Source organism: Myotis myotis, unplaced genomic scaffold (assembly GCF_014108235.1).
Source record: "Myotis myotis isolate mMyoMyo1 unplaced genomic scaffold, mMyoMyo1.p scaffold_m19_p_16, whole genome shotgun sequence".
NCBI classification, from domain to species: domain Eukaryota; kingdom Metazoa; phylum Chordata; class Mammalia; order Chiroptera; family Vespertilionidae; genus Myotis; species Myotis myotis.
Window position 1 is genome coordinate 2,676,354 of NW_023416320.1, and position 140,490 is coordinate 2,816,843.

Sequence of the window (140,490 nt, forward strand, 5' to 3'; positions counted from 1 at the left end):
AGAGGGTGACCCGACATCGAGCCCTTCACTTCTCCCGGAGCCTCTTTTTCATGCCTGAGCCCCTCAGAAGCATCTTGTCAACCGAAGCACTCGCCCCCACTTGCACTCCTCTGGTGACGGGGCGCTCACTCCCTGCTGAGGCAGCCTGCCCAACCTGGACAGCTCTAATGGGCGGTGAAAGTCCTGCCTCCTGCAGGCAAATGGGTTGATCTCAAATTCAAATGCGGTCCCAAGTAGACTCGTCCTTGATTGTCACTTCCAGGGGAGGAATCTTTGACAAGTTCCCGTTGCTCTGAGAGGTAAAATAGTCATAACTTCTCCTCCTTCGAAACTGCCAACAGCGCCAAGAGAATCAAGACTGAAGACTGAAATTGCTTTTCTCTCTCCTCCCCGACGCAGTCAGCGGGGAGCAGCGGTTCTGCGGGCTCTTCAGTCGGGGCTAAATTTATATTCACTCAGGTGTCGCCGGCCTGTGCTTTCTCGCGCTTCTCTCTGATCAATGCGCTCATTAGAGCGCCCAGGCTCGGCGATAGATTCACCTCAACGCGTGTCCCCTCAGGCTTCAATAGCAGGGCTCCGAGACGCTAACGAGCTGCAGAGAAATGAAAAGCAGAGACGCTCCCTCTTTCCTTCCAGGGTCCTGCACGCGTTCTCCCCGCCCTTTAGAAATGGCTGGCTGGGCTGTACTCGCTTTATTTAGGAGCGTTGAGGGGCACATCAAGGAAGGAGGAGGTTGGGACAATATTTGCAGGTGGCAGACGTGTGCATGGGGCCCTTGTTCATTTGTTCCAAAACACGGGAGACTCGAGCGACACTTAGGTCTGTTTTCGCAGCTTGAAGATTTGTTTGGACACTTGCAACCAGAGCGTGCCTGTGTGACTTTTACCCAATGAGTTTCTTTTTGCAGTCCCTTCCTAGCGTCTGCACACAGTTCCAGTTGGAACCGGACAATCAATGGAATATGCAACCGAACAATCAGTGGGTCCGGCTGCCTGTCACTACTTGAGCCAACAAAGCAGAGACAGGGTTGAATCATACATGAGGTTTATCCCAGTCCTGCCGGCAGCGTGGGAACAGCAGGCCATCCACAGAAATCTGCTCTGCGCCCCCATAAGCCAGCTGCTTATGTTGCGTAGAAGGATGAAGATTACCTGGGAAGTAGGCAAAAGGCGTGCCAAATGGGCAGTTAACAGGTCTGCAGATTTGCAAAGGCCTGCGGGTGTGCAAAGGCTGGGGGTCTTCAAAGGGCTGGCGGCCCTGGTTTCTGCAACAAGGTTGTTCATCTGTCCGTGATCACAGGCAGCTCCCGATGGGGAGGGGGGACCTCGCTTCCAGGTGAGCTCCCAGGTCCCGCGTGCAGCTCCCAGCTAGGTTAGGGTGCGCCTTCTTTACTCAGAACAAAACAGTCACAGTTAGCAGAGCATGATTCATATTTCTCACAATTCTAGCTGGCTCCCACCATTCTACTCCTGCCCCTGTCACAACCACAATATGTGTGTCAGGTTCCAACTGTTGTCTGCACTGAACAATCTATCATGTATCTGTATATGTTGTTCTACTTCTGTACTCACATCTTGTTACGAAATACTCTATGACCTAGAGGTTCTTAACCACACCCATTAGATTATTTTTTCTTCACTCCCCGCCACCCCCATAACTATATTTAAGGTGTCAAGAACCGACTCCATGCATTTTGCTATTTTCTGTCGTGAAGCTAGTTCTTCAGCTTTGAGCCCCATGGGTCTGTTCCCTGGTTCAAAGTTCATGAACAGCCTGATGAGTTGCTGTCTACACTGTGTGTGCAAGTCTTAAAAAGCAGAGTTTAGCCATTTACCATACACCGGCGCGAAATATGCACCAATTTCACTGCCATCGTACTAACACCAAACGCGTAATATTCCATACCTCATGAGCTCTACCCGGTGGCCTTTACGTGTGTACATTTATTTAAGTTTTTACAGGCAAATGCTAACACCCTTCTGAGCCTTCAGCACCTACTGCTAGTGTGGGTGCCAGCTGTATTATTTGAAATCAAGCCGCTGCCATGATCTGCGCTGCGGGCTGTGGATGCCGCGCTGCGTATACGAGGTCGTGGCTGTGCGCTCATCTCTGCTTTTGCCATAAGCAGTCCAGGATGGGGAACGGCTCTTTCACTCAGAAATTGCACGTTTGCCCTGGGGTGGCCGCCGTGTTAGCAGCTGCAGCGGTCATGCTTGTTGGAGGTGAGGAAACGGAGGCACCAGCTGGCGGGCTGTCTTTTACTTCGTGGGGAGCTGGTCCAGAGCTGCTTGCCCCCGACGTGCAGGGCCTGCTCTGTTTTCTTCACCGAAAGTGTAATTGTCCGCAACTCAATGGCCAGGCTGGGCGTGGGCCGTGTTCTCCTGTGACTGCTGCAGGCATCGTGTTTCAGCAAAGGAGGGAGCGGGGCTGAAACAGCTTCTCAGGCACACAGGCGGGAAGTCGTCTGTGAACTCTTTGCATGCCATGAACAGTGCCTCTGACTGGCCTCCCCCCGCGCCTACGTGTGGTCAGAATAATAGCCGGATGCACCTTGTGTCCCGGCTCAGCTCCGTGCCGCGGCCTCACAGGTCCTTTCTCGGGGCCCTGCTGCCCCACTCCCTCCCGAGGCAGCTGAAGGCCACGGAGTGTCAGGAGCTCATCGAAGGCCACGCTCGAAGCACGTGGTGGAGCGGAAGCCCAGTCCCCGTCTCTCTAATTGCCCAGCAGGTCCCCTACCTGCAGCCCCGCACCTGCCCTTGGAGCCGAGCCGAGCAGGGGCGCCTCGTGCAGGCTGTCTCTGTCCAGCAGGAGAAGCCGGGCTGAGAGAGTTCCTGGCCCCGTCCCAGGGTGACAGGCTCCCCACACCTTCCCTCCACAGGCCAAATGTTATCACACGCCCCACACGCCCCCACCAGGGGCTCAGCTTAATCCCCCCCCCGCCCCCTTTGATTGTGGGCTAGACTTTGGCACTTGTTTCCCAAGAATATGGTATAGAAAATACTGGAAACACCTGGCCACGCCACCTCCACCGTGTGATCAATGTCCCTTCCCCGGGTGACAGCTTAGGTCAGCGATTCCCTTTTCCATCTCCTGGCCACATGATTACTGAGATTCTGTGGCACATCAAAAACTGTGTTTTTGCTGATCTGACTAAAAAAATGGGTATAATTTTGATTCATTCACACGAGATGGCTACTGTGTTGGCTGTTGTCATTTTTTTTTGACAGCCTAAGGGAAGAGGTCAGAGCCCTCGACTAAGCAGTCAGGCCCTGCATGTTCTAACGATTCTTGAGGCACACCCATTGAACATCGCTGGACTAAGATGATATGAAAATACACTTCCTAATATCACGCAGCCAGAAGCACACTTCACCTCCCTGATGCCGTCTCAAAAATCTATAACTCCAACCGAATCAGACAGATCTACACGGAGAGACAGCCCAGCCGGCGTGGCTCAATGATTGAGCATCAACCTAGGAACCAGGAGGTCAGGGCACAGGCCCAGTTTGCGGGTTTGACCCAGTAGGGGGCGTGCACGAGGCAGCCGATCCATGATTCTCTCTCATCATTGATGTTTCTATCCCTCTCGCTCGCTCTCTCTGAAATCCATAAAAAATTTTTAAAAAATAAGTAAATAAATGGAGAAGCCGCCTGCAGAATGCAAGCCCAGCCTTCTTCAAGGCCGCCCTGAGCATGAAAGAAGCGGCTTAGGAAACGGTCACAGGTCGAAAGAGACCAGAGACATGACAGCTGACGGCTGATTTCCACGTGGAAGCCAGCGCCAGGCAGATCTGCCCCTCCCCCGTCTCACCCACAGGCACCCAGCTCAGCCAGGGCTGCCAATCAGCCAGCCTTTCCAGGGAGACAGAGCTGTATAAAAATCCTGGCACATATATTTTTATTGCAATTTGGGTGCATAAAACGAGTCTCGCGGCAGCGCCTCGCAGCAGCCAGCACTGCCAGCCGCTCCGACTCATTCTCAGCCTCACTGTAGGTTCCAGCTGCAGCAGGTGCGGACGTTTTGGAGGCTGTGGCTCACCTGCGCCAGCAGAACCTGGCCTTGACCGTGCACAGTGCCCACACCCAGCAGGTGCCCTGTCCCGCAGCGACACCCTCTCGGCCTGTGCACAAGCATAGCTCAGACTTGGAGCTGTGTCAGTCAGAATAGACTAGTCCTGCCCTGGCCGGTTTGGCTCAGTGAATAGAGTGTCGGCCTGGGGACTGAAGGGTCCTGGGTTCGATTCCAGTCAAGGGTATATACCTAGGTTGGGTGTGTCGAAGGCAACCAATCAACGTGTCTCTCTCTCACATCAATGTTTCTCTCTCTCTCTCTCTCTCTCTCTCTCTCTCTCTCTCTCTCTCTCTCTCTCCTCCCCCCCCACCACCACTCTCTCTAAAAACCAACGGAAAAATATCTTCAGGTGAGATTAAAAAAAAAGACTAGTCCTATTGGACTAACAACGCAAACTCTTAGGGGCTTCACAATGCGGGGCTTACTCCTCTCATGCACCAGGTACATGGTGTGTGTGTGGGGGGGTGGGGGGGCGGAGGGCGGGGGGCTCGGCCAGGAGCTGTGTTTCACACTGTCTTCCCCTCAGGGAGGCAGAGGGGACGGCCACCCTGATTCATGACCAGTGATTGGCAGGAGGAAGGGAGCAGGAGGGGCTGCTCGCTGGCGCTGGCTGGCGTGTGAGGCTCCCACCCAGATGTAACATTGTCACTTTCGCTCCGTTATTGGCCAAAGCCAGTCACATGGACACACCTAGGGAAGTCAGCCCTGCAATCTTGCCGGAGGGCAGGGAGCTGAAAATAATTTGTGAAGAGTGCTAATTACTACAAAACACATTTACTAACCTCCCTTCCAGGCCTGGGAATAGCAGCTCTGGAACTGTTCCCAGAGCACAGCAAACGCAGAACAGACCCAGAGGCTTGGCTGGAAATAAGCGAAGGAGATTTATTCAAGGGTCTTTCACTCTGAAGAAGAAGAAGTGAAGTGTTCTTGTAGTAGAAGGTACATCCTGGAGAACCGTCAGCCCGGTGTTGCTAGCCCTGCGATTGGTTCAGGAGGGCTGTCAGTCAGAGGCCAGGGGGTCTGGATAAGGGATGTCAGGGGTCTCCATCATGAGACCTTTAGGGGGTAAGCAGAGGCTGATCGGAGGCCTCATGCATATCCAGGCATGGATGCAGGACTGGAAAGCTCGGAAGGTTTAACTTCCCAGGCTGGTTAGAATGAGAAAAGGGTCTTTCCTCATGCCTCAGCCTTCATCATGTTAATCATTTTAGCAGCTTGGTTTACATGACTCCATTTTATAGATTCCCTGCCTTTCCTACTCTTCCCTCAGGGTGCTAAATGAACATGAATGGCATGAGTGATTTTTTGCTATTTTCAGGTGTAATAAATATTATGAACATTTTGGTATCTTGCGGTCTGGTCTTTATTACCTTGTTAGTATTTTATTAATATAGGTATATGCATTTTAAATACTTAGTTTTTTAGTTATAGATATATATGTGTGTGTGTGTGTGTGTGTATAAAAATTATTTTATTTGATTATTTTAATTGATATATTGAGGGAAAACAAATTTTGCCACACCAAAATATGCCTTTTGGGGATATTGATTATATTAAGCTGTTTATTTTTAAAAAACAAAAGACTAAGCGAGAATCTTTGGCCCTCCCCTTCCCTGCCTAATGGAATTTAGATGGAGAAACCTGCTTCGAGGAGCTGTCCTCTTAGCATAATATGAGCCCAGCGAGGCAGGCAGGGAGGAGCCACGCACAGTCTGCCTGCCGGACGCCCCTCTGCATCCATCGTTTCTGGGTGGCCAGCAGGAATGCGTGTACCCCGTGTCTGCTCTTTCTTACCCCCCTGGAGTTGCCTACTCTCACTCTGAAGTGCCCCACCCTCGCCACCTTCTTACGCCAGAACACACTTAAGCCTCAACTGCTCAGTGTGTCTTGGGTCCCACATGCTTATGGACACCCCGTATGTACAGACGTAATAAAAGTGGTCATTTTCTCCAGTTAATCTGTCTCCCATCGATTTGATTAAATTAGATTGAATTCCCCAGCCTCCCAGGACTATGAGTCTCTTCGGCCCAATTAATCCCCCAGGTGGTCACTGGGGCATAATTCTCACCCCTCAGGAACGGGGGCCCACTCACCTGTGATCGGGTACAGGCAGTCGAAGGCTTGCCCCCTCCCTGTACCCCATGGCAACGGTGGGCCCTTGTAGGCCGACCCAGGGGCTGCAGGTTGTGCATAACAGGAGGTTGACCTGGAGCCCCTAGTATGGGAAAGGGAACAACAGCTGGCGTTTGAAAAACTGAAACTAGAACTCACCCAGGCCCCCGCCCTTGGCCCACCCTGAATGGACAAGCCCTTCCTCCTACGTGTTCCAGAAAGATAAGGTGGCACTGGGAGTCTTCACGCAATCCCTAGGGTCAACACAGCGCCCTTTGGCTGTTGTTCCAAAGACTACACCTGGCACCCTCATGGGCCACTCCCATTATTCTTGTTGTTCTAGCTTTTGCCCCAGTAACATGAAGATTTATAACACAATTTGTCTCCAACAGGTTACAAGCCCTATTTCTAGTCCGAGCATATGCACTACCCCTGCTGACTTAGGCCCCATCTCAGACTCCTCGCCTGAGCGTTATCTCCCCTCTGACAGAGCAAGCTCTCTGGGCCCTGACAGGGAACGTTGCCCCCTTTCAGCGGGAGACGGCTACAGAAGGGACCCTGCCCCCTCTTCCATTAAAGAATTGGGGGGGGGGGTAGGCAGGTAAACAGGCATGCGCAGAGCAGGAGCAATGGGCCAGGTGCAGGGGATCACCAGGTGGAGAGCCCTGGGTGCCTAGCAACGGGCAAAACTCTGGGCCCGTGTCGGACACTCCTCAGACTTTCAACCCTGGAGACCGCGTAGGCCTCAGCTGTGTTTCGGCTCCAGCCCAGAGAAGCAGCACAATCAGGTGTAGAGACCCATGGCTGCTCAGGGCCAGCTGCATTGACTCGTGACCCCTGGCGCCGACCAATCAGTGGAGAGCACGAGGGGGCACACCTGGAAGGCGGATGAACGTCCCACTGGGATCGCCCCTGAGGCCTCCAGATAACAGCCCTCGGATGGAGGGCTCCCCTCGGCTCTGTCCATGGAGCAGGCCCGTGCCTTTCCCACGGCCACTTTCTCCAGGGCGTCCTCTCTCTCTCCATCTTTGGTCCCTCAAGGTGTGTCTTCTCTCTCCTTCCCTCCCCTGAGCTCCAAGGCCCTTCTTTAGCTATAAGTTGTTTCCTGAACCCGTTTCTTCCAGGGCTCAGGTCTACCTGTGACTTTCTAAGTAAACTTTCCTTCCTGATTCGAAAAAAAAAAAAATTCAGCCAGAAAATTAGAAGAATGAGGGTAGAAGGAGAGTTAGTTTTCCTTCCCAACTGGGAAGGTCTCATCTTTTAACGGAAAGACCTCGGTCGCTGGGCTTGGGGTTTCTCCCCGTAAACCCCCGAGCTCTATAATCACACGTCTGCATCTTGCGAGTAAGCGTGTGACCCATTCTTTGGTGTTTGGAAAAGACCACGGTGTTTTCCGTCACAGAAACTCCCGGGGAAGTGTCTGCGGTGGATGCAGGAAGGGGTCATGGGGCTGAGTCCTGCTCCCCGCACCAGGCAGGCCTGTGGCATTGGCTCTCACAGAAAAGAGGAAAAAATCATCCCTGCAGTGAATATCCGCTTAGCGCCATTGTGGCCTGCAGGCTGGAGGGGGGTCTGACTGTGGGCATCACTTCTAAAGGGCAAAGCGAAGACAGAGAGGGAAACGCAAACTGGAAGTAGCGGAGAAGGTCCGCATCCGCCGGGGGTGGGGAAGGGATCGGTGAGGCTCCTCGCCGTTCCTCCTGCTTCCTGGGCGCAGACCTGAAAAGCCAGGCCTCCCGGGCCGCGGGCTCCGCAGTCACGGAGACCAGAGCTGTTCTGGGACACACCTGGCCCTTCGCGCTCTTAACCAGGAACGTGGCTCAGGCCAGGTGGGCGGCCTGCACCACGGAGGCCGGGGCCACAGGGGCCGTGGCGCTGGTGGTGGGGCGGGGGGACTCGGCCCAGGTGGCCTCCTGGGAAGCCCGCCCAGACATCGCCCCGCACCGCCCACTCGAATCACCTTCCCACCCTGCTCCTCCTCTCTCCACCCTGACCCTGACATGCCCCCTACACCCCCCCTCTCAGGGTCGGCTCCTTCTCTCTCCACCCTGACCCTGACCCTGACATGCCCCCTACATGCCCCTCTCAGGATGGGCCGCTGGTGACACGGGCCCAGACAGGCTTAGAGCAGGAAGGACCTTCGGGGAAGGAGAGAAGGCCTCCGCATGTCTTCCTCCTGCTCAGCACCCGCGTGCACCTGTAGCTACCCCAGCAGGAGTCACCTGGAGCACAGGCTCATTTACTCACGGCTTCCAGCTGGTGCTGCCCCATTTCCCCCATATTCCTAATTAGGGGAGGTCACCCTCCTCCGAATGCTGTGCTCCGGAGGGAAGATGCCAAGTGCCCGGCCGCCCTGGCTTTGTGGGCACCGTCCCTGCGTCTCCGAGGCTGTGACCTGGGAGACGGGGAGGGCGGATTAAAGGCTGGCCACGGGCTGCCTGGCTCTATTTAAATGACACCCTTTTGCTAAATGCATTTTATGTCAGTTTGGGGCACGTTATAAAAATCTAACACTATCTTCCTAGGCCAGGGATGGCAAACCTTTTGAACTCGGCGTGTCAGCATTTTGAAAAACCCTAACTTAACTCTGGTGCCGTGTCACATAGAGAAATTTTTTGATCTTTGCAACCATAGTAAAACAAAGACATATTTTTGATATTTATTTTATATATTTAAATGCCATTTAACACAGAAAAATCAACCAAAACAATGAGTTCACGTGTCACCTCTGACGCGCGTGTCATAGGTTCGCCATCACTGTCCTAGGCCATGGTGTGACCTCCCAGGACGTAAGATGCGTAGTCGATATTCTTAATAGTCAAACTGTCACAGGGTGCAAATGGCAAGCATCCGGGCTGACTCTGTTGACCGCCCTTCCCTGTTGGCTTTCACTCACACTGACAGTTAACAGGTTTTTTTAACACTTGCTCAGCGCCAGGCATTGTTCTAACAGGTGACACTTTCCAAACACCCTCATCATAACCTGGCGACTCGGTGCTGTTACCAGTGTCCCATTTCACAGATGAGTCCACTGAGGCACAGCAGAGCAAGCACCACCCTCTGTCCCGAAGCTTCGTGCCTCCTCCTTTCTCCTAAAGGCCAGCCCTGTCTCTCCTCTCAGCATTGCCCAGCGCCTCTATTTCGAGGCAGCTGCTATCTCTGTACAACTAGAGTCTTGCCTTTTCCCCCAAAACAAAAGCCTGAGGTTGGGGGGTAGGAAGATATGTACCCTTCTCCGTATGCATGTAGAGTGGGGGCGGGGGCGGGCCCAGAGGGGACCAGCGGCCCTGCCAGTAAGAGGGGTGACTGGAAGTGGGGTGTGCACTGTGTCCCCTTTCTCATCGTCACCCACAAACACCCCTGCGTCCCCCGCGCAGCAGCCTGCGCCACGGCGAGAGCTCCCTTCTCCCCCTGCAGACCTTTTCCAATTTCACGTTCGTGAAGCTTTCATTTCAGCAATAAGTCTCCCCAGTGGCTGATGCCCCAGGAGCGTTTTCAAAGAAATGAAATCCGTGCTCACCAGGCTGAGAGACAGAGACGTCCTTTAGATTACAGACAAGAGGAGGCCCCAGTCACCCCCCCCTCCGAGTACATGCCCGCTGGCTCCTGTGCCAGCCTCCCGGGCGGGGGTCTGCGGGGTAGGTGGAGGGCCGGAGAAGGGCTGATCCCTGGCTCCTGGCTGGCCTCCCCCCACGTCTTGTGGGTGTCCACCCTGCCCTCCATAGAGCATGTCTGGTGGGAGGAGCTTCTCCCCTGAGCCCCATCTCCTTGCCCTGCAGCGGTGCCAATCACACCTGGCCTGCGGGTGCTCGCCACACAGAGCTGGGAGCCCAGGGGGTTCTGGGAATGACCCCTGGATGCAGTGGAAACGAAACTTGAGAATCAACGTGTTCACTCAGTGAGCACGGATGGGGCAGGCCCTGGGCCCAGTGGGGTGGTTTAGCTGCAGCCACGAAAACTCCATCTCTCCACTCAGAGTTTGCAGAATATACACAAACAGGCCTGTAGCTAGTCCCAGCTCAGACCCGGGCAGACTGGTCTTGTTGCTGCAGACACAGCCCCCCTACTCTGGTTGCGGTGGCTGCAGGGCACCTTGGGAGACCCCACAGATGTGGTGAGGACTGTCGTAAAGGGTCCTGCTGACGGGAGACGCTTGGACAGATGGCAGAAGGCACACCATCGTGCAATAGTAATAATCCCTATTTACAGAGCCCCTGCCGTGTGCCGCCGCCCACCTGCCTGTGAGCTCTATTCACCCCAACGGCCCTCTGGTGCTTCCGTTGCAGGGATGGAGAAACTGAGCCCTTTTGCCCAGCAACTGCAAAGGTGGCTGGACCCAGTGCCCCTGAAGTTCATGTTGGCCCCTTTCCCCAGCGAAGAAGTTGAAGTGGCCTGTTTATAGCCACACCAGAGCTAGTCAGCAATGGTACCTGTCTACGTATTAGGTCCTGCTGCCTCCAGACCTCCCTGGCCACTTCCCATCAGCACACCCAAGCCCAGGATGTAGTACCAGGACCCCAATGCTTGGGGCAGCCACACCTCCCCCAGCCTGGCGCTCAGAATAGAGATTTACCCCCAGAAGCTGGCAAAGATGTGGGGGGTCCTCTGTAGATGCCAGTGAGTCCTGGTCTTGCTGCAGGAAGAGGGATCCGGGAGCAGAGACACTGGGGTGCATGGGAATGCAGAGGAAGCTGCCAGGACTGAGGAGACTCCCCAGAGGCAGGCAGGGATCAAATTGTGTTTGACCTTGAAGGCAGGCCCAGGAATGCAGGCTCTCTATCCTCCTCCATGTGCGGGCATGTGGACCCTGTGGAGTGAGGCCTGGCAGGGCTGGGTTTGTGGGCTAGAAGGATCTCTGTGCTGGATCTCTGGAGGACAGACAGACAGACGGGCTGGATTTACACAGGGAAAGATCAGTGGCCCCATTGGAAGGGATGGGGAGCCATGAAGAGTGTTTAAGTGTGGCCTGCTGCCATATGTGCACTCACTGCACACTTATCATTCACCTATTTTGTTCACGGATGTATCCCCAGACCCTGAAATGATGCCTGGGACTGGTACCCCTAATCAATAATCATTGAAAAGACATGTGGATACACGAACACGTGGGGGATGAGTGGGGGGCGGGTCGAGAATGAGAGCAGCCAGTCTCAAGGTTCCAAATGAGAGTTCTCAGAGGGCTCATCCCCCAGCATGGGCATGACCTGGGCATGACCCCCACCCAGGTGGGTGGCATCAGGGAAGCCTGGTTCCTGAGACCCAGCCCCAGAGACAAGAGGCCCAGATGGCGAGCAGAGGTCGGGAAGCAGTGCAGATCGGCCTGGGACCTCAGAGTTTTCCATGGGGGACAAGAGCCCAGCGATGTGGCTCAGTGGTTGAGGTCGACCTAAGAACCAGGAGGTCACAGTTTTGATTCTGGGTCAGGGCACATGCCCGGGTTGCAGGTCCATCCTCAGTGGGGGGGTGGGGGGGTGGTGGTGCAGGAGGCAGCGGATCAGTGATTCTCATCATTGATGTTTCTATCTTGGTCTTCTTCTCCCTTCCTCTCTGAAGTCAATATATACATTGATTTATATATAAATAAAACAAGGTGGGACAAGGTCCTCCAGGCCAGGCTACTTGGTCCCACCTCTGCCCTGGGCTCTGGAAATGACCCCTCACCCCCCGTAGGCTGAGCCAGGCTCCCCAAACACGGTTCATTCTTACCGTCAGAACCTGTGACTCTGTGACTTAGATGATAAGAGGGACGTGCATGTGTCACTGAGGATCTTATCTGGGGGACCGTTGCGATTATCACTGGAGCAGGAGTTTCTACTCCCATCTCGAGGGGAGAGGCCAGGCTGCTGCTAAATGTCTGGCTGTGTCCCAGACGCCCTGCCCCCAGCAGAGAACTCGCTGGCCCCAGATGTCAATCATGTGAGGCTTGAGCAACCCTGCTCCTGGGTGTAGGTGCCGTTTGAGGGTGGAAATCTCAGCTCGTTCATGTTCAAATGCCCAGCGCCAGCTCAGAACCGGGCACAGGGTCAGAGTCCAGTGTCCCTTGCTATGGGTCAGCACCGTGTACGGGAGTGAATTCTTGCCTTCCCAAAGCCTGGGGCACGCAAGGTCACCTTCATGCTGCAAACACGGCCCCAGGCCCACGGGTGTCTGTAAACATACCTGTACACACAGGCATGGACACACAGAAGAGCTCACACATGCCCATGTGCCGCCAGAATCGGGGGACCTGCCTGCCCCCCAGCTGCTCACCCAGCCCCTGGCGCCTCTTCTCTCTCTGCAGCCAGAACGCCCTGGGTGCAGAGCCCCGCAGAGGCCTGCTGTCTCCGTAATTAATTTCACAGACTGAGCGCTCTTTCCTAGCGTGGCCTCGTTACCAGGTAAGCAGTGCACCCCAAAGAAAAGAGATCCTCCGGGCAATTGCACATGAGGCGAGAACAGAAGGCGAGTCAACAGCTGGGAAGTGAAATGTCAATTTTGACAACGGCACAAAGGCCCAGACGCGTGGCAGGCAGGCCTGCCTGGTGAAAGCAGCGCTGTTGGTGGCCATGGAAACGGAGTGGGTGGGCTGGGGGACAGCAGAGGGGGCGCGCCAGCCATCCCCACAGGCAGCACCAGCCGCACAGGAGGGCAGGGGCTGGGACGGCCTGAGGCAAAGGCACACGCTCCTGTCTCAATGGTACCTCCTCTCCCGGGAACCGGGGGAAGCTAAAGAAGGAGTCAGCCAAGACAGTCGCCTGGAGGTGGTACGGAGTTTTAGGGGGCGAGTTCTGGGAGAAGCTGGAACAGACATCGCCTAGGATTCACTGGCCCTGGGCTCTGGGAGCCAAACCGAGTTACCACGCGCCCTGCCCACTCCTGCCCTGTGCAGACTGTCGTTACGATTCTGCATGCTGGCAGGCTTCCCTTTAATGTGGCATTTATCACCCCGGAGACGGTCCCTGGTTACTCATTCCCCTCCTCGCAGGCTGCGAGGTCCCCCGAGCAGCAAGAAGGTCTTACTCACGCGTCTCTCTCCAGTGCCAGGCTGAGTGAATGTGTAACGACGGAGTCAGTAAATCAATGAGCCGATGGACACGCTGGAATCAGGTGACTCTGGGGAGCGCTTCGGAGGGAAGCAGGACAGAAGGTCAAGGGCCTGGCGACAGAAGGCCACGTGCACGGAGTCCGGGAGTTTGGGTTTTATTCGAGAGGCAGCACAGGTGCAAGTAGGGGGTGTCACGTGTTGAGTGGAGTGTGTTGGAGACACCCCTCCCTCTCAGTGTGCGCACTGCAAACTCTCAAATTCCTAACCAACGCCCGGAATTGTGGGTATTGTTTGGGCTTGGGAAAAGGGCTGACCGTGGTGTGATGGTGAACCCCTCCTCCTGCCATCTCTCACCTCAGGCCTGGAGTCGGTCTCTGCTGACGGTGCTTGAACTTGGCCGATGGGATATGGCGAAGTATGGTACCTATCTGCTTTGTTTAACAATGGACAGGTTATTCTGATTTTCTAAATTGTATAAATCATCCCATTCGATTGAATGACTATCCCATTGATTGTTATCTTACTGGTCTTAGAAAGCACATTTTTCCTTCACCTGGGAAGGACAGCACCGTTATCCCAAGGTCAGAGGGCTCTAGACCCAAAACTGTAATTTGGATAACATGCCTAAGTTTAACCCAGGTTACCCAAGGGCTCTAGATAATGTGTTTATAACATACCGTTTAAACTGCTTTTTGCAAACTAGGTTCCTCATTCCAGACCCGAGGGCTCTAGATAATGTATTTCTGTCAATTCAGTGACCCCGAGACCCCAAACTATAATTAACATGCTTAATTCTGCTTCTGTAAACTGCTTTTTGCGAGCTAGGTTCCTCATTCCAAACCCTGGGATGTAATCAATACCTTTGTGATTTGTTGCCTATATAACCTTGGAGCTGCGATCATCTTACTCGCTATGAGATTTGGGAATGGCCCCTCATAGTCCGGAACTGCAATAAATGTGACTCTTTAATTCGACTTCTTGAGGCGTCCTTCTGTGATTCGTGAGGTACATTACAACAATGGTTTCGACCTTGTAGCAGAACACGCATGCGGAAAAGATGGTAAGGGGTTTGCTTGGCTATTCCAGTCGGTTGCCGCTGAGAGGCAGGGTCCCTTATGTTCACTCTTGTTATGGCTTTTGGTTTTGTCCATCTTCTGGGGTGCCCACGTGCTTATGGGATGGTTGCCCTGCCCCCAGCTCTTCTTGCAGAACCTCCCGCCTCCTCCCCCCAGCAACACGAGAGGGGCTGCCGCGTGTGCGCACGTGACCACACCCCCCGGGCTCTGGTAGATGGCTTGCACGTGGACATTTGAATGAAGCACCCCAATCAAAGCCTTTCCCCGGATTTTTGGAAAGGAAACAGCCGTCTCCCTCCAGGTGGCTGGGACAGACGGTGTGGGAGCTTGAGGGTTGACGGCAGCTGGATGAGGAGCTGTTTTCTAAAGAGAAGCAGAGCCAGGAGCAGGCGCGAGAGCCCTGCTGGGTTTCGGGCTCCCGCTTCCAACATTCTTGAGGCCCCAGCGTCTTCCCGTCTCCTGGTTCTGGGAACGACCCCCGCCTCTTCCCAGAAATTCCCCTTCTGGCATCCACTAGTTCCCGTGGATTCCTTCCCCTGCGCCCCAACTTATTATAACTGATAGGATCAGCTTTACTGTTCCTTTGGGAGAAAACCTTGCATGTGCGTGTTCGTAGCTGACATTTCTGCACGCTCTGACTTCCCTCTAATTTTAGATCTCGACTTTGCAACCGTGACAAACCCACCGCAGCTTTCTTTGAGGGGTTTCCCTCAGAATGCAAGGAAGACCGGTGCTTTCTGGGGCTGCAAGATTGAGTCACTCTGGTGGATCTAGCCACCATCCCCTGCCTCCCCGCGCGGCCAGGAGCTCCCTTTCGCTGGCCAGCCCTGCAGGCACCTGGCCAGGAGTCACCCTTGGGAGACCGAGTGGGTGGGTGCTGGAGTGAGAGAGACCCGTGTCTGAAATGCAGCTCTGTGTGGAGGGGCTGTGTGAGCGTGCACGTTACTACCTCTCCCGCCCTCAGTGTCCTGATCTACAGAATGCGGCTGACAGTGGGCATCTGCCTTCTAGAACTCGGGGGCGACCCAAGGACATGAGCCGTCATCTCGAAGGAAGCACTAGATAGACAGCGGCTCGCATGGTCAAGAGTGTGTCTCGTCTCCTTGGTTTCTCCCTTGGAGTAACGTCCACTTACACAAGAGCATGCTCTCTCCCAGCACATTCTGTTCTTATATCCCCTCCACACATGTCCTTGAACTCAACGTTTTAGTAGGATTTTCCTGACCCTCAGCTTTTAGATCTGCCCGGGGTCTATGTGTCCATCTTGCGTGACTTAACAGAAGTGTACCAGTCACCTCAGGCTTGTGCTACAGGAACGAATGACACCCTCCCCCCTAAGGAAAACCTTGGCAGATCACAGCAGAGGTTTAACTCTTGCTCACAGTCACGTCCATCTCAAGCTGCAAGTGGGGGTCATGTCTGCCCCACACCCTGCATTCCAGCCCTGGGGAGCAGCCCTGTCCAGGACACACAGGCACATGCAGAGGGGCAGGAGAGCTCGGGAAACATGGAAACGTGCATAGAGCTGGTGCACACCACTTCTCCTGGCATTTCACTGGCCGGCCACTCCCACGTCCGTTCCATTGGCCAGAACAAACTGCACAGCCAAACCTTCTGTCAATGGAACGTGTAATGTCCTTGCAGAGGTGAATTCTAGAAAATATGGAGAACGAATAATAGTCTTTCACTGCAGGTTCTCCAGATGGTCTCGGGGCCTCTCTGGCCGGACAGGAGGAACATACTGAACTTTCACACATGGGCTCTGGTTCCCTCTGGGAGGGGGAGGGGAGAGGACGACCTGGTCTTTCCTCTGATGTGCTGTGTCTTAGGCCCCAGGGCCCTCTCACCGTAGTGACAGCCACCAGAGTCATTTATTTCCGGCTGTCACTGCGATGTTCACATCGGAACAATTGGGAGAAAATAATCAGCATCTGAGGTTGGTTTTCTCTGTGATGATTTTTTTCCCCATCTTTCAGCTTTTTGAGAATGAATGTGTATTTATTGAATAAGAAACTAAAAAAAAAAGTTTTTTTTAATTAAAAAAAAATGAGATTAGTCTGGCGGCAAAGTGGAAGACTTGATTCCAGGGGAGAGATTTGGAGCAGAGGCTCAGGGAGGACGCGGGTGAGGCTAAATCAGGGCAGTGGCCATGGGGGCTGAGAAGAGGCGGCATATGAACCTGGACTTGGCAGGACTGGTGACCCCAAGCGGTTGAGAGGGAGGCATCTGTGGGCCGCCTGCCTTGGGCGGGCACCGAGGGACATGGGGCCCTGTCTGGCCCCTGCGGAGGCTGCCGGTGTCACCTGGATGCAGGAAGGTCAGGCACAATGGCCTCCTGGAACCCTCCCTGCCAACACCACCAGCACCAGCTCCTCACCAGCCTCTGCCCTGGTAAGTGGGCCAACATCTAATCCCCAGACATCCTTTCGCTATTTGGAAACTGTCCTTGAACTGCCGCCATCTTGCTTTTAGAAAACAAAGCCTTGATGGACACTTGAGGAGTCATCCCCCCATCCCCTCTGCCCCCCCAATCACCCCTCCTACCCCCCCACCCCCCCACCCCGTCATCGTGGAAGAAAGTGCACGTGCAGACCTGCCTGACTTTGCGGAGGATGTGTTCTCAGGCCTACGGGGTTGACTTCCAAGGGCGTGACCTTCAGCATGCCCGGTAGGTCCCAGAGATTTAGGGTCCTTATTATGTAAACAGAAACTGTAACACCCACTTCACAGGGTTTAGAAGTTCAGAAGGCAATTGTTTTTGAAAATACTATGACAATGACTAGCACGTAATTAGTAATTAGTATAATGACAGAGCTTTCCTGGCCAAGCCCTACAATCACCATCAAAACAATAAGTAAAAGCCATCTGTCCTTTGTCCGTCCGTCCCACCACTTCACGATCAGGAAGGCCCTTCTCGTGTCCAACCAGAATTTCCGCTGCAGCTAAGCCCACACACTGGCCCCCTGCCATGTGACAATGCCCTCGTCTGGAGTCAGTCCCGTGTCATGGGAAGAGCGTGTGCTATGGAGTCAGACGGGTCTGCTTTACAGCCGCATGACCCTGGGCACTGGCTGAACGTCTGGAGCTTCAACGTCCCCTAGGAAACATGGGAGCAATCTTACCCACCTCGGGACCCTGTTTTGAAAACGATTTTGAGAGTGATATAGGCAACGCGTCTGGCCCGTAAAAGGTGTGCGTTCCATGTGAGCTCTTCCCCATTTATTTCTAATAGATTTTACCATTTAAGGAACATCATATTTTTTTTAAACGCCAGGCTTTCTTTCAGCTCATTATTTTTATCCAGGATCATTACAGCTACTAAGTGTTTGGGGCTTCTCTCTCCCCGGAGACATTTTATAACGCCAATTAGACGCCCGGGCGCCGGGATTACCAGTAATGAGTAGCACAGTGGACAGTGACTTGACATCCTGCCTGCTGCTCCTACAGCTTATTTCCAAAGCTCTAACTCTCTGTGGGAGAAAAAAAAAAACCACGACCCAAACCCCCCGCATTTCTGGGGTCGGGGGACTAGCATTCAGATTTTACAGTTCAGGGTCACCTGAAGGTCATCAGGGGAGGATGACCTGGGTGAACAGCACATGAACATGGAGGCGGCACAGACCACGCTGGGATTCTATTGGGGTAGGAAGCTGATGACAGGAAACCAGTGGTCGCACCTCAGGGAACCGGGGAAGTTGAGGCACCGGTTGGAATAACCAGAGACGGGGCCCCGGTGTCTGTGCCGGGGCCACCCCCCTTTTATTAGCACACGGAGGGGTCACTCAGAATCCATGCCCCGGGCGTTACATTCACTCCCCCCACCTTCTGTTCTTTTCTGCCTCTTTGCTCCCCTTTCTCCACCTCCTCCTTTCCCGAAACCAGAGGAGTAAGAATAAAATGACCCGATTTAATTTGGGGACCACAGATGTGTTTCCCGTTCCCTCTGAAACCACTTTTCTCCTCTACAAATAGAACGAGAGGTGCCTGGCCCTGGCCAGTGGATAGAGCGTCAGCCTGTGGACTGAAGGGTCCCGGGTTCGATTCCGGTCAAGGGCACGTACCTTGGTTGCAGGCTTGCTCCCCGGCCCTGGTGGGGGCACATGAAAGAGGCAACCCATCGATGTGTGTCTCTCACATTGATGTTTCTCTCTGTCTTTCCCTCTCTCTTCCACTCTCTCTAAAAACCAATGGGAAAATATCCTCGAGTGAGGATTAACAAAACAAAAAAAAAGAATTATCGATGTCTGCTTCTGAGCCTTAGTTCCCTGCCCATCACCACCTCCTTAGCTGGGCCCATGCTCCCTCCTGGATGAACGCGGCTGCGGCGCATCCTGCCCCCCAACACCAAGAGTTAGCAGCACTGCGCCCCCCCCCCCCCCCCAGCCTGCAGCATCCATGCTCCAAGCTCTTGCCACGCTGGCCATGGCAGCACCTCCCATTGCTGCCTGTATCAGAAGGGACTAACCTGCCTCCACGAGAAAGGAACCCGAAGCCAGACCCACCGGAAGACGTGGAGCCCACCCCCAGCCCGTCCTTCCTGCGCCCTCTTATCTCTCCCCTTTCACTTCCCAGGTGGTCAGATGGCACGGTTGTCCCAAACCTCTGCGGCTCACACGTCGGGCCTGTGCGTGTGCTCTGCCTGTAGAGGAAGGATCAGCTTAGAGTCTACTCTCCCAAGATGCCTCCCTGCCACCCTCCCTGTCACAGGTCCTGTCCCCTGTGTCTCCAAGCACTCTGCCCTCCAGGGTCCCGGTCTCCCGCCTGTCGGATGGTCCCCACGCGGAGCTCATGGGGCTGGGACAGACGTGTCCCTTTCTTCCCCGCGTGCCCCGTGCCTGACGCAGCTCATGGCAACAGCCGTGGGCCAGCAGGGAGGGAAATGTATCTACGGAGCAAACCGAAGCCCGGGGACCAGACGCACACCGGGAGGTCGAACAGCCCCGACGCTAAAACTGGAAGCGACAAACCGTAGGATCACTCCAGGTGGATGCCTTACGATCATCATTTAATTTTCTGGTAATTCTTTATTGAAGAGTTAAATCTGGCAGGGCGTAATTACCCAATGGCCTCACCCAGACCGGCCTGTCCTCTCTCCCTTCCCGAACCCAGAGTGACAGCTCAGGTGAGCCGGGACCCTGAGGTCACCTTCAGAAGTAACTGCAGTCCCTGAGTAATACGGGAGCGGAGCGTCCATCCCACACACTGGGTCAGACTTGGGACCAGGCAGTGAGAAAGCGAGCGCTTACCCGCTCAGGCCAGGCGCCCTCTCTGTCTGCGGTGCCTGGGCCCTCAGGCTCAGCAGCCACAGGAGGGAAGGTGGTGGGCAGAGAGGCCCAGGCTCCACCCTCTGCTGGGGCTGCCCGGGGCCCTCTGCTCCCCAGGCATCCGAATGCGACTGGTCCTCAGAGACCCTGGTAAGCGCACCCACCCATGTCCCGCACAGTCCCCTGCAGCCTCTGTCTCTGGCTCCCACACCCTCCGGGGGAGAGGCTGGGACTGCCTTCGTCCCCAACACCCTAGGATGCTGGGATCTAGGCTGCACTCCAGGTGCTCCTGGTCGCCAAGAGTCATCAGATGATTCGATCCCCAGGAAACCCCACAACTTTACAGAATCCTCTGGGTGGTCCCAAATGTTCGACCCCATCGAGTCACAGCCCCTCAGCCCTGACAGTGACCTGAGTGGGGACTTTCTCTCGGGAAAAAGCCCCACTGATTCCTGCAGGAGCCCGCCTGCCCTTCCAGCAAGGTCAAAGTCAAGGGGAGAGTAGTGCCAGCAGGAAGAGCCGGCGCCAGGCCCTGAGCCCGTCAGCCCAGGCAGGGGCGCATCTGCCAGCTCTCGCCTGGGCAGGAAGGACGCAGGGGGACCAGGGTCCAGCCTGCCCTCAGGGGGCCTGGCTGGGGGAGAGATTGGAGCAGTAGGTAGACGGCTCACTTCTCCAGGGAGTCTAAGCTGTGCGTGGAAAACAAGCCAGCAAGGACACGCCTCTCTTCTCCCTCCTCCCGGAGGACGTACCCCCCCCGGGGGGAACCCATCCAAGGGCTCCAGCAACTTTGGCTTCTCTGGCCTCAGAGAAGCAGGAAACGATGCCCCCACCTACTGTGGGGACGCTTTATGGTGCTCTGGGCCAAAGGTCTCGGTAATTGCAAGCTGTCCCGCAGACGGGCTGGCTCCGCCACCGCCCTCAGCCAGGAGCCCACACAGACCACTGGGTGCAGAACCCGGAACCCCCGGGAGGCCCACCCATGTCCTGCGGGGGCAGCAGGCCCTCCAGCTGCAGAGGGCGAGGGCTCCTCTCTAGGATGCTGGGCGCTGCCCTCAGGGTCCTGCTCTCCAGACAACACCCCCCCCCACACACACCCCACCGCCAACACACAGGGCCCATTGGGCGGGAAGGCCCCGGACCAGCTCTGGGCCAGTCAGAACCACCCCACCCTGCAGAGTGAGCCCTCCCCAGGAGTCCCTTGCACGCACCTGCCAATGTCAGGCGTGTCCCCCACCAGGAGCAAGGCCCACTGTTTGTTCTTTTGAAATGGAATGAAGGCCCTAAGCAGTATGACTCAGTGGATAGAGTGTCAGCCCAAGGACTGAAGGGTCCCAGGTTCAATTCCAGTCAAGGGCAGGTACCTCGGTGTGCACGAAGCAACCAATTGATGTGTCTCTCTCACATCGATGTTTCTCTCTCTGTGTCTCTCCCCCTCCTTTCCACTCTCTCTGAGAGTCAGTGGAAAATATCCTTGGGTGAGGATTAACAGCAACAAAATAATAATAAAAGAGTGAGGACACCATGTTCTCAGCGTTATTCACAGCAGCCAGTGGGCAGAAGCAAGTGACGAAGGGTAAACAGCGTGGGATCCATGCACAATGGGGTATAGTTTTGTATTAAAGGGAAAGATTCTGACACACATTGCAACACAGATGAACCTTGAGGGCATTGTGCTCAGTGAAATAAGCCAAACACAAAGGGACAAACGCTGTGCAGTTCCTCTTATGGGAGGAACCTAACGTCGTCACAGTCATAGAGACGGAAAGTGGCACTGTCGGCCGTTGCCAGGGGCTGGGGGAGGGGGCAGGGCAGTTGTCATGCAGTTGGGGTAGTGTGACAGTTTGGGAAGAAAGTTCTGGAGACGTTGGTGGTGCATGTGCTTAATGCCTCTAGCTGCACACTTAAAGATGGTTAAAACAGCCCGGCCGGCGTGGCTCAGTGGCTGAGCGTCGACCTAGGAACCAAGAGGTCACAGTTCAATTCCAGGTCAGGGCACATGCCCGGGTTGTGAGCTCCATTCCCAATGTGGGGCGTGTAGGAAGCAGCTGATCCATGATTTTCTCTCATCACTGATGTTTCTCTCCCTCTCCCTCTCCTTTCTCTCTGAAATCAATAAAAAAATATATTTTTTAAAATGGTTAAAACGATGGAGAGCCATGGACAGACAGTCCTGCAGTCCCCTCTGGCCTCAGAAAAGCAGAAAACGGTATCCCCACCAACCCTTTATGGAGAGGGCGGTCCGGGCCAAAGGTCGCAGTAATTGCGTTACACGTGTCATCCCATATCATCCTAAAGCCACGCTGAGCTGGCACCCGGGAGCGGGATCCCTGTTTGTCAGATGATAAAGCCAACGGTCGGACAAAGAGCGATACTAATAAGGGAGATAACAGGATGGGTGGCCTTGATCTCCGGGGCCAGGGAGAGCCAGAGCCTATCCCAGGGTCTAACTTGGCGGACTAGCCCCTTGGAGAACCTGGGGGGCTGATTAGTGTCTGGGATGGGTTTGGAGGACAAGTTTATATGCCCATGTTCTCGGAACATTCCCATCGGACACGTCCTTGCTTATGATGTTAATTAGGGCGTCTAGGCCACAGCTTGGAATTGGATGGGAAATGAGTCGACACAGGTTAATTCAGCGGACAAAAGAGACTGGCCCTCCTTCAAGTCTCATTTGCTTCCAGGTTTGGGCAGCTGGACAAGGTCCAGGGCAGCACCTGGAGAGGTCGGGAACCATCCTGCCACCTCTTTCCAATTAGCCAGGCGGGAGTTCTCCTCCCCGCTCTCGGTCTCCCGGGTTAATTGAAGGGCAGGGTGGTGAGTGAACCTGAAAATTCAGCCCTGGCTGTCTGTTCTGGCCTTGACCTGCTCTGGGGCCCAGGGGAGTCATCCAACCTGTCTGGGCGTCAGGGCTGCCATGTGGAAATGGGGCTGAGGAGTCCAAGGTGCCCACAGAGCTGGTGTGAGCATCGGCAGGCCGGGCGCTAGCCGAGGATCCAGCCCTGCGTGGCCCGGACCAGCTTGTCTCCACGTGCGCCGCTCTCCAGCGTGGCTCCCACTGTCCTCTGTGGCTCCCACTATCCTCCGGGCACATCTGGTTCCATCCACGGCAGGAGGCACAGGTGTGTGTGTTTCCAATGCCCTGGGGCTGGGGCTCTGGGCTTTGGGAAAACTAGGTCTTCCATTTGGCTGCCAGGCGAGCCCCCAGGAACAAAATGCCCTACGCAAGGCCGCAGGGGCTGGTGGTGCCTCATCTTTTGATTTAATCCCGTGGAGGCACGGCTGGGGCATGAAGCCCACTTCTCAGCGGCCACTGTTAGGGCCCCACCCCTGCCCCCAGGGAAACTGTCTCACTTCAAGGCACCTGGCTCCTCGCTGGCTCTCACTCCCACTTGCTCCACCAGCTCCCACCAGCACCGGCAGGGCCCCCTCACCCCGCGGGGACTGCCCAGAGGCGGCGGGAGGCCACGTGGCTGTTCCGCGCAGACAGCCGAGTGCCTCAAAACAGCCTGGAGCTGAGGGGCGCCGGCGGATCGGTACCCCAGCTCCAGTGCCCCGGGCAGGACAGCTGGAGTATGACTCGCACATTCCCCCGCAGTGCCCGGCGGGGTTGAGCCACAGGCCTCCTCCGTGGGACTGCACTCACACCACGGCCTGGTGTGGCCTCCTCCTGTCCCACGACCGCACCGAGGACCGGATGCAATGGCTCCCACGGGAACCACGCCAGCGACGCCTCTGGCGAACCCCACCGCAGGCAGATCCCGTTCAGATCATGGTTAGCACCCACTTCCAGGCATGGGGGAGGTTTTCCTGCTTTTGTTTTTGTAAGCACATTATCTCATTGAATTCTCACAATTAACTCTGGGGGCGGCATCAGAGGTAGGGAGCTAGGGTCAAGAGATTTAAGCCGCTCACCCCAACGCACACAGCTGGCGAGTGTCCAGGGCCCCGTGCCTGCCTGTCACATGGTGGGGGTGCGGGTGGGGGTGGGGAGTGGGCGTGTCTGAGGAGGTTGCCAGTCTGCTGCGACCTCATAGGCAAATGTCATCTGTTCCATACATTGGAGTTTCCATGGAACGTTTGTGTGTTTTTTTTATAACTGGTTCTGATCTTAAGAGAGCATGTTGAAAACCACTGCACACCCCGCTCTGTGGGCAGCTGTGAACATGCAGGGGATAATGAGCGTGAGGCACAGCACAGAGCGTGGCACACGCGTGCAGCCGAGAGGTGCTAGCAGGCAGGATTACACTTTTCTAACACACACGCGCCATTCTCATGGGCTTGTTACAATACGCCATCTATAATTTAAGGGAACAAATAATTTATACATTTTCAGTAGATGAAAATGCTCTCGCTGTCTAGTGGTTGGAGAGAAATGGTAGACGCATGCATACGAGCGTGACTTCTAGGTGTATGTGTAGAGCGTGTGGATACAAATGATTTGACTCCAGAGGCCTGTGTGGTTCCCGGATGCGTCTCCTTGAGAAAGGAGCAGATTAGCAGATACCCCACCTCACTCCCCTTCACCCTCCCCTCACCCTCATTGTCTGCTAAACATTTGTCAGGAATCCATAGAATTTGGCCCACCATCACCAGCTCATTCCAGCTTTCAGCCAGAGGTTTTTATTTTATTTTATTTTATTTTATTTTATTTTATTTCATTTTAATCAAAAGGAATTTCTAATTCACTGCAGGGTTTAGTTTGCTGAACTTGATCTGTTTGAAATGCCACTTGCCTGACTGACATGGGCTGGTGTCTGGCAGAGGATAAAGCAACCGTCTCGGCCTGTCCTGTGTCTGTGCTTCAAGAAGGTCCGCACCTGGGAAGGGCAGCAGGTGGTCATCCTCCTGGGAACGGCAGCAGGTGATCAGGCACCTGGGAAGGGCAGCAGGTGGTCAGGCACCTGGGAAGGGCAGCAGGTGGTCAGGCACCTGGGAAGGGCAGCAGGTGGTCAGGCACCTGGGAAGAGCAGCAGGTGGCCACCCACCTGGGAAGGGCAGCAGATGGTCAGGCACCTGGGAAGAGCAGCAGGTGGTCAGGCACCTGGGAAGGGCAGCAGGTGGCCACGCACCTGGGAAGGGCAGCAGGTGGTCAGGCACCTGGGAAGGGCAGCAGGCAGCAGCACTGGAGACGTGTGCTGAGGCCCAGGGCAGGTCTGCCAGAGAGGTGCTTGGGTCAGATGTGTTTGAAAGTGGATGAACCGCTTCCCGAAACGTACCCAGGGGAATGGAGTGAGCTGCTTTCACTCACTCGGCTGTTTCTTCAGCAAATATTCATGTAGGTACCTGACTTTATTTTAGGATGGAATGTCTAACAACGACTCAGGTGTGATCCTGTCTCCAGTGTAGATGAAAAAGGGCCACCTGCTAACCTGACAGCTCAGGGGAGGCCTGCATGGCGGTCTTGCAAACTCAGAGACCTAAAGTAACCACAAAGGATGGTCCCAAAGTAAAACTTTAACTAAAAGCAGTTACGGTGGGTAGTCACGTCCTAGGCCAGTATCTTCCCTGACAAGGTCAATCTTTACCTTAAAGAGCCTATTGTCTTTTTGCACCTACGATAACGTATCTTGGGAATGTCAGGGTAATTTTCCTTTTTCCAGGCCCCTCAAAGCACAGGCACCCCTCTGCAGAGACCACAAATCCCCTCATTGTCACTGAGTTAATTGTTGACTGTGAACTTCCTGCACCCCCCTGAGTAAAAGAAGCGTGTGTCTATCATTTTACGTTTTATCCAATCCCAGAGGTTTCCCCACTTGCCTTCTCCCGCCTCCATAATCTATCACCAATGTAGTTCCTGTGACCCACTTATATCTCCCTCTTTGATTGTAATGGATGAAACAAGGTAAAAAAAAAACACAACACACACAAAAAAACACGCCATTCTCCAGAGCATTATCTCAATACGCTGAGATTCTGCTTCCTGACAATTGTCAACAGTTTGGCTCAAATCAATTCTTTACAGGTTTGATGTGTTTTTTTACGTTAACACCGGGAATGGCTAGATGGGAGAGGGACTCACTAGGCCACCCACCCACAGCGGCCACCAGGGAGAGACACGCCATGTCAGGGCCTTTCCCAGGCCCCCTGCTGCGCAGCCCCTCCAGCACCTGTTCCGCTCACCGTTTCGTAGGTGGTCATTAGCCACACTGGCCCTGACCTGGGTCCTGCAGGTACCCACCCGGCTCTACATCTTAGCTCTATCCTAAACCTCAGGAAGGCAGAGGGCACCTCCATCTTCACTCCGAGCTTCTCGGGGTGACGGAGGCCCCGCACCCCTCACTGAGGATGGCAGCCCTGCTTCTGACCCCCATCCCAGCTCAGATACGACCGGTGGGAAGCGTCCGGCGCGCTGAGCTGGGTCACGAGCCCCAACCTGCTCCTGTTACGTAATAGCCGTGTCATCTTGGGGCAGCACAGTTGCCTCTTGCAGGCTCGGTTTCCTCATCTGTGAAATGGGACCTGTCGAGAGGACTCGATGGAGCAGCGTGTCAAGCTCAGACCCCACGGCCACGGCCGGCGCAGAGGGGTCTTTGGTGAAATGGCTCATAGGCAGATGCTTGCCCCTTTCCCCCTCACTGGCCACCGAGGAGCATCTGCTTTCTTGAACCATCAACTCTTTAGAAAGAGTCACCCTTTTAAATAGACCAAAACGGCTCCCGGCTGCCGCCTGTCCAGGTGGCCTCTGGGTTTGATGAGGGGAGTGTCAGGGGCTCTTGGGACAACCGGAAGCTGGGCAGGACCAGGGACGAACAACAGGGAGTCCCACACAACCCCTCTTCCCTGTAGCCGGGCCTGTGTCCTGGAGAACGAAACACAGCTCTTTTGGGCAGCAAAGAACTCGATGCAGCAAGAGTGGGGAGGGTTAGGGACTCGGACAGTGTCGTCTCGCTGTAGTCACGCCCCAGACCTGAGAACCTTGGGGAGTCATCCCTAGATTCGAACAAGGCTTTCCAAAGGAAAGGGGGCTCCCCTGCTGGAAACGCAGATCCGGGGCCCCCTTCTAGAAGCCTTCGGGGCCAGGCCTGAGGCCGCTCAGAAAGCCCCGCAGAGGAAGGGGTGCGGCAGCTGATGGAAAGGAAACTGCTTTTCTTGGGGACCTGAGTGAGGACTTGCCTTTGAGAGTAATCGGACTCAGATCCACGTAGACACGTCATCTCGTCGGCCACTCCCTGGAGCTCTGTGGCCCTGGACGGGGGACGAGGCTGAGACGCTGGGAGCCAAAATAATGTGCCGCAGGCCCCGCGGCAAACACGGGCAGATGGCAAGCTGGGCTCCGGGCCCTAGGCCTGACCCGGGGCTCCTCGTGCTCTAGCTCACCTGCAGGCCACCCGGTGAGGGTGGGCGGCCCCGGAGGCAGGGCCACAGGTGTGCGCAGAGGGCCCGCTCCGCTGTGCGGTCGGTGGGCAGGAGCCTCCACATCCCCTGCGAGCTGGTTCCAGTGCAGAGTCACAGGCCTCGGTCTGGACCTACCGAGTCGCCCGTGTGTCTACGAGACCCCCGGGGGCCTGAACACCAGAACAGCGTGGGGGGCATTTGTCTACGGGGTAGCCTTTCAGACTTCCCGGGAGAATTGTCACCCCTGGAAACACAGGTTAGAACAGCAACGATCATCGTTATGAAGCGTGGCATCAACGCAGAGCCTTGCAAGCTTTTCAGAACATCACCTGGCCTCTGAAGCTTAGAAACGGCTCTGCCTACCAGCCAACAGGCCGCCTGGAAACCAGGACAAAATACTTTGCTTCCCCAATGAGATCAATATTCTCTCTGGCGGTGGATTCGCCCGCTCATCACGTGAGCCATAGGTCACACCGCAACTTGTCTCTGTCGTCACTTGTTTACCTGAACTTCTGACTGGTCCGGACCCTTGAGCACATCGACGCTTATGCAACCACCCAAACGCGATGCCTCCAAATCGCCGCCGTCCCCACGGTGGCCTTGGCTCCCGCAGGAGGGCATTTGGGCTGGGCGTTTAGAGGGCGTCCAGGTAAGTTACCAATTAATCTTACTTGGAGTTCAGAGGATGAGGCGGAAAGTGGGCATGTTCCTGATACTGATGTACAGGGAGCGCCAGAGTCGCTCTATAGCTCTGAGTCCGCAAAACACAGCGTTTATTCTGCATTGTTACTCATTGCGATTGCATGGTCCTCCACGGGGGCAGCTGGAAGCCGGGTTCTCTACGCATTTTACCTGCGGGGTTTGCCTGCTCTTCCCCAGCCCGTGGTAAAGGCAGGGTTTCCCTCACCTTGCTGATCGGTACACAGAGGCTCAGAGAGATGGCGATGTCAGGGCCATGGGACTAGAAGGTGGCAGGTGAGGGTTTAAAGGGTGATATTCCTGGCACCAGCAAGGGGCATAGGGTGGGAAGGGGTGGGTGGGGATGGGGGTGGGGGTAGGAGGCAGCACTGGTGGGGGTAGGAGGCAGCACTGGTACTGAAGAGGAGCTTCGTAAGTGGTCATCTTCTTACCTTGTGTTTTATCAAAATTATCAAAGACCGTCCATGCTTACCAGGCCTGAGCCACAGCAAGGCCCAGAAGAGAGTGTTTGTCAGCTGCTGCTGCCGTCTTCAGTTAGTGGCATCGTTTGTAAATTGCAAATACACCCTTTTTTGTCAAAAAAGATGTTAGGGAACAAGGAGAGCTCACTTTCTGGATCCACCGTGAGCATACGTTTCCACCTGCGTGGCCTCCGTGGGAGGCAGCCCCCCATTGCCCAGGTGATGTCTGTGCTGGGGTTCCTGCCCACGGCTGGGCTGGCGTGGGGACGTCCTCCCTGGGGGCGCTGCTTGGAAAGCATCCCACCGACCCACAGAGTCAGCCTGGAAGCGCCCCTTTCCTGATTCTTGGCTTATCTGATCTCGTAATATCCCTTTAATAAATGGAAAAGTGCTGGAAATGAGGAGACCTGCCTCAAATCACAGAGACCCGCAGCCAAGGACAAGCTGGGACTGAGGAAAATACAGTCGCGGGAACTGCAGCAAGATGTGCAGGTCAAGACCCCGGGCAGGTGAGGCAGGCACCTGGGCCCCGGCCTTGCCCAGCTCCTCACAGCCTCCCTCTCTGCCCCCAGAGCCACGTTTCCAACCCAACTCTGCAGGCTCCAGCCCCTCCCACCAGGACAACCCTCTCCAGGCTCTCTCTGTGTGGTCAGCCCAGAACCTGCAGGACAGAGGGTGCCCCAGGGACCGAACCTTTGACTGACAGCATGGGAGCCACTGAACACGCTCTTCTCCCTCCCGCCTTCCCCAATAGCCCATCCCTGGTGCAGTGGATCCTGTGACAGTCCCTGAGATAACAGTACCAGAGGGGACCGGCTCAGCAGCCCGCCCTCCACATGCCCCCTCCGCCCCGCCTGCCTCTCCTCTTCCCTCTCCCCAGCTTCTTTGGAATTCTTCTCTCTGCTCAAGTAGTAACACAAGCTTCCCCTCAGCCTTTGCTCAGTGGGATTCTAAGAGAAAGTAATTTCACCCTCATTATTATTAATTAGGATGGCTAGCAGGCAGGAGGGCGAGATGAAGGGGGAGAGTGCGTGTGCACTGGCTACATAGATAGATGTGAAAGCAGAATGATGAGTGTTCTTAAAATATGTTTTTATTGATTCCAGAGAGGAAGGGAGTGGGAGAGGGAGAGATAGAAACATCAATGATGAAAGAGAATCATTGACCGGCTGCCTCCTGCATGCCCCACACTGGGGATTGAGCCCACAATCTGGGCAGGTGCCCTCACGAGGAATCGAACCCTGACCTCCTGGTTCATAGGTTGATGCTCAACCACTGAGCCACACCGGCCGGGCAATTTTTTTTGCAAGCTGTTGTCTGTGTGTTGCCATAAAACACGTCATATTTTATTAAAGAAACTGTGACATAAAATAAACAAGATATGGTTTCTTTTCTCACTTTCATAGGAGGATGGCAAGGGGGCGGGGGGTCGTAGGGGTTGAGCCTTTGACTTCCTCGGCAGGTTTAAAGGGGACAAGGCTGAGAGGTCCCTGGCGGCACCGAGTCAGGAGGAAGGAGCCATCCACTGATGACGTCATCCTGTCATCTCCTGGCCTTGGGTCTCCTGTCTGCCTGCAGGGGCCCAGGCCTCTCCCCGAGTCCCCGCGGCCGACAGCATCTGCTGCGAGTTCGCTTTGATATTGTCACGCTGTCCCAGAGAGCGGCACTGACATGCTTTCTTTTTGCTCTGGTGTCACAGGGCCGGATCATTGCTCACGGGGGTCACAGTCATTTCTTCCTGACGCCAAACCCCGAAGTCTACAGATTCTAGGTAACCTGCTTCTGCTTCCCCGGAAACGTGGGCAGCCCTGGCACTGGGGCCAGCGGCTCGTGACAGCTGCCTGCTCCGCGGGACCACTTTACTTAAGGCCTGGTAGGCTGGGCTCCGAGAGACGCAGAGAGATACGTGATGGATCCACTATTCTCTTTTTAAAATTGCTTTTTAAGAGAGAAAAACATTACTGTGAGAGCAAAACATTGAACAGCCGCCTCCCACATGTCCCCCACCAAGAACTCAGCCTGGAACCGGGCATGTGCCCTGACGGGAAAGAAACCCAACCGGCGATCTTTCAGTGCACGGGCAATGTCCCACCAACTGAGCCACACCATCCAGGGCTATTATTCTATTTTAAAAAAATATGTTCGTATTGATTTCAGAGAGGAAGGGAGAGGGAGAGATAGAAACATCAATGATGAGAGAGAATCATTGATCGACTGCTTCCTGCATACCACACCCTGGGGTTCGAGCCTGCAACCTGGGCATGTACCCTGACTGGGAATCGAACCATGACCTCCTGGTTTATAGGTTGACGCTCAACCACTGAGCCATGCCAGCTGGGCAGGAATTTATATATATATATATATATATATATATATATATATATATATACACACACACACACACACACACACACACACACACACACACACACCAGGGTTGTTTCAGCCAGAAAATGGTGCTTGCAAGGAACAGAAATAGTCCGTAGTTAAAAACCAAAGACATGAAAGGAATCGAATGGGAAAGTTTGGGTTCATTCACATAATTGAAAGGAAAACTCATCAACTAGGCACTAATGGTAATACCATGCACTGAGTGCCTACTATATGTCAGTCTTTAAGAGCTTTATCGGTGCTTGCTTAATGGTTACAGCACTAAAGGGGATGCTATCACGGTGCTGATTTGATGGATTCGGAAACTGAGCCTCAGAGAGGTTAAGGAATGGGCCCAGGGTCACACGAAATCTGGTTTCCGAACCTGCCCTGTTTGCTACTATGCTGAACAGGAAGCCGGCGGGGAAGGCTGGTGCTCCGGGGGAAGGAGATGAAGCTCCTCCTTGCAGGGAGGTGGTATGTGTGACCGACCGGTCTAGCTTGTGACGCCTGCCACCTCGGAACCAAGGAAGAGGCGGGTCCCTTGACCGGTGGGCTCCCCAAACTACGTGGAAGGAGGGAGACTCATTTCTCAAAACAGGGGCCAAGTTGGGCTCCCCATAAGATGTAACTTGGAGCAACAAAAGAAGACAGAAAAAGAGTTTCACTACTAAAGGGAAAAAGGAATTCTCCTTTTATTCACATAAAAGGGGGGATAATTAATAATGAGAGGGGAAAGTTGTAGCTGTCAGTTTGCGTTATTATTATTATCAGGCAGCTTTTACACATAGAAAACTATTCAAGGCTGATTTTTTAAAATGTATTGCTATAAAATCATTTAAAAATCCATTTTTTTTCTTTAGGTCTCTCAATTCAACTTGCCAATCTCTTTAAACATAGACTATATTTTAACCATGACAATCAAGAAGTCCCTTTTCCAATATTTAACAAAACCTAAATCGCTTACAATAATGGGCCCAGATAACAATTCATTAGACCCCTAACATTGAAACTGATGTGACAGGCAGATGCCTTCCTCAGATTTCAAAACATGTTGTGAGGCAATAATTAAACTCGCAACCAGGTTTAAAGACTCTCAATTCCCCTAAACAATTAAATGCGGTAAGCTTTCTAATATTTTGTTTAAATTTTCCAGTGACAGTTTACGTGTCTAAAGGCAACTACTGCTTAGTGACATTTTAAGTTGACATTCTCAAGCTAATGTCTGTAACATGTCAACAACGAAAACTTGTTTTCATTGTTGTGCCACATACTTCAGATACCAGACTCGTGCGGACTTCCCCACCACCGTTACTCACTGCCCATCGCGCTGTGTGTCTACACCAGTGGTTCTCAGCCTTGGCTGCACATTGGAATCACCTGGGAATCTTTTTAAAGTCCTGATTTCTGGGCCTCATCCTCCGGAAATTCTGTTTCTTTGTTACTAATGTTGTGGCCCCACCCCATAGCAAAGACAAGGAATTTCCGGAGGATGAGGCCCAGAAATCAGGATTTTAAAAAGATTCCCAGGTGATTCTAATGTGCAGCCAAGGTTGAGAACCACTGGTCTAAACTTTCCCCGGTGGAAAAGCATTTAGCACTAGGAGAATAAGCAAGTGTGTGTGTGTGTGTGTGTGTGTGTGTGTGTGTGTGAGTGTGTGTTCACATCACAAGAAAGTACCATCCTAAGCACCTGAACTTATCAATCAGAGATTTCTGGCCAGAACACAGGGTCTGAGGTACAAGGACAATTGTTTTCCTTCCTGACAGTTGGCAGACTCCATCTTTTTTCTAGTTACTATGGCAACAAGCATCTCCAAGTCCACACTTCTGCACGTGGGATTAGTTTCTGCCCTCCTGCCCTGATCTAAGCGGAGTGACCTAACCCCTTAACCCCTGTAGCACAGGCTGCTAATTGTCCCATCTCCCTCAGCACGCGTTCCCGGGTTAAAGACTATATTTACCAGCGTCCCTTACAGCGAGGTGGCTGGGCGTGGCCTGGGGATGCCAGGGAGGCAGAAGTGGTGTGGGCCATCTGCAGGAGATGTCCTTAAAGGCCACGGGCATGCTCGACCTCCTGAATGCCTGGAATAAAGATGCGATGGCTGGAGCTGGAGCAGTCAGCTTGGACTAGGAGTAAATTAGGGGTGGGTGGTGTGCACTGTGGTGGAACAGCCTGGGTCCCTGACTGTCGAATGCCACAGCAGCCTGCGAATTGTCACAGGCAGAACTTAAATCCTACATGGTTCCTGTTATTTGGGGTTTCCCCTAATCCTAACTGGGACAGATACTGTCACCTGATTTCATGGATGAAGTTCTGAATCCTTCCTCGTCAATTATCTTACTGCCTGATGGGATCCTGCCTCCTTCCAGGTCTGGCTATAGGCCTCGGGCCTAAGGCACCCTGATGACGTCAATGATTTTACCAAATCAACTCCCCAAATTAGTAGCAGATGTCACATCTCTTAAAACTGAGGCCATTGCTTTCAACACGACCTCGAGGTAGATTCAGCTGCCTCCAGAATCGTTAAACACAGGTCATTAAATCCGAGAAGCAAACATTAATTTCTCTTTTATGAGTTTGCAGTTCAAAATGTATGTCAACACGAAAATATTTAATCAATCAATACACATACCAAAAATAGCCCTAGCCAAGTTCCTGTGCACTTTCCCTGTGCATGGCCCGTGCGATGACCATTTAGCCCTCCCAGTGATCCGAGAGGCTCGATACTATCATTGCCCTCATTTTAGACATCAATAAGCTGAAGCTGAACGTTTTGCCCACGTTCATACTACAGCTGCACAAACCACTGAGTGACAGAGGCCCTCCAGCAAGCATGCATTCTTGTGTTGTTTTCACTATCAAAAGAGGGGACCCCTGGCCAGTGTGGCTCAGTTTGTTGAGCGTCTCCCGTGCACCAAGAGGTGGAGAGGTTGCTGGTTGGATTCCCAGTCAGGGCACATGCTGGGCTGTAGGCTTGATCCCATTAGGGGGCGTGCAGGAGGAAGCTGATGGATGTTTCTCTCCCTCTCCCTTCCTCTTTCTCTCAAATCAATAAAAACAAACAAACAAGAAAACCCCACAATTAAAATAAAAGATGGGGGGAAAAGATGTTTGCAGGTTTAGTCTCAAGGAAAGGTAATCTATTAAACTACAAAAACACAGAGAAACTAAACAACAACAACAACAAAAAACACAGGGCCTCTTTTCTGATTCTCAACAACATAGATGGGTGTCATCTTTATTCTCTTAAAACATGGGACACACATCCCAAATGTAGATATTGAAGCTTGGTTTCAACTGGTATAAAAATAACCTGCTCTCCTGGGGGTGGGGGTGGGTAGGCAAATTCAAAATGTGGAGGCCGCAGCCATTGGGCACGTAGTTTAGAGAAGAGGGAATCACAGGCTTCCTTCCCCGAAGATGCTGCTGGCTTCACGGAGCCCTGACATTTGGCAACTCCCAAAGCGTGTAATTTTCCATTCTCATTTATAAAACATTTTCAGGAATGTTGACGAGTATAATGCGCATAAGAAAGACGCTTAAATTAATAATGGCCATCATTTATTTAATGCTTACTAAGTATCTGGCACCGAGTGAGTAATTTTTTACATATAGTCTTTCTCCTTCAAGTGAGTCTGAGAGGCAGGTACCATGTGCCCATTCTGCAGATGAAAAGTGGAAGACTCAGAGGGTGTCAATCATCGGGTCTGACAGCTGTGCCAGCACCCACCCACGTGGGAGAGTCCAGAGCCCCGCCCTCCGCCTCTGTGCAGGCTGCCTCCTCCTCACACAGGGCTGTGGCTCCGCCCTCTCTGTTCCTTCGCTCCATTTCCCAGGCTAAGAGGCTGGTTTTTAAATGCCATACAACCATGAGACGGAACAGTTTTGATCCCTAAAGCTTTAGCCCCACAGTTGCCTTTTAACAATGAATCTCTGAGCCTTGGCGTCTCGGACAGATTTCAAAGGCGGTAATTGCGTCCTGCCCATTTTGACCGACTCCGAAGTAAAATCTTTGGAAAGGAAAATCACGGAACGAAAGGTTTCCAGCTGCAAGGACCCTTAGAGGCCAGCCAGGTCAGTGGTTTCAATGCCCGGAACAGTTGACCCCCCTGGCAGACCCACACAGCCACCAGCGCCACCTTCGTGGGCTCCCTCTCTTGTCCCTTCTTGTGTTTCTCTCTCGAAGTAGCTTTCATAATGATAATTGATCATTGATTTTGTAACATCTCCTGTATCCGGCCCAGGGCCCAGCGGAGAGCCAGCACTCGATGGCTGCTGGCTAAGTGGACGAACGCAGACAGGCGCTCCTGTGAACCCCGGGTCCCATCACGCCCAGTTTGAAAACACGGCTCCACTTCAGCCTCCTGATTGTACAGACGAGAACATTGGTGTCAAAAGGAGAAAACTGTCAGGTGGCAGGTGGGGCAAAGCCGCAGAGCCAGGACGGGGAGCCAGGGCCTCTGATGAGAAAGCCCATCCACGGGGCCTCGTGGCCGCGGGCTGAGTGCCGGGCTGCCCACCAGCGCCTGGAGCTAGTCACAGCAGGCAGCTGTGCTGCAGGTGGACGCCTGGACCCCCGCAGGCCGACCGACCGACCTCCTGGGAGTGGCTCTGGGAGCCGGCGCATAGAACAGGCCTCCTGCAGGCATCCTTGTGGCGCTGAAGCTCGAGCAGCCGGCGCTGAGGGTTCCCTGTGTGGCTCCAGGAGAAACCTGAGGCTCAGCCGCCTTGATCTTCCTCCGATTTGGGGCCAGACTCCAAAACCGCTGACCCGAGAGCTTATCTGTAGAGAGTCATGTTCCGGAATGAATTATTCATCCCAGAAGCATTTACTGGCAGTCGCCATGTCCTCGGGGCTCCGTCCTGGTCCCTCTTTTGTTTCCACAGCATCCCCAGGTGGGCGTCAGGTGGTCTCCAGCACCCGTCACCGGCTCTCCTGCGTCTCCCAGTCCTGAGAAACGCGACTGCCCGTGGCGGCGTAACGTCTGAGACAGGATGTTCGGCGGCCACGGTGCTTTATGGGCCCAGCAGCCGAGGCCCGCGGAAGGCTCTGCTGTTGTCGACGTGAAGGACATAGGAACGTGTGATTTAACCAGCGCTTCTGGGCTGAGCCAATTCCACTCCCGGGTATTCGTCGGAAGAAAACAAAAGCACTAATTTGAAAAGACAGCCCCCCCCCCCCCCCCCCCCGCAGCATTATTTGCAGTCGCCAGGATCTGGACGCAGCCTCGGTGCCCATCAGCAGGTGAGTGGGGGGAGATGTGGTGCACGTACACAGTGGCATTCTACCTGGCCACGAAAAGCATAAAACCCTGCCATTTGCGACAGCGTGAAGGCGCCGGGAGGGTATTATGCCAAGTGAGGCAGGTCAGACAGAGCAAGACAAATACCATGTGCAATCTAAAAAAACCACACCCACAAACGGATAAACAAAACCAAACCAAGCCAGACCTTTCGCTAGAGAGGACAACTGATGGCTGCCACGGGGAGAAGGGGTGCGGGGTGGGGTTATGACAACCCTCTCTGGCTCAGGTGCAGTTGGGAGTAAAGAGGAGTGCCCCAGGGCTCACGCTTAAGAAAACCCCATATGCTTCTCGCTATATCATTGGTCCCGATGGAGGCCAAGTCTACTCCTTCCTGAGCCACATTCCGGCCAAGACATCCGGGAGGTCAAGACCCACCCCGACGACCCGCTGGCGCACAGGCTGTTGGCGCTGATGTGTGAGTCGTGTAGCGTGTCTGGTTCTGCTGACTCAAATGCCCCCAAGATTCTCAGGGTTGGAAGGGGACGCAGGGGCTACGTCCTACATTCTCTGTGATGAGAAATCTCCCGTGTGGCTCTCTTTACTCTCAAGGTGGCACATGCCGCCTGGGCTGCCCATCACTGTTGGGTTGTTGGTCCAGGACCTGGGAGGCCTGCCAATCAGATTCCTCATCTAGAAAAACTAAAACCCACAGGGGATGAGCAGGGGGGCGGGGTGTGAAGCTGAGGAATTGCCAAGGTGTGGAGGGAGTGGGGCCATAGACACCCCGCCCCCTCCCCCCGCCCTAGGACTTAACAGAGAAAACCTATGGGCAGGGAGAGAGCTGAGCTGGGGCGGGGGGGGGGGGGGGGGGGGGGGGGCGGCTCCAGAGGGCCAAGCCAGACCGGCTGTCCTCCCTACTTCCAGCTCAGTCTGCACAGTCCCGTGTTCCCTCTTTTTATTTAAGGAAAGCTGGGCCCGTTCCTCACGGCCCCAAGGGCCCTGAGTAAAACACTGTCCAAAACACCAGCGCCACGTGCCAGCCGCTCTGAGCTCACCTCTGACAAGCCAGGCGGCCTTGGCTTTTCCGCGCCATCACCCAGATGGCACCAGACCCATCAGGGTCTTTCCACTCCCAGGTGCCAAGGAGGGGTGGGGGCTGGGACCCATTTCCTTAAGCAGCCTCACCCGGAGCCTCGCTGTTGCTCTGACAACATGGGGAGGGGAAGGGGGGACGCTGAGTCAATGTTGGGGCTCCCCCAGGGGACTCTGTGTGCAGACACCCCGAGTGGTGACTAATACCAGTTGTCCTCTGACAGTGCCTGTGGGGAGGCAGGCAGGGGGTGAGGGGAGGAGTGTGCACCCACACATCCCTGAGGCACACCCCAGACCTGGGCTCCTGTGCGCTGTGCAGGCCGCCAGATGTGCCTGCTCCAGGAGAAGCGGGGCAGGGAGAGGCGCGCTCCCCTGAGACACACACAGTACCAGCAGGGAGATGGAGAGAGAGCCGCCCCCCCCCAACAAACACTGCGCCTGAGGGCAAGCGCTTTACATGGAGACGGCGATGACGTATGCGTGTTTCACCGCAGTCACTCAGGACGCTTTCCATCTCACCGTGGAGCCATCCAGGGGAGCCGGCGGGGGCCCCGGGCTGAAGTGGGAGCTACCAGGTCCTTGGCTTCAACGCGGAGCAGCTGGCTGATCCGGGGCCACTGACCGGCCCTGGGTGACCCTCCCCAGGCGCCCCCAGGAGAGTCTTCTGTTACTACATCATTTCCTAGTTTCCAAACTGCCCAGTCGCCTTCCTGTGGGTGATATTATCTGACCTCGCAATCAAGGGCACCCCTTTGTGAATTCATCCAGGAACGCTTTATTGAGCACCCACCATGGGACAGGTGTGCGATGGATGCAAAACTTGACCCATCCCCTGTCCACAGAAGGCAGAGCCACCAGGTATATAACCACGGAACTCCACCAACAGGGCGCAGCAGGCAGCGGTGCCCGAGGGGGGTAGGAGGAGGCGCTTGTGTTCCCAGGATGACTCCGAGCTGAGGATGCCACTGGAGCTGACAGTGACCCAGGAGCCTGGGGTCCACATGCTGATCTGAGAGGCCCCAGCTCCCAGAGGCGGGGAGATGCTGCCTTGGCCAGAGCAGCAGCGGATGCTCCTGATAAAGGCCCCTGCTCCTCCCTCACATGCCAGCATTCCTGGGATGCCAGCTGCGGTGGGCGAACACCCTGCCTCACATCTCAGAAAGGGCAAAGCCGGAGAAATGCTTCTAGGGAGGTCAAAGGCCCACCCCGCCCTCAAGAATCAAAATAGAAACCATAAGGGTCATTAAACACCCCACGCTGTTCTCTCAAACTCGCAGAGGGCAGCAGACTTGGCCAGGCCCCAAGCCCCCAAGGAACTTGGCAGGACTCCTTGCATAATTCTTAGACTCACATGCTTTTTGTCTTATTGTTTTGTTCTGTCTCCCTCGCCCCCCGAGTCTTGTTCTCCCCGCCCCCTTCAAAATCCATCCTCCTCCACCTCTCTCTCCTCTGAGCATCTCTCCTTTTCTCCCCCAAGGCCCAGAAGCGTTCCCCAGCACCCCATCTCCTGGACTGGGTGTCTCTGGGCCTGGAGAAGTCCATCGTGGACACAGGCCACTTTAACTGCGCACTTACTATACGCTAGGTCGTGTTAAGGGTCTGACGTGTATGAATTCACTTAATCATCACAACCACTTTCCGTGATGGGCAGTTGGTAGGCCAATGTCGCAGATGACGAAACTCCAGCACAGAGGTGAGGAAGCTTAGGGATTCTGCACCCAGTCTTTGTGAGGGACAGCGCAGTATTTGAACGAAGAAGTCTGTATACTAGTAGCCAGAGGGGAAGGGGGTTGGGGGGTTATGTGAAAAAGGTGGGGGGTTTAAGAAGTAAAAATTGGTAGCTACAAAACAGTCATGGGGATGTAAAGTACAGCCTAGGGAATCTCATCAATAATATTGGAATTATGGTGTCGGGGTTATTAGGCTTATCAGGGGGGTCACTTTATAACTTAGATAAATGTCTAGCTACTATGCTGTACACCTGAAAGTAATATACTACTGAATGCCAACTGTAACTGAAAAAAATATAAAAATAAAACATTTTCAATTTTAAGAAAAACAGAAAGAAAAAGCTCCCTGCTTTTCACCATTCAGTACGATGTTAGCTGTGAGTTTTGTGTGCGGCCTTTATTATTAGTTAGGCATGCTGCCTCCTACCCTACTCTTCGGAAAGTTGTTATCGTAACTGGATATTGGACTCTTCATCTAGTGACATGTTCATATGATTCTGATGCTTCATTTTGTTGATGTGGAGTAGAACATTAGTTCATTTGTGAATGGTGAACCAACTCTGCATCATGGAAATAAACTCCACCTGATCATGGAAAAAGAAAAACACGAAGTCTGACCCAGCGCCTGGCCTGGAGGCCTCCACCAGCATCTCCGGGGAATGATGGTCTCTGCCCTCGGCTGCAGAAGCCTGTCTTCTCCGCCTGACCTCTCCGCTGGAAGCCGGAAGAATTCACCGACCCTGAGGCCAAGTTGCACCTCTGTCCTCTAGCTTTTCTCAGAAAAGTTTCGAAAGTGGTGGAGTCCGGTCAGGGGACAGGACCTGCTCTACCAGAATGCTTTTAATGCCTCTTAAATCCGTGTCCAGCGCTTCGCCTCTCACACTGGCATCTGGCCACTGAGCCAGCCTTCCCGGCTCCCCCACCTCCCGAGACAGGAGGGAGGGCGCACAATCCTCACATCTGCCCCCGAGGGTCTGGCCCTGGAAGGCCCATGGGCACCGTGGGGCCAGCCACTGCGTGAGATCTCCCTGCTCTGGACCTCGCTGAAGGGGAATCTGGGAGGAAGTGAGAGGGCAGGCCGGGAGTCGGGGCGGGGACCAGCTGGGATGGCCTTGAACTGGGCCCAGCTGGGCCTCACCAGCGCCCCGGCCCCGCCCCTCCCCTTCCCCTCTTTCAGTCCCACCTCGGTCCCCCACTTCCTAGAGCAAGTGGGCGACTCTGCACAGTCGCCAGCAGGGGGACCGGCCCCTTGTAGCTACCGTGCACCCCACGGGGGCTCCTCAGGGCACCGCACGTGCTCGCGGTGGGCGCCCGCAGCCTCCTCCCCGGGGGGCGGGATGGGGGCTGACCCCGCGAGGCCCCGGGCCACCTGGACGCCCTGCCCTCGCCTGCCATCTATGGCGGCGGCCGAAGCGCGCGGTGGCGCGGAGCTGTACCCTCTCGGAGCGGCGCCTGGGTCCCCGCGCCGCCTCCAGCGCCTCCCGGGCCCGGCCTCGGCCGCGCCGGCTGCGGTCCACGTGGCTGCGGAGCCCTACATTCGCTGCAGGGAGCCCCGAGAGCGGGGAAAGCCGAGCCGAGCGCGGGGAGGGGCCGCGGGGGCCGGGGGCGGGCGCTGGGCGGAGGAAGGGGAGGGCCCCGCAGCCCCGGCGCCCGCCCCGCGCTGCCGCCCGGGCTCCGGATCGCGGCCGCCGGGCCTGCCCCTCCCGTTACACCCGGGGGAAGGTGTTCCCGAGACCGCTCCCAGCCTCTCCCCGCCTCCAGGCTCCAGCCTCCGCCGGCGGGGCTCCACTATGCCAGACAGTTTCGACACTTTGCAAAGACAAAGACCGGAGGGAGGAGGAAGAGGAGGAAGAGGAGGAAGAGGAGGAGGGAGCGAAGGAAGGGGCGATGTGAGCTGGGAACGGGGCGCGCGTTCGGGACACTCTCCGAAGCCCCTGCGCCCGAAGCCGCGGGAATTCCTGCGCGTCCCCCGCGGTGAGTGCGCGCGCCGGGCCGGCCGCCGCCGGGGCGCGGGGCTGCGGCCGCGGAGTTGGGGCTCGGGCGGTCCTGCGTGTGTTCTCCGGGGTGGTCGCCCGGACCCGGGACCGAAGTGTGGGGAGGGGCCTAGGAGGGTGTGACCTGGGAGTGGGATCCGAGACGCCAGGCGCCGGGAAGGAGACACGCGTAGGGCGACCCTGCCCTCGCCCCGGCGCCGCCGGGATCCTGGGGGTCGGGTTGGGGGGTCGGGGAGGCGGCCGGGGCGCGGGGTCTCCGGCTTTTCCCGGGAGAGCTGCCGGAAGCACACGGGGAGCTTATGCCCGGTCCCGGGCAGCGGTCCCTGGGGTGGCCCCCGTCACCCTGCACGGGGAGCCGGGCCGGAATCTCCCCTTGGCGGCTGCGGGAGGAGCGAGCGGCCAGCGGGGCGCGGGTGGGAGGACTCGGGGCCCCGGCGCTTTCCAGTGGAGCCGGGGTCGCGGGGGCCAGCGGTCGCGGGACGGTCTCCGGATGCCGCCTCCCGCCCCGCGGCGAGCAGGCGCAGACCCGGGAGGCGGCCCTCGCCCGCGTGGAGGGGGCCGCCGGCGGCCCGCGTTTCTGGGGATGCGGCGGCGAAGTTGGCGCCGGGGACCGGGCTGCTGGACGTGGCGTGGGGGGCCGCGAGGGACTGGGGTGGGCGAAGCCGAGCTTGGCAGGGGTGGCGCTGGTGCCACTCGAAACTCGGAGTCCGCCCTCACCCCGTTAGGCGCCGCAGCGGCCGCGAAATAGCCGGACAAAAGTTAACAACTTGTTGGAGTCGCTTGGGTGACCCGCGCGGGGCCGGGGCAGCTCCTTGGCAGAGCCCCAGGGGGCGGGGAGCCCTGACACGGGGGCAGATCGCCTGGATGGGGTTTCAGTTAGACTCCGAACTGGGACGGCCGCTCCACTTTCGGCTCCTTTTACTCAGCGGGAGTGCATTTGAGCTTGACCTTGAGAGAGGAACCGCCGCTGAACTTGAGGTGGGGGTTGAGACTGCGCCAGGCTGGGCACAGATCTGTCTCCCCCAGCCAGCGCGCCGGAGTCTGACACCCGGGCCTGGGCTCTGGGAAGGGTGTATGGGTCGCCTCGGTTCTGTTTCTTGTCTGGAGCCCTTGGGTCTCTCTTCCCTCCTGCCAGAGAGTCCCTGCCAGCACCCACCACTCGGCCGGCCTGGTGGGGGCGCTCCGCCCGGGACATGTGCGCCCAGAAGTGCTAGAGTGGCTGGCTGGGGGCTGGTGAGTCACTGCGTCTGTCTCCCTGGCTCCTCTGTCCAGCAGAGGGAGACAGCGTTGACCCTGAGGTCCCTGACCTCTTCCCTAGGTCTCCTTCTGGCTTTCACCTCCCGGGACCCCTTGCCCCTCCTGTCTCATCCTCCTTGTGTTGTAGGCGCTGAAGGGCACCAGGTGTCTGACCAGACGGACCTGGGTTCAGCAACCTTGGTGCTGGAGTTCTGGCTAGGAAGGAATTCAGAGCCAAGACGCAAACTAGAAGGAGAGCATTCATTTAGGAAATCACAGAGGTGGAAGTAATTTGTGCAAGAAATGGGCTGAGGATACAAGCTACAGAGGCAGAGGAAGGGCCCTAGGAGTTTGGGAGTGAGGAACAGGATGGTAATGTGCCTGGGGTGGTGGCGGGGAGGAGGGAAAGGGGCCCAGAGGAGGGGAGTCCTCTGTCCTCAGGGCTGTAAGGATGGAGGTTTGGGGAGCGGTCCCCGGGGGGGATTTCGATAAGACGATCCAGCAGTCTTCCAGGTGTGTCCTCTCAGGGTCCCGGGCCCCACTGACGGCTCCGCGGGCTCCAGGGCAGCCTCATTATCCCGTGCAGCTGGTCCCCGACGTCAGCCCTGGGGTCACTGGTCTGGCTTGGCTGCTTGTCTGGGCCTGGAGCTGAAATACTACTGAGGCCTCGATGTTATCTCTAGGCCAGTGATGGCGAACCTTCTGAGCTCGGCGTGTCAGCATTTTGAAAAACTCTAACTTAACTCTGCTGCCGTGTCACATATTGAAATTTTTTGATATTTGCAACCATAGTAAAACAAAGACTTGTATTTTTGATATTTATTTAAATGCCATTTAACAAAGAAAAATCAACCAAAAAAATGAGTTCGTGTGTCACCTCTGACACGCGTGTCATAGGTTCGCCATCCCTGGTCTAGGGCATGACCAGCAATATGCTAGGGGGGTAAGGTCACCCTACGATAGTCCTTTGCTCGGCACCTGGGGGGGGGGGGCGGTGCTTTCTGCCCTGGTGGCCTGCTGGTACCTGGCCCATCGGCCCTGCTCTGCTCCTGGGTCTAGCTGCCTACCGCGCTCTCGGGCCGCCATGCCCAGCGCACTTGTACCAGGAGGGTTCCCCCAGGGACACAGCGAGTGCCCGCCCTCGCTCTGCTGCTGTGTGAGGTGCTGAGGGCTGGTTCTCTCCCTCGGGGGAGATGAGATAACCCAGGGTCATCACCAACCCGCCTGGCACGTAGTAGGCACAAATGCTGTTCCAGAGGCCTCTAAGTTGGGAGGCGCTGGCACGGGCCTGGGCACCCCTTTCTCGGCCCTATTTGAACTGCTGGGTACACATGACTCTACCTGGGCAAGCCCTTTCGGCGTCTGACGCGCCTTGAGCACCCACTCCATGTTGGGCTCTCAGCTGGGCCATTCCTAGAAGCTGCTGGCAGAACCTCCCATGTTCTTTCCCCAGAGCTGCTGGAGAGAGCCCAGAGGTTCCCAAAGACAAGGTGCACTGCCCCCTGCTGGCTGCGGTGGGAACTGGCGCTTGGCTCTGTGGTGGAGAAGGGGTGCCAGCCAGCAGGGCGCCTGGGGTCATTCAGGTGCCTCCCTTCACCTTCTCTTCCTGCCCCAAACACCATGCGTGGCCCCGCTATTTTCTGAAACCCGCGGTTGGCTAAAAAAACGGACCCTAGTTCACCATTCCATGCCCGCTGCCTCTGCCCAGATCTGGGTGTAAAGTTCGAGGCTTACCTAGTCTCCCATTCTCTCTCTCTCTCTCTCTCTCTCTCTCTCTCTCTCTCTCTCTCTCTCTCTCTCTCCTCCTCCTCCTCCTCCTCCTCCTCCTCCTCCTCCTCCTCCTCCTCCTCCTCCTCCTCCCTCTCCCCCCCTCTCTCTCTTCTCCTCCCTCTCCCCCCCCCCTGACTTGGGGCATGAGACTTGGTATCTCAGAGTCTGTTTCCATATCTGTAAAATGGGACCCTTACTGCTTCCTCACAGATGCGTGTCCTATGTAACTGTGAGTGTGTGTGCATATACATGCATATGGAGGAGAGGAATGCCACCATACAGTTTTCGGTTGAATAAATAAATGACAGGATGAGTAGGGGTCTTCTCCCCCGGCCTTTGAACAACCTCACAAGCCTGGAAACAGCTGTGCTCTCCTCTTGTCCAGGCTTTACCACTGGAGGGGGGGGGGAGGCCAGGGCCTGGGCAAGCAGCATCTGCCCCCCTCGCTGCTGGCAGCCTCAGCACCCCCGGAGCACTGGCTGAGAGAACAGGGAGGCGCCAGCGATGGCTGTGGGTTCCTAGGGGCCGTGGGTTCCACTCTGAGCAGCTCTGCTAACTTCACAGCAGCCTCCTTGCTGACTGACCTCAGGGCTGTGTCCTCCCTTCGAGGCACAGGGTGGGGACTCTCCTGGCTAGACTTCTCAGCACCCCTCCTGAAATTAGGGATCTCCATAGAGTTGGCTGGGGAGAACCTTTGGTCCCCTAGGGAGGGTGGGGTGGCAGTGAGGGTCCTGGAGCCTAGGGGTGTGTGGGGGGCTTTGTGCCAGGTAGGCCTCTGCTCTCCACCAAGCAGCCCCCCACCCCCACCCCCAAAGGGGCCTCTCTGAGTCGCCTGGTCAGTAAACCTCTATTGAGCCTTTGCTGGTGACAGCTGCTGACTCAAAGGAGTTCTATTTGGACCAGCTTTTGCCTTGTGAGATCTACCCTTGACCCTCTTCCCAGGCCCCTCCCACGCTGTAAAGGCGCCCAAGAAACTGGGAAATGAAATCCACGGGTCATCTTGAGCTTACGCTGCTTCCCGGAGAGTCCTGCTGCATGTATGTACACGCATGGGACAAGCCAGCGGAAGAGCGGGCCTGGGCACTGGGTGCACGGAATCCGAGGGTCCGAGTGCACTCTCCTGCTCTGATCTGAGCACAGGCCCCAGCCATGGGCCCCAGTGAGCGCCGAGGTTGGGGGGGGGCCCCCAACTGCTCCAGGCTCTGGGTCTCAGGTTCACTCTGCAGTGAGAGGCTTGGCTTTGTGCTGAAGTCGCCCCGGGGCAGTAAAGCCTTCCTTTGCGGAAGACAGCCTCGAAGACAGCCTCCGCCTCATTTGCTTTTGCCTCCAGCTCCATCCTCAGGACCCTCTGGGATCACGCCCTCCCCACTCCCCGAGCACCCAGCTAAGTCATCCTCCCGCAGTCCTCAGCAGGGATATTGAGAGATAGCCCAGAAGTTTGGGACGCTGGGGCCCAAAACCTGCCGGCGGAGGGGACGTTTGTAGGGACTCCCAAAGGGTGCCGAAGGCCAGAGGAACCTGGGCCTCATCACAGAGGAGGCTGAGGGAGGGATGGGTGAGGGGAGTCAGGAGAGCTAGCCAGTGGGCACCGGTAGAAGCCCCTGGAAGAGATACACAGCACCCTCCTCAACCCGGCAGGGAGGAGCTAGAAGGATAAACTGCCACCTTGCTCTGTCCTGCCTGCCCCCAGGATCCCTGTGCCACCAAGAGCTGAGCCCACCCTGGGGGGGGGGGAGAGTGGCCCCAGAGGCGGGAGAACTGCTCCCTGCCCAGGGCCACGTGGCTGGAGACTCCGCTCAACCCTGTGTGCTCGGTCGCCCCTCGTAAGGGTAAGATGTTAGTAAGATCCTACGTGTTCTTCATGAAACGCAGAACAGCCTGGTATTAAGGGTTCTGTCCAAAGGTTGTCACCTAGGACCCAGGGACGGACTCACTTGCCTTTTCTGCATCTTGGTTTCCTCATCTGCCATGGAGACGAGACGGTTGATGTGAAACATAAGCCAGAGTCACTGTGCAAATGTTGGTTTTCATTCCTGAGCGCTGGTGGGGGGCCGGCCTGGCCTCTTCGCCTATCCACTATTCAAACAGGACGATTTGAATATTTTTATGTTAAAAGTGTTTTTCTTTCCAAGACCATCTGAGAATGTTTGGACCATTCCTTCTGACTGTGTGTGTGTGTGTGTGTGTGTGTATCTTTTCTCCTCTCAAATATGTAAGAGCTTTCTAACCAGTTCTGATTCTGGAGCCGCGTAGAGCATGTGAAATACAAGTTAAAGCTCACCTACAGCAATTCTGGGAAGTTGAGGAAAAAAGAACATTAGTTCCAAATTGTGTGGCAGAATTAAGAGAGCACTTTGGGAAGGTTCATGTTTGGTGTACAGTATAAGGAAATACTTTCTCTGAATTTCCCCAGATGCCTGTAAGAAAATCCAGCCCAGCTAGATATCATTGTACTAGATTTTGCTACATGAAAAAAAGAAAGAAGGAAATCCATTTGGACCCACATTGCACGAACAGCCAGAACTGACTCAAAATCCCCTTCGTGCGTATTTACTTAGCCAAGGGCTCTTGAGAAAAACCCAACCAGAAAAAACAGAACCAAAGCAAACCTGGCTGCTTCTCTCAGCGAGAGGTGGACCGGCTCCAAAATAGGGTTTCACGCTCAGAAAGCCTGAAACAACTCCACATGAAAGGCAAAAATCCACCTAATTGGGCTTTTACCTTTTCAGAAATGAAAGGCTCAGTGGCAAGAAAAGAAAAGGAAACACATGCACACACACACACACATGTGCACACGCACGCACACACACACATGCGTACACACACACACATGCACACACACACGCACACGCACCCCTTTTTTCTGGAAGCCTCCACCGGAGCCCAGAACACACGCCCTGACACTTCGTGGCCAGTCTGTGCGGACCTGTTCAGTCCCTCCCTCAGGGGACCCTCGTGGTACCGACCGCAGAGAGCTCCCAGGGGTCTGAGAGCGGAGACGCCTCTGGAACGGGGGCCTCTGCCTTCGCAGCCCTTGGCGTCTGCAGCCCCCGACCCTCTTCGGGCCTCAGGTCACTTCTTCCGTGTGACTGGGAGGAGTCTCCTCCTGGTGGCGCAGGTGAAGGGACTCACCCCTCTCTCTCCACCCGGATCTTCCGTGGCCACAATTCCTCCACTGCCCCTTTTCACGAATCCCATTCTCCAGACGTGAGAACGGAGACTCGGGGATAAGCCACTTGCCCGAGGTCACAAAGCTGCCAAGTGGCAGAGCCACACAATCCCTAACTGCTCCTTTTCTGCCTGAAGCCGGAGACCTCAGGCACCCGCTGTGTAGCTCCCAGGATCATCCTGTGTCTAGACGGGGTGGGGGGTGGGGAGTAGGAGAGTGGGGGGGGGGGGTCTGAAAGATGGGGCAGCCCCCCTCGGAGTTGCAGATGTGAAACAGGGCACAGTGCGTGTCTGGCCTAAGCCCAGCCCAGGATGTGCGCCAGCCCATCCAATGGGCGTAGCAAGTGGACCCAAGTTCTGGAACAGCCCTTTGGAAGGAGGTCCTGATTTCTCTGCACACACTGTTTCCCAAGTGTTCTACCAGCAGCCTCGTCCCCAGGGCCCGCATCCTCCCAGAGGCTGCGCGTCCAAGCCTTTCCCCTGACTCGCCACTTGGGCCCAGTTGGGTGGGTTCGTTTAGCCCGCGATACCCTGTCTGGGCTTTTATGCCCACGTCCTGCCTTGCCTGGCTGATGGCAAGCGCTTATTTCTTGGCGTCAGTGGAGTGGGGACAGCCCCACGGTGCCTGGGGGTGCAGGCAGGACTGTGAGTCTGCCAGGGGGTCGGAGGCAGCACCCTGTGCAGCAAGGGGGTCATCGGAGGGGAAAGTCCCACCCAGCTCCCTAGACAGGTGCCCCGGGGCACCTGTGCCAAGAAAAAGGACCAGGAAGTCGCTGTTGCAGCATTGGCAATTCCCTTTTAATCAGGAACTTCTTCACAAGAGAGAGGAAGATTTGTTGTTCTTCTTGCTGCTTGGAAACGCTGTTAATCCTCCCACCTGGGCGGGGGGGTGGGGGGGGTGGGGGGGAGTGTGATGGACCGAGACCACTGCTTGGGAAACACATTCGCTGCCACAAGCAAGCCTGCCTATGTGGAGAGTATTCCTGGTGGTGTCTAAAGCACGGTCTTAATATTAAAAGTCAGTCATTGGGCAGAAAAAAGGAAATTAAAGCGAAAGGAGCCGGTTAGAAGACAGAGAGGTGGCACGCCACCACCTAATAGGAATTTCCAGTGAAACCCACGCCTTCCTTAGTGGTCTGAAGAATTGCTTCTGACATGAGGCCTCCTGTTACTTTCCTGTCTCCGCTGATGGCAGGGAGCAGACAGAGTGAAGCCAGCATGCTCCGTGCGCTGTAGGACTGTATCCGTTAAACCGATGTGTGTGTAATGACAAGCACCTAAACGGGCAGGAGAGATGGGCTGGCCCTGGGGACAGCTTTGGATATCGGAATACTTCTGCAGGGCAGGGGACCTGCCCCCGGGACCGGGTGAAAGATCTCCCTCCGAACCTGAGCCACGGTGTCATACCTAAGCTGTCACCATTACTAGAGGCGGTAGGGGAGAGGTGTGTGAGTCGATTGAATAGCAAACCACGGAGGTTGCACGCTCAGGGAGCATGGAACAAGAAGGAATTGGGCAGCCCTGGTGTTTGCAAGGAGGCTGGCTCAGCAGTGCCCTTGCCCAACCCCCGCCCACACCGAGACTTCAGTGATTCATCTCCTGAGTCATTCATTGATTCACTCCATAAAAGCACTGGCTCTGCTGCTTCCTGGCTGTGTGACCTAGAGGGAGTGACTTAACCTCTCTGTGCCTCCATTTCCGCGGAGCAAGTTCCTGTTGGTTTTTGTGGATTCTGGCATGGATGTGTCCTTTTTTTTTTTTTTTTTTTAATCTATCCTGAGTCCTGGCTGGTTTGGCTCAGTGGATAGAGCGTCGGCCTGCAGACTGAAGGGTCCCAGGTTCGATTCCGGTCAGGGGCACATGCCCAGGTTTTGGGCGCATCCCCAGTGGAAGGGATGGGGGAGTGGGGGCGTGCGGGAGGCAGCTGATCCATGGTTCTCTCATCGTTGGTGTTTCTCTCTCTCTCTCTCTCTCCCTCTCCCTTCCTCTCTGAAACCAATAAAAATATATTTAATAAATAAATAAATAAATAAATAAATCTCTCCCGAGTTTCTGCCCAGGAAATACCACGTATGGGTCATTCTGGACTCATTTATTAACCTTCTAAAGGCTCTAGGACAGTGGTTCTCAACCTTCCTAACGCCGCGACCCTTTAATACAGTTCCTCATGGTGTGGTGACCCCCAGCCATAAAATTATTTTCGTTGCTACTTCATCACTGTAATGTTGTTATGAATCGTCATGTAAATACCTGATATGCAGGATGTATTTTCATTGTTACAAATTGAACATAATTAAAGCATAGTGATTAATCACAAAAACAATATATAATTATATGTGTGTTTTCCGATGGTCTTAGGCGACCCCTGTGAAAGGGTCGTTCGACTCCCAAAGCGGTCGCGACCCACAGGTTGAGAACCGCTGCTCTAGGGCGTCATGGTTAGAGGTGTTTGGACAGGTAAGCGCACGGAGGCTCATTGAAGCTGGCCACTTGACCTAAGGTCCCCCAGGTTGGGAGAGGCCAGTTGTGGGGCTGCGGCGTGCCCCCTCCCTCCACGTCCCCAGGTGCCCCTGTGACACACGCACAAGACGCAGGTTCCTGGTCTCGCCGCCTGCATTAACCGGACCCCTGCCCACCTCCCTCCCCCTTCCTTCACTTTGTTCTGAGAGCCGGATGAGAGGCTGAAAGAACAAAGTCCCCCCTCAGCGAGCCATGTTTCAAAGCGCTATAAATAGGACCATTCCCAGGGGCCCCGGGGCACGTTCACCATGACAGACTTTGCGGGACACCAGCCGCCCCTCTGGGCCAAGCGTTCCATGGTTAGTAGATGTTTTCTTTCCTTCTTCCTCCCTCCCTCCCTCCCTCCCTCCGTTCCTCCCTCCCCTTCCCTTCTTTCTTTCCTCTGATCTTTCTTCAGAAGTGTGTGCTCATGCCTCCCTAATGAGGCTGCGGTCGCCTAGAAAACAAACACATTTCACAATTCCTCCCGAGTCCGAGAAAGGAGCCCAGTTCTGGGCGGACACGGAGAAAAGTGCTGGTCAGGCCTCCAGGAGCCCGCTCAGCGCCAGCATTCCCTCTCAGCCAGCAGGGAGGCCGGCCCAGGGGGCGCCCCCTGTCTGGGCCTTGGGGCTGGGGGCCCGTGGGGGCCAGAGCCAGAGGGAGAGGGGGAGGGAGAGCACGGGATCCCATGCGCTGTGGGTCTGTGGCAGGCGGCGTCTGTGTTCTGTGCACAAGCCTGCCCACCCTCCCAGCTGGGGGAGACTGAGCTAAATGACACAGGAGAGGGCGGGGGGCACCCCGGGCCCAGCTGGGGGCTGGACGGGACCTGCTCACGGCCGCTGAGGGTGGAGAGAGCCGGTGCCAGGGGATGGGTCCCATGGAGGAAGAGGAAAAGGTCGAGGCCCCCCCCTCCGTGGGTCCTACGTGACCGGCACTCTTTCAGAAATAAGGCATGATCGCGGGTTTTTCCTGGGAGAGGGCAGAGACTGCGGGAGACCCACGATTTAGGAAAACCCGCCGGCCGCGGGCCCATAGGCAGGCAGCCCAGGTGGGAACGGTGGGGCGTCCCGTGTGGAGTGTTTGCTCCCAGGAAAGAACTGGTGGCTTCGTCTCTCCGGGTTTGTAGGACGGTTTATAGTTGGGGACTGAGAAACTGGAAACTGGAAACCAGTTGGAGATGTCCATCCTGGTCACTGAGGGCACGGGAGCCATGGATGACCACAGGGAGCCCAGCCACGGAGGTCCATGCCGCCCCTCCCATCACGAACCTGTGGGATCGAGGCGGGCAGGACCACCTTGTAGAGCCCAGCCGTCTGGGTGGTGCAGAGAAAACCTGGGCTCCGGCATGGCCCTGGCTTTGCCCGTTTCTAACTGTGGGGCCTTGGGCAAATGGCATTATCTTTGGAGCCTCAGTCTCCACATCTGTGAAATGGCAGCGGGCCTGCCATCCTCCAAGGCCTGCTGTGAAGAGGGAATGAAATCGTGCACCCGAAATGCCGAGCCAGGTGCTGGCCTCATTGTCTGAGCCGTTCCGTAGTAGCTATTGTTAATAATAATACCGCCCCTAGCCAAGCAGCCAGGCCTCAGCAGTTAGCACCCATTCTGAGGCCCCCTGTGCTGGCCGCTTTCCGAGAGGGAGGGTGCACGCCAGAGAACGAACACCCACTTCCTGCCGGTTTCTGCTCCGGTTCATTTTCACCCCCGGCAGGCGGGCTGGCTTCCTCAGCCTGGGCCCCAGGCCCGGAGGCACGGCCTCCCCTGGAGGGGACCATCCCAGCGGCTCCGCTCTGCTCCCTTCGCCCTCGGCGCCAGCACCAGCGTTCCCGGTTCCCTGCGTGGCCATGAGCCTGGCATCCCAGCCACACCAGACTTTTCCATCAGCTTCTGACCTGCCCTTTCCCCTTCTGGTCCCTGTCCCCTTGGCAGACGGACCGAGCCAGGCAGCCTCGTCTCGACCTCATTCTCCCCGATCATTGTGTTCTGGGCAGGAACTCGGACTCCGAGACCACCCACTTGCTCACTTACCTTCTCCCTCAGGGCCCGGGGAGGCCTGGTTCCTTGCTCGTGTGCCTGTGTTCCCGCCCCACGCAGGGGGCTGCTCAGGGGCAGGCACAGGAGTGAACTGCTGTCCCCATCAGGGCAGGGCACAGGCTGGCCCGGAGGGGGACGGAGGGGCGGGGGGCTGGGGACTTGCGGATGTTACTCCCGCCTGACAGTGGAGCCCACCTTGCCGGCTCCACTCTGTACTGTGACCTTGAGCGAGTTCCTTAATCTCTCCAAGCCTCCATTCATGCATCTGCAAAACGATGCAAATAACAGTACACACCCCGCAGGCCCGCTGTGCGGATTAGCTGGGGTTTTGAGTACAAACAGTTAGAAACGGTACCTGCTACTGCTCGTTTTGCCTGATTATCATTATTGAAGTGATCTCTTGTTGTTTTTCTGTTCACTTCCTTCTCGGTACAAGCCCGCAGGGCACTGGAGCAGCTCCGGGTTCTATGTTCCCGGCGAGCCGACGACACCCAGAAAGACTGTTCCCGCACTCACGCAGCCAGACCTGACCGCCCCCCCGGCTGGCAAGGACCGCAGCGGCCATGTCTGGGACCATGACAGGCCCGAGGCCGCGGGGGAGAGAGGCCTGTAATGTAAAGTGCAGCGGTGTTATCCAGCCAGGGCGTGTGAACAGCTATTCAGATGATCCGTTTTCGCTGGGAGGGAAAGCGGTGGCTCATTAAGCAGCCTGGCTGGGGCGAGGGGGCGTATAGCTTCGACCCTGCTCCATCGCAGGAGTAAGCGAGGTTGGAGAACTCTCTCCTGAGAGGGACTGCCTGGTACTGCCCGGCAGGAACGGGCGTCGCATGGGACGAGGGGCTGTGCACAGCGAGGCTGGAGAGGGCAGAGAAGGAATAATTGCGGATGCGGAACAGAAGGGAGAGGGGACTGTTTTTTGGGTTTTTTTTTACTGGAATTTGTCCTAATCTTCTGTGCACCAGCTGCATGGTTTCCTTGCCTCCGAGTCTCCGGGTTGAAGTCCGGGTCGGAGCACTGAGCCAGGGGCCAAGCCCTGGAGCCACCAGCCATGCCACCCCTGAGCCCGCCTCTCTGGGCCTCGGTTTCCCCTTGGTGACCCTGGAGAGTCACGAGACCTTTCTGGGCCTCCCTGGAAGTGGGGTTTATGTCGGACTCGTCTTCCTTGGAGGGCTGTGTGTGTGAGCACACTTCATCTGTTTTGAAGAGTTTCGTTCTGATTGGAAGTCCTTGTGGAAGGGTCGGGAAACGGGGGAATATAGGAAACCCGGGACGTGGGAGCGTGGCGTGGCGTGGCAGGGTGTGGCGGGCGTGGCGCAGAGCTGCCACGTGGCCTTTAGAAAAGTTTTCAGGGCCCTAGGGATAAAGCAAAGGGCGAGGAGAGTCTAAGTAGCTGATGAGACTGCTCCTGGGACCAGCAGGGGAGGTCGTGGGACAATGACCTTCCCTCTGAGTTCAGTGCCCCAGGGCCCTGCGAGGGGAGCTGAGAAACTGAGCCTGGGATTGGGGGGTGCACTTGGGTACACCCTATCTTTAAGAGTCCCATGGTTGTAAGTTTGCCAGTTGGGGTAATGCAATTGCCAACTCTATATATATATATATATATATATATATATATATATATATATATATATATATAATATTGTTTTTATTGATTTCAGAGAGGAAGGGAGAGGGAAAGAGAGATAGAAACATCAGAGGAGAGAGAATCATGGATTGGCTGCCTCCTGCACACCCCACAAAGGGGATTAAGCCAGCAACCCGGGCATGCGCCCTGACCGTGCACCGAACCATGACCTCCTGGGTCATAGGTCGATGCACAGCCACTGAGCTATGCCTGCTGGGTGCCGACTGTATTTCTGAAAGCCAGGAAGGCCAATGACAGAATTGCTGCAGGTTTATGTTTTGCTCCAAGGCGCTAACCAAAGGCCACAGGTGGCCCCCGGTACCGGGCTGTGGAGTCGGACACCTGAGGCTCCCGTTGGGAGGGAGCGGGGCTCTGTGTATAGTTTAACCGACAGGTTTCCCCCTGAGGCCTTGTGCTGCGTCCCTACACGTGGGTCTGTGCATGGGGGCGTGGCTGTTATCATGGTTATCAGTAATTATCAGTTATCAGCTACAGGCTCCTACTAGTGGGAAATCAGCCACATCCCAGTGCAGTGATGGCGAACCTTTTGAGCTCGGCGTGTCAGCATTTTGAAAAACCCTAACTTAACTCTGGTGCTGTGTCACATATAGAAATTTTGATATTTGCAATCTTAGCAAAACAAAGACTTATATTTTTGATATTTATTTTATATATTTAAATGCCATTTAACAAAGAAAAATCAACCAAAAAAATGAGTTCGCGTGTCACCTCTGACACGTGTGTCATAGGTTCGCCATCACTGTCCTAGTGATACTCAGAGAGTTACCGGCTTCACTCATTCATTCAGTCACTCGTGTGTCATTGTCTGCCATACCCATAGGGGGTATGGGGTGGGCACATCTAGTGATAAGTAGAATACTGCCCCCTCCGCCCACACTGAAGGCACTCAGTCTAGTAAGAGTAATAGATAAAGGACTGAGGTGATGTCTGACACCTAGTAAGTTCTCGGTAAATGAAGGAATGAAGGGATAGACAAATGAGATAAGGAAATGAATAAAGGAAGTTATACATACCCCAGGTGGCAAGGTCCCTAACCCAGCTTGGACCGTGGAAGGCGGGTCTCAGAGATTCATCTTGGGGGTGTGACACATGGATTCTTTTGTTGAGTTGAGCCCAGACCCGCAGGGCAGAGCCCAGCCGCTCAGAGGTGAGCCTCAGGCCCTAAGCACCAGCCCAGTGCCCAGGAGCGGGACCTAGGTCCCAGCCTCGCGCTCTGTTAAGGGAAGTTTGACTTCCTTTGACTTCATTTGATGACGTATAGTAGAGAGGTAGGCTCCACTCTCAAGAGCTGAACCTCGCCCGGAAGAGCCGAGCGTGGCCCCCAAAAGCCAAGCTACCCCCAAAGAGCTGAGCCTGCGACCTCTCATTGGGGAAATAGTAATGGACTCTCCCCCTGTGGCAGGAGGTGCACTGTGGGGGGTGGTGGGTGGTGGTGGGGGCAGACACTCCTGCCCCCGGGGGACGGATGCTCTATAGCAGCGGTTCTCAACCTTCCTAATGCCGCGACCCTTTAATACAGTTCCTCATGTTGTGGTGACCCCCAACCATAAAATTATTTTCGTTGCTACTTCATCACTGTCATTTTGCTACTGTTATGAATCGTCATGTAAATATCTGATATGCAGGATGTGTTTTCATTGTTACACATTGAACATAATTAAAGCATAGTGATTAATCACAAAAACAATATGTAATTATATATGTGTTTTCCGATGGTCTTAGGCGACCCCTGTAAAAGGGTCGTTCGACCCCCAAAGGGGTCGCGACTCACAGGTTGAGAACCTCTGCTCTATAGGAACACGGGGGATTCTGGGAGCGTGTGGTGGCCATGCCTCGCCTTGTCTGAGTGGTCAGCAAGGTTGTCCCCGGGGAGTGACATGGCTGCTGAAATCAAGGACTGAGCAGAAGGCACAGGGGCAGGGGGCGGGGTGGCCTGTGAAGGGAAGAGGAGATCTGGGTGACAGTTTAGGAGGAGCCTCTGGTTGCTGCTCAGAGCAGGGCTGGCATGGGAGGAGGCAGCATTGGCAAGCCAGATCAGTGAGCCCCCACCCCCTTCATTCTTCTTTCAAACAGCAGGGGCAGAGAAAAGGTCCGTTCCCCCAGCTCTCCTTCCCCGGACATGCAGCCCTAACTGCTCCACCCCGGCCGCTGTGTGTATCTTTTATGTAAACACCCGCCCCCACCAGTGAGCCCTAAATAGAATCTGTTTATAGTGAACACCAGTTGCCTTGAGACAAATCTGGGCTCAGTCTGCAGCTAAGTCCTGGTGATTTTACTTCTAAAATAGCTCCGAGTCTCTCACTCCTCCGTTTGCCTGCAGCCCTGCCCGCGTTCTGGTCCTCATCATCTCTTGACCATCGCCCACACGGGCTGACCTTTCTTTCTAACATGCCAGCACCGTACAGGTAACTGGAGGGTTGTATCAGTTAGTTTCCTCTACGTAACAAAGAGCCCCAAACCTTAGTACCTTAATCAACAAACATTTGTTATTTCTCCCGAGTCTGTGGGTTGACTGGGCATTTCTTCGTTTCCGTTAGACAACCGGGGGGGGGGGGGGGGGCTCCGCTGGGATGCCTGGGGCCTCTGCCTGTGATTTCTCACCCTCCCGGGGCGGGGGCGGGGCGAGCTCAGGGTGTGAATGTGGCAGAAGCGCGGTTCATTCCCAGCAGCGAGACAGGAAGTTCTGAGCATGAGCACTTTCTAAGCCTTTATTCGGGTCACATTTGCTATTGGCCCAGAGTCAACGGATGGAGAAATCAACTCCAGTGCAAAGGGGTGTGCGTAGGAGGTGTGGTGAGCAAGTCTGGGCCTTACCGCCGTCTCCCATCCCAGCGGCTAAGAAGAGGACTTGGGCCCGGAGGAGGAATGGGGTGTCCCATTGTGGTGGGTCCTGGACCACCGACTGCCTTTGTCATGCTGGGCAGGTTGACTCGCCTGTGCTCTCTGGGCCACAGCTGCCCGGTTATCCCCGGGGAATAATCCGCGTGGCCCTGGCTGATTTCCTGAGGGATCGGACGGGAGAGCTGGGGCTGCACACCTCTCAGCGTTTGGGCCGCGGTCAGAGCTCAGCTGGGCGTCCGTTCTGACCCCAGAGGCCGTCTTCCAAAGCCGCTTCCCGTCTGGCCTCAGTGGGGTCAGTGCTGACCCGGATCTCATGCTTTTTCCACATCTTTTTCTCTTTTTTTTGACATTTTAAATATATTTTTTATTGATTCCAGAGAGGATGGGAGAGGGAGAGAGAGACAGAAACATCAATGCTGAGAGAGAATCATGGATCGGCTGCCTCCTGCACGCCCCACACTGGGGATCAAGCCCACAACCCGGGCCTGTGCCCTGACCAGGAATCGAACCGTGACCTCCAGGTTCATAGGTCGACGCTCAGCGACTGAGCCGCACCGGCCGGGCTTTCACACCTTCCTTCATCCTCGCTCCTCGGAGACACTTTCCCAGCCTTTTCTTTCTGCCAAACAGCATTTCACTGGCGCTTTGATGGAGAAGCGGGTAGAATACTAACTCCTGTTCAGATTCTTCTTTGACCAAGTTGGTCTTTTTTCTTTCAGTTCTCCGGCATGTCCCTCCCAGCCCTGTGACCCAGTGGCCCCCAGGGACTTGTCTACTTGCCTGTTTTCTTTTTTCTCTTTTTTAAATTAGTTTCAGAGAGAGGAAGGGAGAATCACTGATCGGCTGTCTCCTGCATGCCCCGCACTGGGTGGGGAATGAGCCCACAGCCTGGGCATGTGCCCTGACCGGGAATTGAACCGTGACCTCCAGGAGCATGGGTTTATGCTCAACCCCTGAGCCACACCAGCCGGGCTCCTTGTCTGTTTTCTTCACCTGGCTGAGCCCTTTGAGGGCATCGGTTATGATTCACTCACCGTTCTGCCTCTGGCACTGGGTCTGTGCGTGGGAAAAACAGGTGTTTACTTAGGAAATGCTTGATGTCTGAAGTCCTGGGCGAGCGGGGAAGTGGGTGAATGCCGGTTTACCTGACTCACCTTCAAAAGGCAGTGGGCGCACGGAGCGTCCAAACTCACTCACACTTTCTCTTCTCTCCGTCCAGCGGGTCCCACCTTCACACTCAACATTTCTGACCTGGAAATGCCAACAGGACTCACTGGCATCGCCAGGGGCTGCGGTGGCTGGACGCGCTGAGCCTGCGGCCAGGACCGTTCTGTCGGAGGACGAGATGGACAGTCCCTCCACCGACTGAGGTACATGTCAACGTAAGAAACGGTCCCACCTGTAGAGAGTTTTTGTGAGTTGATTTGAGCCAAACTGAGGACTCTTCCCCAGAAGCAAAACCTCACCGGATTGAGCGGATGCTCGGGAGAATGGCAGTTCTGCACCTATTTCATACATTACAGTTTAAAGAGGAGATGTAAATGGGTGACACGGACTCCATTAGTGATAGGCTAGGGAGGCGGGAGAGAGCAAAGGGGGGCACTTCTGGGATTGGGTAAAAAGTAAAATGATAGACACATGCATCTTTTACTTACACAGGGGGGTGCAGGAAGTTAGCAGTCAACAGTGATCATGATAACCATGAGCGGATCTGTGGTCTCCGGAGAGCAGAGCCGGTGCTGGGAGGGGCTGGGAAAAGGGAAATGACTTTGTCTTGGCAAAGGCCTGTTATCAGGTGTGTTATCCTAGAGGCAAAAAGACCACAGACAGGCTCAGTCAATGTGTAGATGGACCTTTGGCAGGGAAAACACTGCCCTAGGACAGGACTACCCGCCACAAACCGCTGTTCGTTAGAAAGTTTACATTTCAGACCATCCTACGCGTTTACTTGCAGCCTCTGAGGTTGCCAGGCCGCCACACAGGCCTCCCCGAGCTCGTCAGGCTGGGTATGTGGCCCCGTTTTGTGCACATAAATGACTCACGAACCTTCCCCGCAGGGGTGAGAGGTGTTATCTTTCTGGTTTCTCCCTTGGATCTTGCTGGTGGGGGCAGGGACGTGTCCCCTTTGCGTGGTCTCTTGGTAACTTGGCCTGTTCTCGTGGGATAGTCCCTAAGGAGGGAATTCCTTCTCCCTCGGGGAGGAACGCAGGCCTCTCTTTCCTAAAGGGAAAGGGAGCTCTCATGAAAACTGGTGAGCACTGGCCTGCATGGGGACATCCTCCGTGACAAGCGCCCGCCATGCAGGAGGCCTGAATGCCCCCGGGTGTGTCCTGGAGGGAGAGTCAGCAAACAGCTGTGATGTGGACATTTTTTATAAATAAAGTTTAATTGGCGCCCAGCTACGCGCAGCGGTTCAGGTATGGCTGTGGCATGTCTGTCACATGGCAGTTGCCACTGAGACCGTGTGGGCGCAAAACCTAGAATGTTCAGTCTGGTCCCAACGGAAGATTGTGTGTGTGTGTGTGTGTGTGTGTGTGTGTGTGTGTGTGTGTTTTCTATTCTACATGATTATTGGTGAGGACATCTATCTATCTCCCTCCCTCCCTATCTGTCTATACAAATGGAATTACTTTTAAGATCTCTTTGGGCAGCCGACCTGTGGTCTGTATGTGAGTCCATGTAGAAACCAAGCCACTAGGGCCTTGGGATTTACTAGTTTTATATATGCAACCAGGTAGGTAAGAGGTGAGCGTAAGCCCGTCCCAGTCCCAGGCAGACGAGGCATGTGGGGCCCCCACAATGGCCGCAGGGTCCCGGGGGCTGAAGAGAGAGGCAAGGAGGTAAGAAAGGAGGAGAGGGAGAGAATGAGCTAAAGATACGCCGTCTGGAAGTCCCGGAAGAGTGTGGAATGATGGGGTGAAAGGTGTAGGGATGGGATGGGGGTTGACTTTGGGTGAACCCCGAGCACAGTAAGGATGACACCTCAGAACTGGGTGAGCACAGGTGTTCTGTCCAGCACAGGCTTTACCTGGAACACATTGTGTCCCCAGCTCCCAGCTCCCAGGGGAGATGCAGAATTCGTATTGATGAATGCTAGCTTCATGCATCAACGAAGATTTCTGAGCTCCTTGTATGTGTCAGGCACTGTTCTAGGCAGACAAAGACCCAGAGCGTTCACATCCTAGCAAGGAGTGGGGGAGGGGAGAGGCTGAGGGACAAAATAGGTATGAATGTCAGGGCTGGGCAGGCGGGAGTAGAGGGCGCAGCTTAGGTGTGATTGATGGTCCTGGAGGTGTTCCTGGGACTCAATCCAGTGCTGAAAAGAGATCAACAGTGAGGGGGAGAGGGGTTGTGATGGGGGAGGTACAAGAGGGTTGCTGCTCAAAGGACAGGCGGGATGCCTGGCCCCTCTGTCTGGAGACCAGGCCTGTCCAGGCCTGTTTTGTCCCCGAACATCCTTCCAGGCTTGAACACTCTCCCTAGCACTCGGACGTTGCTAGCCCTGAAGCCGACGGGACCCAGGCATTCCGATGAGATAAGAGGAGTCCTGACAGTTTAGATAGAGTGGGCCCCAGTGGGAGCTGGTGGAATTTCTGCAGCTGATAACCTTTCAGAAGAGAGCCGCAGGGTCGGAGCAGGGTCATTTCTCTGGAAGAGAGGAGATAGGGAGACGGCAGTTCAGGCTCTTCTTCCTTCTTTCCCATTCATTCATTCATTCGTTCATTCACTCACTCACTCACTCACTCACTCACTCACTCACTCATTCACTCACTCACTCACTCATTCACTCACTCATTCACTCACTCACTCATTCACTCATTCACTCGCTCACTCAGTCAGTCACTCACTCATTCACTCACTCACTCACTCACTCACTCACTCACTCACTCATTCACTCACTCACTCAGCAAACATTCCCAGGTCCCTGGCACCAGACCACGCACTGGAGGTGAAAAGGATAAGACAGAGCTATGTCCTCAAGATGTTAGTAATTCAGTGGCGAGGCAGACACATGAACGAGGTGGTTGTACGCACAGACACAGTGCTGGGCTCGGTGAGGGCTGCCACTCATGCCGACTTTGTTCTCTTGATGAAATGGGGCCAGTCCCACCCACCAGGGGTGGTGGGCCCCCAGTTGTAGAGGGTTCAAGAGAGTGGGCCCCTGAGTGAACAAGCCTGGCGGGCCTCCCGGCCGCCTCTGCAGCTCTCGGAGCTGGGCAGGTATTTCATGGCTGCGTGACTGGTTCCCCATCGGTGACGGAGAAAGGAGACGATCATAGCACCCACCTGCCAGGGTTCGTCAGGATTAAATGAGACGATGACTCACAAAGCTGGGCACCGAGCCTGGCACATAGTAAATGCTCGCTAAATATAGACGCGACACCACTAGTAGTATTTATAGCCAAGCCACACTCTGGGGGCACTGGGGTGGGCTGTGAGTGTGGGAACAGGGCGCCCCCAACTGCTAGATGGGGGAACGTATCTGCCTACAGCAGCGGATTTCAACCTTTTGCATCTCATGGCACACATAGACTAATGACTACAATTCTGCCACACACAAACACAATTAATTAATTAGTTAATTTAAAAATTTATAAGAAGGAATTTAAAAAATTCTGCCATACATAAAAACATATTCTATTTTGGCCAATCTGACCCCCCTAAAAAGGTAATAGTTTTGATTTATTTGCACCAATGGCTATTGTTGTGTTGGCTGTGGTCATTTCCTTACTTGACAGCCTAAGGCCGTGGTCGGCAAACTGCGGCTCACGAGCCACATGCGGCTCTTTGGCCCCTTGAGTGTGGCTCTTCCTGAGCCTTAGGAGCACCCTAATTAAGTTAATAACAATGTACCTACTTATATAGTTTAAGTTTAAAAAATTCGGCTCTCAAAAGAAATTTGTCGTTGTACTGTTGATATTTGGCTCTGTTGACTAATGAGTTTGCCGACCACTGACCTAAGGGAAAGGCTCAGAGCCCCTGACTAGTGGGAATTACGTGGGAAGTCGCTGGCTTCCAGGGGCGGGTGGACGTCACGGTTATCTGGCGGCCGGACCCAGAGGCCTTGGCAGTGCCAGTGTCCCAGGCACAGAGAGCTGCCAGGGGCATGGAAATTTCCCAGGTGCCTCTAGAAGCCAAACTTATTGATCGAATCACCCTCAAGACCCTGGTTTTTATCTGGTCATGCCTGGCTGATGGACAACTGGCTTTTAGCAGTGATCTTTGTTCCCCAAGGGCGCCCAGCTGTGTCTGTCCGCCTTTCAGGGTTATGTCACCGATGGCCCTGGGCCAGAGTCCAGATTCCATAGCAGGAGGGACAAGGCTGACCATGACCTGGGCCTCGCCAAGATCCCCACCCCGCCCCACCTTCTGCGAATCCCAGAGTAATTTTAAGAGTAATTTTACAAGCGCAGACTCTGAAGACAGATGGCCCAAGTTCAAATCCCACTCCTGTGCCCCCTTGAGCAAGCCGCCTAAGCTCTCTTCATCTGTAAAACGGACACAAGAGATGACGATAGCACCAGCCGCATGGGATTAACCTGTTAATATACGTGGGAACGTTTAGCGGCCCCGGCGGCAAGTGTGTTATGTGCAGCATCCTCTAGGGGTGCCGGCACTCACCTGGGCCCGGGCCGGATGACTGTGACAGCCTTTCACGCCCCCCTTCCCCACATTCCCCGGCCACAGTCTGTGTTGAGGCCGGGCCAGCCCTCGTGGTTCTTACTGTGATTGTAGCTGCACCTCAGAAATAACCACCAGGGAACTTTGGGGACTAATCCCCCACAAACCAAGATTTATTCCTCACACAGATCCTGGAGGGGTGCATAGCACTCCCTGGGTCACATGGGGGGGGGGAGAGATAAAGTGAGGGAGAGGGAGACTGGCACACTGGGCTGGGGTTCTGCCCCTATAGGGGTGAAGGGGGGGTGCCTAGTTTCCCTTCGCTGGAGAATGTGAAACATAAGAGGGGAGCTAGGGCACAGGGTGGGCGAAGCGGGGTCACTCTGATGGCCACTTAGCCAAGGCTCTCGAAAGGGGGACCTTCCTGGCTGGGCGGCCAGCCGTGTGTTCACTCCAGGTGGGTGTCCTTAGGCGGCTGCCTGGCACTCAGAAGCTCACAGCCTCCCTGCCCGTCCCTGGTGCTCAGCACATTGCCTGGCATTCACCTGTCAGATCCCTGCAGTTCATGCTCAATCCCAGGACATGCGCAATCCCACAGGACATGCTCAATCCCACAGGACATGCTACATCCCACAGGACATGCTACATCCCACGGGACATGCTACATTCCACGGAACAGGCTACATTCCACGGGACAGGCTACATCCCATGGGACATGCTACATTCCACGGGACATGCTACATCCCACGGGACATGCTACATCCCACGGGACATGCTACATTCCACGGAACAGGCTACATTCCACGGGACAGGCTACATCCCATGGGACATGCTACATCCCACGGGACATGCTACATTCCACGGGACATGCTCAATTCCATGGGACAGGCTACATTCCACGAGACAGGCTACATCCCATGGGACATGCTACATTCCCCGGGACATGTTCAATCCCACAGGACATGCTACATCCCACGGGACATGTTCAATCCCACAGGACAGGGCTGGGTCCCCTTGGCCCGGCAGCCTGTACTCCGTCTACCCTGGCAATGGTGTACTGGCTGCCCTGTCCCGTCAGGCTGAGGACCCGCACACACACGAGGTTTGCCCCAGAAGCCTTTGCTGCCTGGCCTGTCCATTGCTCCCTCGGAGCTCCCGGGCACCCCCATGTGCCCTCTGCCTGCACTGTCTGTGGACGGGCTGTCCTAGGCCTGGAGTGCCCCTCCCTGCTTCGTCACCCAGCAAGTCCTCTGCTGCCCTTAGGAACTCAACTCCCAGGCCACCTCCCTGGGAGGCCATCCCCAAGGCCCATCGCCCTCAGCGCGGGCCTGCCCCCTGGTGGCAGCGTGTTCTCATGGCGCCACCGTGGCCCAGGAGGCTCTGCCCTCGGAGCCGCCAGTCTAGAGCCGGGCAGTGGTCATTGTTAGTATTTTCCGGTGTGATGGTGTTCCCATAGAGCTTCAGTGCCCGGCTCCGCACCTGGCACGGGGTGGGCAGCCAGGATATGGGGATGAATCCGTGAACCTCTGAGCCTCATGTCCTGGGCAAGGCCCTGCCTTTTCCCTGCCAGCACCCCATGCTGGGCTCGGGCCGGGTGGGGTCTCTGGGGTCCCCGGGCAGTAAACCCAACCCCCTCCTCCAGGGGCACCATTTCCAGGCACAGTCGGGATTTGAGCCCAGCAACCCGACACCAGGGCCTTGGTTCATGACCCAGTGCCAACCTGACGTGCATCACTTAGGACTCCGAGCTGGAGGAAGTCAGGGTGGGTCAAACTCATCCACTCCACCCCTTCCCCCAGCTGACAGTGTTGCCCAGAGAGGCTAAGTAATTTGTGCAAGATCGCACAGCATTCAGAGGAGAGGAGATTGGATTCCGGTCCTAATCCAGGGCTTTCTCCACAGCCCACACCCCTCCTTCGGCTTGGGGCCTGGAGAAGAGCAGGCAGGGTCCCAGCCCCACCCGGTGAAAGCAGCCTCACCCTCTCTCCCAGCAGCCCCTTCGCCAGGAGGGGACAGTGTATGGATGGTTGTCCTGGGCCTGGGACTGGCCTGATCCGGGTTCAGGAGCCAGAACTCAGGTGGCCTTGGGCGAGCCTCACCCCTCCCAACCTCGGCTTTCTCCCCTGGCAACTGGGCTGCAAGGCCCGATGCGACTGATCCTCGGCTGACTTGTTCTGAGCACGAAGCCCAGCGAGGCCTCCGAGGGCCCCGCCCGCACCATGCCCTGCGCCGTCAGCAAATGTGGGTTCTGCCCCCGCGTCCTCGTTCACTCTCCCTTGCCCTGCCCGGGAGCCTGCTCCGGGAGCCTCCGTGCTTGTTACCTCAGGGGCCCGCAGCAGTGAGGTCCCGGCCGCGTGGCGGTGCCGTTTTGTCCGATGACAAGGAAGATGTGAGCTGGTTGAAGCAAACGGCACATGAGTCAAGCCGCTTAGGGAGGCCTCCGCGTGGATTTGGTGGCTCTGTGGGGCTGGGGGGGCCTTCCACGTCTTCATCAGCTCTTATCATCCCTCCGCCCCTTGGTCTAGAGCAGCGGTTCTCAACCTGTGGGTCACGACCCCTTTGGCAGTCGAACGGCCCTTTCACAGGGGTCGCCTAAGACCCTCCTGCATATCAGATATTGACATGACGATTCATCACAGTAGCAACATGACAGTGATGAAGTAGCCACGAAAATAATGTTATGGTTGGGTCACAGCATGAGGAACTGCATTTAAAGGGCCAGAAGGTTGAGAACCACTGGTCTAGAACAATCCGCTGGAGCCCAGATCTCGGGCGGGGGTTGTGGTGCCCAGAAGACCCCAGAGCTGGGAGAGTTGCCATGTCTGTAAAGACCTCAGAGCTGGGCTGGGTCATCACTCAATGCAGGCCCCAGTGGGCGGTGCCTGCTGGTTACCAGCTCCGGCCCGGAGGACGCTGCCTGGGTCTGGGTCCTGGCTCAGCCACTCCCAGGCTGGGTGACCCTGGGCAAGCTCTTCACCTCTCTGTGCGTCAGGTTTTCATCTGTGAAGCTGGGGTTGGTGATAACTCATTCAATCCTCATTAGAAACCAATAGCCCTGGCTGGCGAGCCCAGTGGTTAGAGCGTCGGCCTGCTCACTGGAGGGTTGCGGGTTCTACTCCTGGTCCAGGGCACGTCCCTGGGTGGTAGGTTCGATCCCCACGCCCTGTCAGGATATGTGTGGCAGGCAACCAATCCCTGTGGCTCTCTCACTTCGATGTTTCTCTCTCTCCACCCTCCCACTCTCGCTAAAAATCAATGGAAAATCCTTGGCAAGGATTAAAAACACACCCACAAACAAAAATACCCCCAAAACAAATACGTTTTGAGTGGTCACAAACCTCTTACCTGGGGAGCGGGGGACCCCACCGCGGGGAGTCCCCGGCGAGTGACCACAGCCGGACGGGCGGGCGGGGGCCACGCTGATGTGATCTGATATGACTCTTCCAGGTGTTTTACGTGCACTTCCGACCCATCCGCACGGGGTCGCTTTGAGGTCGGGGCTGGTTTCGGCACCGCCGTCGCCCTTACAGAGGAGGGGCAGGCACGGAGAGGTGAGGAGACTTGCCCAGGGGCCAGCAAGGACTGGGCAGAGCGGGACTCAGACGTGGTCAGCGTGGCTCTGAGGCCCCATGCTTCGCCGCGGGGCTGACCGTCTCTTGGCGTGGAGGGCCCAGCGGCGTGTGTGCAGCTGTTCAGACGTGACATGGGCTGTGACGGGTGTGCACCAGGGCGGCTGGGCTGCCTGTTTTCTGGCGAAAGCCAAGTGGACCTCCCAGTCTGGGCCTTGTGGTGTCTGAGGGACTGAGCCCCTTCCCAGGAAGGGCTGCACCCCACTTCCCTGCTGCTTGCTGGGGCCCTGGAGCAGGCGGGGAGCAACGGGGCTGGTGGGGGGCAGGGCTCAGGCCGCCTGTTTGGAATTAGACACGAACTGAGCCCCGTTGGCCAGAAACCGGCTCCGTGAAGCCAGAAAGCAGGGTTTGGAGACGGGCCGCCAGATGCCTAAGCACAGCCGACTGTCCTCCTGAGAGTCCATCCTGGCCTCCCGTCCAGCTGTCCTTCCCAGTACCCCCCACTGGGCTGGGACAGAGCAGGAGGCCGTCCCCGGGATGGGGGGAGGGAGACAGTGCACTGAGGTCCCATCCTGAGACCAGGGAAGGACTCACTCCAGGGGGCAGAGGGGACCGCCAGCAGCAGTAACAGTCTTGCTCCTGTGCTAGCGGGAGCCCGGGCTCGCTGTGTCCCCCCTGGGTCAGTGTGAGGTTTGCCTCCAGTTCACTGATGAAACCGGAGCTCCTAGGGGTGAACTAGCAAGACGCCGCCGTCACGGACTCCGCTGGGATTGGAACCCGGGCTTCTTGGAGCCAGGGGTGGGCTCATGGGCCAGCTGCGGTGAGGGGCAAAGGCCTCCGGGGGAAGGGGTGGTCACACAGAAGGCCTGCGCCCCCTTTCCTGCCCTGTCCCTGAGCAGCTAGCTGTGTGGCCTCAGGCAAGGTAGGCAACCTCTCTGAGCCTCCCAGGAAGGTTGAGTGACCTCTCTGAGCGGTGGCGTCTCACGTATATGACGTTGGGACATGTCCCCACAGGGCCATTGCTAGGGGGTCCAGCCAGATGGGGCCACGTGGAAAGTCAGGCGAAGGCCGCTCTGGGCTCCTGGGTGAGAGGCTGGATCCTATAGGCCTGCCGCTGGGCGGGGCCCCGGGAGCCTGGGGTCTGGGGACAGGGTTTCTGAGCCCTTGTCCCCGGGAAGCCGGCTGTTCTCTTTCTTCTCTGATTGTTGCTGGTCCGCACCCTCACACATGCTGCTGTTCTCTGTTGATTTCCATGTTCCTTCTTGACTTTGGGCCTGAGCCTCGGGAAGTGGCAGCCCAAGTTCTGCGAGGCTGTCTCATCCGGCACAGCCCGGGTGTGCGCTGGGTCCCGGTCTGGGAGGCCCGATCGGCACTGGGTGCTAGAGGCGGTTTTAACAGGCCACCATTTTTTAGTTGTTGTTGTTTTAATGGCAGTTTTATTTTCTAATCATAAAAGTAGCCCTGTCCACTGAAGAAAATCCTGAAAAGAAAGAAAAGTGTAGCCCTGGCCGGTTTGGCTCAGTGGATCGGGGGTCAGCCCTCAGACGGAAGGCCCGGGGTTTGAGTCCGGTCCAGGCCATGTACCTTGGTTGCAGGCTCCGCCCCAGCCCTGGTCAGGGTGCAAATGGGAGGCAGCCAAGCGATGTCTCTCTCACATCAATGTCTATCTCTCCCCTCCCTGCCACTCCCTCTAAAAATCAATGGAAAAGTATCCTCAGGTGAGGATTAACCAAAAAAAAAAAAACAGAAGAGAGAAAGAGAAGTGTAAAGGCCCCGGGGGAAGGGGGTGTCCCCCACACACGCCCCCTCCTGGAAAGTACCTCCCTTAGCATTTGTGGGCGTTTCCTGCTGCTGTCTTTCGGTTCCTAGATTGCTAACGCGGTAACTCTGGTTCTGGCGCTGTCTCCTTGGTATCCCCAGTTCACAGCACAGCAGGTGTCCCCGTGTGCTGTTCTGCATGAGCGTTCTTAGCGACGCAGCCTTTTCTGTCGCGTAGCAGATACTGCAAGCACCGTGAGGTCCTGAGCGGTGTCCCCGCGGTGGAGGCCTGCGCGCTCGCTGGCGTTTGCCGTTACACACGACAAGCCTCTTTGGGCAGCTCTCCCCGTCTGCATGCGAGCCCCTTCCTGGAAGAGGGTTTGGTGCCCATTGGGGTGGCCTTTTGTGGTAGCCCCGGGCTGGCTGGAGCCTCAGCCTGGCCCTCGCCCACCCAGGGTTCACCCTTGCTTGCCTTTCTGTGCCCCTCAGGCTGCCCAGCAGCCTAAGGTCCGCTTTGCAAACCCAGGGAGTCTCACATCCCTGGCATCAAAGCGCGCGCCCCTGCACGTCAGGGGCGAAACTTGGGAGCTCGCTGAGGTCATTTATGGGAAGAGCTGGGCGCGCAGTAGGGCTGAGCAGCGGTGGCTGTCGGGGGCAGGGCCCTTGCAGTCCTGCTCTGTCACTGTCTCTTTGCCTGACCGGCGGCCACGGCCTGGGAGGACGCCAGGGTGACTGCAGGGTGGGGCTGCAGCCCGCACTTCTATTTTCGGCTCCCGCAGCGCTGGGCAAACAGTGGGACCTTGAACGGATCGTGTCAGCCTCGCTGGAGGAGAGTAAACTGTCAGTTGATGCGTTGGCCAAACCTGAAATTCTAGGACCAGGAAATTACCCAGGAAAAAGGTCTCCTTGCCGGGGCCTTTCTAAGGTTTCTAAATGCGGCTTTATTACACACGGCAGGTAATTATAGGAGGCCTCAGCGCGGGGAGCGCGCGGCCTGCTGGGTGCACTGCGGAGCTATCATCTTTCTGCTGACCAGGCCATCGGGACCCTGGCAGCGGCAGGCCTCTCCCCTCCGCTGGGTGGTGGAGGCAGCCCTGGAGGGCTCAGCCTCAAGGTGATGGCCCTCTACTACCTACCCCGGGGGTGGCAGGGCAGCACCTAGGGGCATGTGAGGAACATCAGGAAAATCATGGAGCAGAGGAGACCTTTAGAGCACCCAGTCCAGGGGTCACACAGGGTAACACCAATGGATAGAGAGGTCTGGGTAAGGCAGTAGGGAGTGGTGGGGCCTGGGGCTAACTGGAAAACTGACTAGGTTCTGACCAAAGGAGATGACTCCGGGAGTTGTCGCGATGGGGAATGCGAGCCCAGAGATCCTGGACCTTCCGTTCCTTTACGAAGCGAAGCCAGAGGCCAGATCTTTGTGTGAGGTTTTTCTGCTTTTTAAAAGTGACAGCTAATTTGGAAGTCCCGTCCACTGCTGTATGCTGCAGACGAAACATCCCCCGAGGCAACAGTTTATCCTGATTTAGTGCCGTTCTGGACAGATTAGGAAACTGAGGCTTGAAATTTGGGGACTTGACAAAAGTTGCCAGGGAGGTCATGACCCCAAGGGACAGAGAAGCCACACAGCTTGTAATGGCAGAGACCAGGGTCAGGCTGGGGCGTTGGGACCCTCCTCTATGGGGCTGTCCAGCCGCTGTGCTGCCAGACGTGACCCTGGGATGGCTCCACTGAAAGCCCGACCGGGAGCTTGGCGCAGGCCAGACGGTGACACGCTGCCAGGCTGCGGCCGACGGCTCGCACACGGCGGGCAGGAAACTACCGCTGGCCAGGGAGGTCCGGGTGTGCATTTGCTGAGCTAACGCTTTCAGCCCTGATGGTTGCCTGGCAACCTGGATGCAGGGATCGACTCTGCCATCTACTTGCTGTGTGACGTTGGACAAATGACTGCATCTCTCTGGGCTCACCTGCCCAGGGAGTGACACCGAGGGCACCTAAGACAAGGCTGTTGGGGAGGTTGGACTGGCTTGAGCCACATAAAGTGTTTATGCTCCTACCGTAGTTAGTGTGTGTTCGCTTTTGCATGTGAAGGGCCCAGCACATAGCAGGTGTTCAGTGAGGGCAATCACCCTGTGATTAGTGACCAGAACAAGTCCGCTGTGTTCATTTTGCCGCTTTCACAAGGACCCCACACTTCATGCAAATCCACTTCCCCGAACCCAGGCAACCTTGCTTTTCTGTTCTTGGTCAGCCTTGGCTTGATGAGAATTTCCCAAACGTGTCTGTCCCTCTTTTAAAAGCCCCGAGATGAGGATTCACTGCCAACATGTGCAAATACATCAAAGGGACTTTGGGTGCTGGCTGACGGTGCTGGCGTCTAAAGAGGGGACAGGTCAGGGCTTCCTTCCTGGGCCCTCCGTGGCGGCTGCAGCGGCAGCCCCCTGTCTACCTCCTCACATCCTGTTTGAAAAGGTCCCCGGTTGTTTGTGGGAACCACCCAGCGTGAGGACTCAGGAAGAAAACTGGAGGCCGGTCCCCTCGGAGTCCTACTCCGTCCCCGGTCCTTCCCGATGGTGATGGATTTTGTCCTGTGTCCTCTTGCTGCTCCCAGCTCTGGTGGCCACCTCTGGGCTGAGGGCCGCTGAGCCCATCACATGACACCGTCGGTAATGAGAAGACCAGACACTGTGCCCAGAACATGCCGTGTCTTTGAGTCACCTTTTTAAAAAATATATTTTTATTGATTTCAGAGAGGGAGGGAGAGGGAGAGAGGGATAGAAACATCATGAGAGGGAATCATTGATTGGCTGCCTCCTGCAGGCCCCACACTGGGGATCGAGCCCACAGCACAGGCTCGTGCCCTGAACCAGAATCTAACCTGGGACCCTTCAGCCCGCAGGCCGATGCTCTATCCGCTGACCCACACCAGCCGGGGTGGGAGCCACCTTCCTACCCACTCTCAGGGTCACGAGTGTCCCCACTCTCTGGAGGAGGAGACGGACGCTCCAGGCGCTTTCAGCATCCCTTTCACGATGCCCAGCAAGGACGTGTCAGGACTGCAGCTGCCAGGACAGCCGGGCGCCCCTCCGGAAGCCCACCTGTAGCGGCGGGTGCTCCCCACGCCTCCCGCAGCCCAGGTTGTGTGGATGTGAGAGGCAGTGCGGGCCGCGACGTCATTGCTTGTCCGCGGCTGACGGCACCTCCACCTGGAAGCCCAGAGAAGCATTTGGAAGGCGGAGCTGTGTCCAGAAGGCCACCGGCGCGTTTCTCCGCGAGGCTTACCCTCTGACACTGAAAGGGGGTGTCGGCCGGGGCGCTCCCGTGCGCATAGGGGTGCAGCGGCTTCCCCAGGGACAGAGCCAGCCCAGAGGACGTGACTAGGCAGGGACCCCCGAGAGCAGCCTCTCACCTTTGCTCAGTGGTTGGGTGACAAGCCACTGTCCTCCCGGGTGACATGATCGGCCCTACTTCCCTCGCTGACCTCATCCCGTCATGTGATCCCTGTGGCTCCGCAGCGTTCAGGCTCACAGGGCCCTGCCCCGCCTGCGGGCTGAGTGCGGCTCCTGCCGCCTGTGATTCCGCGCCCACTTTCCCCTGATCCCCCTGCCCACGCTCTGGTCCCTCTGGTCCCACGCTGTCCTTGCCTGGCTGGCTCACTCCTGCCTCCCCGCCACCCGCTGTGTGCGGAATGCCGCTGCTCTGTTTGATTGGATGTGTGAGCTTCCAGAACTTGGACTTGATCACCGGTGTGTCACCAGCATCCCCATCGGGGCCCGTCAGCTTCTGGGCCCCCGTGAGCCTTTGCTGAAGGACCGGTGGCTTCCGGTTGCTCGTGCGAAAGCCCCAAGAGGCTGGTGGAAGGGCCTCTCTGACCTCAAACAAGTTCTCTGAGCATCTCCCGCCCCTGCACAGGCCTCTGCGGGAGGGGGGCGGGGGAACGGCTCCGCCCTGACACATGGTCCCTGGGACCTGAACCTCGCTTCCTCCTCCGTCCGGCGGGAAGCTGAGCTGCCTCGGGGTGAGCCCCTGCAGGAACAGGGGGGTCTCCGCACTAGAGCACACCCCGCCGACCTACCCAGGGCAGGAAGTGGTCCGCGAGAGCTCGCGCTGCAGAGCTTTCATTGACGGTGTGCGGCTCGAACCCGAGGCTCGGGTCCCCTGACTCCCACCCGGTGCAGGTGCCGCTGTCTCCTCCCGGCGGAGGATGGGGCTGTCGCCTCAGCGAGCCCTGACGTTGCCCTGGGAGTCTGGGCTGACCTGCACGCCCAGACCTGCGGGCTCTCGGGCGAGACCTGCACGCCCTCTCCCTGCGGTGCAGCTGAGCTTTTTTCTTCTTCTGTTTTTCAGATGAAGAAACTGAGGCTCAGAGAGGTTACGGAGCTCCCCCGAGGTCACACAGCTGGTAAGTGGCGGAGCTAGGATTTGAACCCAGCTCTCTTTGGCTCCAGAACCAATTGCCTTGCTTTGTCTGCTGGGAACTGTGTTGAAATGACCATTCCCCTTACCCCCACCTGTGGGGCCCCATGACATGGCGTTTGTGGGGTGTCTCCTCCCCAGCACCGGTCGCAGTGGCTCCCAGACTAGGAAATCCTGTCTAAGCCACAGGGTCGGGCAGTGTTCAGGGAATGGGGTGCTCACCGAATCACTAGAAAGTCCTGGCTAACCCAGGGGCCCCCTGGGCTGCGTTCAAAGTCACCACCTCGGACCGGACCGCGGGAGAAAGGCGCTCTGCCCCCATGACGGTGTGCAGGCTGCAGCTACAGGCTGTTTTGAGGAGGGTGATTCTTTGTGGTTGAGAAAGTGGGGCCCCTGGCTTCGTGGTAGGAAGGGGAGCAGGGCAGGCCGTGGAGATGGGGTGCAGCGTGGGGCCCCCCATCCTCCAGTTAGGCGCCCAGGTCTCTGACTGTATCTTGTCCCTGCCGCTCACGCCCCCTTGCCCGTCACCAAGAGTGCCCGAGTCCCCATCTCAAACCCACTCTTCTCCTGGAAAGTTTCTTAGAAGCTGTTTCTGAGAAATCTTAGAGGAGGAACCGCCCCCCAGGTGAAGGGCTGCAGATTAACGGCCTGTTGGTCTCTGAAGTCTTCAGGGCACCTCGTGGGAGCGGGGCTGGGAGTGGGTGTGGCGTTCTGGGGCCACCGGCAGGGGCTGTGGGTGTGGTGTGTGAAGGGCTCCGGTTTCCAAACCGCCTTGGGGGTGAGGAGGGAGTCCACAGCGGGCTTGGGATTTCACGCCCGCCTCGCCCAGAAAGCTCGGCTCAGCGCTGGCTTCTCCCTGAGTGTGAGACCCACTGTTTAACGGCAGCTGCTCCCCTGAGACGTGTGGACCGCGCCAGCCCCTGCCCCTCCCCGGGCCTCGGTTTGCCCATCTGCACAGTGGGCTGCGGAGCAGGTACCGTTGCGGCTGCACAGCCCCTTCCAGCGGGAGGCAGTGAGCCTTTGGGGGTGCTCATGCAGGTCGCGTAGCCGATGAGGCAGAGCCCTTGCAGCAGAGAGGTGGGAAGGGGGCGGGTGACATTTGAGAAAAACAACCCCGTCCGCCCTTGGGTGTCCTGGTCAGGACCAACCCCGAGCCTCCCGCACACCCGGGTTCAAGAACGAGCTGACAGGCCATTTTACCATCCCAGGGCGGTCTCTCCGGGCTCCAGGCTGTCTGGGAACCAGACGGGGAGGGCCCACAGAGGTCCCGGTGCCCCCTCCTGCACTGGGTGCCCCACATCCTGCCCAGCCACGGGGGAGCCAGCGGCAGGGCGCACACGTGCTCACCGCCTTCTGGGTGGCTGCGCAGAGGCGCGGTGTGGTTTGCAGTATTTTTAGTTTGTTGTTTTTGCAAAAGCCAAGGGAAGTGTGTAACAGGCTGAGCTCCGCGCTGCCCTCCCTGAGGACGGCCGAGCTGCTCAGCCTCCGCGGGGGGCAACGGGGCTCAGCCGGGAGGCGCCCCCTCCCAGCACGGGCTCCAGAGGGCAGAGAGGGCCAGGAGGCCCTGGGCAGGGCTGGTGTGAGATTGTTACTGTAATCGTCCGGCTCGGACCGAGGCCCCCACCTTCCACTGTGCACAGCCCAGTGCGAACCTCCGCTCCTGTGCTGGGAGCACGTGTCGCTGCCTCTGCCCACAGGGACGGAGCGGGCGATGTAGGCTCACAGTTGTTCGTGTGGGAGACAATGGAATAACAATAATAATAATAACAATAATAATAATAATGCGAGAGTAACTCGGTTTTGCACACTCACAGCTGTAAACTTACTGCTCCCGCCGTCTGTGTCGGTTCGGTGCCTGTCTGGCCCCCTGGCTGGGCGTGCTGGGGGTGGAGGGATGTGCTTTGGGAGTTAAGATCCCCAGGTTCTAGTCTTGGTGCCACTGGAGACTCGTTTGCCACCTTGGGCTGGTCACATCTCCTCCCTGAGCCTCAGTTTCCCCAAGGGGCAAAGGCAGCAGGAGAGTGTGGCCCCCCCTAAGTCCCTCCGTGATGCTGAAACGCCCGGCCCTTTGCCTCCCAGCCGCCCTGCTGCTCTCACCTCTCCCTGACCTGGGACCTGTGGCTGCCGGGCCAGGAACCTGTCTGAGCCGAGCCACGTCTCTTCCCCCGGGCCCAGAAGGCGTCATTAAGTCTTCCATTAACTGAACCCCATTCGGCTGGAAAAATAATGACCGGAAAGCAGGTCTGCCTGGTTCCCGGCCGGCGGGCGCCTGGAAGTTTGCCATGGGGAACGCTCACAGAGTTCCTTCCCCCTGGACTCAGCCTGCCTGCCTGCCCCCTCCCCGAGGAACAGGCGGCCGCCTGGTGGTCGACCAGCGAGCCCCTCTTCCATCAGCACCACTGGGCTACCCACCTGTCTGTGTGCCCAGGAAGCAGCCCCTGGGCGGGGCCAGGCCGAGGGCACAGTGCCAGGGATGCCGAACTGAATAAGACACAGTCTGTACCCTCCACGGTCGGGCTCACCCCGGCCGCATTCTCCACTTGGCCGAATTCCAGAGAGTTCTTGCTGCGCTCACTCTCCAGCCATAAACATGCAAATGTCAAGACACTTTCACCCCTCTCTGTTTTCTGTTCTCCCCAGTGCCTGCCCCAGATTCACTGGTTTAATATGTTCTATGTTTACTAACCAAAGCTAATGTCCCTGTTAAAATCAAATCAGATTTCCTTCTGGCCCAGTTCTCCGCCCAGATCAGAGTCTCCTGTGAATTCTGGGGAAGTGGGGGGCGGGGAGAGAACAGGGAAGTTCCTGGGGAAGGTGGCACGCGGGACGTGAGGTTCACCAGCTGGGACAGAAAGGTCACTCGATCGGCAAGGACCTTGTATTGATAGTAACATCCGTCAACATGTGGGAAACAGGACAGAAAAGGGTTCCGTCCGGGATTCACTTTTTTCTCACTTAAGTTCGCCTGTTTGTGTTTCACGGCGTTGGCAGAAGACATGAGACTCCTGGGTCAGAGACCAGGGATTTGATCACTCATGGCACAGCCGGCAGCATGAGCTTCAGGTTTGTGTCGGCTCCCTCTTTGCCCCAGAGTCCTTGGGGCCCAGCCACGGGGCCCAGACAGATGCTGGCACATGTGATGGGTTGCAACATAGACCAGGGACACTGAGCTGGGGGAATCCACCGTGTGCAGCGAACCGAAAGCAAGCCTTTCCCTCATGTTTCATGACTTCTTGCTGTAAACCCAGCCCTAAGCAATGATCCCCATGAAGACCAGTCGGGGCCTTGGATTCTTAGCTCACCTGAGCGTGCGAAGGGCTGGGAAACCCTCGGAGGAGCCGCTCCGACACTCGGTCAGTCGGTCGGCACTGAAGGAGTCTGGATCTGAATCCCAGGCCTCACACCCACTCACTGTGAGGCGAGGCAGATTACGGCATCTGGACTTTTCTTTCTTTTTTTTTTTTTTAAATATATTTTATTGATTTTCTACAGAGAGGAAGGGAGAGGGATAGAGAGTTAGAAACATCGATGAGAGAGAAACACCGATCAGCTGCCTCCTGCACACCCCCCACTGGGGATGTGCCCGCAACCCAGGTACATGCCCTTGACTGGAATCGAACCTGGGACCCTTCAGTCTTCAGGCCGACACTCCATCCACTGAGCCACACCGGTCAGGGCTTGGACTTTTCTTACCCTCCGTTTTCTCATCTGTAAAATGGGACAATACCTCCTTTCCGGTGATTATTAGAGGATATGGAAGGTCACTCTGCCAGCAGCCCAGCGGAGAGCAGGAGACCGTCTCTGAGCTCAGGGAGCCGCGTTGCCCGGAGAATCTTTTCGGCTGCGCATGAATATATGTGGGAAAACAAAGCAGGGGAAGTGCAGGGAAGGGTTGCTCATTGTGCTTCGGGTACAAAAGGTTCAGGGGAAGTCTCTCCTCTGAGGCCTGGCCCGGCGACCTGGCATCCCGAGTTAATTAAAGGACACCTCACTATCTGTGTGCAAAGCATTCTGGGTGAAGCTGGAAGCCTGTGCCCAGGTCCTGTGGTTGTCATGCGTGAGGCCGGTGTCACTGGAGCAGAGAAAGCAAAGGTGTAGAAAATAGAGTCAGTCAGGAGGCAGGACCAGCTCTTGCGGGCTCCTACAGACCGTGGCCAGGACCTTGGTTTTCAATCCAGGCGTGGAGAAAACCCGCTGGAGATTTGAGCAGGCGAGGGCAGAGCAGAGAACAGTGTGGAGAGGGCACGGGAAGGGGGAGGTGGTGGGCTCCGGCCAGGGCTCCTGCTGTGGGACCAGCTCAGGCTGAGACTCAGAGGTGGACACTTCCCCTGAAGAGCTGAGGCTCCTTGAGCTTCACTCCTTACAAAGTGTACGGCCCTGGGCCTCCATGTTCCCATCTGTAAAATGGGCATGTTGGTCAATTCCGTGAGTTCACGGGACTAACGCCCTTAGACATGCTCCGAGAGCTTCCCTCGGGGCTGAGTACACGGGGACGGCCACTCTCATGGGTTAGTACAGAGGGGGAGCCGGCCCTCACCCAGGCCAGAGCTCTCACGGTGGCCTGCGTTCGCTGGCGCTCCTCGGCACGTGTACTTGTGTTTCTGTTTGCACACAAGGGCCATGCGTGGTGTGGTGTGGTCAGGTCGCTTGTCCAAGATCACACAGCTCCTCGGTGCTGGAACTGCAGCCCCCTCCCCCATCCTCTTTCCAGTTTACACCTGGACCTGCGTCAGCTGCCTCCATCCACTGCTGACCCCATGGTGACCCGAGCAGGTCCTTGCGCCTGCCCGACCCTCTGTCCTGTAAGCACTAGGTGATGAGCCCCTGTACCTGCTAATGACACGAGGTGGGAGGCAGCTGGGGTGGGGTTCTGGATGGTCTATTTTTGTCATGGTTTCTGCACCCCCACATGAGGGCCATCCCCTTTTTTCCCCTGGGGCAGCTGTCAGCCTGGGTGCGCCAGCACGGGCCTCCCTAAATTCCTGACCACATTTCACGCTTCAAGTGCTGCCTGGATGTCTGCATGCAGCGCCCTCAGGCCACACACATGAGGAGATTGGTGGATTTAAATTCCTTTTGTGCGACTCAGAACCTGAGGCCGTCTCCAGCTCCTGTCACAGGACCCTGATCCCCGTTAATTGCGTTAAATGCGTTTCCTCGGGGCGCTCCTCCAAACAGGCCGACCTGAGCCTCATTGTGCTGTCTGTCTGCTGTCTGTCGGAACCTTTATTTTCCCTCCAGCTCCTCGCACAGGAGCCAGCGAGATGGGCCAGGTGAGGAGAGAAGGGTTTGCAAGCCCAAGACAGGCTCTTCCCAAGCCGCCGGCAGGTGTGGGGGCGGGGCAGACAGTCAAGTCTGCGCAGGAAGGAGTGGGGACACTGAGGCCCCAAAGGAGGCGGGCCCGGCTCCAGGGGTGTCTGTGCACCCCCTCCAGTCCAGCCTCTGTGCCATCACCATCTGCTGCTCACGGACTATCAGTGGCTCCCCATTGCCTTCACCCCAGCGTGCCCATTCCTACAGGCTTCCCTGACCTGCCCCCACCCACCATGGCTGCTCTGAAGGGCACCTTCCTTTTCGTAACTGTGCCAGGCGCCCCCATCCCCAGCGCCGCCGCCTGGACTTTGGGGAGCTGCCCGGTTCACCCCATTCTCTCTGCTCTCTCCCATCGCTGTCAAAGCCCCCGTCTCCACAGCCACCTCCACTGAGCCTTCTCTCTCCCTGCAGTTGTCACCTGCTTGCCACCATTGTATCTCCAGGGCCCTTGGTGTTCCCCCTGGAGCTGGTCCCTGGCCAGCGGGGATGACAGGTGCGAACTGCCACGCCCCCTCTCGGGCTCCCTCACCCGGGTGGGCTTCCCTCCGACGCTCTTTTCTGGAGGGTCCTGTGTGGCTGCAGCTGTAGCTGGTCCTTCCCGAGCCGGGAGGAGGGAGGCAGAGCCTGTCCGTCCGGGTCTGAGCTGCAGGAGCACAGAGACCCGCTCCGGGGTGACTCAGCAGGGCTCGGGGTGACTCAGTGGGTGGGGCGCAGCTGGAGAGGGCACCGGATGAGGAGAGGAGGGCTCACCCTGGGCAGTGCCAGGTCCTCAGCTGGGCCGCACGCAAACCCCGTGCAGGGCTCACGCTCCCGTCTCCGCGTGGGGATGGTCCCTATCCCTCTCCCAATCCTCAGAGGCCAGGCTCAGGGCAGGGACAAGCCCCACGGGACACCCTCGCTGGGCCCCGCCTGGGCTGGAGTTCCGGCTCCTTGACAGGTCGCTGGCTGCTGGGCCTCTGTGGCCGCCTCTGAAAGACAGAGATAAAACCCAGCACCAGCGGCGATTGTCCTGGGCCCCGGCGGTGTGACCAGAACAATGGCTGGCAGAGAGAGAGGCTCCGTGAGGCATCTGTCCTTCCGGTGGCAGATGATGGATTAACCCTGCTCAGCAGGGCCGCCTCAGAGGCAGGGACGGTTTGAACCTCCATTGTCCAGATGAGGGAGGGGACATCCCTAAGGGCACCCACCCCTGGCTGCAGCTGGCCCCCCTCCAGCTCTGCCTGCCTCTCCTTCCCTCTCAGCCCACGTGCCTTCCTGGCTCCTTCCCCGGGGCAGCTTCTCCTCTCCTGGAGTTTGGGGCTGCTCTCCTCTCAGCTCTGGCAGCCCTCTCTCCGTGTGTCCTTGGAAGTCTCTTCCCCTTTCTGATCTCAGCCTCCACATCTGTCAATCAAGTGGGGCAGAAAGGGTGGGTGGGGTGTTCGTGGGCACCCCGTGCTCAAGGGAAGAGGGAAACCACTGGAAGAAGTTCATAAGGAAACCCGACATTCAGGGCACTCGCGACGTGCCAGGCACCTCAATGCTTCCCCTGCACGGACTCGGGTCGGACGCGGGTCCTTGGCGCAGCGCAGCGAGGCCGGTGCCACGCTTACGGAAGAAGAAACGAAATGGAGGCCACGTCTCGGGTGGCCTCACGAGGCGGGGGAGGCAAACACAGCAGATAAGAAGCCGAGTGCAGGACGTCCAGGTCAGCCGAAACCCGAGATCGGAGAACCCAGCCCCGCGGGAAGACGGGGGAGACTCATCGTGCTGCACCTCGCTTTTCTCTGAAGGTGTCTGCCAAGACATAAGGTGCTTGGATCCGGAGCCTAAGAACCAAGCCAAACGCAGCCGCCGCGAGGCTCAAAGACTAGACGGAGCTTTTGGCCATCTCCCAGGGCGGCAGGGGAGATAAGAGGGAGAGATCACAGCGGGCAAGGAAGAGGCACCTTGGTAGGCATCCCAGCCATGCGCTGAGAAGGGCTCTGAGAAGGGCTGGGCCTTCTCAGTGAGCACAAACCCGAAATACCCGGTCATCCCCAGGGACTAAGGTGCAGGCCCAATCATCCTGACCATCACGGGGACCAAGGTCATGTGCCCCTGCTCCCCCTGCCCGCCAGGCGGAAACGGCTTCCTCCCGGAATAAGGACCGCCGCAGCCAGAGCCTCTGCATGTTTGCCCTACACCGTGTCCGCATGTACCACGCCAAGGCCAGACCACATGGCCAAAGAGAGAAAACAGACGGTAGAAACAGACCCACAAGTTACTCCAATGTCACAGGCATAGACGCAGACTTTAAAATAACCTGTGGTAGTTAATTGCAGGAAGATAGATGACAAGATGGGGAATTTCACCGGAAAACTACCACTTAGACAAAAAGTACTCAGGTGGACATGCTAGACCTGAAAGACCCAAGAACTGACATGGATGTAATATGCGATTCAAATGCACCCGACACAGCAGAAGAGGATGCATGCGGCAGTACCTACCTCAAGAAGTTGGAAAGACAACAGTTTTCAAACCCAAAAAGAAACGTCGAGAGAGCAGATAACAGAGAGAGCAGGGATTGGTGGAATAGAAGGGTTCGCCATGGCGACGTCGAGACCCAGGAGGAGGCAGAGGGGCGGGTCAGAGTGCGGGCTCGGCCTCCAGCTCCCTGTGTGATCTTGCACAGGCCACTGGCCGTCTCTGGATCTCAGGTTGCCATTTCAGGGGAAGGGGCATGAGTACCCGCTTGGCCCAGCTGACGTGAGGATGACAGGGCGGGCAGCGGTGACAGCCCTGTATTACAAGTGCTAACGTTACCGCCGGTCGGCAGTGTTCACTCGGTCATTTCACCGGCACCCGTGGAGCTGGGAGGGCGACTGTAGGTTTTCCAAGTACAGTGGGGCCTTGACTTACGAGTGTCCCGACTAACGAGTTTTTTGAGATACCAGCTGTCTCTTGGCCGATTTTTTGCATTGAGTTGATAGAGTAATTTGAGTTAACGAGCTCCTTAACGAGCTCGGTCTCGGGAATGAATTAAACTCGTAAGTCAAGGCCCCACTGTATTTGAAACAATTCCCTCTTTTTTAAAATATATACATATATATGTATATTTACATATGTGTGTGTGTGTGTGTTTATTGATTTCAGAAAGACGAAGGGAGAGGGAGAGATAGAAACACCAATGATGAGAGAGGATCATTGATCCACTGCCTCTTGCACACCCCCCACTGGGGATGGAGCCCACAACCTGGGCATGTGCCCTGACCGGGAATCGAACCGTGACCTCCTGGTTGAGGGGCGGACACTCAGCCACTGACACAGTTCTCCTAGTGGCAGCTCATTGCCGCCCTCTCTCTGTCACCACTGATCGCTGCTGCAGCCGGGACAGGGAGCCCCCCCCCCCCCTTTGTTTGGGGAGGCGTGGCTCACTTGGCAGCAGAGAACTTGGCCCTGGAGTCTTGGCCCAGGTTCCATGCCAGGGAGCCAGGGCTGGCGCTCCCCGCGTGTGGCGGGCTGCCCCGCTTAATAGAGAACAGGGAAGTCACGCACGCCTCCTTTCTTCCCTGGGGCCCGGGGCGGGGTGCAGGGGCGTTCTTGCTTTTCCACTGTAGTTCCTTCCAGGGCTTTCAAAAGCGCTAATTGTTACCAGCCCAGGCGCCTCTGCTGGTGGGTGGGAGCCCAGTGGGCACCCCGGCCTGGGAGATGGTGCCACTGGGTCGTGCCGGATGGAGGGAGGGGGGTGTCGCCGTGCTCCTCCAAGCCCCCCCTCCCTCGCCCCGATTCTGCAGCTCAGCCTCACCCTCCGTCTCCTTCCGCCCCAGTGTCCGCTGCGAGCATCTGTATCTCACGGCAGCCAGGAGGCGGGGAACCGGCCCGTCATCCCGTCTCATTCCCTCAGCGTGCTCACAGGCATCTGTTTAAGTGAACTCGTCTCAGCCCTCGGTGTTGGGACACAGGGTCCTGCTCATCACCACGGCCTAAGCAGGGAGACCCTGTCACCCACTGCTCAGCTCAGCCCTGCAGTGGGCTCCGTCCCTCAGAGAAAGCCTGGTCTCGGGAATGGCTTCCCTCCCCCCAAATACACACCTGCTCCCCCTCCCCCACCGGCCAGGCCCACCAGCCTCCTTCCTCCCAAAGGCCTGGGCCTCCCAGGTGCTCAGGGAACTCCCACCTTAGAATCATTTATGCTGGATCTCAACCTCCTAACCCGGGGCCCAGCCCAGCTCGGGGCCCAGCACGTGCGCTGTGAGTGGCTGCTTGATTGACAGCCCGAGAGTGAGCAGAATCTCTCTTATCAGCCCCTTTTCCAGGTAAAGGAATGGCCCAGAGAGGCTAGGTAGCTTCTTCACAGTCACACAGCACCCAGGCAGAGTCCTCGGGCGTAGTCCGTGCTTTCTCGCTCAGATCTCTGAATTGCCAGCCCTTGCCTTTCCCTCATTCACGTCTGCATTCCTCGATGGCACAGTGTGCCAGGGGACAGGGCCACCGAGAGTGAGGCCGAGTTCCTGTCCTCCTGGAGCCCCCCGCCGGGAGGAAGGAGGCAGATGCGGAAACAGAGCAGGCCGAACGGAGCCAGGACTCTGCGGACGCCAGGACTGGGCAGGCCTCCCCTGGGCGTCAGCGCCAGCTCGGGCCTGAAGAATGAGTGGGACCTGAGCAGGGTCGGGTGGCTGTTCTGGACAGCGGGGACGGCCTGGGCCGGAGCCCAGAGGCAGGAGCAAGTGTGGGCTGAGGCTCCGTTGTGTTGCTTCAAGTTGCAAGTAATCTGCTTTACACAATAAAGGGGATTTATTGTCTCATGTCCCTGAAAGGTCAGAGCGTAGGGTGGGCTGCAGGTGCGGCTGGATCAGGGATTTAATGCCTCCTGTCTGGTCCTGCCCAGCCATCCCTCCTGCGAGGAACCCACACAATGACCAGCATGACCCTGACTTCCTCGTCCCAGCCTCACGCAGACCAGAGCAAAAGGAAGCCCTGTCTTCCCTTCCTGCAAAAGTCAGGCGTTTCCCTCTGATTGGATGGGATTAGGGCACTTTCTCATCCCTGGACCAGCTCCTATGGTAAAGAGGGGTGGGTGTCCCCTGCTGGCCAGGTGAAAGCAGAGAGAGCCGGTCTTGGAAGGTTAATCTGGCTCAAGTGGACAGATTAACTGCTGCTTTTTATTTTTTTTAATATATTTTTTATTGATTTCAGAGAGGAAGGGAGAGGGAGAGAGGGATAGAAACATCAATGATGAGAGAGAATCATTGACTGGCCGCCTCCTGCACGCCCCCTACTGGGGATCGAGCCTGCAACCCGGGCATGTGCCCTTGATCGGAACTGAACCTGGGACCCTTCAGTCCTCAGGCCGACGCTCTATCCATTGAGCTACACCAGCCAGGATGTCATAACAAGGTAATAGAATTTCATCCTGTTTTTCTTCCTCCTTCTCTGGGCAGATGACAGACAACCCTCTGTGCCTGCGTCAAACCCACTGCCTGCAGCCACAACTCTGATGGCCGTGTGGTCAGACTGAGCTCTGACTGGGCACCGGCACACACATCCTCCCCGGAGGACAGCGACAAAGAGGCCTCCTGGTCCCCCACCGTGACCCTGCCTTCCCGGTCCTCCCCCCGGCGGGACCCGACGCCGTCACAGAGATTCATCGCCCCTCCACCCCTTTGGCTGGGAAAGGCGATTGCTGGTCTTACGTTCGATTAACGCTTCGTGGAGAGACATCATCGGCTGTTCGAGGATCGCGGATGAGGCGGGCTCCTTTATTTTCTGCCAGAGACAGATTTGCTGCAAGAAGAGCCATCCCACCCCCCGAGCGACCCCCTTCGCCTTCGCGTGTCCCAGGGTGATGTCCGGTGCCCGAGGGTGACCGCCAGGCGGAAGTGAAGTTGGCCAGAGCGAGCCTTGAGAGCCCCCCGCCCTCCCCCACCTCGGACCTCCACGCCTCGCCCTGTGCATGAGCCTCCATCTCTGGGATTTGCCTCCAAGTCCCTCCTGAGTGGGGCGTGATTTCCTGCAGCTCATCGCTGGGGACCCTCGTGCGGAAAGCAGCCATGGTGACCCTGAGGAGAAGGACCCTCAAAGTGCTCACCCTCCTCGTCCTCTTCATCTTCCTCACCTCCTTCCTCCTGAGCTACTCACACACCACGGCCACCACCGCCTGGCTCCCCAAGCAGCTGGTCCTGGAGCTCTCGGAGCGCTTCCGGAAGCTGGTGGCCTTCTCGCGCCGGCCCTGCACCTGCGCCCGCTGCGTCGGCGAGCAGGGGGTCTCGGCCTGGTTCGACGAGAGGTTCAACCGGTCCATGCAGCCGCTGCTGACCGCGAAGAACGCGTTCTTGGACGAAGACACCTACTCATGGTGGCTGGTGAGTGCACCGGCCGAGTTGTGGGGTGAGGAAGGGGCCCCTGCACCTGAGTACACACCTCTAGGGCCCTGCCAGGTGCTTTGCAGGAATCACAATATTGGCCATTCATTCATTCATTCATTCACTCAAAAACTACTGCCCTAGCCGGTTTGGCTTAGTGGATAGAGCGTCGGCGTGTGGACTGAAGGGTTCCGGGTTCGATTCTGGGCAAGGGCACGCAGCTGGGTTGCAGGCTCAATCCCCGGCCCTAGTGCAGAGGCCACCAATCAATGTGTCTCTCTCACATCGATGTTTCTCTCTCTGTCTCTCCCCCTTCTTTCCACTCTCTCTAAAAATCAACAGAAAAATATCCTCAGGTGAGGATTGAAACACACACAAAACCTACTTGTTGAGGACATGCTGTATATAAATGAGAACAGTGGGTTCTCTGTGGGCACTGTGGTCCCGAACACTTCGAAATGCTGGGGCACACAGGGGCCCCTCCCGGTGGGGATCTCCGAGGGAGTTCCTCCAGGGGAGCTTGGCTGCAGCCACTCCCCCCGGGGTTTTCAGGGAGTGAGCCCCAGGCAGCAGCGGCATCCCCGGGGCCTGGGAGCCTGTCAGACTGGCAGGATGTGGGCCCAGCCCTGCCCGGCCGCGTCAGGATGGTCACGGTCGCCAGGTCTCAGGTGGTTGCCTGTAGAGGAGCTTGGAGGAGCTTGGAGCTGCCCCAGGAGGTCTGAGCAGAAGCAGGTGCTTAATTCTGGATGATGGCTTCCCTCTGATGGTTATGAACTAATATTCATCCTCTGGGCCATTTATCCGTGCACATCTCAGTGGCATTGCATACATCACAGTGTCATGTGACCATCACCCTTCTGCACCCAGCACTTTTCCAGCACCCTCTTACACTCTGTACCCAACTCCCCTCCCCCAGCCCCAGCCCCCTAGACCCTGGCAGCCCCCGTTCCACTCTCTGCCTATGAATGTGACTCCGTGGAGCCTCACGTAGTGGGAGGGACCCGCGGAATTTGTCCTCTGTCTCGGCATCTTTTCAGGGTCCACTCATGCTGTAGCGTGTATCCAAACGTCCCTTTTTTATGGCTGAGTGATATTCCATTGTATGCATACTCCACATTTTATCTTATTTTTTATTTTTTAAAGTATATTTTTATTGATTTCAGAGAGAGGAAGGGAGAGGAAGAGAGAGATAGAAACATCAATGATGACAGAGAATCATGGATGGGCTGCTTTCTGCACGCCCCGCACTGGGGATCCAGCCTGCAACCCGGGCAAGGAGTCGAACCATGACCTCCTGGTTCACAGGTTGACACTCAGCCACTGAGCCACAATGGCCGGGCTGCGTACTCCACATTTGCAAACCTATTCATCTGTCACTGGACATGGGGCAGGGCCCCGGCCCCCGCTCTGGCCCCCTCCCAGCCCCGGCCACCCCCACATCCCCGCCAGAGGCAGCACAGCCAGGCCCACCTGTCTCCTGTCCTGCGCCCACAGACGCTGCAGCGGGAGAAGCAGCCCCATGACCTGAATGACACCTTTAAGGAGCTGTTCCACGTGGTGCCTGGCAACGTGGACCCCCTGCTGGCGAAGAAGTCGGTGGGCTGCCGGCGCTGTGCCGTCGTGGGCAACTCGGGCAACCTGAGGGAGTCCTGGTACGGGCCTCACATCGACAGCCACGACTTCGTGCTGAGGTGAGCGGCCGGGCCCTCGCCCAGGCGCACCTGTGCACCCCCAGGTCCCCCTTGTGCACCCCAGACCCCCGGGGCTGAAGGCGGCACCTGGGCTCCGGGCCCGGAGGTCAAGGTCCCAGCCTGGTGTGCCCAGACCTACCTGGGCACCTCAGGCTCCTCGAGGCACCCTCGGGGCCTCAGTTTCCCCATCTGCGCTGCAGGATGGAGACAGACGCAGGTGCCTCTCTGGATGCAGGGGCGGGAGCTTGGCGCCGAGAGCCCTGGGGAGATGGCAGGATTCACTTACAGAGTCTCGTTTGATCCGTAAAATGCATCCCGTTTTGCAGCCTGTATGCTTTTCATGTAAAATCTCTTTTCCTGTCACTGAACAGATGTTCCAGGAAGATGCCCCACGTCTCTCTGGGTTTCTTGTAACCTCCATGCCCTCAGCCCAGAGCGAGAAACAACAGCAGCGAGGGGGGGCGGGGGAGGGGCTGGTGATCCCCAGGTGCCTTCTAGAATCTTCTGTCCCTGTGATCTCTGGCTGTATGTCCTTAGACCACTCACCTGGCCTCTCGGAGCCTCAGCGTACACCTGGTTCAGTGGGGCCGTCCGTGGTGAGGGCGACAGTCAGGTTCAGGGTCCGACAGACCGGAGTCCGGGGCTGCCTGTGGTGGCTCTGTGTCCTGGGCCCCGTCCTCTGTGCTCAGATTTCTTGGCCCATAAAATACCCGCTGGACACGGCCGTCACTGCAGTGTCACCAGGGGCGTCCCTGGGCCAGGGGAGGGGCTCGCGCTCACTAGTAGCAGGTGGTCAGTGGCGTGGATGCGGGGGACTGAGATCCCCAAAGAGGAAAACCCCACAGATCCCCGAGCCGTGTGCTCGCTGTCCCCACTTCACAGAGGAGGAGGCCGCGGAGTTGAGCGCTGGCCCGAGGTCCCAGCGGGCCCCCGGGATCTGGGACTGTGTGAGCCATGCGTGTTCTCTCCCTTCTCCTCCAGGATGAACAAGGCCCCCACCATGGGGTTCGAGGCCGACGTGGGGAGCAAGACCACCCACCATTTCGTGTACCCTGAGAGCTTCCGGGAGCTGGCGGAGAACGTCAGCATGGTGCTGGTCCCCTTCAAGACCCTGGACCTGGAGTGGGTGGTCAGCGCCACCACCACGGGCACCATCTCCCAGTAGGTCCCCCCGGGGCGTCGGGTGGAGGGCCCCTTGCCTGACCCCTCGCTGCTCCTCTTCACCATGTGGGTGCCTCCTGGCCGCCCACCGTGCTGTTCCCTGCACCACAGCCTGGCTCATGCTGTTCCCTGCAGTACGTCCCTTCACACACTTTTTCTTGGGATGCACCCGCCCCACAGCCCACAGGCCACCTCTGACTCTCCGCTCTCCCGGCCCCTCACCTCCCATCGCTCTAACACCCCCCAGACTTCCACCTTTTCCTCCTCTTGACCCCCAAGTGGACCACACGCTGTGCTTCCCCAAACCTGGCAACTCCTGGGGAAGGGGCCGCTGGAAAGGGCCCAGCGCATCTTAGCTCCGACCCCTCACCTCCGAGTGCTCCTCGTGGTGACAGCCACCTGCCTCCAAACCATAAATGGCACTGGATGGGGTGGGGCGCAGCTGGGAGGAGGGGTGCCGAGCATGTCGGCTGGGATGTGAGTCATCCTTCGTGTCCGCACATCTTCCTGACACCACACGCACGGGCACGTGGTGTCTGACCAAAGCGTCACAGTTGTCGTGATCATGCCTCCCTTCCGCCAGGGAGGGCCCCTGTGAGGCTGGCCAGGCAACATGCTCGGGGCGGGACTCTGGCCAGAGCCAGGCTCGCGCCTGTCCCCTTCCCAAGTCCCTTCTGTTCCCGAAGAGAAGTGGTTTCCGTGTCCAGGTGGCCAGCCTGTGTGAGGCCCAGTGTGGACGGTGCAGGATGGGCGGGGGCGGGGGGGATGCTGTGCTCTCAGGAGGAGGGAGGGAGGGAGGCGCTCGGGCAGGGGAATTCCTTACACCTGGTCCCTGGGTTCCCCAGTGTAAGCTGCGCCAGAGTCAGATCCAAAGTGAAGCCAGGAGCCTTCATCTTGGAGGCTCCTAGACCCTCCGGATGAAAAGGAGGCAGTGTGGGCCTCTTCGGCCGGCACCCCTGCCGAGGGGTAGGTGCTCTGGCCTCCATGGCTCCTTCAGGCTGTGTGTGTGTGTGGTGGGGGGCTTGGAGCAAGTCCCCTTAACCTTTCTGGGGGAAGGTCCATAACATAGCAGAAGGTCCTTGAATGAGCCAAGATCGCCCTCTGGTGTCTGTAAGGGACCACTGCAGGGCTGTGGCAGGGGCCGGTGGCTGGGGGCCCCTGTGAAAGCGTATACCTGCTCAGCCTGGCCCTGCTTCCCTCTCCAGTCACCCCGCTCCCCAGCTGCCAGTAGACAGGCCGGCCCCTCCCACATTGACCCTCTGCTCTTTCTCCCCAGCACCTACGTTCCTGTCCCCTCGAAGATCAAAGTGAGGAAGGATCAGGTGAGTGGCGGCTCAGGCTCACCTGTGATGCTCTGGTGGCAAGTGGTGGAGAGGGCACCCTCCCCTCCTCTGCCAACATCTGAGAGCCCTGGGCGCTGGACCGATGGAGTCCCTGCTGGAGGGACTGACCCTGGGACCCCAGGCCAGTAGCATCGCCTGGGAGACTCACAGATGCACCCTCTCAACACCCCCCCACACTCCAGACCTACCTGGGATTGTAGAAGGCCTCCAGGGGTGCCAAAGGGGCTGCAGTTTGAGAACTACTGTGTGAGCTTCTCAAAGCCAGACCTCACCTGTGTCTAGACCTCACCCGTGTCTTCATCGTTTCCTGGTGTGAGGGTCGGCCAAAACCTGGGCAGAAGGCAGAAGGATGAAGGCAGGGCAGTGGCCACCACCCTGATCCTTTGCCACATGCTCTTATTTAAATACTAGTGCCCTAGTGCATGGATTTGTGCACATTGAAAGGAAATAGAAGGTGGCCGGCAGGGTGGGACTGGGCGAGATGGGCCGGACATGATGCCCTGGAGCCAACCTCCAGAGGTCCCTCCCCAGCCCGCCGCACCTGAGGCGGCTCTGTGGCTCAAAGGGTGTCTGCAAAGTGAGTGGGGTCCCTCTGGCAGGTGAGGTCCCTCGGCCTGGCCTGCAGGGATCAGGCCGAAACCAGCTTTCCGCCATTCCCCAAGGGGTCCCGGATTGCGAGATGGCAGTTCTTGGGTGACACACCCCGGAATCGGCTCGCTCCTCTCTGGTTCCGGGATCCGTCACCAGAGAACTGCTGCTGCCAAGTCACTGCAGCTCCACCGCTCCTGCATTGAGCATCTGCCCCCTGGTGGTCAGTGCACATCATAGCTACTGGTCGGACAGTTGCTTAGCCTTTTATATATATATATATATATATATATATATAGATATTTTTATTGATTTCAGAGAGTTAGGGAGAGGGAGAGAGACAGAAAAATAAGTGATGAAAGAGAATCACTCGTCAGCTGTCTTCTGCACTTCCCACACTGGGGATCAAGCCCACAGCCCTGGCATGTGCCCTAACCAGGAACTGAACCCTGACCTCCTAGTTCATAGGTCGACATTCAACTACTGAGCCATGCCGGCCAGGCCTGCATGCTCTTATTTAAATGGGGAGATTGGGGTCAGAGAGGTCAGGCAACTTGCCTGGGGACCCACAGCTGGTTTGGGGTCATGCAGAACTGGGATCCTCCCCTGCCTGCAGCACCCGCCTGCGTGGGGGGTGGTATTGCTGCGGGGGAGGAGCCACTTGTGAATCCCATGGCAGGGAGGGCCTCCCAGGGAGGCAGTGGCTCAACGCCAGGCTGTGAGCTGAAGGGGTCACCCGAGGCGAGCATAGGCCCCCCTCCAGACCTCTCGGGGTGGGGGGCAGTGTTGCATTTGGCTGCACACACCTACCCTCTGCTGCCTGGCAAGTCCCCTCACTGTCCTCAAAGCTGCCGTGAGTAGTGGCACCAAGGCCTTGCCTGACACCAGGATGCCCCCAGCTCGGCCACCGCTGGCTGTGTGGCCTTGAGCACGTCGCTAAGCCTCTCTGAGCCTCGATTCCCTCATCTGTATCAGGGGAAGGGGGAAAGCTAGCGCATAAGGTCCTTTTAGGGACTGGGGACCATTTGGGCCCAGACCAGGGAGACGGGTGGCTCCGTGCATGAGTTTTCCTGCAGCCGCACCATCTCGCTCAGCCCCGGCCTCGTGTAATTGTGAGAGTCACCTGCTCAGCCAGCCTTCTCCCCCTGCCCCAGGGCTTCCCTGCCTTTCTCGCTGTATCTCTCTGCCTGGTCCCAGAGTTCTTCCCCCGCATCTTCTGTCACTTCCCAAGTGAGGCCCCTGTTGGTCTTTTCCCACTACAATGCAGACCCCCTGGGTGCCGGGGCCTTGTTCCCATCATGTCTGTCCCTGTGCCACAGGCGTGTGGCCCCTAGAGGCTGTGTGTCCTTCTCCAGCCGTCTCTCTGAGGGCCGTGTGCTCCCCCCACAGATCCTGATCTACCACCCGGCCTTCATCAAGTACGTCTTGGACAGCTGGCTGCAGGGCCACGGGCGCTACCCGTCCACCGGCATCCTCTCGGTCATCTTCTCCCTGCATGTCTGTGACGAGGTACGCCCCTCTCCCGGGATCCCCGCTGACCAAGCCAGGCACCAGGGTCCCTCATTCACTGTTCCCGAGAAGCCATGCGAGCATCTGTGGTCGGGCTGTCCTTGATCCTGACCCCAGCCCCTGTGAGAGCATCTGTGGTTGGCTGACCTTGATCCTGACCCTAGCCCCCAGGGGCCTGGCAGGCCTCTCTCAGGGGTGCTTTAAGGAGGAGCAGTGGTTTCCAAGAATCTTCCCAGGAGCACGTTCTGGCTCATTCTGTGTGAGCTCCCCAGGCAGAGCCAGGACCCATGGGTGGAAGCGCCGATTTGGGGGCGAAACAAAGGAGCCGTTGGCATAGGAGGCCTGTGTAAGCTGCTGCTCCCACCTGGGAGCTAGACCCCAGCTCTCGGGCCACACCCGCCCACTCCCGCCAGAACCTCTGAGTGGGAGCCAGGCACCAGGGCTTCCAAGGTCCCGGATTGACTGCCAGAGAGCCTGGGGAGTGTGTCCCGCCCCCTGGAGCTCCTTCGACATCCGCCAGGTGGCGCCGGGTTTCTGTCCGTGACCTAGGCCAGGGGTGGGGACATTCGGCCCACAGGCTGTATAAGGCCCAAGAAATCATTGGTCTGGCCCTGCCCAGGCATTCACGGTGAGTTAATGAAATGTTTGGCCAAACAGAGCAGGCTGATTTTTAAGTTGATGATTCTGTATGGCCCACGAATGACGTTACAAACATCCAAAGGGCCCTTGGCAGGAAAAAGGTTGCCCACCCCTGGTCGAGGCTGTTCCCTGCCTCCCGGGGCAGAGGAGCAGGAGGGGCCACAGGAGAAGGGCTCAGTAAACACTGGCCACGGGTAATGGCCCACCGCTGGCCAGGGAGGGCTCCTGGCAGATGGACATCGCCTGAGGGAGGAAAAGACCCCCTGCCTCACCGTGAATGTCACTCTTGGCCCCATTTTCCAGATGAGGAGAGTGAGGCTCAGAGAAGGGATGCAACATTTGCAGGGTCCTCCAGCGGGTGGCAGGGCTGGGGGGTGGGGCAGCCTGGTCCCCACTCTGCTCCCTGCTCCTCTTCCCTGGCTCCCCCATCCTTGGAGAAGAGGTTGTACTGCCCCAGAGGTGAGACCCCCTCCCTCAGGACCACCCACGTGCAGTCGCCTCCCCCTGAGCCTTCTCACATGAACTTGACTTTTACTCAACACCGCGCCCCCGGGGTCCCGGGAACCTAGAGAAGGCTTTCTGCGCTCCTGGGGAAGGGCGTGCACAGATGCCCGGATGCCTGCAGCTTCCTGTCCTGTAGGCTCTACCTGCCGCCCGCCGTCCAGCCCTGACCTCTGCTTGGCCCCCACAGGTGGACCTGTACGGCTTCGGGGCGGACAGCAGAGGGAACTGGCACCATTATTGGGAAAACAACCCGTCGGCGGGGGCTTTCCGCAAGACTGGGGTGCACGACGGAGACTTTGAGTCCAACGTGACCACCACCTTGGCATCCATCCACAAAATCCGGATATTCAAGGGGAGATGACGCTGTGAAGGGTCACGGACGGCCACCTCAGCGCAGCCTCCTCGCCGGAGCTGTTCCTTCCGTTCCGGGGGCTCCCAGGGCCAGCCTCTCGCACCCCAACATTTGACAGCATCTACTCAGCGATGTCACCGGGCTGCAGAGCAAGTCTGAGAGCCGGCGTGGGTGGGGCGACCCTCGCGTCTCTCCCCGGCCGGGACGTGGGGGACATCCATTCTCCGAATATGGCCGGGAAGATGGGGGAGGAGGGGGAGATGCTGAAGACCCCCCTGTTTTAAAAGAAAGGACATTTCCCAGGGAGGACGGGCAGAGACTGCTTTGCTGGGGGGCCCAGGCTGACACCAGACTCTGATTCTCGCTGGATGTTTCCGAGTGGGGGCGGCTCCGGACAGCCATGCGGGCCGTGTCGGCACAGGGGCCGGGTGTCACCTTCCTCGCACGTGGCAACCCCCACTCCCCTCTGTTCCCCGAACTCGTTCTGGTGGCAGGAGAGGCTCCCCCCGAAGGTCTTCACGCTCGGGCAGGCGTTTCCGAGTCCAGCAGCCAGACGTCTTCTCCCCAAGACCATGTTCCCGCGAGGACCCCTCTCGGTGGTTAAAATGATGGCCCGAGGGCAGGTCTGACCTCTTCTATGTGCCTTTGTATTCCGGGAGAAATGCATGCCCTGGCCTACGTGAGGCCAGCACCCCGACTCGGGGAAGGAGACCCTCCGCCGCCCCCTCGCTCTCAGCTGGGGACTCTTCCAGGTTCCTGAGCCGGCCCCGCGGTGGCGCAGGGCTCAGGTGGCACCCGGGCCTCCCAGAGGCACACCAGCCCTGGCCCGTCTCTCACGTTCACAGACTGTCAGACTCCGTGCCTGTAACCGTCCAAGCCCCGGGAGGGTCTCCACCAGCCAGCGTCTTCCCCAAGGGCCACGCTCGGGCCGGTCCTGCTGGCCACCTGCATGGGGTCCCGGGGGGGTGGGGGCATCCTGGGAGCGTGGCCATCAGAGCGGGGCAGTCATACCTCATTCGCGCATTCTTCCTTCCTTGTCACCCTCCTGATTATTTATTGATTGGTTGTGGTTGTTGTTGCGTTCAGCTGACCTCATGTGCATTTTCTGGCTCTTGCTGGTCTGGGTTCTAACTCACTTTCTCCTGCTTCACCCGGCCGCTGCGGGGTGGGCGGCTTCCGGCAAGCTCTGTGGGTGTTCGGGGTGCCTAGGGTTTGGGGCTCGCTGGTGGGCAAGTCCTGGGGTGTCAGGTCGGTGGTTGTGCAGAATGTCCTGTACCTCCTTCTCTCCCAGCCCAACTTCCTTGCGAATTTGGGTTCATCCTCTGGCTGGGCCTCGCCCAAATCCAGGGGCACCTCCTTGGGGCGGGCGAGGCGTGGGGTCCAGGCCTAGGAGGACCGCGGCCATTGGCTCTATTACTGACGTGTCATCAGGAAAACCGTTTTTCCCGTAGAGAGCATTTCCCCAAAGGCCCGCTGCTCCTGTTGGCCTGTGAGGGACTTCGGGCTCGCAAGCCAGGGGACCTGCTCTCCTGGCCGCAGTTTCTCCCTCTGCACATGGGGAGGAAGGAACTGTGGGAGCTCAGGGGCCACAGATGGTGTCAGGCACCTGCTAAGAAAGAGTCCCCGGGAATCTCACGCCACGGCTTCTCCTGAGTCTGTACATGCGAGCACTTTCCTGGGGAGGTTCCGCCGCGTTGACCACAGCCTCAGAGATGCAGGATCCAGAAAGCCTTTAAACACCCCGCACACCTGTTCCAGCTCGAGCGTCCTCCCAAACGCAAGTGGTAAAGGCTCGGAAATCGCTGTGAGGCCGCATCATCACGGGCTGGAGGTCACGGCCACCCTCGATGGGAGACGGGGGGACCTCAGCCAGCGTCTGGCGGCCGGCCGACCCAGCCCAGGGACAGGCCTGAAGGAAGGTGGTCACTGGGTGGAGCAGTGGGCGGCTCCCGCGCGCTCTCCTCTCCTGCGAGCTGAGGTGTCCAGGCGTGTCAGTCAGATAGCAGCTGCTGCGTTGGGCTTGGCTAAGTCAGAGCCGGTCCTCATAAGGAGGCCATGTCCCCCAGCAAACTGCTGAGCCTGAAGCCGGAGAGGCCGCGGCAGGTGAGGGGCAGAGAGCTCAGCAGCACCCCAGTCTTCAGGTCCCCCAGGGGGCCCTGCGCAGGAGCCGCCTGCAGCCAAACTGACACCCGCGGATACACCTCCCTGCTGGGCCTGGTCAGGGACCCCGCCCGCGGCATAGACCTCATGTCCCGTCACGCCGCTAAGTCACGTCAAGGCCAAAGTTTCCCGAGCACTTTTTTTCTCTCTTTTTGGCAATCTCGTTTGGTTGGTTGGTGGTGGTTTAAAAGTTGCTTTTTCTCCCCCTCCCCCCCCCCCAATCACCCAGCCTTGCTCTGGCGTTTCACAGCCGAGCGTTGACCTGGATGCGTTTTGAGTGAAGTGAGCGGGTCGTCGTCCTCAGCCTCCGCTGCGTCTTATTTATTGTTGGACCTTTGCAATGATCTGAATCACAGTGAATTAAAAAAGAGCTATTTTATTATCGTTTGGGGGTGTGTTGCTTTTCTAGGAGGGCCGGCCCTCCCGCTGCCCTTCACAGTTCCACTCGGCAGGTATTTCAGTCCTAAAAAGGTGAAGGACCGGGGATCCCCCCACCTCTCTGAACCTCAGCGGTCTCATCCGGGAAATGGGGCCGCAGTGCCGGCTGTCCGAGGGGGTGGGGTCAGGAGGGAAAGCCTGCCTGGAGGCCCCGGGAGCGCTGAGTGTTCGCCGAGGAGGCCTGGCGGGGGTTGAAGCTGACAGATTGCGAGGGGCCCCTTCTGTGGAGCCGGGCGCCTTTGCTCAGCCACCCCAGGTGCAGGGAGGGAAGAGGCAGGCAGGGAGGAGATGAAGAGCCTAGAAGGGGACAGGCTGAAGGGAGGGAGCACGAGGCAACGGAAGCTGGTGGGGGCAGAGGGAGGACAGGTGGGAGCTGGTTGCTGGGGGACAGCAGAACTGGAGACCAGTCCTGTGGATGTCGGGACAAAGGACATTCACAGAAGCCTCTCAGAGCTGGGAAACTGGGGGCACAAGGTGTCTGAATGTGTGGCCTTTCAGGATGGGGTTGTTCCAGGTGATGGAGAGAAGGTGGAGGGAGGAAGTAGGGAGGGCAGGTGCTGTATGTGAGCTCCACCTGTTACCAAAGTCCCAGAATAAGGGCACACATTGGTTGCAAACACCCTGGCTCAATGAACAAAGTCTGCCAGGGGAGAGGGAAGGTTCTGCAAGGTGCTGGGGACCTTGGAGAGAAGCTGAAGTACTATAGGCAGATGGACGGTGCAGCCGAGACAAACTGGTGGGGAGGAGCGTGAAGTCCAGAAACATCAGTGGGCGCCCATAGAGACACGATCCTCACCCAGACATCCCGGCTGGGGGCTGGACAAGGAGCGCCATAGGTGTACCTGCCCCAGGTGCCTCTCAGCAGCCAGGGTGGGGAGTCTGCCTGTTGGCAGGCCCAGCAGCCCCTCTGATGCCACCATCTGGCACAGGTCCTGGCACCCAGACGACCTTAAGCAAAGGATCGTGATTGCTATCAGTCCACTGGGAGCGTCCTTGCTGGGGCCTTCATGTAGAACCCTTAGCTGCGGATGTTGAAAGCCCCGAAGGCACCGTCAGATCCATGGGTGTCCAAGTTCAACTTCCCAGGGCCCCATGGATTCCTAGACCTCCTGCCCCTTGTGTTTTGTAGCAATGGGACTGGCTTCCTGGAACTTGGTCAAGGCAGGGAGGTATCTTAGATTTGTGGATTGCCGGAAGATTCCCGCCCTTTCTGAGTCCCCCACCCCCAGGAAAGGGCATGGCTGGAAGCCAGGCACCCCCAGGGATCCAGCCGGGATCCAGACCTGGACCTTCCCGTGAAGGGAGTGATGGTCCCTGGTTTGTCTACCTCGTGGGAATGTGTGGAAACGAACACACTTGACGTCCACATACATTTCATTGGACACATAGGTACCCAGGGACGCTGGGGCCGAGTGTGCGCAGAGATGGTTGAGCTGAGGCCTCTGTTGTCAGACGGTCACCGGCTAAGTGAGGGGCAGGTGCCAGTGGCAACACCGTGAAAGGTGGAGACGGTGTATAATGACCACGGCTCCCCTTGCGCGCCACCCACTGGACCACGCGTTTTGCCTCCATTACGCTCTCTGAATCCTGCAGCCGTTCTGGCGAGAGGAGAACCTGATGAAGACACTGTGCCTCGGGGTGAACTAACTCGCCGGGAGCCAGGGGTGCAGCCAGGACTCCCACAGCAAGCTGCTGAGCCCAGGGGCGCCGGGTCAGGGTTAACCACCTCCGTTCCCCTCAAGAGCCGGGGGCCCTGGGTTCCGGGCGTTGCTCCCAACCCCAGCCCTTTGGCGATGATGCGCTCCCAAGGGCTGCTGGGCTGTTCCTCATGGTGGAGCCCAGAGCTGCCAAAACCTTCCTTCTGCTCCTGGCCAAGAGCACAGACCAGGCCTCCTACTGTGGGTGGCCACCAGGGGGCGCAGCGCACCCACCCTCGGCCCGTTAGTTTCCGCCCAGGGTTTATGGGGACCCAGCAAGCATTTGAAAACCACGTGAGAAACACACCCCCAGGCATAAGGCCAGAACTTAGCAGGCGTGACACCCTACAGATAAGGAGATGGCTGCCCCTCGGCCCAGAAAACTGGGTCAAGGGAGAAAGTCTGACCCAAGTGGGCAAAGGCGAGAACCCTGAGCAAGTGCACTGGCTGAGGTCTCCACGGGCCATGGGCCGCGCAGCAAGGCCGGCCCGACCGTGGAATGTCCCTGGCTTCCCACTCCCACCGCAAAAACATCCTGCTGAGGGAGCGAGCCAGACCCCAGGGGCCCGCAGAGCACGATGCCAGTGTGAGAACACCCGTAACTGGAAGGTGCACAAGGCAGAAAGCAGTTGATGGCCGCACAGGAGGCTCAGGAACCGGGGGCGGGGGGGGGGGGGGGGGGTGTTGCATCACATTGTAAAAAGTTGACATACCACGGAACGGCACGCTTGAAAATGGTCCATGACGTGTTGCATGGATTTTACCTAAATCTAAAAATGTGTGTGTGTGTGTTTGTGATTTCAGAGAGGAAGGGAGAGGGAGAGAGAGAGATAGAAACATCAATGATGAGAGAGAATCATCGATCCATTGCCTCCTGCACGCCCCCAACTGGGCATGTGCCTCGACGGGGAATCGAACCTTTCTCAGGTCAATGCTCAATATCTGAGCCACACTCCGGGCTAAAAGTGTTTTAAAATAAATAAAACAGTCATAAATACAAAGTGTTTCTCCTAAATGTGCTCATTTGATGGAGTGAGCCTGTGAGGTGGGCTGACTGTGTGCTGTGGGTGTGGAAACGAGGCTTTGAGAGACCTGGGCAGAGCCTCCGGGGTCCTGGGAGCAGGAGGGAGAGCAGACCAGCTGCCCCCCATGGCTGGGCTGGGGCGGGACGAGAGACGGTCTGGGCCTGGTCTCTGGTCCAACAGGCCGGGGTCCCCCTGCAGTCTGCATGGTGGGTCACATGGCCCCCAGCAGCCAGGCCTTGGGGCAGAAAGGGAGGGAAAGAGGGGAGGTGAGGGGGAGGGAGAATCAGGACCGGGAACAATGGGAGAGAAATGCTGAACCCTTCCTTTGTGCACTGGCCTGCGGGGGTTTCATTTGAGTTTTCTAAAGAAATCGGAGCCCATAGAATTGTTCCAGAAATAGAGCCCAGATTGCAACGAACGTCCTGGAAATCAGACTTCCTGTTACCGGATTGAGCTTCCCTCTAGCAGCTGACCTTTCCGGATAAAGGTGGAACATTCAGGCGCGGCACCTCGGTCATTGTCTGGGAGGCGGTGGGAGCCCGTAGCCCTGACGCACAGAGGCAGAGAGGCCAAGCCTGGAAAAAGCAGAGCCCTGGGGGATGCTGAGGTCCAATTCTTCCTGGGGGTGCGGGGAGAGGAGGAGGGGCGGGGGCAGCCCCTGGGAGACCAAGCCCAGCCCCCTCCCTGACCTGCAGCTCTTCTGAGCCCCTGGCGAGAGGGTTGCCTCCTTTTCCACTTGGGCATCAGCTGGCAGGACCAGGGCAGGAACAGCCTGCTGGGCTGCTGGGAAGTCATGGCCGCCTGCTCAGCCTTGCCTGGAGGATCTGTCACCCCTCCCTCCTCGCACTCCCACCCTCCATCTCGTCATGCTTCCAGTGGCCCCAGCATGGCCATCTGCCCCCCTTTGCTTCCCTACCCGCCTCATTCCCTGGAGAGACACAGAGGTCCCCTGTGTTTTCTGTGCCCAGCACGGTGCCTGGCAGAGGCAGTGTTGCATGTTGGGAGGAAAGAACTGATGGACGGAATGTCTTCAGGAGAGAGAGGATGACAAGGCATTGTAGGTGCAGGGTTCCTTTGCCAAAGTGTGTGCACCCAGGTCAGGCTGGGCCCCTTCCAGCCCAACACTGATGAGCTGATGTTATCTGTGGTTCTGACTTCTGTCCTCTGCCCACCTGCCCACAGGACCAGCGTGCCTCCTCCTAAGGTAGCAAAGGCCTGACCCTGCCACATACATCCTGGGTGGATTTGGGCAAATTTCTTCGTGTCCCTGAGCCTCAATGTCCTCATCTGTAAAATGTGGACAAGAACAGCTTCTTCCTTGTAGTTTAGTTAAGGCTTGAAGGACACGATAAAATGAATTGCTCAACACCAGTGCCACACACATGGTGAGGGCCTAAGAACTGGTTAAAGATGTTTAGTATCTATATATATAAAAGCCTAAGTGACCGTTCGACCATTCAACCAGTAGCTATGATGTGCACTGACCACCAGGGGGCAGATGCTCAACGTACAGGCATGGGAACATGGAACAGACTGATGAATCTCAGAGAGAGGGGGCAGTGGGGAGGGAGGGAAGAAATTAACCAAAGATCTTATATGCATACTAGAGGCCCAGCGCATGGATTCGTGCACTGGTGGGGTCCCTCGGCCTGGCCTGCGTGGATCAGGCCTAAACTGGCAGTCCGACATCCCTCACAGGGTCCTGGATTGCAAGAGGGTGCAGGCCAGGCCGAGGGATCCCACAAGTGCACGAACCTGTGCACTGGGCCTCCAGTTAGTAAATAAAAATACAGGAAGCTGAGTTACATTTGCATTTCAGATAGGTGGCAAATTATTTTTTAGTACAAATAGTCCCAAATATAGCATGGCGCACACACACACACACACACACACACACACACACGTTTGTTGTTTATCTGAATACAAACATAACTGGCTGTCCCGTATTTGACCTGGCAACCCTACAGGTAAGTCTTCTCGACGCTTCTGACACCATTGCTCCCAATTCTCTGTTTTCAGTGTCCTCTGTTAAACTTCCTGGTCGGGCAGGGTCTTTTGTTGCTGGATCCTGCCTGATACAGACGCGGGGTCCGACATGAGCCTGTTCGTGGAATCCTAAAGTGACTCCTGTACCCCGCCTTCTGCTCACCTTCCGGCTCCTCGGGAGTTCAAAGAAGAAACATGGAATTCAAAACAATTACTCGCTGAGCATCCGTGTGTGCCAAGCCCTCAGAAATCTGGCAGCGATAAAGCACGTTGCTATCTTAATTGCTGGCATCGAAACACCCCCCAGAGAGAAGTTTTGTTTAGAAAAACACCTTAAGGAGCCTTGCTGGGGAGAAATCTGAGACCCCGAGGGCGGGGACCAGGCCCGCACAAGCCCTGGCGGGCCTGCTGGCTTAAGAGTGAGGGGGGTCTCTTTTGCCTCTGGGAGCAGGGAAGGGACGGTCCAGCTGCTGCGTCCCTGGGCAGCAAAGCATCCCAGACCCAGCGCTGTGAGGCCGCGGCTTTAATTTGCTGGCTGATCGTGTGGGTCTGGAATTGGGACAGAACTCGGCAGGGGGTCTTGTGTCTGCTCCAGGCCTTCAGGGTCTCGGCCTCAGACGGATGAGCCATCCCAACAGCAGGTGGCTGATGCCACCTCAGCGTGGAGAGAGGGGCCGGGTGACCAGGGCGTTCCTCACGGCCTCTCCGTGTGGTCGGGGCTTCCTCGCAGTATGGTGGTCTCGGGGAAGCTGATGTCTTACACGTCAGCTCATTTCCCAAAACAAGCACCCCAGCTCACGAGGCAGAAACCTCAACTCCTCCCCCTCCTCCTCCTCCTCCTATTGGGGGGAGTCCCAGGCCTGCCAGTGGAGGAGAGGAGGGCAGCACCCCCTACTGGCCGGAGGAGGGTGAGAGATCCCACAGGAGAAGAGCAGGTGAGAGGGGGAATATGGTGACAATGGTCTTTGAGGGGAAAAGCACAAGAGAGGAGAGAGAGAGAGGAGAGAGAGAGAGAGAAGGCGAGAGAAGAGGGAGAAGAAAACCAAAGGGCTCACGTGCGATTTGGATTCTCCGTGGAGGGAAATGGCAGTGAGGGGGGCAGGGGGCGGCCTTGCAAACTTAAAAATGGGCCTCGCACTTCATCTGGGAGTTGCACGCATGCCTGGGAGGGTGAGGTCTTTGCTGCCTTCCACAGACTTCAGCCAAGTATCCTGTCCTCACAGAGGCCTTGGGCTGGAGTGTGTGTGTGTGTGTGTGTGTGTGTGTGTGAGAGAGAGAGAGAGAGAGAGAGAGAGAGAGAGAGAGAGAGAGAGAGAGAGAGTGGAAGGACAAGTCTGAACGCCTGTGGCTGGGGGTCGGAGGGAAGCTTGGTGACCTTAGGACCAAGAATCTGTCAGTGATCATTGCACAGAGAGCTCAAGCCCATTGAATAATGGCCCCTCTCCAAGGATGACCCCACCCTGACCCCAGAACCCCGAGAACGTCACCTTACTTGGCGAGGGGCAGTTTGCAGAGGTGATGGAGCTACGGGTCTTGGGATGGGAGGACCACCCTGCTTGCCCCGGTCCGGCCCAGTGCAGTCATAGGGTCCTGTAACTCTGGGGCAAGGGCCTGGGTCCGGGATGCAGATGTGAGAACAGACCAGGTGGTGCCTTTAGCGGGGGAACAGCAGCTGCGTCTGGGATTTGGGACAGGCCCTCCCCCTGAGCCTCCCAAAGGAACGGGGTCCTGCCCTCCCCTTGACTTTCGCCCGAGGAGGCCCTTGCTGGGGCCGTTTGTTACAGCGGGCACGGGGAGCGCATACAGCCATCCACCAGGACAGTGCCGCGGGGACTTCTTGTTAGCTGCCAGCTGCATCTGGGGCGGGGGGTGGGAGGATGGGGGGGGGGCGGGGAGAGGGATCTGTCCCTTCCCTTGTTCATGGAAACTGTGAAGCCAAGGAGCCCCGAGGGCTGGTCTTGGGGGTGTCAGAGTGTGTGCCAGTGTCCCTGACTCTGAGCCCATGTGCACGAGGGCCCAGGCAGAGGTGGCAGCTGAGGCCCTGGGTCCAGGGGACAGACAAGCCCCCCAATACCAGGGCTGGAGGCAGGGGGAGGAGCATCATTCCCCCACGGCGGGTCTCAGTGGGACTCAGGGGGTGCCTTCCCTGAAAAACACCCAAAACAGAGCTTTCAGAGGCTCCAGGGCTGGGTGACAAGGCTGAGCGGCCCTGGCAGCCGGGCCAGAGGACAAGCCGGGGCTTTGGTCCCTGCTCCCGGCTGAGGTGTTGGCCTCCCGGGGCCGGAGCAGCTGGCGGCCTGGACGGTAGGGCGGTTAATCAGTAAGGCTCTTGTTTGTCCGGCTCGGCCTTTTGGTGACTTAGCACCCGTAGCCTGTTCATGAGGGTTTGCCGTATCAGCATTTAATAAGGTAATGAGTAACCGGGGCCGGAGGCCTCCGGACCTGCCTTTCGTAAACAGCTGATCTCATGGGGACTTTGGGTGGGGGTGGGGGTGGGGGTGGGGGTGGGGGTGGGGGGGTGCAAACATCACGTGGTGGAGAACTTGTGGCCTCCGGTGAGGGTGGGGGTGGGGGCTGGGCCCCAAGCCGGCTGGTCTTGGGTTCAGGACCCAGTTCTCACCCCACCGTGGGGCCCCAGCCTCTCGGAGCCTCATGTCCACTCTGCAAAGGAAACTGAGACCCCCAAGGGGAGGACTGGCCCAAGGTGACACCAGGAGTCCAAACAGGTCTTCAGAACCAACCTTCGACCTCATGCAAACCAGTCCTCGCCTGTCAGGGTCCCTCCCACATCCTCAGGCTCTGGGGCCCGGAGGAGAGGAGACCCCGACCTCTACGCTGGGCACAATGACCAGGTCATTCCAGAGCAGATGGGGAGCGTGCAGGTGCCCGAGCTCAGCCACAGGCAACGTGGGTGAGAGAGAGACCAGTCCCCAACCCCCCGCCCTGAAACTGGCGGGGCCACCATGAGGTTCTCCCCAGAGGGCAATGGTGGGGCGCACAGGAAGCCAAGGTCCTGCGACAGGAAGTGACACCACATTGGAGCCGGGGCCTTCATGAGCTGTGTCCTCCAAGGACAAAGACAGGGCCTGCTCCCTAGTGGACGTGGTGCGCACCCTTTGAACGTGTTGTCTCATTTAATTCTTGCATGTGTCTTGCTCAGAGAGGCCGCCTCTCAGAAAGACGGATTCCCCGTTCGTCTCTATCCCAGCCCTGAACTCAGCTTCCACTCATTGTGTGTTTTATTAAAGACATTTATTTATTCATTCGACACGTAGTATTAGGTCCCTCCTAGCTGCGGGGACGGGGGATTCCATGGCGAGCAAAGGTTTTCTAGAAAGTAAGGAATTGTCTGGGCCATCACAAGCCTCTATGGAGATGCACAGCAAATCTTATGCAAACAGCTCTTGGTTTCCTCCCACTAAACCGCGCGCCTCTGAAGACGGGGCTGAGTCTGGCCTCCTGGGCAAATGGTGCGCTGACTGTCAGATCCTAAAAGCCACGGGTTAAATACGCAGGAATCTTGCCATCCAGTCAAACACTTGGTGGTTTCAAATTGATGATGGTGGGAGTATTTACACCATAGAAATCGGCAGAGACCATAAATCAGGGCTTTTTTCTTCTTTTTCTTTAAAATATATTTTTATTGACTACAGAGAGGAAGGGAGAGGGAAAGAGAGATGGAAACATCCATGATGAGAGAGAATCATTGATTGGCTGCCTCCTGCACGCCCCACACTAGGGATCAAGCTCACACCCCAGGCAAGTGCCCTGCCTGGGAATCTAACCGTGACCTCCTGGTTCATAGGTCAACACTCAACCACTGAGTCACGCCATCTGTGAGGGGTTTGTTTAGCAGAATTCCCGCACAGCCTCTTCCCCTCTGCATTGGGGGCTCACTTGCCATGAGAACTCGGTAAATACTCAAATTGATGAGCCCTCACAGTCCATTTCTGTGGAAGAGGCATGCGTTACGCCCATTTTTCAGATGAGGAGACTGAGCTATTAGAGCTTTACTGATTTGCTCGAGGTCGTATAGCTTGTAGGTGGTGAAGCTGGAATACTGACTTGGCTCTCTGGGGTCTATACGCTGCTCTCAGCCTCTCGTCTACACGGCCGGGCCTCCTGGCGAAAGAGAACCGCCTACATGTGGGCAAGAGGAGGTGAGGCGAGCGAGTGTTTGTGAGGTCGGATCTGGGTTTCTGAAAGTCAGGACCAGGCCCCTGAAGAGCAGAGGCAGGAAATGCTCTCGCCTGTTGTTGATCCGCCCTGTTTCCAAAAATACAAGCGCCCCCCTGGGAGGCCTGGAGTCCTTCCCAGGTAGGCACGTCTAAAGCCGACTTGAGGTGAGGTCAGCTGACACACCGGGGCCGACGGCTTAAATGTGTGCAGCTGTTGGCGGAGCACACAGCTAGGCCTGCTGCTTTTTATAGGAAAAGGGGGGTCGCTAGGGTTCTGTGTCGCTGGGCCTGAGCCGCGTGGGCCCTGCCTTAAGCCGAGAGCCCCTCTCGGGCGCTGTCTCCAGGCCTCCATCAGCCGCGGGAGCCCCCAGAGCAGGCACCTGGCAGGTGCTGTGAATGAATGAGACTGTGTGTCTCGGGTGATGGGCCTTCAACAAACAACCTACGCATATTCTGCTTTTAAAGCGACAGAAAGGCGGTACAATGTTATATGGGAAAACACAGGTAACCGTGAGAAAGACGAGAAAAGTTATAGCCCGGCCACGGGGATGACCATGTTTATCATTCTGGCGTATTCTTCTAAAACCGCGTGTGTGTGTACGTGTATCCTTACTAAATCGTGTAGTATATGTACACTCAGATTTGTTATTTTGACATGACCCTTTAGCAGGACAATTGCTCATGCTGGTAGAGTCCTATAAGAATTTTTATCTCAGAGTCTACTTAGCATGCTATCAGAGGAATCACCAACATTTATTTATTTAACTGGTCCCCTCATTTTTGACATTTAATTTTTTTATTCTTACAAATGTCACTGAGCTGGTGATGTTTCCACATGAGTAACTGTCCATCTGTTTGTTTGTTTTTGTTGTTGTTTTTTGAGAGAGAATAAGGGAGAGGGAGATAGAAATATCGATGGGACTGGGGACCGAACCCGCATGTGCCCTGACCAGGAATTGCCCCGTGACCTCTGGGTTCCTGGGTCGGTGCTCACTGGGCCACACCGGCTGGGCGTGGTTTGGCCTTTTGACTGTGAGTCCCTAGAAGTGGAATGGGTGGGTCAGGAGGTAAGAGGTTGTAAATCGGTGCATAACGCTAACTGGTTTTAAGAAAACGTGTTCTAGGCCCTTCACACGCAATGTGTACTAACTAGTATGTCTAACCTCACTGATCTGACGTGTCACCCGCCTGTGTTTCTGTGATGGCCCGAAGTGGGGGGAGCACGAATCTCTATTTATCCATGAGCTGGTCACGTTGCCTCCGGCTCCGCGTTGCGCTGGTGGGAGCCCAGGGCATAGCCCTCAGCACGGGCTCTGGAGAGGCTGCTGGCCCTGCCCCCGACGGCCCCTCCAGTGCCCGGGCCCGCGTGCCCCTCTCCGCCCAGTGTTGTCTGCGGTCCTGGAGGCTTCCAGCACCAGAACCGGGCCTTCCCCTGGCACAGGGCAGTGCAGATTCCAGGAGGACTGGCACAGCCTGGAGATTTCTGGGAAAAGCCACAGCCCACCTGGCCGGTGCCCGAGGCCGACTTGGCACCCTGCTGCCTCCCTTCTCTGTGGGAGGCAGGACTGGGGGCCCTGGGGAAGAGGCGGGCAGCCTGGCTCCCGGCTCACTTGGCTCCCAGCGAGGCTGAGCTGTGGCCTCCTCGGCCGGAGGGGAAGGAGAAGAGAAAACGTGAAGGAGAGGAGGAGGAAGAGGCTCCTGCCTCTGGGGCCTAGATTAGGAAGGAACTAGGATCGTTCTAGATTCTCCCTCAGATTAGTCAACTAGCGGGTCTACTAACTGAGAGACACTGATTTAAACTCAACAGCAAAATGGCATTGAGTTGACCCACGGTGCTTCCCGAGCAGGCGTGCTCTTCACCCCTCAGACCAGCAAGGAAACGGCCCAGAGAGGCTAAGTCATGTGCCCAAAGGCACACAGCTAGGAGGTGGGAGAATGGACTTGCCCCTGTCAGAGCTCCCCACTGCTGTCTGCTGCCTGTGTGGGCCTGGCAGCCGTCAATGGGGGGTGGGAGGAGGGGCCCAGGCCTAAATGTCCCGAGGTGGGTGGGGAGTGATGACCTGTCCATGAGTTCTCTCTCTCTCTCTCTCTCTCTCTCTCTCTCTCTCTCTCTCTCAGGCAGACAGCTCTGGTTGAAGGGCCGGGGGGGGGAGGCGTGAGCACCTCCAATTTTTGTCTCTGACCCTCCTGCCCTCCTCTCTTCAGGACTCTGTGAGCACATTGGTCCATTTCAAGATTCTGAACTTAATCGTTAGTCACACCCACCAAGTCCTTTTGCCGCGTAAAACGGCACAGTGGTGGCTCCCAAGGTGAGGAATACGGACATCTTTAAGGGGGCGGGGCTTATTCAGCAGGTGGCTGGGCCAGTTTCTGGAACAAGTGACCCGTCGGTTTTCCATCTTGGGTCGCGCTGCTAGAGATCAGCATCCAAAGGGCCTGGCTTTGCCCACAGGCCCCCAGCCCGGCCAGGAGAGGGTCGCCCCCGCTGGCGTGGCCCCGCAGCTGGCCCCCAGTGAGGAGAAATGAGTCTTTAATGGAAAATCAGAGTCTCCTGGCAGATGCAGGGGTACGGATGCCGGACGGCCAAGCCCCGGTCTGCTCCGTTCGGGCCCGGGAAGAAGAGGCTCTGGTAGGAGAGGCACCGCAGGTCTGAGCCTGGACGGAAGCCAGCAGGTCCCTCCTTGCTCAGGGGGAAAGCTGATGCCCAGGAAGCCTCCTGCGGCCTAAGATCGCCAGCCAGCAAGGGCGTGGCTGAGCGATCACAGGGAGAAGCGAGGGAAATTTCTGGATTGCCGAGGAAACAGAGCTAGGGCCAAGACCTGCTGCAAGAAGACACAAGGTGGCCGAGTGTGAGGAAGGGCTGCCCAGAGCCGCACCACCGTCTCTGTCGCCCTCGGCCCTTGGCCCTGGGCACCAGGCCCAGGACGACGGTCTGCTCTCCAGGACCGAGGACTCGTCCCTAAGCACAGGGCCAGGGCCTGTCACTCCACCCGTGGTAACCACAGGAGGGGGAAAGGGAGGCTCCGGGAGCCGGGAATACCTCGGCCCCCGCACCACTGCGTAGCGGTCAAGCGCAGACCCCCACTTTCGCCGACTTTGAAATCCGCGCAGTAACGGACCGAATCCGGAGTTAGGCCGTTTCGGTTTTTTTCTTCTCTGCTTTGTTTTCCATGAAACCCGAGGCTGGGTGGGTAAGGAAAGGAATCTGTACACGCTCTCAGGCCTGGAACTCGTCCCGGAGCCCCGGGGGCAGAGAACCAGACTGCAGACACACCCTCTGGGCCACAAGTTCTCTCACCAGCCCTCCCAGCGGCTCTGTTCCTGTTTGTCCCAAGGGGAAGGGTGGCGGGGTGTGTGTGTGCACCTGAGCTGGCCACACCGGAGGCACAGAGCAGAGAGAGGCCCAGCTACCTGCCTGAGGCCACACAGTGGAAGAGGAGGGACCCGGATGCAAAGTAGGTTCTGCGGGATCACGGCGCCTTCCTGCAGCAACTCAGAACAAGAAGTACCCTTGGAATCAAGGGCCAAGAGCCACATCCTGCTCTCCAGGGGCTGGGGAAACGCCCTCAGACCCAGAGAAGCCTCCCCTGGCCTCCCCTGGCCTCCATGGCCTCCCCTCCCCTGGCATCCCCTCCCTCCTCCCCTTGCTTCCCCTCCACCCCGCCCCTTCCCTCCCCTGGCCTCTGGCTTGCCTGGCCTGAGGTTCCCACCAGGAACATCATGCAGAGAATCCCCACTCCGAGGCCACTCCGAGGCCACTCTGAGGGGCCCGGCAGACTCGGCCCCAGGAGATCTCAGCTTGTGAGCAAAACCAGAGCCCTGTTTGTGACCTTCCAAGCCAGCAAAGACACCCCGTGGCAGACCAGCTGGCCACCTGCCGACTGAGCGCTGGGGACACCGGGTGCCACTCACTTGCTGTGTGACTTTGGGAACTCAGGTTCTGTCTGTGGCAGAGAGAGGATGGGAGGGGCTCGGGGGTTCCCGCGTGACCTTCTCTGAGACCTGGTCCCAGGAAGGCTGTGCCTCTGAGAAGGCCGCCTGAGCTCTGGTGGCTCCTCCCACCGGTGCCTTCCATCAAGGGGTGCACTGAACCTCCCGTGAAAGCAGGCGCTGGTCCGGGAAGGTGGCAGGGTCCCCGCTGAGGGACCGATCGCGGGGAAGGCAGCGGTCCTGGGGGGAAGGCCGGGGCTCCTCTGGCCTCTGACCTCTGACCTTCTTCCGCTCTGCCCCCGTCTGCGGTCAGCCTCACTCAGTGCCCACGGCAGCCGGCCACACGGAACTCCTTCCAGTTTCTCAACCAGACATTCCTTCTCACCCGGGGCCCTCACAGTGGCACAAAGACCCAGAAAGCAGTCCCTGCAGGGCCTCAGGTGGGCAGTGAGTCCCTGCCTGAGGGCCAATCACTGTGGGCCTCAGTTTCCTCATCTGTCCCCAGGGAGCTTGGGGCAGCGGCAACTAAGACCCCTCCTCTACTCTCGAGTAGGGAGACCCCATTACCCAAGGGGAGGGGGCCACAGAGAACTCGGGTCCCCGCTGAGCTCACGGAGGGCGGCCCTCCCTCCTGCTTGGCATCTCCCAGGGCCACCATCCCGCTCACGTCAGAGACAGGATGGGCAGGGGCAGAGAGCTGAGTCAGCGTCACCAGTCATAGTCAGAGAGGCCCCCTTTGGGAGTCTGGGGAAGCCCGGGGACCTGCATTGGATTGAAGGGTGTCCCCAAGCCCAGAAGATACAACCACCCGGAGCCTGGGGTGCAGCTGTGTGGGACGGTTCTGCGCAGGTGTGGGTAAGGTCTGCACAAGATCTTGCTGGATTGAGGTAGAGCCCTAAACCCACGTCAGGTGTGTGTAAGAGGGCGCGGAGAGGAGAGCTGAGGCACAGAGGAGAGGCCCAGGAAGACGAGGCAGAGGCTGGGGTGGTGCGTGAGCCAGCCCAGGACCCCTGGGGGGTGCGGCCACCACCAGAGGCTGGGAGAGGCGGGATGGACTGTCCCTCAGAGCCCCCAGGGGAACAGCCTGCTCACAGCTGAAGGGAGCTTCCCCTGAGCTGGGAGCATGGCTGCTGCTTTAAGCCCGGAGTCCTGGGATCTGCCAAGGCAGACACAGGGAGCGAATACAGGCCTCTTATCAGAGCAATGTTTTTGAAAATATGCAATCAAATGCCTTGGGTGATAAAGGAAACCAAAGGTAAGAAAACTCCCACCCCGCCCTGCACCCCACCCTGCAGGCCCTCTCATTATCCCGCTTCCCTGCTGTAGACCGGAGGTCGACGAGGGAGTGTGTGTGTGTGTGTGTGTGTGTGTGTGATGTATGTGGCGTGTGAGTAAAATTGGTGCATGGTGTGTGGTGTGTGTGTGGAACCAAGATGATCCAGGCCCAGAGCTGAGCCTCTGGGGTACAGAGATGGCCCTCCTAGTCCCCAGTTTCCAGGAGCCTTCGGTGCATGGCAGAAGGTGAAGACGACTCCTGAGATTAGGGTTATCCCTTAATTCTGCTGCTGAGCCCATGCACTGGGCTTTTGATTCCACTCATATTTTTCAGTTCTAACATTTCCATTGTGTTCGTTATATCTTCTATTTTTTTTTTTTTTTTTTTGCTGAGACTTTCTACTTCTTTGATGAAGCTTTCTATATTTTTATTTGTTTCAAACATGTTTATATTTACTCGCTGAAGCCATTTTTTGGACTACTGATCTAAAACCATTTTCAGATAATTCTAACACTTCTGTCATCATGGTGTTGCCATCAATTGGTGACCTATTTTCAGTCCCTTTACACTTCCTGGTTCTTGGTGTGACATTGAAACCCAGACACTTTTGCACTATGTTATGGGGACTCTGGACCTCATTGAAACCTGCTTTTTTCTGCTGTCACTCCTTGAGTAATGGGGGCTGCCTTGTCCGCCAGATGAAGGTGGAAGTTTACGTTCACTCTCTGACCTCTAAGGCAGAGATACTGGGGAGCTCCTTGTTGATATGAAAGAGGGAAGGAGGTGCAATTACTGTCCCTGCTGTGGACTTGAAACTGGGAGCAGGCAGGGTTCGTTACTTGCTCAATCACACAGCCACAGTGGCACATGACAGGGCTGGCACTGGGCTCTGAGCAACTCCAAAGCGTGAACTGACCCACTTTCCTCTTCCTCTTTGGCCTCTCTGCAGAGGTGTGGTCAGGCCTTAGTCATCACGGAGTCCTGGAGGACTGGGACGGGGCCTGATCCCCCGCAGGTGCTCAGCACAGGTGACAAGGTGAACTTCTGATTACCAGAAGTGCCAACGGAGTGTAGGAGGAAGTGAATGCTCGGACAACACTGGGAAGTCTTCTGCAGGGCCAGGCCTGGGTGGTGATGCATGCTCTGCCTGTTTCCCTACCTGAAAATTGGGGTGCATAAGACCTTTACGTTCCAATAAGATAAATGCATAAGATCACGTAGGTCATCGATGTGTCTCTTCTCATCCCTGCTCGTGGGAAGTCCTGTGGGTCTGGAGGGAAGGGGCTCACTGGGGGCCCAGGGGCGATTCCCCACCACAGAGGCTCAGGGAGCCTGGGAGGAGACTCGGGGTTACACCGGGAGACAGGCTCTGGGGGCCTCACTAGGCCCTCCTCGTTCTGATTCCAAACTCAGGTCAAGAAGAGCCCAGAGGACCTGCAGCCCCAGAGGCAGCTCCTCAGGAAGGGAAGGCAGTGGGCTCCCCTCCTTACGGAGAAAGAGGAGGGACTGGGAGGTTGGCCAGGCCTGAGCTCCCATGCCCCGGGCTGTTGTACCTGGAGCCAGGTGAGCGCTGGGGGCTCAGGCTCACCCAGCAGGGAGCCCCCCCAGTCTGTGTGGCCTCCTTGGCGTTCCTGAGTAGGATTTCAAGGGCCTGGGCAACTTCTCCATGAGGCCCAGGCTCAGGTCAGGAGAGATGACCGCCGTCCGTGTGTCTGTGGAAGGGAAGGGAGGAGGAGGGTCGGACACCTGGCGACAGAGGCTTCTTCAAAAACATCCTAAGACAGCGTGATTTCCAGCGGCTCCCCAGACACTCGGACCTAACCCAGCGTGGTCCCATGGCCTTCCTTACCTTCTCCAAGCGGATCAGCTCCTTCCCACCGGAAGCCCTTCCAATGGTGTCTTCCCTCTGCCTGCAGGGCTCTCCGTCCTGACTTCCCAGGGTCAAGTCCATGTGCCTAGACGTCACCTGCAATGTCGTGCCAGACCCCCGTACCCCACCGCCGCCCTGCTCCAGGCTCCCTCTCAGCGCCCTGCTGGTCCCTCTGATCGCCATGGATTTTGTGACTATTTTTCTCATCTCCTTGTTCTTCCACTTTGTGGTCTGGGTCCAAGTTCCCTGAAAGTGGAGACACCACGTTTTTTTGTTCATGAGCGTATCCCTGCTGCCTGGCATGGTGCCAGGCCCCCAGTCGTGCCCACAGGTATTTCTTGAACAAGCGAAGGAACCATGCTTTTCCCAGAAGTCAGGGAGCTGAAGAGAACTTGCTAGAAGGGGAACTAACGTAGGTCAAATATACAAGGAAGTGTAAGAAGACCCGGGACAAAGTTGGGAATGTAATTCACTTGCACGAACTATTTCTTCATATTTATGAAGGGCCTATGACGTGCCCACCACGTGCCAGGGAAGGGCAATTAGTTCAACAGCCGGGCCTTCTCTTTGGCCAGGACACACCTACAGTGGGCTACATATTTTGAGTATTGGCCCGGATACCCATCTCATTATGCAGTTAAACAAGACAAAGTCCTTGATCTGTAGTCAAATGAAGAGCAATCCGGACGGCCATGAATTACCACTTATCAGGGAGGTGGCGATAAGGTATCCTGGGGAGGGTCAAAGTGTGACAGAGACCTGGGGAGGGCAGGCGGATTTGGAGGCTCCGGGGTGGGGACAGTTAGTTCTAGGTGGACTTTGGCAGAGCCTGGAGCTGGCTGGGGTGGGGGTGGGGTGGGAGGGGAGCCACAGCAAGTGGGCAGGTAGGCCATGGCCCAGAGCTCAGAGAGGGTCCGGGCTGGGTGGGTGCACATCAGTCTGTGATTTGGGAGGTAAACTGAGAAGCACTTTCTCCTCCTGGTTTGCCAGGTCTTACGGCCGAGTGTCCGAGAGGCAGGGAGGCACAGGGCAGGGGAATGGCTGTGCTCCCTGCTGCCATCAGAAGGGCCCTGTGCAGGATGGGTTAGCCGCGGGAGAGGCCAGCCCAGCCCAGCCCCACAGCAGTGGGGGAGGAGAGGACCAATTCAGGGGACAGGCACAGACAGATGGGACAGGATATGACCTCTGATTGGATGGTAAGGAGGCAGCAAGAGGGGGAGAGAGGTCTTAGCACAAAAGAACGTGGGGCAAGGGTGGTCCCGTGGTGCGCAGCTTGGTGAGGAGGCGAGGCTGAGGGGCCCTCGGGACCAGCTGGGTTTGCAGCCGCACCCACAGAACATGCCAGAAGGGAATGTCCACCCACCCGGACCCAACACTCAAGAAAGCAGAGGCGGCTCCTTCCAGAGGGAGCTTCGGGGCTGCCTCTGCCCCGGCTTCGTGGCCAGGGCATGGCCTGGGAGCTCCACTCCGTGGGCAGCCTGTCTCCCCTCGCGACTGCATTTGTCCAGTCACCTCGGGGCTCCCAGCCCGCAGAGTCGGCCAAATGTCGGGCAGGAGAACAGACCGGGGCCCATACCCATTGGCTTGGTAACTTCCCGGGCCATTTATGCATCCTCGGACTTACACAAAGGCACCGCTAGCTGCACCCCGGGGCTGTGTGGAGCCCTCAGCCTTTTCTGACCCACTCTCTTCACTGCTCACCCTCTGGAGATTGCACATGTTCTCGGCCACCCAGCAAGAACAGGGCGTGTTCTGGGTGCGGGCCCACGCTCCACCAAGTGAAATGAGGCCATAGGCACCGACTCCCGCCCGTGGGCCAAGCACTTGACAGAGATTATTTTATTGACTTTATTGTATTTGCTTCCTTGCAGCCTTCTTTTGCGTAGTTCCAGTCTCTTCTTATTCCACCCTCAGGAAATGAAACTGGAAGTGATATGGCCCTGTCCCCCGGCCAAGAGCGACAGGTAGGACTACAGTTCAAGGCCTGTTGGCTTTAGACCCCGTGGTCTTTCTACTCTGAAGGGCGGTCTGTCCTGTTATTGTCTAAACTTTAATTCCCATCCGTTTCAACAATTAGTCTTTTGTATTTTTTTTTTAATTCTCACCTGAGGATATTTTTTTCCATTGATTTTTTTTAGAGAGAGTAGAGGGAGAGAGGGGAGAGAGAGAGAGAAAGAGGGAGAAACACCAATGAGTGAGACACACATGCATTAGTGGGACCAGGAGGGGTGGCGAGGTTACCTGTTATCATTAGAGCCAGGTGCCAGGCCCATGCAATGGAAAACTCACACTAGCAGTGGCTTAAGTAAATAGGAGATTTCGTTTCCTCTCACAAAGGAACAGAGCTAATGAGGCTCGATAGTCACCAGCTCGCGCGGTCTCTCTTTCTGCTTCACCGTCCTTGACTAATGGCCTCTGGCCTCAAGGTCACCTGTGGTCAGAGACGATGGCTGGTGTTCTGGGAATCAGGTCCTGACCGTGCCTCTGAAGTCCCACCAACCATACCTAATTGCAAAGGAGGCTGGGAAGTGTAGTTTCTTAGCTGGCTACAAGAATTGTATTATATTGCATCGTATTGTATTTTAATCTATTGGGCAGACCCAGTAATATAAGGGCTTTATGACTAAGGAAGAAATGGAGAGTGGATAGTGAGTGGCCAAGTAGTGGTCCCTGCCACAGGAAGATTAACTTTTTGTTAAGACTTTTTTTAAAAAAATGTGGGTTATTTTTTGTTTTGTTTTTTTGTTTTGTTTTTGTTTTTTTTTAGAGAGAGAGGGAGAGAGAGAGAGAGAGAGAGAGAGATGGATTTGGTGTCCCACTTATTTATGCACTCTTGCCTCTTGTATGTTCCCTGATTAGGGATTGAACCTTGGCCTATCAGGACGACGCTGTAACCAACTGGGCTACCCGGCCAGGGCTTACCTGTCTTTTGGAAATTGAGTTTCCTATTATCTGGCTCACTAACAAAGCATGGCTCACGCTTGGAAAACCCCAGGTCGGCAAAGTGTTTCCCAGAGAAGAAAGGGACTCCCTTTTCTTGGCACGCAGCGCGAGCCCACAGGCATTTCACATGTTTTATCTCACGTCACCCTCACGCTGACCCCGAGGGGGACAGGACCACCCCTTCCCCTTGGCAATGTCCAAATGCGCCCTTGTCACCACGGGCAGAGCCAGGATCCGGATCCAGGTGTGTGTGGCTACAAATTCTAAGCCGCAGTCTCTGCGACCCTTTTCAGGATGGGCAAAAAAATGCACACATGCACATGTGCGCACACACACACACACACACACACACACACACACACAACTCCCTCTCGTAGGATTCTCGAGTCCCTCATCTGGAAGGGGCTGTATTTCCTCACCCGTTGATGAGGATGAGAACCGGAAGCAAATTCCAGCTCTCCCTTCGCTTCCTGATCTCGGACAGCGGCCCTTCGCCAGTGGGCAGGCTCCCCCCCCAGGCTGCTCTTCCCCTCCAGAATGTCTTCGTTTTCCGGCAACAGGAATCTTATCTTTTCTTTTTTGTTCCTTTTGTTCATGTTCATGCCAACAGTCAGACAAAGACAAGAATATAAACAATAAAGGACATATCCCCCCAACCCCCTTTCCTAACTTAAGTCTAATTCCAAAAGAGAGAGGACGAGATCGGGCCTTCCAGAAACACTGGCTCCCTGGGATTTTCAGCGGGTGGATTTATGAGGGAACCGCGGAGGGGGGCCTGCGGGGAGATGTGCTCACCGCCAAGATGCTGTCAGCGGCCAGCTGCGTGGGAAAACACGAGCCCCCGCAGCGGGCGTGTTCCTTGAAGCACTTTCGATCCCAGACGGGATGGAAACAAACACGGGAGAAGACACGCCTTCCCGGTCCTCGCCAGCGGGGGCTGCATTCCCGGCCTCTGTGTTACCAAGATACAGTTTCATCCCTGAAATGCAAGCGTTCCTCAGAGAAATAGGAACTTGATTCCATGGTCCGTAGACAGTTTTTCACTTAAAAAATACATATATTATTGATTTCAGAGAGGAAAGAGAGGGAGAGAGAGCCTGAAACATCAATGATGAGAGAGAATCATGGATCGGCTGCCTCCTGCACGCCCCACCATGGGGTCGAGCCTGCAACCCAGGCATGTGCCCTGACCAGGAATCGAACCGCGACCTCCTGGTCCATAGGCCCACTCTCAACCACTGAGCCACGCCTGCTGGGCTTTGAAATTTTTTATGTTTTTATTTATTTTAGAGAGAGAGCAAGGGAGAGGGAGAGAGAGAAACATTGATTGGCTGCCTCATGTACGCCCCCGGGCATGTGCCCTGACCAGGAATCAAACCGTGACCTCCTGGCTCGTGAGCCGCACTGGCCGGCCGGCTGTCCTTACACATTTTATTACAGGATGGGTCCTCCCTCGGGAAGCCAGGGCTCAGGCCGAGCTTCCTGCCCGCGAGGGCCCACTGAGTGCTGGCGCATAGCGGTGTTTCTCCACTTGCTCTGAGCGTGGAAGGAGTCAGCCTGATCCTGCGGTGGAATTCCTCCCGGCTGTGGGAACTCGGCCAGCTGCTCCATTCCCGGCTGGACATCGTTATCCGAAATATGGAGAGGGTGAGGCTGTGTCTTCGCCTTTCCTGCCCCTGAAGACTCTAAGTCCTTAAGGGTGGGAGACAGTATCTCACTCATCTCTGAGCCAATCCGCAGATGCTGTGAAAATCAGAGGGGGAAAAATGGAACAAAAACATTCTCCTTTTAGCTCCACGAAAGACTACACCCTCAGCCGTGGGGAACATGGCGAGAGGCTGGCTCAGAGGCAGCGGGGTGAGGACACGTTACTCCGACACGCACTCTGAAACCCCGCGTTCTGAAAGCCCGCGGTCCAACCCCAGCATCATCACCCACCTGCTGTGTGACCTTCAGCAGGTGAACTGGCCTCTCTGTGCCGTAGTGTTCTCATCTGTCGGTGGAAGTAAGGTTAGTGATGATCTCATCTATGAGTTGACTCATGGACAGTCCTAATACAGACTCCATAAACACTGACAGATGTCCGTTATTCTTATTCATGAAGGGGCCCAGGGCGGGTGAGGGCTCCTCCCGCACCCCATTCCCTCGGGGCGATGGCCACTTCCAGAGAAGGTGGCTGCTTCGGTGGCCAAAGCACCGAGTCCCAAGACCCATGCTGGGTCCCCAACCCCCCCAGGCGGGGGCCCAGGAGGTGGCATGCTAACGGACCAGTGGCTAATTGGAAGACGGCTCGTTGGGAACACGGGAGTGGTGCCAGGACCCACCTTCACCTCCCTGTGCTCACGGTGCAACCTTAGGCTCAGACAAAACATCCACCCAGCAAGGCAAACGCCATTCTCTCAGCAGGGAGGATGTTGTTGGACGGAACTCGAGGTCCCAGGGCTAACTCAGGACACGGGAACTCGGGGCATTTCGGAGCAGCCTGCAGCCTTTCTCTCGAGCAAATCTGACTCGCTGAGCTCCCCTGAGCACCTGGCCCCCTGCAGCGACTTCCATATTTAATCCTCTCGGCAGCAACAGCCTAGGTTGAACGTTCCGGTCAGTCCTGCAGCAGTTAGTTACGGAGCACACCGGCCCGGATGGAGCCTGGTGCTTCAGCTGGAAAGTTCTGGAAGCAGTCGGCTGGGTGTGAGCAGTGCCGGGGCGCCGACCTGCCCTCTGTAAGCCTCGGCTTTCTCCTCCGTGAAGTGGAGATGAGGCTGTGCCGTGAGGATAAAATAAGAACATCCCTGCAGCGTGCTTGGCACACATCCAGTACCCCACGATGCCAGCGAATGCCGGCCCTCAGAGGACCGTATCCGGATGGCCCAGGCCCTGGGGATGAGAGGTGACAGAGGCCCAGCGCCCACCCCCAGAGGGTGGTCTGGGCAAAAGGGACAGAGGGAGCCTCCCTCCTCCCAGGGCACACCGGGCCCCGCAAGGCCCAGGACCCGCCCAGGGACCCCCAGGACACCAAGCAGAGGTCCTAGGGCCGCCCCCCAGTCAGGTCCCCTCCTCACATATCCTCCACCCTCTCCGCCCCTCCCCCACTCCAGATCTCTCTGCATTTGGCTGAAGGTTTGCTTCCAGCACCATCTCTGAGTCTGAGGAGCCCTTAGGGCATGGCCAAGGGCATGGCCAAGGACGTGGGGGGGGGGGGGTGCGGAGTCTGCCTTTAGCTGGAGGCCTCTTGTCTTGCACACCCTAGGGAGTGGGAGCCAACAGCCTGGTGCTGTGGCGGGGGCAGCGGGGGCTGGGGGGGCAGTGTGGGAGGAAGCTGGTGGGAGCCAGGGAGCCGGGCCAGGTGGAAGTCTGAGAAGGGGATTCCAGAGACGACCAGGGGACAGTTTCTAGCCGGGGCCGCAGCCAGGGCCATGCCAGCCCCTCCATGCCCATTGCAGAATGACCTGCGGCGTCTGAGCTACTCGGGATGCTCAGCGTGTGAGTTTGGGGAGGGAACTGAGGCAGGAGGGGGCAGGCGCTGCTGGGGGGCTTCTGCCAGCCCAACACACCAGCGCTCCCTCACGCCCGCCTTCCTTCGGCCCCCCGCCGTCCCAAACCTGGCCTTAGGACTGGCCTCTGCCCGCCCCTCCCGGCACTGCCTCGTCCAGCGGGACTCTAGTGGGGGATCTCTAAACAGGAGCTGAGACCCAGACCCGCCCTCAGGTCCAGCAGCCTGCCGCCTTGGGTGGGGGTGACCCATGGCTCCTGTTCCTCAGCGGCCCCACCTGTAGAATGGGAACAGCACTAGCATCCCCCTGAGATCTTCTTCTGTGGATGAGGATACATGGACAGCTGGGGTCTACTGGCCAAAGGAGGTCTGAGGGCTTGCTCCCAGGAAATCCCTGCGTCCTGACCACGCCCACGCACTGAGGGAGGTGGTTTTATGGCCGAGGGAGCACTCCCGGGGAGCTGGGAGCTGAACGGGCTGTGCAGAGGCTGAGTCTGGACCCTCACCCGAGGCCCGGGTTCCAATCCAGCCACTGGGGCTACGAAGGCGCTGAGCTCTGTGCCTCAAGCTCCTCCTCTGGCAGCCAGAGCTGGGCCTTGAAGAGTTTGAAGCAGGTGGTGACATGCTCTGTCCAGGTGGCCGATTGTGTCCTGCCAGTGGGGCTGGCGGGGGGAATGCGTGCCAACCCCCGGCACGGCGCCTGGGCCTTGGCGAGCAGGTCCTGCCGGGCAGTCCCCGCGGGTGAGCGAGTTTTGTCTCCCCACATTGTGTGGCCCCAGCCTGGGGAGAGGAGGGCGATGCTCCGGAAATGCTGGGAGCCCAGCACCCCTGGAGGCGCCTGCCCCAGGCTGAGCCCCGTGGGAGGAAAAGCAGAAGAGAAACAGCCTGGGAAGCAAGCACACAAACAAAGGACAAACAAGGGATGTGCTTGTTACGGGGAGAGAAAGGGCCCATTGAGCTCCGGGCCCTGGGCTCCCGGCGCATCCTCCAGGCCCGGAGCTGCGGCAGCTCTCACATCTGTCCCGGGCATGGCTCCCCAGCCACCTGTGACCCTGTGACCCTGCTGCCGCGAGGGCTGGGGGCCGAGCCCTGACCCATCCCCGAGTTAGGGCCAGTGAAAGCAGCGCACGTTCCCCCAGAAGCTCACATGCTCAGGGCGGGCTCTGCCTGGGTGGCGGCTCCTTCTCACTTCCTCTTCCTTCTGCTGTTCTCTGGTCTCCCCCCTTCTCCTCCTTCCCCTTGGAAGTCCCAACGCAAGCTGTGGACCCCAGGGCTAACTCAGGGAGAATTATTCCCACCCTCTGGGGGGAGGGGGGAGGGGAGGGAAAGTACTATTTATTGAGCACCTACTTCCTGCCGGGCCCTTTCCATCTGGCAGCGGAGGAATCAAAGCTCAGCGTAGTGAAGTGGCTGACCTGCCTGAGACTTCATTTTCCTTCCAGCACAAAGTCCACCCCATGGGACGGTGTGATGGTGGAACTAGGGCAGAAAAGAGGAAAGGCTACCATGAATGAGGAAGCATCCAGCACACAGTAGGTGTCCAGTAAACATATGCTGCGTCCCGTGTCCGAATCCCTGTGGTGTGTGCTGAAGAGTTGCTTAAGGGAAGGAAAGAAAGAACGGCCGCTCTAACTAGTTCACTTATTTCATTCAACAAATATTGACTGAGCACCTACTATGCGCCAGAAACTCTGTAGGGACCGGAATAGAGCAGCGACAGAGACAGGAAATGCCTCTGCCCTCGTGGAATTTGCATGCTAGTGTAATGTTAGGGAGAGGTAGTCCTTTCATGGGCTTATCCAACACAAAGGTGTTGAATGCCTACTATGCACCAGGTTCTGTTCTCTGCCCTGTGTGCTTCTACCAAATTCTGTCAGGCTAGGAAGCCACAGTGCCCTGTGCCACCAGCGCCTTCAAGGGGACTTGAGAAAAGGTGAAAAAATGTCCTAATTAATACACAAATCAACAATAACAATACGGAGAACAGGCTGCTCAGAAGCTACTAACAGGACCCTCCAACCCTAAGGAAGTCCCTTCTAATGAAAAGAATATTTACTAAAGGCTCCTCCCATTCCGAAGCATTACACATTCCCTACATCCCTCAGGCCTCCCAGGGATGGTGCTATGGGCTGAACCGTGTCCCCCTCCAGATTCACGTGTTGACGTCCTAACCCCCAAGACCTCAGCGTGTGACTGTATGGGGGAGAGGGCCCTGCTCTGACCTGACTGGTGTTCTTAGAAGAGGAGGAGGTGAGCACCCAAACAGGTACAGAGGAAAGCCATGGAGAGCAGGGGGAGACGCCACCTACCAGCCAGAGAGGCCTCAGAGGAAACCAACCCTGCCGGCACCTGCATCTTGGACTTCCAGCCGCCAGGATGGTGAGAAGGTAAATTTCGGTTGTTTCACTCTCCCAGTCTCAGGAACTTCGTTGGGGCAGCCTTAGCAGACTAATACAGGGAGACACCATTTCCCAATAGACAAACGGATTCTCAGAGAGGTCATGTAATGTGTCCAAGGTCACGCCACTGGAAGCTAAGAAAATGGGGTGGGGAACTCAGATCTGTCTGATCCCGAGCCTGTGTGCTTAGCCACGGAGCACTGGGCAGGTTTCTCTTCTCTGACACGTTCCGGGCCTGTTTCAGAAATGCGTTTTTTTACTAGATCTCCTTTTTTTTTAATTGTTGTTAATCTTCACCTGAGGATATTTTGTCCCATTGGTTTTTTTTTAGAAAGAGTAGAAGGGAGGAGGGAGAGGGGTCGGAAGGGGGGGGGGGGAGACATTCGCGTGAGAGCGATACATTGATTGGTTGCCTGATTGGTTGCCTCCTGCACGTGACCTGACCAGGGCCAGGGATGAACCTGAAACCCAGGTACGTGCCCTTGACCGGGAATTGAACCTGAGACCCTTCTGTGCTTGGGCCGGCGCTCTAACCACTGAGCACCGGTCAGCGCTGCTACATTTCTGCAGGGTAAGCATGTCAGGGCAGGGGGTTGGCACTGAGCCCGGCTGCACACCGCAGACCCTGGCCCCGGGAAGACCCTGTAGGCCCCTGGGCAGTGGGCTGTCTGCCTGGTAGCGGGGCCGAGCGGGAGGAATTCTCCATGCCCTCTCTTCTGTTTTCTAAAGAGTCCTGATCTTCAGAGGCAACGACCTGTGGGGAAAGAAAGACAAATGCGAAGTATTCCGAAGACTGTGAGTAATCTGAAAAGACAACGCTAGACCAGGGAGCTACAGCTTTTTCTTAAAGAGACAGACGGTAAGTATCTTAAGCCCTGGCCGGTGGGCTAAGTGGGTAGAGCACTGGCACAAAGGGTCTGAGGTTCGAATCCTGGTCAAGGGCAATTACCTGGGTTTTGAGGTTCGATCTCCAGCCCCAGTTGCAGCTAATGCAAGGCTATCAATCATGTGTCTCTCTCACATTGATGTTTCTCTCTTTTTCTCTCTCTCTCTATCTCTCCACTCCCTTCTACTCTCTCTAAAAATCAATGGAAAAAATATCCTTAGGGGTAAGGATTTTTTAAAAAAATCTATCTATCTATCTACCTACCTACCTACCTACCTACCTACCTACCTATCTATCATCTGTCTATATATCTTAGGTGTTGTATCTATCTATCTATCTATCTATCTATCTATCTATCTATCATCTATCTATCTATCTTAGGTGTGGCAGGCCAGACAGTCTCCATGGCAACTATTCAACTCTGCCATTGCCGCTGGAAGTTGCCATAGATAACATGTAAATGAGTGATCAAGGCTGTGCTCCAGTAAAACTTTATTGCTAGATACAAATGTGCATTTGACATCACTTTTCCTGTCATGAAACTATTATTCTTTTGATTGTTTTCCACCCCTTGAGACTGCAGAGCCCATCCCTAGCTCGCAGGCCTGTGGGCGGGATTGGGGGCAGCCGCCAGATGCTGGGGAGGTACCTGTGGTGAGCATCTCTGGGCCCTGAGAGCCTGGAGGGCCTCGTGGACAAGGCCCTCCCACCTTGGCCTACGGACGGGGACACCGAGGCTCACAGCTCGGGGTGACGTCAGGATCTCAGGGGGACCCGGCTCCATCTCTGGTCTCCTGGTCTAAGTGCCTTCTCGACCCCGAGGGCGCGGGCCCCACCACGGCGGTGATGGCGTCTCTTTGCAGAGTGAGCACCAGACCCAGGGGCGCGTGTCTCAGCTCCCGATGGAGGCCCCGGCTCCGCCACCTCCTCAGGCTCCAGTGCGTGACTGAGGGGCGCACAGTGCGTGCTGCGTGCGGGTTTGCGGTGGGAACAGCACGCGTCCTCCCCACGAACTATCAGCCCAGGCAAATGCCCGAGGAGCAGCACGGCGTTGCCTCTGTGAACCCTCGGGACAACCCACGAGGTGAGTGCTGTTACCACGTCTGCTTCCAGGTGAGGCCGTCGACACTCAGAGAGGTGATGTCACTTCACCCAAGACACACAGCTCACCAGTGCCCACCCCCCACCCCCCGCCCCCGGTCTCAAACCCAGGCCCGACCGGCTTCGTAGCTGCGTGGACAGTCAGTCGTGGTGACAGCCTCCACCTCACCCGGCTGCCCCCCGCCAGGCCAGGTGTTGGGCGTGGAGAGCCGGTCACCCTGCCCACGGGGAGGATGTAGCGAGTGCATTTCTGTGGCATTGACGGGGACGCTTCTCAGAGCAGGCGGAGCACAGAGAACCAGGTCAGTGAGACACCCCCGGAGGCCAGAAAGGCCTGTCTGTCTGTCACCAGAAACTCAGATGTCATCGTCGCCACTCCCCGCTCTGTTCTGTTCAGACCCGTTTAAAATCGGTCCTGACAGACAGCCACGTGGGGGGAGAGACGCTGCCCGGGCGCCTGTGTGTGGGACGGAAGCCACAGCATGAGATCAGCCCAGATGTCAAAACCAGAGCCGCGCTGAAATGCCGACGGTCAGTCCATCCAGCGGCAGAGCCCTGCACGGCCCTGACCACCAGGCTGAGGAACTTTACAGTGATTGCCCCGGAGCGGTGCTCACAGCATGTGAAGACATAAGACCGACAATGCAATCACGCGTCTGGTGAAGGCTCCTGTAAGTGAAAAACATGAGTGTGGGATATACGTGCATGGAAACATGTCTGCAATTTTGTGCACCCAAATGTTAACACTGTTAGTGTGGGTTCATTCGTTCATTCATTCATTGACTCATTCATTCACCCAACTAACATTTATTCAGCATCTAGTATGTGCCAGGGAACATACTATGTGCTAGGAACACAGTAGGAAATACAAGGGAAATTCCCTGATGTTGGGTGATTTAAAAAAATTTTTTTAATGGACTTTATTTTTTAGAGCAGTTTTAAGTTCGCAGCAAAGCTTTCCTATGCACCTCCTGCCCCCATATGCACAGCTCGCCCCACTATTAACACCCCCACCCGAGGGGGACACGTGTCACAGTCCATGAACCTACATCCACACCATGACCCTCCAGAGCTCCTGGTTTATAGGAGGGCTCACGGGTGGTGTTGCTCCTTCTGTGGGTCTGGGCAAGTGGATAATGACATGCAGCCACCTCACGGTCTCAGGCAGAGCAATTCCATTGCCCTAAACATCCCCTGTGCTGCCTCCTCATCCCTCCCTCCCCCTCAGCCCCTGGCAGCCACTGATCTCTTCACTGTCTTCCTAGTTTTGCCTTTTCCAGAATGTCCTCGAGTTGGAACCGGACAGTCTGTGAGCATTTCCCAAGTGATTCCTTCCACTCGAGTAGGAATCGTATGCATTTAAGGCCCCGCCTATCTCTCCAGGGCTTGGTAGCTCATTTCGTTTCAGCACGAACACCCCATTGCCTGGACGGACCGCCATTTATCCATCTACTTACTGAGGAACTGATTGCAGCATGTGATCAATATAAGACACACCGAGGTAGTTCATATTCTTTCCTGATGCCAGCTCTAGGAAACCCGGTGTGCATTTCATATTGCCAGTCTATCTCAACCCAAACGCTGAATTTTCGTCTGAAACACTTGATCTGTATGTAGATATCATAAATTTTGCAGTTGGAAAAGTAGATTCACATACCCAACTTGTTCCAAACACTCTTGAAAGTTTTCTGACGTATCAGTTTTTAAGTTTTTATTTTAACTAATTACAATGAAACCAAATTTATAACTCAGTCCCTCAGTCGCACTGGTCATCCATCCAGTGCTCAAAAGCCACTGGAAGGGGCTAGTGGCTGCCATACTGGCAATAGGGTTCCGGCACTTCATTCATTCATTCATTCATTCATTCATTCATTCATTCATTTATTCACACATTCTTTGGGAGACCCCTGTCCCAGCAAGCCACAGTGCCCGCTCTGAGGAGGAGCAGAGAAGCAGCCAGGGTTCTGTCGTAAAACAACATCATAGTGACCCTTTTCTCCCCTACCAGATACGTCTCTTCCCTGTGCCTCAGTCTTCCTTTCTGTAAAATGGGTAGAAAGACTAGAGTCTGTCCAGGATCCCCAGAGGGCCCATCCAGCTCTCCTCAGTGTGCTACTGCAAGGAAAGCACACTGGGGTCAGGCTGAGCTGGGTCTGAATCTCAGCTCCTTGCACAAGTTCTGGCCCCCTCTGTGCCTCAGTTTCCCCACCCACTCCTGGGGCTACCTTTTGTGGGGCCTCGAGCTCTGCAAACCACCGGCCCTGCGTTAATGCCCTGGGAGTGAGGATGGTTGACTGGAGGACAGGAGGGACTGGGGGTCCCCGCTGAGCCAGTGGGAGGGGAAGGAGGGAGCTGCAGGGGTGGGCAAAGTCCAGGAAGCTAAGCAGATGCAGGTGGCGGGAGGCACGTGTTGAGGCTGGGGAGGGGTCACCCCGCCCTCTTCAACTCCCGCTCCCCACCTGCCCCACTCCCTGGCCCTGCTCCTGGCAGGAGGCCTCGCTCACATGCTGCTGACTCACCCCTCAGCCTTGAGGGATTCCTGGGAGGGGTGTGAGGCTCCGCACGTCCCCACGGGTGGGCGGGAGGCGGGGGAAGGGGGGTGGCTTTCAGCACCAGGTCCCCTTCGCGGCCCGGCAGCCCCAAAGGGGAAAAGACACCAGCTAGGGGCCCTCTCAGGGTTCAGGCACCAGGCCCGGCCCCAGCCCTCCTGGAGCTCACGGTCCCTCGTGGGAGACAGACATGATTTGATCCCGAGGCCCAGGCGTGCGGGTGCCAGGCGGCCACCAGCGCTGCAGGCTGCTGTTGCTGCTGTTTAATTGAGGGGTGACCGAGACGCAGACACAGGCATAGAATGTACATATCGTACGTGGACGTGCGATGGTTTTGCACCAGGAAACCACCATCCGGCTCAAGACAGAATATCCCCGCTCCCCAGGGACACCCGGGGCCCCTTCCAGGTCAGCATCCACCCCTCCCCCAAGAGGCACCGATTCTGACCTCCCCCACAATCTGCCTTCTCTTGAGCTTCATAGAAGAGGGATCACACAAGACAGAGAGCGCGTGTCCTGGCTCCGTTCATTCATCCCCGAGCCCCGCCATGCTGCCCCCAACTCCTTCCCTCCCTCGTCCTTCCTCTTTCTCTCCCCTCCCCTTCCTTTTTCTTTCTTTGTTAAAATATATTTTTATTGATTTCAGAGAGGAAGGGAGAGGGAGATAGAAACATCAGTGATGGGAGAAACACTGATCGGCTGCCTCCTGCACGCCCCACAGTGGGGATCCAGCCTGCAACCCGGGCCTGTGCCCTGACTGGGAATCGAACTTTGACCTCCTGGTTCATAGGTTGATGCTCAACCACTGAGCCACGCTGTCCGGGCTCCCTTTTCTTTCTCCTTCTCCCTCTCCCCGACCCTTCCCATAGCTCCTGCCCGCTCCCCCCTGCCTGTGCTCACACCCTGTGATTTTAAAACTGCCAGGGCCCTCCACCTGGTCGTTACTGGGGAAAGTACTGTTTGCAAACCCAGTGTGGACAGCCAGGTGGGGAGCTGGGCAGGAGCCCTGAGGACTATAATCCAGGGCCTCAGAGATCAGACCCTCTGCTTAGGTCAGGGCCCTGGGCGTCTCCAGTCCCTGGGACAGACACAAACAGGTGATTACGGTGGTGAGATAAGGGTTGTAATGGAGACTGTGCTAAGGAGAAGCCAAAAACGTTGCTCAGAGCCACAGGGAGCTTCCAGGAGGGCCTGTGAGCTGGGGCTGGAGGAGTTGGGGGGGTGGGGGAGTGGGAGGTTGGGGGTGGAAGGCAGTCCAAGCCCAGGAGAGGAGGGCAGAGGGCAGAAGCACCCAGTGTGCTGACTTGACCTAGAAACAGCCTGAACTCTAGGTTTGCAGAGTCAGGAGGCCTGGGCTGTCTTCTTCGCTGCCCTGGGCATCCTGGGTGACCCGGCAAGCGACTTTCCCTGCCTGAGTGTCTGGGAAACGGGGGAATGTTACCCATGTTCCACTGCCGGAGTCGGGGCCTGCTGACGGAGCCCCGCTGCTCTCAGGACTCCCAGTCTCCCCGCCACCCCCCTGGGAGGAAGCCCCTGGCGCCAGGGTCTCCATAGCCAGGCCAGGCCATCAGACACACGCCAGCGTCTTGAGGACCCAGAGCCCTCAGACCCCTTCATGCCTTAAGGCCCGGTGACAGCCACCGTATACGGAGCACCTACAGTACCCTGGGTGCCCCCCTGCCTCATCTCTGACCCTCACAGCGACTCTGCAAATCGAGGTTAGCATCCCCACTTTACAGACCAGCAAACTGAGGCAGGGACCCGAGCTATGTGCCTGGGGGTGCCCAGATAGTAAGGCGCCCAGCTAGGGTTCGAACCCAGACCTCTGCTGGCACAGGGCGCTGGGGAAGTAGTTGAGGACTGAGCGGCCGTGTATAAATGAAGAGAGGCCCCCGCGGAGTTTGTGCATGAGGCCCTGTGGGTGCGGGGGCAGGAGACCAGGAGGCCCCGATTGGCAAGCTTTCCACTGCTGATCCTTGATTCCCTTAGGTCACGGGGAGCTCAGTCAGGAGGCCCGAGGTCTGGGCCTGGCGGAGGGATGAGGGGCTGGAGGAAGTCCCTCTCCAGCCTCACCTTCTATCTGGGCCATTGTGGTGCAGGTCACTCCAGCGAGCAGGCCCTGCCCTGCGAGGGGACGCGTGAGCAAACATTTCAGTGTCAACAGGCTCCTATGGCCAAGATCAGCAAGCAGGAGTCTGTGCTGCCCGGGAAAGTGGGTCAGGGAGGAAGGAGCGAATTCCTGCTGTTCTGTTTTGAATCAGGGCGGAGAAGGGAGGGAGGGGCACCGTGCGGAGAGGTGGGTGCAGGGCGCTGTGTGGCAGGGCAGCGGCCAAGGGCAGCTCTCCCGGATGCCTGGGTGGCCAGGGAGTGGGGGGAAGGCTAGGGGCTGGGGCTCAGGGAAAGAGGACCCGGTCTCCGCCTGCTGTGGAAACTTCCAGAAGCTCCCTGCCCCCACCACTGCAGGACAGATGGAAGTCCCACCCCTCTCCCCACTCTGCCCCTTCCTCCTCACTCCACTCTCTCTGGCGGAAGGACAATGCCGCGACCCCAGCCCTCCCCCGCAGCTCCATGTCCATGTCCTCCCGCCAGCTGTCCGGGCTGCCTGGGCCAGGCCCCCCTCTGCCCCTGGAGAGTCCTCCTCTCCCTGCCGCCTCCTCCAGGAAGGCCCAGGGCTTCCTCTGACCTTCCCCTGTGCCACCTTCCAGGGCAGTGAGGTGTCTGTGATGCCTCCTTCCCTGACTGGGCCCCTGAAGGCCCAGTCCCCAAGGCCAGGGCTCAGGGCACCACGGCCGCCACACGGGACCCTGGACACAGAGCGGCCGGTTCCAGGACGCCCCAGGCGGGGTCTGTGCCTCCCCATGGAGACAGAGGCGCACGTGTCCCAGAACCACAGACTCCCCTGGGCCTGCCGTCCATGGCCCTACAGCGCGGGGTGGGGGGTCACCCAGAGTCAGGCAGGGGTGCCCCGGCTTCGTGGGCTCCAGGCTGGGCTGGCTGCTTCTCTCGGGCCCGGATGATCCTGCGGCTGTGACGGGAGAAAGGGAACCAGGCTCCCGCCGAGGAGGTGCCAGCCGACTCAGCAGTGAGTGGCAGCATCGTGTGCGGTCCCCTCGGACGCCCTCGGACGCAACCCTCCCCCTGCCCAGGGCCACAGGGGCCGAAGGGGTCCTTGGGGACGTCCCCTGAGCACGTGAGATTGGAGGCGTTGCCCCTTTCACGTGGTTAAATGACATAATTTAGTGGAAATCTTGGAAAATCAGAGTTTCCCTCGAGCAGCCTTGAGGTTGCCCCCGAGTGGCAGTGTGGGTCGGGACCCACAGCCCCACATGGTGCCGCTCCAGGCCGGGGCGCCCTCCCTGGGGTCCCACAGCCGCCTGCTGCACCGGCCTTTCGGCGTTGCACATCCTGTGGGTCTGGACCCGCGGATAATGACGTGCGCCCACCATTGTCGTCTCACACAGAGGCCGGTCACTGCCCAAGCCCCCTGCCGCCGCCTCAGCCCTCTCTCCCCGGCCCCCAGCAGCCATCGAGCTGCTACTGTCGCCACAGACTTGCCTTTTCCAGAACGTCGTGCAGTGGAAACCACAGAGCATGGAGGCTGTTCAGATCGGCTTCTTTCGCTTCATAGGCATCGACGAGGCCTCCGGGTCTCGATGGTGCATTTCCTTTTAGCTGTGGGTCTTGCTCCATGGTCTGGAGGGGCCCCAGTTTATTATTTTATTTTATATTTTTGGACCCCAGTTTATGGATCCACCGCCTCCTGAAGGGCGTGTTGGTGGCAGGACCTGGGTGACACCCCGAGGTGAGCCTGCTGCTCACCAGCATGGGAGACGCGGTTACACCTCACCGCACAGATTCGACCCCAGCCATTCCTGCGCGGTTCCCTGAGCCGGGCGCCTTTCTCTCCTTCTTCTTTAAAATATATTTGTATTGATTTCAGAGAGGAAGGGAGAGGGAGAGAGATAGACACGTCAATGATGAGAGAGAATCATCGATTGGCTGCTTCCTACCTGCCCCACACTGAGGATCGAGCCCACAACCCGGGCATGTGCCCTGACCAGGAATCAAACCCTGACCTAGTTCATAGGTCAGCGCTCAACCACTGAGCCACACCGGCCGGGCCTGGGTGCCTTTCTCTCCAGCTCTCCTGTCTTGCTCTTATGTGCTGCTTCCAGAAAGCACTCCAGGCCCCCACAGTCTGAAACAATGCCTCCCTTGGGGTGTACAGGGGGGTACGTGTCCCACTGGTCCATTCTGATCGGCTCTGCGATGCTCAGAGACCCTGAGCCACCTGCTCTAGGTCACACAGCCAGGGCTTCCAGGTGGGTCCGGGGACCTGGGGCGGAAATGCTATTCCACGAGGCCCGCCCACTGTCAGGAGAGGACCCAGCGGGGTGAGAAACAAGCCCTGGGCAGGAACAGACCTTGTCACCCTCTTTGCTCCGTCCCCGAACTGGCACCTCTTTAGGACGCCCCGTATCCCAGCCCCATGGCGTGTGAGCTCCTGCAGCCCAGGTTCCCTCCCTCCCAGCCCCTGGCTCCAGCGGGCGGACGGGACGGGGGTGCACCGGACATGCTGCAGGCGTGACTAACGGCAGCCATCCCGTGCGCTCCCTGGGACAGACTCACGGAGGACACGCCACATGGCGGAGAGATTTTTACCACATGCCCCAGGAGCGGCATCTTACAAACACATGTCTCTCCCGACCAAAACGGGGTTCTAAAAAAAGAACTGATAAAATTATTTCTTTCTAGCAGCGAGGAAAAGAAGAAAAAAAGAACACGAGTCACGCACTGTCCATCTGCCAGCACGGTGTTTGCTGCTTCTCACTCGTTATTCCTCAGCCCCGGGTGGGTGTGCGATCGCCCCAGTGGAAGAGGCGATGCTCAGAGACCCTGAGCCACTTGCTCTAGGCCACACAGCCAGGGCTTCCCGGTGGGTCCGGGGACCTGGGACGGAAATGCTATCCCACGAGGCCCGCCCACTGTCAGGAGAGGACCCAGCGGGGTGAGAAACAAGCCCTGGGCAGGAACAGACCTTGTCACCCTCTTTGCTCCGTCCCCGAACTGGCACCTCTTTAGGGCGCCCCGTATCTCAGGCGGTGGCTACCTTTGGGAGGCGTCGCGTGTGGCCCTGGCAGAGACGAGCAGAAAGACTCCTCATTCCGCAGGCTGTTTCCGGGTCGGGCCTGATCTGGTCCGACTCCAACTGGGTTTCTAAGTGGAAGTCGTCATGCAAGTGTGGCCCAGGGAGCAGGCTGGTCCGCTCGGCAGGGGCCAACTCCTCCACACGGCAAACAGCCGGGGGCAGGCGGCCGTGGACAGAGGACGCGGACCCAGGCGATGCCACGGCTGAGCCTGCATTTCTGGGTCCTCGTGCACACACCCCCTATTGCGTGTCCATTGTGCGGTGCATGTGAGAGGGTAAGTCTAGTGTTCAGCACACCCGCCAGCTCAGCCGGGTTGGAAGCCCAGGGGCCCCCACTCGCTATGGGCTCCGGCCTTGTTCTAAACTTCGGTTCCCTCCTGTGTGATGACAGCAGCAGGCTCGACCTCTGGGCGGCTGTGATGTGGGGACACAGTGCTAACCCCTGGCCCGGGGCCTGCCCTGGGGCGATCTGGGTGCATGTTTGTGATGCCATCTACCCAGTGTTGGGTCTGAGCCAGGCTTTCACACAAGCTGCTTCCAAATGGTCGCAGCCCAACTGGGAGAATCTGACTCCCAGGGCTCCTGAGAGAGCAGGGTCGGGTGGCGCGGGGAGGTGAGTGAGCGCCCATCGCTGAATTCTGGCCCCTGACCTCCCTCTGCCCAGCCGGTCTCCGGCTCCACCCAGACTCAGAAGCCCGGATCACGCTCAGTAGAGGCACTAAAGGCCCAGGGGCTGTGGCTGGGTCAAAGTCCTTATTTGGAATCCCAGGCCATGTTTTATAGGGTGCACAGCCCGCCCCCTCCATGTCTGCAGGGCTGTGGGCCGGTGACACAGGGCATGGCTGAGGTGGCCGGAGCGCACAAGTGCAAACTTGGGTTCGGGTTCGAGCTCGGCCCCTTGGGCAAATCTCTTGCTACCCTGAGCCTCCCTGGCTTCCTTCCCTCCGAGAGGGGAAGGGGGGGAAGAACCCACTGCGTGAAAAGGATCCGCCAGGACGCGCCCACCTGCCAGGTACAGCACAGGTGGGGGAGGGGCCACACGCGGCCAGTGACCCCTCCACTCAGGGTAGGCAGGCGGTTAGAGCCTTAGCCGAGGGTGTTGGGATGGGAGGGGCAGAGCTGGGACTTGAACCCCACAACTGCCCGCTGGTAAACTCAGCTGCAATCCCCCACCCGCGTGCCCTGCATTCCACCCGCCTGTGCCTCAGGCAGTTCCCAGCCTCCCAGGGACACAGTGGCTGCTCCCAGGTGGCTGCAATCCCGGTGGATCAGGCACCTGCAAAAAGCACGAGGCGAGAGTGTGGGCGACCAGGAGGGGCAATCCTGCTTCTGAGGAAAGGCCCAGGCATCCAGGCGGCGGCGGCACAAGGTTGGGTCCTGAAGGATGAGCGGGACTGGAGGACTGGAGGCGGGGGGGGGGGGGGGGGGGCGGCAGGGGGGCTGGGCCCTGGGGTGTTGGAGCTGACAGTGCCTTGGCAGTGGGGTGGCTCTGAGGATGGTCTCAGGGAGGTTGGCAAGGTCGGACGTGGCCACCTTGAGGGCTTTGGCAAGGCTGGGAGCCAACGTATGTGATCCTTTCTGGATTCTTCCACACACCCCTCCGTCCTCCTGGCCCCACCTCCCCACCTTCTACCCTACACTGAGCCCCGATGCCCCTGTATTGGTAGAGGAACCAACGGCCGTGGTGCCCCTCTTAGCTGGGTCCATGGATGGGTCTTGAATACGCAGACGGAACTCTGAAACATAAGGATTAGATCAGAAAAGGGAGTTGCGCCCTAACCGGTTGCATCGGCCCACGGACTGAAGGGGCCCGGGTTCGATTCCGGTCAAGGATGCGTACCTCGGTTGCAGGCTCGATCCCCGGCACTGGGAGGCAACCAATGGATGTGTCTCTCTCCCTCCCTTCCACTCTAACACTCAATGGAAAAATATCCTCAGGTGAGGATTAACAAGAAAACAACAACAAAAAATGACAAATCAGAATGAAGCCAGCTGACCTTCTTATAAGCCCTCAGTTCCTTTAGGAAAGAAAAGAAAAGAAAAGGAGCTGCTTGAAGTCACACAGGTGGTCGGGGGCAGAGGGTTCCAGCGCCCTCCTCTCTGGTTCCCAAATCCAACTCCTGTCCCTCACACAGGCCAAGAGCCTTTGTGTGGCCACAGGGACCCGGGGAGGAAGAGTGGCGGCCGATAATCAGCTGCCTGTTAACAAACATCTATGGCTCTTGGCTGGGTACGCCTCCGAGGGTTTTAGGTGTCACCACTTCACTCTCACCGACGCCACCTGCACAGGAGGCACTATTGCTATAATCCGCCTCTATTTCACACCAGGAAACGGACACAGAGTGTAAGGGGCATGTCCAAGGACACATGATTGACGGGCCCTGAAGGCAGCCTGGATCCAGCGTCGGGCTCTCAGTAGAACCATGTCTGAGGCTGGCCAGGCTGGGCCCTGCCCACGTGGGAGCCAAAATCCAGCTTGGATTCTGCTCCCAGGGTCGGTGCCGGCGGCTGCGCGGAGGAAGAAGCGCTGGCTGTAAAATTCCCGCCCCGGGACCGCCCTGCCAGGCTTGTCCGCGGGGAACAGCTGCTGACCACCACATCGAGGCTGTTGTTATTCTCACGATTGATTTTTTTTTTAAAATCCTGACCTTCTCACAGCCATCTAAGAGCAGAGATAAAAACTGCAAATGTGAGAAGGCTGTGAAATGGAAGGCCTGCCACCAGCCGCAGGGGAGAGGCGCTTACACACACACGGCCAGGCTTAGACGTGCTGCCCCAGGAGCAGGACGGGGGCGAGCCGGGCGGCGGCCTTTCCTGGGGGCGGCTTGGCAGGCCGTCCGGGCGGTGTGGCCACACTGTCGCCCCGGCTGTCCCTCTTCTAGGAATCGGTCTGGCTGACGTGCCCATCGGCCCTGCCAAGAGCTCAGTAGAAGTATTGTCTATCAGAGCCTCAGGGTGAAGGAAGTTGGAAACCACCCCGAAAAACCGAGGAGGAGGTGGGCCAGACCCATCCATTACGGTGTGTCCACATGTAAGCACCCAACAGACCTTGACACGGAGGAGGTGGGTTTGTTATAAAAACAGCGAACGGCCCGGGGTTTGCTGGGAGGGAAGACTACTGAGTGCACCGAGAGACCATTTGGGCGAATACTGTTTGGACGTGGGTGTATGCACTTCACCACGACGGAGGCGGCGGAGGGCGGCTGGTTGCAGTTGTTCTGGAATAAGACTGTGTGGGTGCGGGCAGGTCTCCTGCACCCGCCGGTGAGCATGGGCGGGGCCGGCAAGTTACCTGATTCCCCCCGAGTCTCAGGGCGAAGGGCTCTGACCCGGAGCCAGGTGTCCTGGTTTTGCCACCTCCTTCCTGTGTGGCCTGGACCCAGGGACTCACTCTGGCCATGCCTCAGTTTCCCCGTGTGGACCGTGCCGAGGACCATTCCTCGTAGGGCTGTTGTGAGGATTGAAGAAGGGCAACCAGGTGACCCCGTTTTTGCAGCCTGGAGCACGAGGAGCCCCCAGGCGTCGCGGGGATGCTGGAGGCTGGGAGAAAATGCTGGAAAATGTATGCAGCCAATGCCGGCCATCGACTGTCGCTGTGGAGCGCTTGTTGCTGAATTCCCACATTTCGTAATGTTGAGGATTTTTGGAAAAAAGGATGACTTTTGCATTCAGAAAAAGAAATCATTGATTTCAACAGAAGACACTTGCAAAGGCCCCTCTGGGAGAAGTCACTGGGTCCTTCCCCTGTGTTCCCTGGAATAGAGACTCAGGCTGGGACTCACCGCACCCCCCCCTTCACTGCCCCGCCTCCCCCCCCAGCACCCTGTGTTCACCACTGGCATTGTTCTGACCCCCTGCGCTGGTCCCTCTCCTGGTCAGCCGCCCCCAAAGCCCTAGGAGCTCTCCCAGGACCGGACTGCATGAAACCGGTGTCTGCGTCTCCGGGCCTGGCCCAGGGCCTGGCACACAGTAGGCGCCTCATGCGGGTGTGCTGAGCACTGGGTCTTGAATGCCTGAGCCAGCGGCTCGCTGAAGGAAGTTCCGTCTCCAGCCCCACAGTAAACACGCTCCCGATGACCCCTCAGGAATGCTCCTGGCACTGGCTCCCCAGCCAGGCCCTGAAAATGAACACAGTGCATTAATTACACAACAAAGCCGTGCCTTCTGGATGCAGCCTCCGGGCGGCCATGTGGTCAGCCAGCTGTCCCCTGGGGAGGCCCCTCCGGCCCAGGGCAGCAGCCCCCGGGGCCCCGAGACCTCGGGGGCAGACAGACCACAGACCTCGGAAATGAGACACCCGCTCTGCTTACTGAACAGAGCTGTATTTCCACCCGTGTGACGTGTGTGTGTGTGTGTGTGTGTGTGTGTGTGTGTGTGTGCGCGCGCGCGCGCAAACAAAACAGAAACAAAAATAAAAAATACGAAAGAGGGACAAAAGGGGAAATTTCCCTTTCCTGCATAAAGCTTCTATCTGGCTTCCCCCACCCGCCTCACAAATATTGAGAACTATTCCTTCCTTACTCAAACCTTTAGAGCAACGTGTTGCCAGGGCAGCTGACACAGCCTGGGGTACCGTGGAGGGCAGTGGGGCTGGGCGGGCTGGAGAGCCAGGTCCCGGATACGGACGGGGCGGCCACACTCTGCTCTGCCAAGTCTGCCCTGCAGGAATGTGGGTCCAGGGGCACCGGGCCCCCGGCAAGGAAAAGCCTGGAGAGCTGGATTTTTGGTTTGTTTTGGAGGATATTTTTCCATTGACTTTTAGAGAGAGTGGAAGGGGGGCGGGGGGGGGGTTGGGCGGGGAGAGAGAGAGAGAGAGAGAGAGAGAGAGAGAGAGAGAGAGAGAAACATCAATGTGAGAGACAGAGACATTGATTTGTTGCCTCCCCCACAAGCCCTGACAGTGTGGGGGGTAGGGGGTGGGGAGAGGAGGCTGGGAATTGAGCCTGCGACCCAGGTACCTGCCCTTGGTCTGGATTCAAACTGTGGCCCTTTTGGTGCATGGGCTGGTGCTCTGACCACTGAGCTAGGGTGAGAAATGGTTTTTTACTTCAAATGTACCGATTTTTAAAATTGCTGGTGGTGAGTGGTAGAAGGAAAGGAGCACACGGTGTCTTTGGGGGCCCCATAAAGCCCGTGATTCACAGTTCCTGGTGCTGCCCCAGGTTGCAGTTGAGTAAGGGGGGTGAGTGAGCAGCCGGCCCATGGCCCCTGGGCGCCAGGGAGTGGTCTACGCAGAGGCCGGGGGTCTGCACATCTGTCTGCCCTCTGATCCCCAGCCCCCCACCCCCCTTTCTAGAAACCCATGTGACAGTGGGTTTGTGCTCTACGGGCAGTTGTGAGTCCCAGCAGCACGTGGCCCACACTCCCAGCCCCGGGAGGAAGCCCAGAGGTAGGGCCTCGGGCCTTTATGGAGACACAGGTCGGGGAGATGAAGGCCTCTCTGAAGTCGAGATCAAGGGCAGGGCCGCAATGTCTGCTTTGGGGGCGGATCAGTGAGATAATCACAGCCCAGGCCAGCGGGAGCGGGCGAGGGGAGATCTCATCACGCCGACTCCGGAGGGCCAGCCCTTTATATCTTTTAAATTGCTTCGTCCTGGAGTTTTCCATTTGACATTTTCCGATGGGGTTGACCTCGGGTTACTGAAACCACATCCCATGGAGCTGAATCTGCCTGGATCTTGGACAGCCCAGGGTGCAGCAGTATGAGGAGTGGATATTTGTTGTTCAGCCGCCCGGCCTATGGTATCTGGTTCTACAGCCTGAGCTGACTAAGGCGGAGGACAGGCCCATGGCTGGGTGTCAGGAGACCGAGTTTTTGTGTCTCTTTGGCTAGTTTTCCCATCTGGGCAGGAGCAACAATAAGCTCAGGGGATGTCGGCACCCACGCCGACCAGCTGAGGGTCCCGATAAGGATGGGGCCTGTGCCCGCCGGGCGTGGAGCTGCCTGGAGGCACCCAGACCACAGCAGGGGCGGGGGATGCGGCCCAGGCAGGAACCTCACGCAGCATTTTTCAGGAATGCCTGGTCAGCGCTGGGGCTGGGCTGTGCAGGGATGGGGAGCACGGAGGTACCGGTCCGTCCCTGGTTATACATTTGCCTGCTCTGGCCCTGTCTTTAGAGGCATTTGACCAGTCAGCCCAGCAAATGCACTTGGACATGGCCTTGTGCCCTCGTGGGCTTAGAGCTTAGGCAGCACTTTTGCTCTCCAGGTTTTTATTTAACCAGAAGAAAAAAAATAAATAGAGACTCGCTCCCTGCCCCCATATGCCCCACTGAACTGCCCAGCTGACCTTGGTTCCGCTGAGGATCAAGGTCAGCCAGGCCCATCAGGCCACGCGTGTAGGGACAAGAGCTGCCCTCCCTGGTGCCCAGGGTGCTGGGGCCAATCCTTGCTCTGCCGCTGGGGACGAGAATGGGGGACTTTTCTCAGGTTGGGGGAGGGTTAGAGAAGGCGATGTCGGTGCCATGGGGCCTGAGGAAGAACCTTGCTTCCTAAGATCAGCATCACTATTAATGACACCACCCCTAAGCCCCTCTGCCTGCCCACTGCCCTCCTGCCCCATCCTCCCCTCTCCCCCAGGCCAGGCTGGGTAAGACCCCGCCTCGTGACTGCCCTGGGCTGTGCTCACCTCGATCAAGCACCCCTCCCCACCCCGCCCCCCATGGGCTTGATCATCATTTTTGCTTGTGATACTGTCTAGTGCAGTGATGACGAACCTTTTGAGCTCAGCGTGTCAGCATTTTGAAAAACCCTAACTTAACTCTGGTGCCGTGTCACCTAGAGAAATTTTTTGATCTTTGCAACCACAGTAAAACAAAAACTTATATTTTTGATATCTATTTTATATATTTAAATGCCATTTAACAAAGAAAAATCAACCAAAAAAATGAGTTCGTGTCACCTCTGACACGCATGTCATAGGTTCGCCATCCCTGGTCTAGTGCCTCCCGGGCAGGGGTCCGGTCTCACTAATCTAGAGCCCAGACCAGCAGCCCTGGGGCAGAGTGGCTTTTGGAATGAGTGAGTAATTGGGTGAGTGGATAAATGAGCTGCCAGTGACCTCTCCAGCTCCGCAGGGCAGCGCGCTTGGTCTTCACCCGTCAATAGCGATCTGTGCCCCACTTTCTAGGTCACGCCCCAGAAAACGGTCGCCAGGTTCAGAGGCATGACACAGTGTTCAGTGCACCGGGCGCCTGGCCGGGCAGAGGCCAGAGGCCAGGAGAACACGTGGGGCAGGCCTGGGCGCACAGTGCACCCCCATCGGGGGGGCAGGAATATCTGTATCTGTCATGCAGCTCACCCCGGGAGCGGGCTCGTGGGGCTCCCAGCCTGACCTGGGTCCAGTCCTCAAAGATGTTCCTTCAACTGCATCTGAGGCCGCCCTGGGTGGGCCTGTGGGTGCACAAGACCAAGGTTCAGACCCCGGGAGGGAGGATAACCCCCCTGCCAGGCCCAGACCACCTCACTCTGCAACTCAGCCCGGAACGGGGCTGCCCCTGCAGCACCACTGAGGCAGGCGGGCATCTTCTTAAAGATGTTAAGCAAATACCAAGACAGGACCCACAGTGATGGTCTCTCATTCTCCTTGGCGCCAAGTCTGTGTGTTATGTTTTATTTTTTTAATATATTTTATTTTTTACAGAGAGGAAGGGAGAGGGATAGAGAGTTAGAAACATCGATGAGAGAGAAGCATCGATCAGCTGCCTCCTGCACACCCCCTACTGGGGATGTGCCCGCAACCAAGGTACATGCCCTTGACCGGAATCGAACCCGAGACCCCTCAGTCCACAGGCCGACGCTCTATCCACTGAGCCAAACTGGCCATGGCTGTGTGTTATGTTATTACTGTATTTTTATTTGAGAACAGGTATCATTCTCATACCCGCTTCCTAAGAGTCACATTTGCTTTTCTTTGCTGGAGAGTTTGGGAGTAAGACGCAGACCCCGGGGTCACCCACCCCTCCCTGCTGCCACAGATACCTTCTAACGCCCAGGGCGTTGCCCCACGAACCACAGCCCGCATCTCACCTGAGAACACTCACGGCCCGTCCCTAAAGTCATCGCTTACCTAGTCCACAGCCAAAGCTCCAGATCGCCCCCCAAGTAACCTCCACAGCGTTTTCCTTTTTTCAAGTCAAGTTCACGCCGTGCAGCGTGTGGGATGCAGCCGGAGTCGCTTTCAACCCAGAGGTGTGTCTCCTGCTGCCGCCTGTGTGCTGCGTGTTTGTTGTTGACCTTGGCCGCCGGTCAAGAGCAGGGCGCGCTCCTCAAGAAAGCCCCACAGCCCGGAGTTGCCCACCGTCCCCTCAGCCGCCTGCCACTGGCTCTCACGGGGCCCGAGCGGGGCCATGCTCAGAGCTGGCTCTGGCTGGTTGTTGGTGAAGGGACTCCGTGACACCCTCAGAGGTAAAGGGGGGGCATGGAGTGAGGGCCCGGGGGACCAGGCACCCTCATCCCGCAAAGGGAACCCAGAGGACCTGGGCAGGCGGCCAGGTGGGGATTACTCCTGCCCTCCCCACCCGGTCACCTGCTGTGCCCGCCTCCAGCAGCTGTGTTGTCTCACACCATGTCTCCTTCCCTGTCCCACCTGCCCACTCTCTTCTCAGCTCAGGTCCAGGAAAAGCACTGGGCGCCCACAGATGTGCCCTGTACCCCTGCCCTGTTCCATGTGACCCCAGGTGGATGAAACCATCTATATCACACAGGAAAATCAATACATAGACAGATAAAGGAATACACCACGCGATGACACAGCAGCGGGAAGATAGGGGAGCGTTATTGCACTTCATTCAGGCAAGGACGAGCTTCACCCATGACATCAAAAGCTGGAGCAGGCCCTAGCCTGTGTGGCTCAGTGGATTGAGCGCTGGCCTGGGGACTGAAGGGTCCTGAGTTCGGTTCTGGTCCAGGGCACGTACTTGGTTGTAGGCTAGATCCCCGGCCCTGGTCGGGGAGCGCACGCAAAGGCAACCAGTGGATGTGTCTCTCTCACATCCATGTTTCTCTGTCTGTCCCTCTCCCTTCCACTCGCTCTAAAAATCAATGGAAAAGTATTCTCGGGTGAGATTAACAAAAAGAAAAGCTGAAGCCAGAGGCGCGGATTAATGTTCAGACGCCCTTCTCGGATCTCGAGACACTCCGCTGAGATAGGACTGGTCTCCCTCTCACAGCCGAGGACAGGGGCCCAGAGAAGTGCAGGGCCCCAGGGTGAGCCCAGGTCTCCCACCTCCCAGCGGCCACCTTGCCCTCTAAACGATGCACCACACAGCCCGTATCCTGAAGAGCAAAGAAACTTATTCTAGAGACTTGCAGGGGCCAAGGTGCAGGGATGGCCCCCGTGCCTCAGAGGCCGGGACGGAATTGCTGGGTGCGCATTAGGCGCCATCCCTGAGTGGTATTTACGGGCCTGAAATTCTGAAATTCCACCTCAACCCCCAGAAGGCACGTCCTCTTCCTGACATTCTTCTTCCCTGGAAACACACAAACAGCTCCACGCGCCCTCCTGCAAGTAAACACCCTCTACTGCCTCGGAACCAGAGTCCTCGATGGCATGATCCGCTGACAGGCACACACGTCTAATTTCAGCAAAACGCACGTGAGGCTCTGACTCCAACGCGCAGGAGGAACGAGAGGAAGGTGATGGAGTTCAGCCTGCAGCGTCCGGGCAGGCCCGCCCCGGGAGCCACAGGAAGCCGCCGGCGGCCTCCACCTCGGAATAGTCACCGCCGAGGTCACCAGGGCGGGCCCACGTGGGCGTGCTCTGCCGGTGACTCAAGGCTCCTCGGGGTGACGTGACTTTCCCCAAACAGTGGATGGCTCTGGAACAAACCGGAGCCAGGAAGGCACACTGCTCTCTGGTTTGCAGGGTGCAGCCGCCTAGGAAATTCAGGGAATGTGAACCTCGCACAAAGCTCCTTTGCGTGTCTATGCGAAATGAAAGCAGGCTCTGGCCTCAGATCAGCTCAGGAAACTGTTTTACCCACGCAGATGCCCAGTGGGGGGTGTTTACGCCGGTGGGACGGGCGGGGGGGGCGGGATCTTTGTTGTACAGCAAATGAGTGGACCACAAAAGGTGGGGTAGCATGTCTATGTCCTTCATGCTGGTCAGACCATGGTGTATGTGTGTGTGTGTGCGGGGGGGCGGGGGGGGGGAGGGGAGAGGGGGAGGAGGGCAGAAGGTAAATAATGATAATAAAAATAAGCATTAATCATTTATTTGCACCAATTTTTTTCTATGAGTCGGGGACTCTTCTAAATGCTTCTGAAATATTAACTAATTGAATCCTCACAATGAAGTTGGTCTTACTACCATGCCCATTTTACAGATGAGGAAACTGAGGAACGGAGAGGTTACCACGTTTCCTTGATGTCACACAGGTAAAAGGTGTGTCACTCATGAGTACCTACGGTGTGCAAGGAATGTGCTAGGCACGGGCAGTGTGGAATTAATAATGCTTAGACTCCACGGCAAGAGAACGAAGGTTTTTTGGACATCGGTTCTGTGCCGGAGGGCACCCCGATAACTCCTCCAAAATGCACCCTCATCTCAGGAAGGCAGCCAGCCGGCCCAGGGCTTGGGAAGGGGGCCCCTGTCTTCAAGCCACTCCACCTACTGATGGACGGACAGTTCGTATCTCTCCACTTTCTCCCATAGAAACGCACGGGAGAGGCGATAGCATCAGCGATTCCTTCCCGGGAGGGAATCTCAGTCTGCGCCACTTTTACCCAGGAAGCTGGACCTGCACTCGTTGCTCCCCTTCCAAGGCGCAGGCGTGCGGTGGGATGAGGCTGTCACAGCCCAAGGTCACCGTGAGCCGCGCAATCACACGGTTCAGCGAGCGAGCACCGACCACGGCTGCCTAGGTCCTCCGCTGGCCAGCCACGTGACCCAGACAGCGTCCTCCAGCCCCGTCCCTCCTGGCGCAGGCAGCTGGGAGTGGGTCCTGGTCTGCTCTACCTGGGAGGGCTGCGGTAAGGATCCAGGAGGTTAACGGGTGTGTTTTATCAAACAGTTTTCATTGTCCTCCCGCAGCAGGACACATGTCGAACGTGCTTCCCATGTCATTAGCGGCGCCGCTGGAACATATATATGCATTACTGATACAGGCAGTTCATGCTCACCCCAGATCTGTGTGACCCTGTCGGTGCGTTTGGGACCCTAATATCGATTGCATTCCCGTGACGAACCTGCCGAGGCCCCTCGGATCTCAGGGCCCTGGAGCTGGCGCAGAGAACACAGGTCTGAATGCTCCCAGTTGTGTCAAGACAAGCAACCCCTGCGCACGCAGCGCCCGGACTCAGCACCCGGCCCTGCCGCGGCCTGCAGAGGGTGGCGAACGTGCTCAGGGTCTAAGCTGACCTGCCTGGGAAAAACATCCCCCAAGGCGTTTTCCAACCACTGGGAGGGCCACCCAGCTGCCTGTGGCCAACACCAAGGCGGTGTCCCCGAGGCAAAGCCAAGTAGAGGCCGAGGAGGCCCTGAGGTTACTCGGGAGGGCAGAGGAAGCTTCCGTCACTGTCTGTCCGGTGGCCCACTCTGGGGCCTCACGGAAACACAATGGGGCCACAGGGAAGAATCCGGCTCTGCCATTTAAGGCCACGTAAGTCCAGGAGTTAAGTAAACCCCTGGCAAGTCATGTAAATGCTCAGAAACTCAGTCTCCTAATCTGTAAAATGGGTATGCTTGTGCCTCGCTTGCAGAGGTGTTGGGAGGATCAGAAACAATGTGGGTATTTCTGTGCTCAGTTCTGCGTAACTTAACCCGGGATCCATGTATCCACGTATCTTTCACGTCCAATTCTGCCTGGAGGAGGATGGTCACAGCGGGTAACAGAGCCACAGAGAGCCCCAAACCCGAGGGGACACCAGGACAGTTCTCAGTGAGATGTACCAGTGGCTCAAGCACGTGGACTCAGGAGCTCCCAGCCTGGGTTCAAACCCCGGCCCTGCACTGTGTCCCCCACAATGCCTGTGTGCAAGTCCTCACCCCGGGAGCTCAGATGGGCCCGTGTTTGAAGACAGGGGCTTTAGAGCTGTAACCACGTTACACTGTGGTTATGAGGGTGGGTCCTAATCTAATCTGACTGCTGTCCTTGTACGAAGAGGTTAGGACGCAGACATGAACCCACAGAGGGAAGACCACACACAGACACAGGGCCATGACTAACAACCACTGGCCAGGAGAAGGGGCCTGGAGGAAAATGACCCCGCTGACCCCTGACCCTGGACCTCAGCCTCCAGCTCAGGGAGAACATGAATGGCTGTGGCGTAAGCTTCCGCCCGGGGTGCTTTGTGATGGCAGCCCAGCCCTAATGCACGCGGTGTGACCTTTTCCCACTTGAACTCTCTGTGCCCGTTGTTTTTATTGGTAAAACGGGGGCGATGAGAATCTCTCCCTCATAAGTGTGTTCTGAGGCTTCCAGTAGACAAAGCCCTTAGAACGGGGCCAGGCCCGGAGTTGGCACTCAGCAAGTGTGCGCTGTGCCTGCGACAACTGCCACCTGTCCACCTTCCCCACCGGCCTCGAGAGCAGGGGGTCTTCCTCCCTTCCTGACCTGTAGCATTCAGTGCAAGAGCAGAGCAGTTTGCTCACAGTGGGGCATATTGATGGACAAATGGGTGAATGAATGAAGAAGCGCTGTTTCATGTTTCTTAGGAGGAGGCAGGACTAAAATGCCATGAAGGGGCCCGACTGGCGTGGCTCGGTGGTTGAGCGTCGACCCACGAACCACGAGGTCACGGATCGTTTCTGGTCAGGGCACATGCCCGGCTTGCGGGCTCCATCCCCAGTAAGGGGTGTGCAGGGGGCAGCCGATCCATGATTCTCTCTCATCACTGATGTTTCTCTCTCTCTCCTTCTCCTTTCTCCTCTCTGAAATCAATAAAAACATACATATTTTTTTAAAAGCCATAAAGGTATGTTTCAGAGGACACCCCTCCAACATCTCGTTGGAAA

General features: G+C 57.2%; 1 protein-coding gene and 1 long non-coding RNA gene across 5 annotated transcripts; one reads left to right on the forward strand and one right to left on the reverse strand.

Moving 5' to 3' along the window:
* Positions 1-4,934: 4,934 nt before the first annotated feature.
* LOC118670764 lies at positions 4,935-6,315 on the reverse strand. Its single transcript, XR_004972470.1, has 2 exons — positions 6,166-6,315; positions 4,935-5,220 (listed from the first exon to the last, which is right to left on the reverse strand). It is a non-coding gene; the product is annotated as an uncharacterized LOC118670764 (long non-coding RNA).
* Positions 6,316-40,165: 33,850 nt separating this feature from the next.
* On the forward strand, positions 40,166-93,001 carry ST3GAL1 (ST3 beta-galactoside alpha-2,3-sialyltransferase 1). 4 transcript variants are annotated; one of them, XM_036337608.1, is made up of 9 exons: positions 40,166-40,459; positions 56,889-57,051; positions 70,969-71,023; positions 81,750-82,670; positions 84,165-84,361; positions 85,343-85,522; positions 86,799-86,844; positions 88,843-88,962; positions 90,293-93,001. In XM_036337608.1, exons 4-9 carry the CDS (start codon positions 82,359-82,361, stop codon positions 90,464-90,466), a joined length of 1,029 nt encoding a protein of 342 aa, XP_036193501.1. In that variant the 5' UTR covers positions 40,166-40,459; positions 56,889-57,051; positions 70,969-71,023; positions 81,750-82,358; the 3' UTR covers positions 90,467-93,001. The 4 variants fall into 4 exon arrangements, with proteins under 4 accessions (XP_036193501.1, XP_036193500.1, XP_036193503.1 ...); XM_036337607.1 differs by having other exon boundaries at positions 56,889-57,039; XM_036337609.1 differs by lacking the exon at positions 40,166-40,459 and adding an exon at positions 55,139-55,233 and having other exon boundaries at positions 56,889-57,039.
* The last annotated feature ends 47,489 nt before the right edge of the window (positions 93,002-140,490 follow it).

Coding starts and splice junctions, on each gene's coding strand:
- ST3GAL1 (XM_036337608.1), top strand. CDS start 82,359: ATGGTGACCCTGAGGAGAAGGACCCTCAAAGTGCTCACCCTCCTCGTC. Junction 84,362..85,342: donor AGCCACGACTTCGTGCTGAG/GTGAGCGGCCGG, acceptor CTTCTCCTCCAG/GATGAACAAGGCCCCCACCA. Junction 85,523..86,798: donor ACCACGGGCACCATCTCCCA/GTAGGTCCCCCC, acceptor CTTTCTCCCCAG/CACCTACGTTCCTGTCCCCT.